This window comes from Meriones unguiculatus, chromosome 14, assembly GCF_030254825.1.
Source record: "Meriones unguiculatus strain TT.TT164.6M chromosome 14, Bangor_MerUng_6.1, whole genome shotgun sequence".
Taxonomy (NCBI): domain Eukaryota; kingdom Metazoa; phylum Chordata; class Mammalia; order Rodentia; family Muridae; genus Meriones; species Meriones unguiculatus.
In genome coordinates this window covers 48,411,279-48,533,174 of record NC_083361.1, presented here as the reverse complement: position 1 = coordinate 48,533,174, position 121,896 = coordinate 48,411,279, and the positions used below count along the sequence as shown (strand labels likewise).

Sequence of the window (121,896 nt, the reverse complement as noted above, 5' to 3'; positions counted from 1 at the left end):
GGCACCTGTTGGAGACATTCCCTAGTTTTATTGGTGTTCATCATTTATGTCTTAGCTGCCAAAATCTTCCAGAGCATGTTGTGTTTACCTATCTCTCTCTCGCATGGAAACCATCTCAGTTGATCCATCATGAGAAATGACAATTGGGCTTTGCTTTCTGTTATTTGTTGTTGTTATTTCTGTTTTCCTCCTGCGTACATTCATCCTCTGATTGCCGCTCTCACACAGATGCAAATCATCTATTCTAACAAAATTTGCGTGTTACCCAAGATCTATGAAAACAACTATTCCTTTATGAAACAAGGAAAGATATTTCTAAAGAACATGTTGCTAGCTGGTAGACCCACAATCCTGATAATGGATCAGACGTGCTAACTCTCCAATGAAACAAGAAAGTACCACACACTGAATCTTCTTAACATCCTCATGTTGAACACAATTAATTCAGAATTGACACACACATATATGTATATATATATATATATATATATATATATATATATATATATATATATATATATCTTGGTACTAACAGACTTTTACGAAGCTGGAGCATAGGACTCTTGGTAACACTTGCTGGATACACAATTTCTAAAGCCATGGTTGAAGCTTGAATATCCAATCAAGGACATCATGTAAATTCAGATGTGTAGTACAACATACTCGATAAAAAGCAACCCATGTGTATTTGACCACGGGCTAGTCAGTTAGTGCGTAGAAAACGTCTTCTTTTCATCAGATTTAACCTGAAGCATGGTAGATGATTCCAACGCTCTTCCAAGTGGAAGACTTGAGTTCCATGAATCGAGACATGGTAACATACATGTAGACGAAAAGGTACCTTTGGATTCCCCTGTCTTCCAAGATGAGGTTGCATGGCAGGGAAGAAATCTAAAGTCAATTATGGAACACTCTGTTGGATAAACAAGGAGAGAATTCCATGCACAAAGGACAAATTTCAATGACACCCTGAAATCTCAAATATACCATTGGGCTTACTGACTTTCACCTCTGTGCAACTTGGTCGTTTTGACTTTGAGAAAGGAGGAGTTAAGAATGACCATACTGCAATGCTATACGCACTGATTCTACTTTGTTTTGTCCAACTTGCTCGCTGCCCACTGAGAGGCGTCCACACTGTGCCTGCTGGCACTGGCAAAGATGCTCTCACAGACAGCTTCTGAGGAAGTCATCAGAAGAAGAGAAATCCTTGCCACAGTGGCTAAAATCTGAGGGGATTGGAAGGGAGGAAATGACTTCAATATTTGGTTCTGGGAAAGACTGAACTGCTGGCAGACTTGAAGGTCGGGACACTTTAGAAAGTCAAGGTTGCCTAGATGCATTTCCTTTTCTGATAACCTTCATACTTATTATGTTGCAGGCTAAAACTTGGAGAGGTGCTTCCCTTCTGTCAGGACAGGTAATTGACGCTGCTTCCCATTGTGTCTTTTGTTTGTAGGCAGGCTGCATTCTCGCCTGACTAAATATTTACCTACTGTGTACCACTAGAGAAGAGATTTATTTAACGTCCCTCTCATGAATAAACAACCTAGGCTTAGTCTTGCCACTTCATGGTGGAACACTTGCTATGGCCCTGGCATTTTAGGGGACTTAGCTAGGTAGTCCCAACCCAAGCAAGTGACAAGGATACTACCTAATACCATTAGTATTTTGAGGTGCATTTGGAAAACCAACAGTTGGGTGAAGTTATTGGCATATTTGACTTTCTTTTGAAGCTACCATTGAAGCTTCCAATTCTAAATAATATATCCAGAAGTACTAAGAAAAGCCTTCTCCCAGCTCCTTCCCTTATCGACATTCAAGCTCAAAGAATTAAACTGTTATTTCTGCCCTGACAGGTGTGGAACCCAAAGGAAGATGATAGGGTGTTAGGAGTCTAGACCCCTAGAGCACAGAACAATAACCCTCACAAATTACATCTGTCCTTGATCCTCTGGCGTGGATACTAAGAGAGCAACCCATGCGTTTTCACTTCCTTGTCAGTAGCATGGAAACATGCAATCTTGCCCTCTAAAATTCAAGTTAATTGCCATAAAGTTTTCGAAAACACAAACAGAGCTGACAATGAACCATATTTATTCTTTTTATAAATGATTATGGATTATGTTGAAACAGAAATCTAGTTGTGCATTGTCAGAACAAAACAAAACAAAACTAAGAATATTTTTGGTATTAAATGCAATGCCTTCCTTCATCTTGGAAACTGGGTGGTGTTGAGTTCATTTGAAGAAACATGATATGAGAGGTGATAAGAAGAGAAGGTTCAGGAATCAGGCACACAGAACCCAACTCCTGTCCCTGTCAATGTCCTGTGGGATACCTGGTGATGTATATGGACCAAAATGTAGCTTGGCCTGTGTGTTGCTTTTTGTTGTCCAAGGAAATATGGAAGGAGCTGGTGGTCATGCGACATACATCACAAAATCCTCCAGAGCATTGACAATTGCAGGACAACTGGAAGGCTCAATACTTTGCACTGTAAGATGGAGAGGAACATACATGGAAGACAGGGAACAGGAGGAGGAAGTGTAAAAGTGGGTTAACATGAAGAGCATAGAATCAAAACCACAAATTAGGATGTTGAAAAAATCTTATCTAGATAGGAAAAAAAGTCAATTAGCTTTCTTGAATGTTTTCTCTCTTCTTACCAAATCTTTGTTGTAAAGATTAAATACATAAGTTCAGGGAACATTCACAGGTACCCGATTTGGGGCCAGTGACACCCACCAAAGGCAATGTGTTGACCTCTATTTTTCTCATATGGTGTCAAAGAGGAAAGGCTCTTTAATCCTGTCCTCTGTGTTTCCCCAGAACCTTTGACAGAATGAGCTACATGCCTCCTGCACAGTTTTGAACTTCCTTGTCAAGGCCCAGGAGTCTATCTCTCTGGGGTTTCACTTGGTAGGTCAAAACTCATGTGTTGAGCGAAGGCCTTTCTGGATCTATGATGACAACAGGTATCTGAGGACGTTGACTGACTTGAACAGATGCGATCTGAGGTCCAGATATGAGGTCCTCGTGAGACCCATGAGGAGTTCAGAGCCTGCCTTGCACTCTTCCCTCTTCAGAGAGGATGAGAACTGTGCAGTATGGCATCAGATTCTGAGATTTTTCGAAAAAGGCCTCATAACAGTACCATACTTGGTTTGATACAATCTTCATTGCTTTCTATTTTCAAAGAGATAGAAATGATTCCAAGTGATAGGGAGACAACCTTTACTATGGGAGTAGGCACACATATCAGGTAGAGGTGACTGTAGGTGCAAATGACGTACTCAAAAAATATGTAAGAACTGATGAATTATATGTAAGAACGTGCTGCTCATTCCTAGTCTCCGGCGATGTACCCTTGCACATATGTGGTAAAGTGTCAGGAGGGGAGGTTAGGGCTCATGCCAGTAGTCCCAAGAATATTGGAGGACAATGACTGCCCTCGCACTTTACCCAAAGTTGTGTAAAGGCTGACGTATAACTAATAATTAAAGGATCATTCAATTTATAAAGAGGGAAAATTGAAATGGTCTTTCCTGTTGGAGGCTGGGTAAATTCTAGATAATAATGGCTAGGTGAGAAGCCAGCGCACCTGTTGGAGACATTCCCTAGTTTTATTGGTGTTCATCATTTATGTCTTAGCTGCCAAAATCTTCCAGAGCAGGTTGTGTTTACCTATCTCTCTCTCGCATGGAAACCATCTCAGTTGATCCATCATGAGAAATGACAATTGGGCTTTGCTTTCTGTTATTTGTTGTTGTTGTTTCTGTTTTCCTCCTGGGTACATTCATCCTCTTATTGACGCTCTCACACAGATGCAAATCATCTATTCTAGTAAAATTTGCGTGTTACCCAAGATCTATGAAAACAACTATTCCTTTATGAAACAAGGAAAGATATTTCTAAAGAACATGTTGCTAGCTGGTAGACCTACAATCCTGATAATGGATCAGACGCACTAACTCTCCAAAGAAACAAGAAAGAACCACACTCTGAATCTTCTTATCATCCTCATGATGAACACAATTAATTCAGAACTGACACACACATATATGTATATATATATATATATATATATATATATATATATATATATATATCGTACTACTAACAGACTTTTACGAAGCTGTAGCATAGGACTCTTGGTAACACTTGCTGGATACACAATTTCTAAAGCCATGGTTGAAGCTTGAATATCCAATCAAGGACATCATGTAATCTCAGATGTGTAGTACAACATACTCGATAAAAAGCAACCCAGTGTATTTGACCACGGGCTAGTCAGTTAGTGCGTAGAAAACATCTTCTTTTCATCAGATTTAACCTGAAGCAGGGTAGATGATTCCAACGCTATTCCAAGTGGAAGAGTTGCTTCTATTTTCCACCTGCGTACATTTTTCCTCTTATTGCAGCTCTCACACAGATGCACATCATCTCTTCTAACAAAATTTGCGTGTTACCCAAGATCTATGAAAACAACTATTCCTTTAAAAAACAAGGAAAGATATTTCTAAAGAACATGTTGCTAGCTGGTAGACCCACAGTCCTGATAATGGAGCAGACACGCTAACTCTCCAATGAAACAAGAACGAACCACACACTGAATCTTCTTAATATCCTCATGATGAACATAATTAATTCAGAACTGACACACACACACACACAGATATATATATATATATATATATATATATATATATATCTTACTACTAACAGACTTTTAGGAAGCAGGAGGATAGGACTCTTGGTAACTCTTGCTGGATACACAATTTCTACAACCATGGTTGAAACTTGAATATCCAATCAAGGCCATCATGTAATCTCAGATTTGTAGTACAACATATTCTATTAAAAAGCAACCCATGAGTATTTGACCACAGGCTAGTCAGTTAGTGCATACAAAACATCTTCTTTTCATCAGATTTAACCTGAAGCATGGTAGATGATTCCAACGCTCTTCGAAGTGGAAGACTTGAGTTCCGTGAATCGAGACATGGTAACATACATGTAGACAAAAAGGTACTTTTGGATTCCCCTCTCTTCCAAGATGAGGTTGCATGGCATGGAAGAAATCTATAGTAAATTATGGAATACTCTGTTGGATAAACAATGAAAAATTCCATGCACAGAGGACAAATTTCAATGACACCCTGAAATCTCAAAGATACCATAGGGCTTACTGACTTTCACCTCTGTGCTACTTGTTCGTTTTGACTTTGAGAAACGAGGAGGAGTTAAGAATAACCATACTGCAATGCTATAGGCAGTGCCTCTTCTTTGCTTTGTTGAACTTCCTTGCTGCTCACTGAGAGGCGTCCATACTGTGTCTGCTGGCACTGGCAAAGATGCTCTCACAGACAGCTTTTGAGGAAGCCATCAGAAGAAGAGAAATTTTTGCCACAGTGGCCAAAATCTGAGGGTATTAGAAGGGAGGAAATGAATTCAATAGTTGGTTCTGGGAAATACTGAACGGCTGGCAGACTTGAAGGTCGGGACACTTTAGAAAGTCAAGGTTGCCTAGACGCATTTCCTTTTCTGATAACCTTCATACTTATTATGTTGCAGGTTAAAACTTGGAGAGGTGCTTCCCTTCTGGCAGGACAGGTAAGCAGTGACGCTGCTTCCCATGGTGTCTTTTGTTTGTAGGCAGGCTGCAGTCTCGGCTGACTAAATATTTACCTACTGTGTACCTCTAGAGATGAGAATCATTTGACTTCCCTCTTATGGCTAAACAACCTAGTCTTCATCTTGCCTCTTGCTGGTGGAACACTTATTATGGCCTTTGCATTGTAGGGGACTTAGCTAGGTAGTCCCAACCCAAGCAAGGTTACTACCTATTACCATTAGCATGTTGAGGTGCATTTGGAAAACCAACAGTTGGGTGAAGTTATTGGCATATTTGACTTTCTTTTGAAGCTACCATTGAAGCTTCCAATTCTAAATAATATATCCAGAAATACTAAGAAAAGTCTTTTCCCAGCTCCTTCCGTTATCGACATTCAAGCTCAAAGAATTAAACTCTTATTTCTGCCCTGGCAGGTTGGAACCCAAAGGAAGATGATAGGGTGTTAGGAGTCTAGACCCCTAGAGCACAGAACAATAACCCTCACAAATTTCATCTATCCTTGTTCCTCTGGCGTGGATACAAAGAGAGGGACCAATGTATTTTCAAGTCCTTGTAAGTAGCATGGAAACTTGCAATCTGCCCTCAAAAATTCAGGTGAATTGCCGTAAAGTTTTCGTAGCCCCAAACAGAGCTGATAATGAACCATAATTATTCTTTTTATAAATGATTATGGATTATGTTGAGCCAGAAATCTAGTTTTCCATTGTCAGAAAAAACAAAACAAAACAAAACTAAGAATATTTTTGGTATTAAATGCAATGCCTTCCTTCATCTTGGAAACTGGGTGGTTTTGAGTTCATTTGAAGAAACATGACATGAGAGGTGATAAGAAGAGCAGGTTCAAAAATCAGGCACACAGAATCCAACTCCTGTCCCTGTCAATGTCCTTTGGGATACCTGGTGATATATATGGATCAAAATGTAGCTTGGTTTCTCTGTTCCAATTTGTGTCCAAGGAAATATGGAACGAGCTGGTGGTCATGTGACATACATCACAAAATCCTCCAGAGCATTGACAATTGCAGGACAACTGGAAGGCTCAATACTGGGCACTGAAAGATGGAGAGGAACATACATGGAAGACAGGGAACAGGAGGAAGAATCCTAAAGGAGGGTAAAGAGGAAGAGCATAGAATCAAAACCGCAAATTAGGATGTTGAAAAAATCTTATCTAGATAGGAACAAAGTCATTTGGCTTACTTGAATGTTTTCTCTATTCTTGCCAAAATCTCTGTTGTAAAGATTAAATACATAAGTTCAGGGAACATTGAGAGGCACCCGATATGGGGGCAGTGATACCCACCGAATGCAATGTTTTGACCTCTATTTTTCTCATATGGGATCAAAGGGGAAAGGCTCTTTAATCCTGTCCTCTGTGTTTCCCCACCACCTTTGACAGAATGAGCTACATGCCTCCTGCTCAGTTTTGAACTTCCTTGTCAAGGCCCAGGAGTCTAGTTCTCTGGGGTTTCATTTGGTAGGTGAAAACTCATGTGTTGATCAAAGGCCTTTCTGGATCTATGATGACAACCGGTATCTGAGGACGTTGACTGACTTGAACAGATGTGATATGAGGTCCAGATATGAGGTCCGTGTGAGAACCATGAGGATTTCAGAGTTTGCCTGGCACTCTTCCCTCTTCAGAGAGGATGAGAACTGTGCAGTTTGGCATCAGATTCTGAGATTTTTCGAAAAAGGCCTCATAACAGTACCCATACATGGTTTGATATATTCTTCATTGCGTTCTATTTTCCAAGAGATTGAAATGATTTCAAGTGATAGGGAGAGAGCCTTTACTATAGGAGTAGGCACATATATCAGGTAGAGATGACTATAGGTGCAAATGACGTACTCAAAAACTATCTAGGAACTGATGAATTCGAACGTGCTGCTCATTCCTAGTCTCCGGCGATGTACCCTTGCACATATGTGGTAAAGTTTCAGGAAGGGATGTTATGGATCATGCCAGTAGTCCCAAGAATATTGGAGGACAATAACTACCCTCGCCATTTACCCAAAGTTGTGTAAAGGCTGACGTATAACAAATAATTCCAGGACCATTCAATTTATATAGAGGGAAATTTGAAATGATCTTTCCTGTTGGAGGCTGGGTAAATTCTAGATAATAATGGCTAGGTGATAAGCCAGGGCACCTGTTTGAGACATTCCCTAGTTTTATTGGTGTTCATCAAGTATGTCTTAGCTGCCAAAATATTCCAGAGCATGTTGTGTTTACCTATCTCTCTCTCGCATTTAAACCCTCTCAGTTGATCCATCATGAGAAATGACAATTGGGCTTTGCTTTCTGTTATTCGTTGTTTTTGTTTCTATTTTCCTCCTTGGTACATTCATCCTCTTATTGCTGCACTCACACAGAAGCAAATCATCACTTTTAACAAAATTTGCGTGTTACCCAATATCTATGAAAACAACTATTCCTTTAAAAAACAAGGAAAGATATTTCTAAAGAACATGTTGCTAGCTGGTAGACCCACAGTCCTGATAATGGAGCAGACACGCTAACTCTCCAATGAAACAAGAACGAACCACACACTGAATCTTCTTAATATCCTCATGATGAACATAATTAATTCAGAACTGACACACACACACACACACAGATATATATATATATATATATATATATATATATATATATATATATATATATTACTACTAACAGACTTTTAGGAAGCAGGAGGATAGGACTCTTGGTAACTCTTGCTGGATACACAATTTCTACAACCATGGTTGAAACTTGAATATCCAATCAAGGACATCATGTAATCTCAGATGTGTAGTACAACATACTCTATTAAAAAGCAACCCATGAGTATTTGACCACAGGCTAGTCAGTTAGTGCGTACAAAACATCTTCTTTTCATCAGATTTAACCTGAAGCATGGTAGATGATTCCAACGCTCTTCCAAGTGGAAGACTTCAGTTCCATGAATCGAGACATGGTAACATACATGTAGACAAAAAGGCAACTTTGGATTCCCCTCTCTTCCAAGATGAGGTTGCATGGCATGGAAGAAATCTAAAGTCAATTATGGAATACTCTGTTGGATAAACAAGGAAAGAATTCCATGCACAGAGCATAAATTTCAATGACACCCTGAAATCTCAAAGATACCATAGGGCTTACTGACTTTCACCTCTGTGCAACTTGTTCGTTTTGACTTTGAGAAACGAGGAGGAGTTAAGAATGACCATACTGCAATGCTATAGGCAGTGTATCTTCTTTGCTTTGTTGAACTTCCTTGCTGCCCACTGAGAGGCGTCCACACTGTGACTGCTGGCACTGGCAAAGATGCTCTCACAGACAGCTTTTGAGGAAGCCATCAGAAGAAGAGAAATTTTTGCCACAGTGGCTAAAATCTGAGGGGATTGGAAGGGAGGAAATGAATTCAATAGTTGGTTCTGGGAAATACTGAACGGCTGGCAGACTTGATGGTCGGGACACTTTAGAAAGTCAAGGTTGCCTAGACGCATTTACTTTTCTGATAACCTTCATACTTATTATGTTGCAGGCTAAAACTTGGAGAGGTGCTTCCCTTCTGGCAGGACAGGTAAGCAGTGACGCTGCTTCCCATGGTGTCTTTTGTTTGTAGGCAGGCTGCAGTCTCGGCTGACTAAATATTTACCTACTGTGTACCTCTAGAGATGAGAATCATTTGACGTCCCTCTTATGGCTAAACAACCTAGGCTTCATCTTGCCTCTTGCTGGTGGAACACTTGTTATGGCCCTGGCATTGTAGGGGACTTAGCTAGGTAGTCCCAACCCAAGCAAGTGACAAGGATACTACCTAATACCATTAGTATGTTGATGTGCATTTGGAAAACCATTAGTTGGGTGAAGTTATTGGACTATGTGACTTTCTTTTGTAGCTACCCTTGAAGCTTCCATTTCTAAATAATATATCCAGAAGTACTAAGAAAAGCCTTCTCCCAGCTCCTTCCCTTATCGACATTCAAGCTCAAAGAATTAAACTCTTCTTTCTGCCCTGACAGGTGTGGAACCCAAAGGAAGATGATAGGGTGTTAGGAGTCTAGACCCCTAGAGCACAGAACAATAACCCTCACAAATTTCATCTATCCTTGATCCTCTGGCGTGGATACTAAGAGAGCAACCCATGTGTATTCACGTCCTTGTAAGTAGCATGGAAACTTGCAATCTTGCCCTCTAAAATTCAGGTGAATTGCCATAAAGTTTTCGCAGCCCCAAACAGAGCTGACAATGAACCATAATTATTCTTTTTATAAATGATTATGGATTATGTTGAGCCAGAATTCTAGTTGTCCATTGTCGGGAAAATCAAAACAAAACAAAACAAAACGAAGAATATTTTTGGTATTAAATGCAATGCCTTCCTTCATCTTGGAAACTGGGTGGATTTGAGTTCATTTGAAGAAACATGACATGAGAGGTGATAAGAAGAGAAGGTTCAGGAATCAGGAACACAGAACCCAACTCCTGTCTCTGTCAATGTCCTGTGGAATACCTGGAAATGTATATGGACCAAAATGTAGCTTGGCTTGTGTGTTCCAATTTGTTGTCCAAGGAAATATGGAACGAGCTGGTGGTCATGTGACATACATCACAAAATCCTCCAGAGCATTGACAATTGCGGGACAACTGGAAGGCTCAATACTGGGCACTGTAAGATGGAGAGGAACATACATGGAAGAAAGGAACAGGAGGAGGAATCCTAAAGTAGGGTTAAGAGGAAGAGCATAGAATCAAAACCGCAAATTAGGATGTTGACAAAATCTTATCTAGATAGGAACAAAGTCATTTTGCTTACTTGAATGTTTTCTCTATTCTTACCAAAATCTCTGTTGTAAAGATTAAGTACATAATTTCAGGGAACATTCACAGCTACCCGACTTGGGGCCAGTGACACCGACCAAATGCAATGTTTTGACCTCTATTTTTCTCATATGGTGTCAGAGGGGAAAGGCTCTTCAATCCTGTCACTGTGTTTCCCCACCACCTTTGACAGAATGAGCTACATGCCTCCTGCACAGTTTTGAACTTCCTTGTCAAGGCCCAGGAGTCTAGCTCTCTGGGGTTTCACTTGGTAGGTGAAAACTCATGTGTTGAGCGAAGGCCTTTCTGGATCTATGATGACAACAGGTATGTGAGGACGTTGACTGACTTGAGCAGATGTAATCTGAGGTCCAGATATGAGGACCTCGTGAGACCCATGAGGATTTCAGAGCCTGCCTGGCACTCTTCCCTCTTCAGAGAGGATGAGAACTGTGCAGTTTGGCATCAGATTCTGAGATTTTTCGAAAAAGGCCTCATAACAGTACCCATACTTGGTTTGATACATTCTTCATTGCTTTCTATTTTCAAAGAGATAGAAATGATTCCAATTGATAGGGAGACAGCCTTTACTATAGGAGTAGGCACATATATCAGGTAGAGATGACTGTAGGTGCAAATGATATACTCAAAAAATATCTAAGAATTGATGAATTCGAACGTGGTGCTCATTCCTAGTCTCGGTCGATGTACCCTTGCACATATGTGGTAAAGTGTCAGGAGCGGCTTTTATGGCTCATGCCAGTAGTCCCAAGAATATTGGAGGACAATGACTGCCCTCGCCCTTTACCCAAAGTTGTGTAAAGGCTGACGTATAACAAATAATTCCAGGTTCATTCAATTTATATAGAGGGAAAATTGAATAGGTCTTTCCTGTTGGAGGCTGGGTAAATTCTAGATAATAATGGCTAGGTGATAAGCCAGGGCACCTGTTTGAGACATTCCCTACTTTTATTGGTGTTCTTCAATTATGTCTTAGCTGCCAAAATCTTCCAGAGCATGTTGTGTTTACCTATCTCTCTCTCTCGCATGGAAACCATCTCAGTTGATCCATCATGGAAATGACAATTGGGCTTTGCTTTCTGTTATTTCTTGTTGTTGTTTCTGTTTTCCACCTGCGTACATTCTTCCTCTTATTGCAGCTCTCACACAGATGCACATCATCTCTTCTAACAAAATTTGCGTGTTACCCAAGATCTATGAAAACAACTATTCCTTTAAAAAACAGGGAAAGATATTTCTAAAGAACATGTTGCTAGCTGGTAGACCCACAGTCCTGATAATGGAGCAGACACGCTAACTCTCCAATGAAACAAGAACGAACTACACACTGAATCTTCTTAATATCCTCATGATGAACATAATTAATTCAGAACTGACACACACACACACACCCAGATATATCTATCTATCTATCTATATATATATATATATATATATATATATATATATATATATATCTTACTACTAACAGACTTTTAGGAAGCAGGAGGATAGGACTCTTGGTAACTCTTGCTGGATACACAATTTCTACAACCATGGTTGAAACTTGAATATCCAATCAAGGCCATCATGTAATCTCAGATTTGTAGTACAACATATTCTATTAAAAAGCAACCCATGAGTATTTGTCCACAGGCTAGTCAGTTAGTGCATACAAAACATCTTCTTTTCATCAGATTTAACCTGAAGCATGGTAGATGATTCCAACGCTCTTCGAAGTGGAAGACTTGAGTTCCGTGAATCGAGACATGGTAACATACATGTAGACAAAAAGGTACTTTTGGATTCCCCTCTCTTCCAAGATGAGGTTGCATGGCATGGAAGAAATCTATAGTAAATTATGGAATACTCTGTTGGATAAACAATGAAAAATTCCATGCACAGAGGATAAATTTCAATGACACCCTGAAATCTCAAAGATACCATAGGGCTTACTGACTTTCACCTCTGTGCTACTTGTTCGTTTTGACTTTGAGAAACGAGGAGGAGTTAAGAATAACCATACTGCAATGCTATAGGCAGTGCCTCTTCTTTGCTTTGTTGAACTTCCTTGCTGCTCACTGAGAGGCGTCCATACTGTGTCTGCTGGCACTGGCAAAGATGCTCTCACAGACAGCTTTTGAGGAAGCCATCAGAAGAAGAGAAATTTTTGCCACAGTGGCCAAAATCTGAGGGTATTAGAAGGGAGGAAATGAATTCAATAGTTGGTTCTGGGAAATACTGAACGGCTGGCAGACTTGAAGGTCGGGACACTTTAGAAAGTCAAGGTTGCCTAGACGCATTTCCTTTTCTGATAACCTTCATACTTATTATGTTGCAGGTTAAAACTTGGAGAGGTGCTTCCCTTCTGGCAGGACAGGTAAGCAGTGACGCTGCTTCCCATGGTGTCTTTTGTTTGTAGGCAGGCTGCAGTCTCGGCTGACTAAATATTTACCTACTGTGTACCTCTAGAGATGAGAATCATTTGACTTCCCTCTTATGGCTAAACAACCTAGTCTTCATCTTGCCTCTTGCTGGTGGAACACTTATTATGGCCTTGCATTGTAGGGGACTTAGCTAGGTAGTCCCAACCCAAGCAAGGTTACTACCTATTACCATTAGCATGTTGAGGTGCATTTGGAAAACCAACAGTTGGGTGAAGTTATTGGCATATTTGACTTTCTTTTGAAGCTACCATTGAAGCTTCCAATTCTAAATAATATATCCAGAAATACTAAGAAAAGTCTTTTCCCAGCTCCTTCCGTTATCGACATTCAAGCTCAAAGAATTAAACTCTTATTTCTGCCCTGGCAGGTTGGAACCCAAAGGAAGATGATAGGGTGTTAGGAGTCTAGACCCCTAGAGCACAGAACAATAACCCTCACAAATTTCATCTATCCTTGTTCCTCTGGCGTGGATACAAAGAGAGGGACCAATGTATTTTCAAGTCCTTGTAAGTAGCATGGAAACTTGCAATCTGCCCTCAAAAATTCAGGTGAATTGCCGTAAAGTTTTCGTAGCCCCAAACAGAGCTGATAATGAACCATAATTATTCTTTTTATAAATGATTATGGATTATGTTGAGCCAGAAATCTAGTTTTCCATTGTCAGAAAAAACAAAACAAAACAAAACTAAGAATATTTTTGGTATTAAATGCAATGCCTTCCTTCATCTTGGAAACTGGGTGGTTTTGAGTTCATTTGAAGAAACATGACATGAGAGGTGATAAGAAGAGCAGGTTCAGGAATCAGGCACACAGAATCCAACTCCTGTCCCTGTCAATGTCCTTTGGGATACCTGGTGATATATATGGATCAAAATGTAGCTTGGTTTCTCTGTTCCAATTTGTGTCCAAGGAAATATGGAACGAGCTGGTGGTCATGTGACATACATCACAAAATCCTCCAGAGCATTGACAATTGCAGGACAACTGGAAGGCTCAATACTGGGCACTGAAAGATGGAGAGGAACATACATGGAAGACAGGGAACAGGAGGAAGAATCCTAAAGGAGGGTAAAGAGGAAGAGCATAGAATCAAAACCGCAAATTAGGATGTTGAAAAAATCTTATCTAGATAGGAACAAAGTCATTTGGCTTACTTGAATGTTTTCTCTATTCTTGCCAAAATCTCTGTTGTAAAGATTAAATACATAAGTTCAGGGAACATTGAGAGGCACCCGATATGGGGGCAGTGATACCCACCGAATGCAATGTTTTGACCTCTATTTTTCTCATATGGGATCAAAGGGGAAAGGCTCTTTAATCCTGTCCTCTGTGTATCCCCACCACCTTTGACAGAATGAGCTACATGCCTCCTGCTCAGTTTTGAACTTCCTTGTCAAGGCCCAGGAGTCTAGTTCTCTGGGGTTTCATTTGGTAGGTGAAAACTCATGTGTTGATCAAAGGCCTTTCTGGATCTATGATGACAACCGGTATCTGAGGACGTTGACTGACTTGAACAGATGTGATATGAGGTCCAGATATGAGGTCCGTGTGAGAACCATGAGGATTTCAGAGTCTGCCTGGCACTCTTCCCTCTTCAGAGAGGATGAGAACTGTGCAGTTTGGCATCAGATTCTGAGATTTTTCGAAAAAGGCCTCATAACAGTACCCATACATGGTTTGATATATTCTTCATTGCGTTCTATTTTCCAAGAGATTGAAATGATTTCAAGTGATAGGGAGAGAGCCTTTACTATAGGAGTAGGCACATATATCAGGTAGAGATGACTGTAGGTGCAAATGACGTACTCAAAAACTATCTAGGAACTGATGAATTCGAACGTGCTGCTCATTCCTAGTCTCCGGCGATGTACCCTTGCACATATGTGGTAAAGTTTCAGGAAGGGATGTTATGGATCATGCCAGTAGTCCCAAGAATATTGGAGGACAATAACTACCCTCGCCATTTACCCAAAGTTGTGTAAAGGCTGACGTATAACAAATAATTCCAGGACCATTCAATTTATATAGAGGGAAATTTGAAATGATCTTTCCTGTTGGAGGCTGGGTAAATTCTAGATAATAATGGCTAGGTGATAAGCCAGAGCACCTGTTTGAGACATTCCCTAGTTTTATTGGTGTTCATCAAGTATGTCTTAGCTGCCAAAATATTCCAGAGCATGTTGTGTTTACCTATCTCTCTCTCGCATTTAAACCCTCTCAGTTGATCCATCATGAGAAATGACAATTGGGCTTTGCTTTCTGTTATTCGTTGTTTTTGTTTCTATTTTCCTCCTTGGTACATTCATCCTCTTATTGCTGCACTCACACAGAAGCAAATCATCTCTTTTAACAAAATTTGCGTGTTACCCAATATCTATGAAAACAACTATTCCTTTAAAAAACAAAGGAAAGATATGTCTATAGAACATGTTGCTAGCTGGTAGACCCACAGTCCTGATAATGGAGCAGAAACGCTAACTCTCCAATGAAACAAGAAAGAACCACACACTGAATCTTCTTAATATCCTCATGATGAACACAATTAATTCAGGACTGACACACACACACACACACACACACACATATATATATATAAGATATACATATATATATATATATATATATATATATATATATATATATGTATATCTTACTACTAACAGACTTTTAGGAAGCAGGAGCATAGGACTTTTGGTAACACTTGCTGGATACACAATTTCTAAAGCCATGGTTGAAGCTTGAATATCCAATCAAGGACATCATGTAATCTCAGATTTGTAGTACAACATACTCGATAAAATCAACCCATGAGTATTTGACCACGGGCTAGTCAGTTAGTGAGTAGAAAACATCTTCTTTTCATCAGATTTAACCTGAAGCATGGCAGATGATTCCAACGCTCTTCCAAGTGGAATACTTGAGTTCCATGAATCGATACATGGTAACATACATATAGACAAAAAGGCACCTTTGGATTCCCCTCTCTTCCAAGATGAGGTTGCATGGCAGGGAAGAAATCTAAAGTCAATTATGGAACACTCTGCTGGATAAACATGAGAGAATTCCATGCACAGAGGAGAAATTTCAATGACACCCTGAAATCTCAAAGATACCATAGGGCTTACTGACTTTCACCTCTGTGCAACTTGTTCATTTTGACTTTGAGAAACCAGGAGTTAAGAATGACCATACTGTACAGTATGACTCATGGCTAATGCCCTGGTGGTAGCTCCAACAGCTGTCAATGAGATGGTAGTAACAATGGTGGCTGTAGTTCCAAGATCTCTTTTCTGTCTGAAGAGAGTCATAGCGTGAGGGGCATCAATGGGCACAGGCACCCAGCGAGGCATGCGAGTAACCAGGGCATACCTAAATTTACTAGCATTCCAGCATTGGGCAAAAAAGCAAGTATCATTACCACAATTACTTGACTCTATCTGGCTAATAATGAATAAAAATGGGGGATATAGACAAACAGGTGTGGGCTTATAGGAAATATTATGAGAAGCCTTAACCCCTCGTTGGAACATCCTGCGTCAGTTCTAGAACTAGCAGTGGTGGTGTCCGAGGTCTGAGTAAGTTCAGGAGACCATTGCCCCTAGGGGCGAGACGTGCTCCATGCCAATTGACTAACTCCATGTTTTCCTCCAATTTTGAAATTCATTTAAGGATATTAAATTATTTTTTTCCTTTTTTCTTAAATTTTTCATCAATTACACTTTATTCATTCTGCATCCCCCCATTAGCCCCTCCCTCCTCTCCTCCCAATCCCACCCTCCCTCCTCCCTCTGCTTGCATGCCACTCCCCAAGTCCACTAATAGGGGAGGATCTCCTCTCCTTTCTTATTGTAGTCTGTCAGTTCAGACCCTGAATAATCATTAAGCCAATGTAGCTGATGCCTTTGTTGTACATAAAGGAATTAATGCTCAACTAAAAGGAAGCTTGATGGTGTTCAATCAGAGGATTGACCTCTTGTAGGAGCAAATAGATACCCTATGGCAAATCACTCAACCTGGCTGTCAATGAAAGTATGCTGGACTTTGTGTCACTAGCATACAACATGAGAATTTTTCCTGTGCTGCAAATCTGTCTAAACAATTGTCGAGCTATATTTTAGATAATTGGACTGGAGAATTCGATACTACGATGGAGCAGCTGAGAGTGGCCATTGTCACAGTAAATTCTACCAGAGTGGACGCAGGACTAGCCACAGGATTATCAACATGGATTGCTGCAGCAATGAACCATCTGAAGGAATGGGCGGGCATGGGAGTGTTAGCAGGCCTTCTGGTGTTGGTCTCCTTGGTTTGCCTGTGGTATATATGCAAGATTAGAGTCTCACAACAGTGTGATGCAGCCATGATCATTCAGGCCTTTACAGCCATGAAGCAGGACATTCCCCCAAGCATGGTTGGATACCAGAAAAAGCTAAAATGATAAGCTCAGGATGCGAGGCTAAGCACTGCACTCAGGGTCAGCCGCTTTGGACCCAGAGAAGAGCATGTCTGATTGGATGCAGGTTGATGACCAGGTCCCGCCTCTGAGAAAAAGGTATCGGAAGGGTCTGATGCTCTTTGGGTGGATGACACCTAAATGAACATCTGTACAAAGTCCCAATTTATTTCTAATATCAGAGATCAGACCTCTACTCTTGCCTGATGCGTCTAAAACAAAAAGGGGGAACTGTAGAGAGCTGCGGAATGCTATGCCTTAAGGATGGAGCTGGTTTCCGCCTTCCACCTTCCTGATGGTGAGTGCTCTCTGTCACGAACAACTCCACATTTGGCTAAGGCCTAGGATCTGGCTTGCTTCCATGTATGTGGACCTATCTGCATTGCCCCCGTGGCACGCCTGGGTTGGCTACCCAGAGGCTATTTAAGCTGTGGGCTGACTTTCCCCGGGGTCCGAGGATTCTTCAATGTTCCTGAATAAACAGCATTGAAAAAAAAAAAAAAAAAAGAATGACCATACTGCAATGCTATAGGCAGTGCCTCTTCTTTGCTTTGTCCAACTTCCCTTCTGCCCACTGAGAAGCATCCACACTGTGTCTGCTGGCACTGGCAAAGATGCTCTCACAGACAGCTTTTGAGGAAGCCATCAGAAGAAGTGAAATTCTTGCCACAGTGGCTAAAATCTGAGGGGATTGGAAGGGAGGAAATGAATTCAATAGTTGGTTCTGGGAAAGACTGAACGGCTGGAAGACTTGAAGGTCGGGACACTTTAGAAAGTCAAGGTTGCCTAGACGCATTTCCTTTTCTGATAACCTTCATACTTATTATGTTGCAGGCTAAAACTTGGAGAGGTGCTTCGCTTCTGGCAGGACAGGTAAGCAGTGACGCTGCTTCCCATGGTGTCTTTTGTTTGTAGGCAGGCTGAAATCTCGGCTGATTAAATATTTACCTACTGTGTACTTTTAGAGATGAGATTTATTTGACGTCCCTCTCATGGCTAAACAACCTAGGCTTCATCTTGCCTCTTGCTGGAGGAACTCTTGCTATGGCCCTGGCTTTGTAGGGGGCTTAGCTAGGTAGTCCCAACCCAAGCAAGTGACAAGGATACTACCTAATAACATTAGTATGTTGAGGTGCATTTGGAAAACGAACAGTTGGGTGAAGTTATTGGCATATTTGACTTTCTTTTGAAGCTACCATTGAAGCTTCCAATTCTAAATAATATATCCAGAAGTACTAAGAAAAGCCTTCTCCCAGCTCCTTCACTTATCGACAATCAATCTCAATGAATTAAACTCTTCTTTCTGCCCTGACAGGTGTGGAACCCAAAGGAAGATGATACGGTGTTAGGAGTCTCGACCCCTAGAGCACAGAACAATAACCCTCACAAATTTCATCTATCCTTGATTCTCTTGAGTGGATACTAAGAAAGCAACCCATGCATTTTCACGTCCTTGTAAGTAGCATGGAAACTTGCAATCTTGCCCTCTAAAATTCAGGTGAATTGCCATAAAGTTTTCAAAAACCCAAACAGAGCTGACAATGAACCATAATTTTTCGTTTTATAAATGATTATGGATTATCTTGAGCCAGAAATCTAGTTATCCATTGTCAAAAAAAAAAAAAAAAAACAAAACAAAGAATATTTTTGGTATTAAATGCAATGCCTTCCTTCATCTTGGAAACTGGGTGGTTTTGAGTTCATTTGAAGAAACATGACATGAGAGGTGATAAGAAGAGCAGGTTCAGGAATCAGGCACGCAGAATCCAACTCCTGCCCCTGTCAATGTCCTGTGGGATACCTGGTGATGTATATGGACCAAAATGTAGGTTGGTTTGTGTGTTCCAATTTGTTGTCCAAGGAAATATGGAACGAGCTGGTGGTCATGTGACATACATCACAAAATCCTCCAGAGCATTGACAATTGCAGGAAAACTGGAAGGCTCAATACTGGGCACTGTAAGATGGAGAGGAACATACATGGAAGACAGGGAACAGGAGGAGGAATCCTAAAGGAGGGTAAAGAGGAAGAGATTAGAATCAAAACCGCAAATTAGGATGTTGAAAAAATCTTATCTAGATAGGAACAAAGTCATTTTGCTTACTTGAATGTTTTCTCTATTCTTACCAAAATCTCTGTTGTAAAGATTAAGTACATAAGTTCAGGGAATATTCACAGGTACCTGATTTGTGGCCAGTGACACCCAAAAAATGCAATGTTTTGACCTCTATTTTTCTCATATGGTGTCAAAGGGGAAAGGCTCTTTAATCCTGTCCTCTGTGTTTCCCCACCACCTTTGACAGAATGAGCTACATGCCTCCTGCACAGTTTTGAACTTCCTTGTCAAGGCCCAGGAGTCTAGCTCTCTGGGTTTCACTTGGTAGGTGAAAACTCATGTGTTGAGCGAAGGCCTTTCTGGATCTATGATGACAACAGGTCTCTGAGGACGTTGACTGACTTGAACAGATGCGATCTGAGGTCCAGATATGAGGTCCTCGTGAGACCCATGAGGATTTCAGAGCCTGCCTTGCACTCTTCCCTCTTCAGAGAGGATGAGAACTGTGCAGTATGGCATCAGATTCTGAGATTTTTCGAAAAAGGCCTCATAACAGTACCCATACTTGGTTTGATACAATCTTCACTGCTTACTATTTTCAAAGAGATAGAAATGATTCCAAGTGATAGGGAGACAACCTTTACTATAGGAGTAGGCACATATATCAGGTAGAGATGACTGTAGGTGCAAATGACGTACTCAAAAAATATGTAAGACCTGATGAAATTGAACGTGCTGCTCATTCCTAGTCTCCAGCAATGTACCCTTGCACATATGTGGTAAAGTGTCAGGAAGGGAGGTTAGGGCTCATGCCAGTAGTCCCAAGCATATTGGAGGACAATGACTGCCCTCGCCCTTTACCCAAAGTTGTGTAAAGGCTGACGTATAACAAATAATTCCAGGATCATTCAATTTAGATAGAGGGAAAATTGAAATGGTCTTTCCTGTTGGAGGCTGGGTAAATTCTAGATAATAATGGCTAGGTGAGAAGCCAGGGCACCTGTTTGAGACATTCCCTAGTTTTATTGGTGTTCATCATTTATGTCTTAGCTGCCAAAATCTTCCAGAGCATGTTGTGTTTACCTATCTCTCTCTCGCATGGAAACCATCTCAGTTGATCCATCATGAGAAATGACAATTGGGCTTTGCTTTCTGTTATTTGTTGTTGTTGTTTCTGTTTTCCTCCTGGGTACATTCATCCTCTTATTGCCGCTCTCACACAGATGCAAATCATCTATTCTAACAAAATTTGCGTGTTACCCAAGATCTATGAAAACAACTATTCCTTTAAAAAACAAAGGAAAGATATTTCTAAAGAACATGTTGCTAGCTGGTAGACCCACAATCCTGATAATGGATCAGACGCGCTAACTCTCCAATGAAACAAGAAAGAACCGCACACTGAATCTTCTTAACATCCTCATGATGAACACAATTAATTCAGAACTGACACACACATATATGTATATATATATATATATATATATATATATATATATATATATATATCTTACTACTAACAGACTTTTACGAAACTGTAGCATAGGACTCTTGGTAACACTTGCTGGATACACAATTTCTAAAGCCATGGTTGAAGCTTGAATATCCAATCAAGGACATCATGTAATCTCAGATGTGTAGTACAACATACTCGATAAAAAGCAACCCAGTGTATTTGACCACGGGCTAGTCAGTTAGTGCGTAGAAAACATCTTCTTTTCATCAGATTTAACCTGAAGCATGGTAGATGATTCCAACGCTCTTCCAAGTGGAAGACTTGAGTTCCATGAATCGAGACATATTAACATACATGTAGACAAAAAGGTACCTTTGGATTCCTCTCTCTTCCAAGATGAGGTAGCATGGCAGGGAAGAAATCTAAAGTCAATTATGGAACACTCTGTTGGATAAACAAGGAGAGAATTCCATGCACAGAGGACAAATTTCAATGACACCCTGAAATCTCAAAGATACCATTGGGCTTACTGACTTTCACCTCTGTGCAACTTGGTCGTTTTGACTTTGAGAAAGGAGGACTTAAGAATGACCATACTGCAATGCTATACTCACTGCTTCTTCTTTGCTTTGTCCAACTTCCTCTCTGCCCACTGAGAGGTGTACACAATGTGCCTGTTGGCACTGTCAAAGATGCTCTCACAGACAGCTTCTGAGGAAGTCATCAGAAGAAGAGAAATCCTTGCCACAGTGGCTAACATCTGAGGGGATTGGAAGGGAGGAAATGAATTCAATAGTTGGTTCTGGGAAAGACTGAACTGCTGGCAGACTTGAAGGTCGGGACACTTTAGAAAGTCAAGGTTGCCTAGACGCATTTCCATTTCTGATAAACTTCATAATTATTATGTTGCAGGCTAAAACTTGGAGAGGTGCTTCCCTTCTGGCAGGACAGGTAAGTGACGCTGCTTCCCATTGTGTCTTTTGTTTGTAGGCAGGCTGCATTCTCGCCTGTCTAAATATTTACCTATTGTGTACCGCAAGAGATGAGAATTATTTAACGTCCCTCTCATGGCTAAACAACCTAGGCTTCGTCTTGCCTCTTGATGGTGGAACACTTGCTATGGCCCTGGCATTGTAGGGGACTTAGCTAGGTAGTCCCAACCCAAGCAAGTGACAAGGATACTACCTAATACCATTAGTATTTTGAGGTGCATTTGGAAAACCAACAGTTGGGTGAAGTTACTGGCATATTTGACTTTCTTTTGAAGCTACCATTGAAGCTTCCAATTCTAAATAATATATCCAGAAGTACTAAGAAAAGCCTTCTCCCAGCTCCTTCCCTTATCAACATTCAAGCTCAAAGAATTAAACTCTTATTTCTGCCCTGACAGGTGTGGAACCCAAAGGAAGATGATAAGGTGTTAGGAGTCTAGACCCCTAGAGCACAGAACAATAACCCTCACAAATTTCATCTATCCTTGATCCTCTGGCGTGGATACTAAGAGAGCCACCCATGCGTTTTCACTTCCTTGTAAGTAGCATGGAAACATGCAATCTTGCCCTCTAAAATTCAGGTGAATTGCCATAAAGTTTTCGAAAACTCAAACAGAGCTGACAGTGAACCATATTTATTCTTTTTATAAATGATTATGGATTATGTTGAAACAGAAATCTTGTTGTCCATTGTCAGAACAAAACAAAACAAAACTAAGAATATTTTTGGTATTAAATGCAATGCCTTCCTTCATCTTGGAAACTGGGTGGTGTTGAGTTCATTTGAAGAAACATGACATGAGAGGTGATACGAAGAGAAGGTTCAGGAATCAGGCACACAGAACCCAACTCCTGTCCCTATCAATGTCCTGTGGGATACCTGGTGATGTTTATGGACCAAAATGTAGCTTGGCCTGTGTGTTGCTTTTTGTTGTCCAAGGAAATATGGAAGGAGCTGGTGGTCATGCGACATACATCACAAAATCCTCCAGAGCATTGACAATTGCAGGACAACTGGAAGGCTCAATACAGGGCACTGAAAGATGGAGAGGAACATACATGGAAGACAGGGAACAGGAGGAGGAAGTGTAAAGGCGGGTTAACATGAGGAGCATAGAATCGAAACCGCAAATTAGGATGTTGAAAAAATCTTATCTAGATAGGAAAAAAAGTCATTTTGCTTTCTTGAATGTTTTCTCTATTCTTACCAAATCTTTGTTGTAAAGATTAAATACATAAGTTCAGGGAACATTCACAGGTACCCGATTTGGGGCCAGTGACACCCACCAAAGGCAATGTGTTGACCTCTATTTTTCTCCTATGGTGTCAAAGGGGAAAGGCTCTTTAATCCTGTCCTCTGTGTTTCCCCAGAACCTTTGACAGAATGAGCTACATGCCTCCTGCACAGTTTTGAACTTCCTTGTCAAGGCCCAGGAGTCTAGCTCTCTGGGTTTCACTTGGTAGGTGAAAACTCATGTGTTGAGCGAAGGCCTTTCTGGATCTATGATGACAACAGGTCTCTGAGGACGTTGACTGACTTGAACAGATGCGATCTGAGGTCCAGATATGAGGTCCTCGTGAGAACCATGAGGATTTCAGAGCCTGCCTTGCACTCTTCCCTCTTCAGAGAGGATGAGAACTGTGCAGTATGGCATCAGATTCTGAGATTTTTCGAAAAAGGCCTCATAACAGTACCCATACTTGGTTTGATACAATCTTCATTGCTTTCTATTTTCAAAGAGATAGAAATGATTCCAAGTGATAGGGAGACAACCTTTACTATAGGAGTAGGCACATATATCAGGTAGAGATGACTGTAGGTGCAAATGACGTACTCAAAAAATATGTAAGAACTGATGAATTCGAACGTGCTGCTCATTCCTAGTCTCCGGCGATGTACCCTTGCACATATGTGGTAAAGTGTCAGGAGGGGAGGTTAGGGCTCATGCCAGTAGTCCCAAGAATATTGGAGGACAAGGACTGCCCTCGCACTTTACCCAAAGTTGTGTAAAGGCTGACGTATAACTAATAATTAAAGGATCATTCAATTTATATAGAGGGAAAATTGAAATGGTCTTTCCTGCTGGAGGCTGGGTAAATTCTAGATAATAATGGCTAGGTGAGAAGCCAGGGCACCTGTTGGAGACATTCCCTAGTTTTATTGTTCATCATTTATGTCTTAGCTGCCAAAATCTTCCAGAGCATGTTGTGTTTACCTATCTCTCTCTCGCATGGAAACCATCTCAGTTGATCCATCATGAGAAATGACAATTGGGCTTTGCTTTCTGTTATTTGTTGTTGTTGTTTCTGTTTTCCTCCTGGGTACATTCATCCTCTGATTGCCGCTCTCACACAGATGCAAATCATCTATTCTAACAAAATTTGCGTGTTACCCAAGATCTATGAAAACAACCATTCCTTTATGAAACAAGGAAAGATATTTCTAAAGAACATGTTGCTAGCTGGTAGACCCACAGTCCTGATAATGGATCAGATGCGCTAACTCTTCAAAGAAACAAGAAAGAACCACACACTGAATCTTCTTAACATCCTCATGATGAACACAAATAATTCAGAAATGACACACACATATATGTATATATATATATCTTACTACTAACAGACTTTTACGAAGCTGTAGCATAGGACTCTTGGTAACACTTGCTGGATACACAATTTCTAAAGCCATGGTTGAAGCTTGAATATCCAATCAAGGACATCATGTAATCTCAGATGTGTAGTACAACATACTCGATAAAAAGCAACCCAGTGTATTTGACCACGGGCTAGTCAGTTAGTGCGTAGAAAACATCTTCTTTTCATCAGATTTAACCTGAAGCATGGTAGATGATTCCAACGCTCTTCCAAGTGGAAGACTTGAGTTCCATGAATCGAGACATAGTAACATACATGTAGACAAAAAGGTACCTTTGGATTCCTCTCTCTTCCAAGATGAGGTAGCATGGCAGGGAAGAAATCTAAAGTCAATTATGGAACACTCTGTTGGATAAACAAGGAGAGAATTCCATGCACAGAGGACAAATTTCAATGACACCCTGAAATCTCAAAGATACCATTGGGCTTACTGACTTTCACCTCTGTGCTACTTGGTCGTTTTGACTTTGAGAAAGGAGGACTTAAGAATGACCATACTGCAATGCTATACTCACTGCTTCTTCTTTGCTTTGTCCAACTTCCTCTCTGCCCACTGAGAAGTGTACACAATGTGCCTGTTGGCACTGTCAAAGATGCTCTCACAGACAGCTTCTGAGGAAGTCATCAGAAGAAGAGAAATCCTTGCCACAGTGGCTAACATCTGAGGGGATTGGAAGGGAGGAAATGAATTCAATAGTTGGTTCTGGGAAAGACTGAACTGCTGGCAGACTTGAAGGTCGGGACACTTTAGAAAGTCAAGGTTGCCTAGACGCATTTCCATTTCTGATAACCTTCATACTTATTATGTTGCAGGCTAAAACTTGGAGAGGTGCTTCCCTTCTGGCAGGACAGGTAAGTGACGCTGCTTCCCATTGTGTCTTTTGTTTGTAGGCAGGCTGCATTCTCGCCTGTCTAAATATTTACCTATTGTGTACCGCAAGAGATGAGAATTATTTAACGTCCCTCTCATGGCTAAACAACCTAGGCTTCGTCTTGCCTCTTGATGGTGGAACACTTGCTATGGCCCTGGCATTGTAGGGGACTTAGCTAGGTAGTCCCAACCCAAGCAAGTGACAAGGATACTACCTAATACCATTAGTATTTTGAGGTGCATTTGGAAAACCAACAGTTGGGTGAAGTTATTGGCATATTTGACTTTCTTTTGAAGCTACCATTGAAGCTTCCAATTCTAAATAATATATCCAGAAGTACTAAGAAAAGCCTTCTCCCAGCTCCTTCCCTTATCAACATTCAAGCTCAAAGAATTAAACTCTTATTTCTGCCCTGACAGGTGTGGAACCCAAAGGAAGATGATAAGGTGTTAGGAGTCTAGACCCCTAGAGCACAGAACAATAACCCTCACAAATTTCATCTATCCTTGATCCTCTGGCGTGGATACTAAGAGAGCCACCCATGCGTTTTCACTTCCTTGTAAGTAGCATGGAAACATGCAATCTTGCCCTCTAAAATTCAGGTGAATTGCCATAAAGTTTTCGAAAACTCAAACAGAGCTGACAGTGAACCATATTTATTCTTTTTATAAATGATTATGGATTATGTTGAGCCAGAAATCTTGTTGTCCATTGTCAGAACAAAACAAAACAAAACTAAGAATATTTTTGGTATTAAATGCAATGCCTTCCTTCATCTTGGAAACTGGGTGGTGTTGCGTTCATTTGAAGAAACATGACATGAGAGGTGATACGAAGAGAAGGTTCAGGAATCAGGCACACAGAACCCAACTCCTGTCCCTATCAATGTCCTGTGGGATACCTGGTGATGTTTATGGACCAAAATGTAGCTTGGCCTGTGTGTTGCTTTTTGTTGTCCAAGGAAATATGGAAGGAGCTGGTGGTCATGCGACATACATCACAAAATCCTCCAGAGCATTGACAATTGCAGGACAACTGGAAGGCTCAATACAGGGCACTGAAAGATGGAGAGGAACATACATGGAAGACAGGGAACAGGAGGAGGAAGTGTAAAGGCGGGTTAACATGAGGAGCATAGAATCGAAACCGCAAATTAGGATGTTGAAAAAATCTTATCTAGATAGGAAAAAAAGTCATTTTGCTTTCTTGAATGTTTTCTCTATTCTTACCAAATCTTTGTTGTAAAGATTAAATACATAAGTTCAGGGAACATTCACAGGTACCCGATTTGGGGCCAGTGACACCCACCAAAGGCAATGTGTTGACCTCTATTTTTCTCCTATGGTGTCAAAGGGGAAAGGCTCTTTAATCCTGTCCTCTGTGTTTCCCCAGAACCTTTGACAGAATGAGCTACATGCCTCCTGCACAGTTTTGAACTTCCTTGTCAAGGCCCAGGAGTCTAGCTCTCTGGGTTTCACTTGGTAGGTGAAAACTCATGTGTTGAGCGAAGGCCTTTCTGGATCTATGATGACAACAGGTCTCTGAGGACGTTGACTGACTTGAACAGATGCGATCTGAGGTCCAGATATGAGGTCCTCGTGAGAACCATGAGGATTTCAGAGCCTGCCTTGCACTCTTCCCTCTTCAGAGAGGATGAGAACTGTGCAGTATGGCATCAGATTCTGAGATTTTTCGAAAAAGGCCTCATAACAGTACCCATACTTGGTTTGATACAATCTTCATTGCTTTCTATTTTCAAAGAGATAGAAATGATTCCAAGTGATAGGGAGACAACCTTTACTATAGGAGTAGGCACATATATCATGTAGAGATGACTGTAGGTGCAAATGACGTACTCAAAAAATATGTAAGAACTGATGAATTCGAACGTGCTGCTCATTCCTAGTCTCCGGCGATGTACCCTTGCACATATGTGGTAAAGTGTCAGGAGGGGAGGTTAGGGCTCATGCCAGTAGTCCCAAGAATATTGGAGGACAATGACTGCCCTCGCACTTTACCCAAAGTTGTGTAAAGGCTGACGTATAACTAATAATTAAAGGATCATTAAATTTATATAGAGGGAAAATTGAAATGGTCTTTCCTGCTGGAGGCTGGGTAAATTCTAGATAATAATGGCTAGGTGAGAAGCCAGGGCACCTGTTGGAGACATTCCCTAGTTTTATTGGTGTTCATCATTTATGTCTTAGCTGCCAAAATCTTCCAGAGCATGTTGTGTTTACCTATCTCTCTCTCGCATGGAAACCATCTCAGTTGATCCATCATGAGAAATGACAATTGGGCTTTGCTTTCTGTTATTTGTTGTTGTTGTTTCTGTTTTCCTCCTGGGTACATTCATCCTCTGATTGCCGCTCTCACACAGATGCAAATCATCTATTCTAACAAAATTTGCGTGTTACCCAAGATCTATGAAAACAACCATTCCTTTATGAAACAAGGAAAGATATTTCTAAAGAACATGTTGCTAGCTGGTAGACCCACAGTCCTGATAATGGATCAGATGCGCTAACTCTTCAAAGAAACAAGAAAGAACCACACACTGAATCTTCTTAACATCCTCATGATGAACACAAATAATTCAGAAATGACACACACATATATGTATATATATATATCTTACTACTAACAGACTTTTACGAAGCTGTAGCATAGGACTCTTGGTAACACTTGCTGGATACACAATTTCTAAAGCCATGGTTGAAGCTTGAATATCCAATCAAGGACATCATGTAATCTCAGATGTGTAGTACAACATACTCGATAAAAAGCAACCCAGTGTATTTGACCACGGGCTAGTCAGTTAGTGCGTAGAAAACATCTTCTTTTCATCAGATTTAACCTGAAGCATGGTAGATGATTCCAACGCTCTTCCAAGTGGAAGACTTGAGTTCCATGAATCGAGACATAGTAACATACATGTAGACAAAAAGGTACCTTTGGATTCCTCTCTCTTCCAAGATGAGGTAGCATGGCAGGGAAGAAATCTAAAGTCAATTATGGAACACTCTGTTGGATAAACAACGAGAGAATTCCATGCACAGAGGACAAATTTCAATGACACCCTGAAATCTCAAAGATACCATTGGGCTTACTGACTTTCACCTCTGTGCAACTTGGTCGTTTTGACTTTGAGAAAGGAGGACTTAAGAATGACCATACTGCAATGCTATACTCACTGCTTCTTCTTTGCTTTGTCCAACTTCCTCTCTGCCCACTGAGAAGTGTACACAATGTGCCTGTTGGCACTGTCAAAGATGCTCTCACAGACAGCTTCTGAGGAAGTCATCAGAAGAAGAGAAATCCTTGCCACAGTGGCTAACATCTGAGGGGATTGGAAGGGAGGAAATGAATTCAATAGTTGGTTCTGGGAAAGACTGAACTGCTGGCAGACTTGAAGGTCGGGACACTTTAGAAAGTCAAGGTTGCCTAGACGCATTTCCATTTCTGATAACCTTCATACTTATTATGTTGCAGGCTAAAACTTGGAGAGGTGCTTCCCTTCTGGCAGGACAGGTAAGTGACGCTGCTTCCCATTGTGTCTTTTGTTTGTAGGCAGGCTGCATTCTCGCCTGTCTAAATATTTACCTATTGTGTACCGCAAGAGATGAGAATTATTTAACGTCCCTCTCATGGCTAAACAACCTAGGCTTCGTCTTGCCTCTTGATGGTGGAACACTTGCTATGGCCCTGGCATTGTAGGGGACTTAGCTAGGTAGTCCCAACCCAAGCAAGTGACAAGGATACTACCTAATACCATTAGTATTTTGAGGTGCATTTGGAAAACCAACAGTTGGGTGAAGTTATTGGCATATTTGACTTTCTTTTGAAGCTACCATTGAAGCTTCCAATTCTAAATAATATATCCAGAAGTACTAAGAAAAGCCTTCTCCCAGCTCCTTCCCTTATCAACATTCAAGCTCAAAGAATTAAACTCTTATTTCTGCCCTGACAGGTGTGGAACCCAAAGGAAGATGATAAGGTGTTAGGAGTCTAGACCCCTAGAGCACAGAACAATAACCCTCACAAATTTCATCTATCCTTGATCCTCTGGCGTGGATACTAAGAGAGCCACCCATGCGTTTTCACTTCCTTGTAAGTAGCATGGAAACATGCAATCTTGCCCTCTAAAATTCAGGTGAATTGCCATAAAGTTTTCGAAAACTCAAACAGAGCTGACAGTGAACCATATTTATTCTTTTTATAAATGATTATGGATTATGTTGAGCCAGAAATCTTGTTGTCCATTGTCAGAACAAAACAAAACAAAACTAAGAATATTTTTGGTATTAAATGCAATGCCTTCCTTCATCTTGGAAACTGGGTGGTGTTGCGTTCATTTGAAGAAACATGACATGAGAGGTGATACGAAGAGAAGGTTCAGGAATCAGGCACACAGAACCCAACTCCTGTCCCTATCAATGTCCTGTGGGATACCTGGTGATGTTTATGGACCAAAATGTAGCTTGGCCTGTGTGTTGCTTTTTGTTGTCCAAGGAAATATGGAAGGAGCTGGTGGTCATGCGACATACATCACAAAATCCTCCAGAGCATTGACAATTGCAGGACAACTGGAAGGCTCAATACTGGGCACTGAAAGATGGAGAGGAACATACATGGAAGACAGGGAACAGGAGGAGGAAGTGTAAAGGCGGGTTAACATGAGGAGCATAGAATCGAAACCGCAAATTAGGATGTTGAAAAAATCTTATCTAGATAGGAAAAAAAGTCATTTTGCTTTCTTGAATGTTTTCTCTATTCTTACCAAATCTTTGTTGTAAAGATTAAATACATAAGTTCAGGGAACATTCACAGGTACCCGATTTGGGGCCAGTGACACCCACCAAAGGCAATGTGTTGACCTCTATTTTTCTCCTATGGTGTCAAAGGGGAAAGGCTCTTTAATCCTGTCCTCTGTGTTTCCCCAGAACCTTTGACAGAATGAGCTACATGCCTCCTGCACAGTTTTGAACTTCCTTGTCAAGGCCCAGGAGTCTAGCTCTCTGGGTTTCACTTGGTAGGTGAAAACTCATGTGTTGAGCGAAGGCCTTTCTGGATCTATGATGACAACAGGTCTCTGAGGACGTTGACTGACTTGAACAGATGCGATCTGAGGTCCAGATATGAGGTCCTCGTGAGAACCATGAGGATTTCAGAGCCTGCCTTGCACTCTTCCCTCTTCAGAGAGGATGAGAACTGTGCAGTATGGCATCAGATTCTGAGATTTTTCGAAAAAGGCCTCATAACAGTACCCATACTTGGTTTGATACAATCTTCATTGCTTTCTATTTTCAAAGAGATAGAAATGATTCCAAGTGATAGGGAGACAACCTTTACTATAGGAGTAGGCACATATATCAGGTAGAGATGACTGTAGGTGCAAATGACGTACTCAAAAAATATGTAAGAACTGATGAATTCGAACGTGCTGCTCATTCCTAGTCTCCGGCGATGTACCCTTGCACATATGTGGTAAAGTGTCAGGAGGGGAGGTTAGGGCTCATGCCAGTAGTCCCAAGAATATTGGAGGACAAGGACTGCCCTCGCACTTTACCCAAAGTTGTGTAAAGGCTGACGTATAACTAATAATTAAAGGATCATTCAATTTATATAGAGGGAAAATTGAAATGGTCTTTCCTGCTGTAGGCTGGGTAAATTCTAGATAATAATGGCTAGGTGAGAAGCCAGGGCACCTGTTGGAGACATTCCCTAGTTTTATTGGTGTTCATCATTTATGTCTTAGCTGCCAAAATCTTCCAGAGCATGTTGTGTTTACCTATCTCTCTCTCGCATGGAAACCATCTCAGTTGATTCATCATGAGAAATGACAATTGGGCTTTGCTTTCTGTTATTTGTTGTTGTTGTTTCTGTTTTCCTCCTGGGTACATTCATCCTCTGATTGCCGCTCTCACACAGATGCAAATCATCTATTCTAACAAAATTTGCGTGTTACCCAAGATCTATGAAAACAACCATTCCTTTATGAAACAAGGAAAGATATTTCTAAAGAACATGTTGCTAGCTGGTAGACCCACAGTCCTGATAATGGATCAGATGCGCTAACTCTTCAAAGAAACAAGAAAGAACCACACACTGAATCTTCTTAACATCCTCATGATGAACACAAATAATTCAGAAATGACACACACATATATGTATATATATATATCTTACTACTAACAGACTTTTACGAAGCTGTAGCATAGGACTCTTGGTAACACTTGCTGGATACACAATTTCTAAAGCCATGGTTGAAGCTTGAATATCCAATCAAGGACATCATGTAATCTCAGATGTGTAGTACAACATACTCGATAAAAAGCAACCCAGTGTATTTGACCACGGGCTAGTCAGTTAGTGCGTAGAAAACATCTTCTTTTCATCAGATTTAACCTGAAGCATGGTAGATGATTCCAACGCTCTTCCAAGTGGAAGACTTGAGTTCCATGAATCGAGACATAGTAACATACATGTAGACAAAAAGGTACCTTTGGATTCCTCTCTCTTCCAAGATGAGGTAGCATGGCAGGGAAGAAATCTAAAGTCAATTATGGAACACTCTGTTGGATAAACAAGGAGAGAATTCCATGCACAGAGGACAAATTTCAATGACACCCTGAAATCTCAAAGATACCATTGGGCTTACTGACTTTCACCTCTGTGCAACTTGGTCGTTTTGACTTTGAGAAAGGAGGAGTTAAGAATGACCATACTGCAATGCTATACTCACTGCTTCTTCTTTGCTTTGTCCAACATCCTCTCTGCCCACTGAGAAGTGTACACAATGTGCCTGTTGGCACTGGCAAAGATGCTCTCACAGACAGCTTCTGAGGAAGTCATCAGAAGAAGAGAAATCCTTGCCACAGTGGCTAACATCTGAGGGGATTGGAAGGGAGGAAATGAATTCAATAGTTGGTTCTGGGAAAGACTGAACTGCTGGCAGACTTGAAGGTCGGGACACTTTAGAAAGTCAAGGTTGCCTAGACGCATTTCCTTTTCTGATAACCTTCATACTTATTATGTTGCAGGCTAAATCTTGGAGAGGTGCTTCCCTTCTGGCAGGACAGGTAAGTGACGCTGCTTCCCATTGTGTCTTTTGTTTGTAGGCAGGCTGCATTCTCGCCTGTCTAAATATTTACCTATTGTGTACCGCAAGAGATGAGAATTATTTAACGTACCTCTCATGGCTAAACAACCTAGGCTTCGTCTTGCCTCTTGATGGTGGAACACTTGCTATGGCCCTGGCATTGTAGGGGACTTAGCTAGGTAGTCCCAACCCAAGCAAGTGACAAGGATACTACCTAATACCATTAGTATTTTGAGGTGCATTTGGAAAACCAACAGTTGGGTGAAGTTATTGGCATATTTGACTTTCTTTTGAAGCTACCATTGAAGCTTCCAATTCTAAATAATATATCCAGAAGTACTAAGAAAAGCCTTCTCCCAGCTCCTTCCCTTATCGACATTCAAGCTCAAAGAATTAAACTCTTATTTCTGCCCTGACAGGTGTGGAACCCAAAGGAAGATAATAAGGTGTTAGGAGTCTAGACCCCTAGAGCACAGAACAATAACCCTCAGAAATTTCATCTATCCTTGATCCTCTGGCGTGGATACTAAGAGAGCCACCCATGCGTTTTCACTTCCTTGTAAGTAGCATGGAAACATGCAATCTTGCCCTCTAAAATTCAGGTGAATTGCCATAAAGTTTTCAAAAACTCAAACAGAGCTGACAATGAACCATATTTATTCTTTTTATAAATGATTATGGATTATGTTGAGCCAGAAATCTAGTTGTCCATTGTCAGAACAAAACAAAACAAAACTAAGAATATTTTTGGTATTAAATGCAATGCCTTCCTTCATCTTGGAAACTGGGTGGTGTTGAGTTCATTTGAAGAAACATGACATGAGAGGTGATACGAAGAGAAGGTTCAGGAATCAGGCACACAGAACCCAACTCCTGTCCCTATCAATGTCCTGTGGAATACCTGGTGATGTTTATGGACCAAAATGTAGCTTGGCCTGTGTGTTGCTTTTTGTTGTCCAAGGAAATATGGAAGGAGCTGGTGGTCATGCGACATACATCACAAAATCCTCCAGAGCATTGACAATTGCAGGGCAACTGGAAGGCTCAATACTGGGCACTGAAAGATGGAGAGGAACATACATGGAAGACAGGGAACAGGAGGAGGAAGTGTAAAGGCGGGTTAACATGAGGAGCATAGAATCGAAACCGCAAATTAGGATGTTGAAAAAATCTTATCTAGATAGGAAAAAAAGTCATTTTGCTTTCTTGAATGTTTTCTCTATTCTTACCAAATCTTTGTTGTAAAGATTAAATACATAAGTTCAGGGAACATTCACAGGTACCCGATTTGGGGCCAGTGACACCCACCAAAGGCAATGTGTTGACCTCTATTTTTCTCCTATGGTGTCAAAGGGGAAAGGCTCTTTAATCCTGTCCTCTGTGTTTCCCCAGAACCTTTGACAGAATGAGCTACATGCCTCCTGCACAGTTTTGAACTTCCTTGTCAAGGCCCAGGAGTCTAGCTCTCTGGGTTTCACTTGGTAGGTGAAAACTCATGTGTTGAGCGAAGGCCTTTCTGGATCTATGATGACAACAGGTCTCTGAGGACGTTGACTGACTTGAACAGATGCGATCTGAGGTCCAGATATGAGGTCCTCGTGAGAACCATGAGGATTTCAGAGCCTGCCTTGCACTCTTCCCTCTTCAGAGAGGATGAGAACTGTGCAGTATGGCATCAGATTCTGAGATTTTTCGAAAAAGGCCTCATAACAGTACCCATACTTGGTTTGATACAACCTTCATTGCTTTCTATTTTCAAAGAGATAGAAATGATTCCAAGTGATAGGGAGACAACCTTTACTATAGGAGTAGGCACATATATCATGTAGAGATGACTGTAGGTGCAAATGACGTACTCAAAAAATATGTAAGAACTGATGAATTCGAACGTGCTGCTCATTCCTAGTCTCCGGCGATGTACCCTTGCACATATGTGGTAAAGTGTCAGGAGGGGAGGTTAGGGCTCATGCCAGTAGTCCCAAGAATATTGGAGGACAATGACTGCCCTCGCACTTTACCCAAAGTTGTGTAAAGGCTGACGTATAACTAATAATTAAAGGATCATTAAATTTATATAGAGGGAAAATTGAAATGGTCTTTCCTGCTGGAGGCTGGGTAAATTCTAGATAATAATGGCTAGGTGAGAAGCCAGGGCACCTGTTGGAGACATTCCCTAGTTTTATTGGTGTTCATCATTTATGTCTTAGCTGCCAAAATCTTCCAGAGCATGTTGTGTTTACCTATCTCTCTCTCGCATGGAAACCATCTCAGTTGATCCATCATGAGAAATGACAATTGGGCTTTGCTTTCTGTTATTTGTTGTTGTTGTTTCTGTTTTCCTCCTGGGTACATTCATCCTCTGATTGCCGCTCTCACACAGATGCAAATCATCTATTCTAACAAAATTTGCGTGTTACCCAAGATCTATGAAAACAACCATTCCTTTATGAAACAAGGAAAGATATTTCTAAAGAACATGTTGCTAGCTGGTAGACCCACAGTCCTGATAATGGATCAGATGCGCTAACTCTTCAAAGAAACAAGAAAGAACCACACACTGAATCTTCTTAACATCCTCATGATGAACACAATTAATTCAGAAATGACACACACATATATGTATATATATATATCTTACTACTAACAGACTTTTACGAAGCTGTAGCATAGGACTCTTGGTAACACTTGCTGGATACACAATTTCTAAAGCCATGGTTGAAGCTTGAATATCCAATCAAGGACATCATGTAATCTCAGATGTGTAGTACAACATACTCGATAAAAAGCAACCCAGTGTATTTGACCACGGGCTAGTCAGTTAGTGCGTAGAAAACATCTTCTTTTCATCAGATTTAACCTGAAGCATGGTAGATGATTCCAACGCTCTTCCAAGTGGAAGACTTGAGTTCCATGAATCGAGACATAGTAACATACATGTAGACAAAAAGGTACCTTTGGATTCCTCTCTCTTCCAAGATGAGGTAGCATGGCAGGGAAGAAATCTAAAGTCAATTATGGAACACTCTGTTGGATAAACAAGGAGAGAATTCCATGCACAGAGGACAAATTTCAATGACACCCTGAAATCTCAAAGATACCATTGGGCTTACTGACTTTCACCTCTGTGCAACTTGGTCGTTTTGACTTTGAGAAAGGAGGAGTTAAGAATTACCATACTGCAATGCTATACTCACTGCTTCTTCTTTGCTTTGTCCAACATCCTCTCTGCCCACTGAGAAGTGTACACAATGTGCCTGTTGGCACTGGCAAAGATGCTCTCACAGACAGCTTCTGAGGAAGTCATCAGAAGAAGAGAAATCCTTGCCACAGTGGCTAACATCTGAGGGGATTGGAAGGGAGGAAATGAATTCAATAGTTGGTTCTGGGAAAGACTGAACTGCTGGCAGACTTGAAGGTCGGGACACTTTAGAAAGTCAAGGTTGCCTAGACGCATTTCCTTTTCTGATAACCTTCATACTTATTATGTTGCAGGCTAAATCTTGGAGAGGTGCTTCCCTTCTGGCAGGACAGGTAAGTGACGCTGCTTCCCATTGTGTCTTTTGTTTGTAGGCAGGCTGCATTCTCGCCTGTCTAAATATTTACCTATTGTGTACCGCAAGAGATGAGAATTATTTAACGTACCTCTCATGGCTAAACAACCTAGGCTTCGTCTTGCCTCTTGATGGTGGAACACTTGCTATGGCCCTGGCATTGTAGGGGACTTAGCTAGGTAGTCCCAACCCAAGCAAGTGACAAGGATACTACCTAATACCATTAGTATTTTGAGGTGCATTTGGAAAACCAACAGTTGGGTGAAGTTATTGGCATATTTGACTTTCTTTTGAAGCTACCATTGAAGCTTCCAATTCTAAATAATATATCCAGAAGTACTAAGAAAAGCCTTCTCCCAGCTCCTTCCCTTATCGACATTCAAGCTCAAAGAATTAAACTCTTATTTCTGCCCTGACAGGTGTGGAACCCAAAGGAAGATGATAAGGTGTTAGGAGTCTAGACCCCTAGAGCACAGAACAATAACCCTCACAAATTTCATCTATCCTTGATCCTCTGGCGTGGATACTAAGAGAGCCACCCATGCATTTTCACTTCCTTGTAAGTAGCATGGAAACATGCAATCTTGCCCTCTAAAATTCAGGTGAATTGCCATAAAGTTTTCAAAAACTCAAACAGAGCTGACAATGAACCATATTTATTCTTTTTATAAATGATTATGGATTATGTTGAGCCAGAAATCTTGTTGTCCATTGTCAGAACAAAACAAAACAAAACTAAGAATATTTTTGGTATTAAATGCAATGCCTTCCTTCATCTTGGAAACTGGGTGGTGTTGAGTTCATTTGAAGAAACATGACATGAGAGGTGATACGAAGAGAAGGTTCAGGAATCAGGCACACAGAACCCAACTCCTGTCCCTATCAATGTCCTGTGGGATACCTGGTGATGTTTATGGACCAAAATGTAGCTTGGCCTGTGTGTTGCTTTTTGTTGTCCAAGGAAATATGGAAGGAGCTGGTGGTCATGCGACATACATCACAAAATCCTCCAGAGCATTGACAATTGCAGGGCAACTGGAAGGCTCAATACTGGGCACTGAAAGATGGAGAGGAACATACATGGAAGACAGGGAACAGGAGGAGGAAGTGTAAAGGCGGGTTAACATGAGGAGCATAGAATCGAAACCGCAAATTAGGATGTTGAAAAAATCTTATCTAGATAGGAAAAAAAGTCATTTTGCTTTCTTGAATGTTTTCTCTATTCTTACCAAATCTTTGTTGTAAAGATTAAATACATAAGTTCAGGGAACATTCACAGGTACCCAATTTGGGGCCAGTGACACCCACCAAAGGCAATGTGTTGACCTCTATTTTTCTCCTATGGTGTCAAAGGGGAAAGGCTCTTTAATCCTGTCCTCTGTGTTTCCCCAGAACCTTTGACAGAATGAGCTACATGCCTCCTGCACAGTTTTGAACTTCCTTGTCAAGGCCCAGGAGTCTAGCTCTCTGGGTTTCACTTGGTAGGTGAAAACTCATGTGTTGAGCGAAGGCCTTTCTGGATCTATGATGACAACAGGTCTCTGAGGACGTTGACTGACTTGAACAGATGCGATCTGAGGTCCAGATATGAGGTCCTCGTGAGAACCATGAGGATTTCAGAGCCTGCCTTGCACTCTTCCCTCTTCAGAGAGGATGAGAACTGTGCAGTATGGCATCAGATTCTGAGATTTTTCGAAAAAGGCCTCATAACAGTACCCATACTTGGTTTGATACAACCTTCATTGCTTTCTATTTTCAAAGAGATAGAAATGATTCCAAGTGATAGGGAGACAACCTTTACTATAGGAGTAGGCACATATATCATGTAGAGATGACTGTAGGTGCAAATGACGTACTCAAAAAATATGTAAGAACTGATGAATTCGAACGTGCTGCTCATTCCTAGTCTCCGGCGATGTACCCTTGCACATATGTGGTAAAGTGTCAGGAGGGGAGGTTAGGGCTCATGCCAGTAGTCCCAAGAATATTGGAGGACAATGACTGCCCTCGCACTTTACCCAAAGTTGTGTAAAGGCTGACGTATAACTAATAATTAAAGGATCATTAAATTTATATAGAGGGAAAATTGAAATGGTCTTTCCTGCTGGAGGCTGGGTAAATTCTAGATAATAATGGCTAGGTGAGAAGCCAGGGCACCTGTTGGAGACATTCCCTAGTTTTATTGGTGTTCATCATTTATGTCTTAGCTGCCAAAATCTTCCAGAGCATGTTGTGTTTACCTATCTCTCTCTCGCATGGAAACCATCTCAGTTGATCCATCATGAGAAATGACAATTGGGCTTTGCTTTCTGTTATTTGTTGTTGTTGTTTCTGTTTTCCTCCTGGGTACATTCATCCTCTGATTGCCGCTCTCACACAGATGCAAATCATCTATTCTAACAAAATTTGCGTGTTACCCAAGATCTATGAAAACAACCATTCCTTTATGAAACAAGGAAAGATATTTCTAAAGAACATGTTGCTAGCTGGTAGACCCACAGTCCTGATAATGGATCAGATGCGCTAACTCTTCAAAGAAACAAGAAAGAACCACACACTGAATCTTCTTAACATCCTCATGATGAACACAATTAATTCAGAAATGACACACACATATATGTATATATATATATCTTACTACTAACAGACTTTTACGAAGCTGTAGCATAGGACTCTTGGTAACACTTGCTGGATACACAATTTCTAAAGCCATGGTTGAAGCTTGAATATCCAATCAAGGACATCATGTAATCTCAGATGTGTAGTACAACATACTCGATAAAAAGCAACCCAGTGTATTTGACCACGGGCTAGTCAGTTAGTGCGTAGAAAACATCTTCTTTTCATCAGATTTAACCTGAAGCATGGTAGATGATTCCAACGCTCTTCCAAGTGGAAGACTTGAGTTCCATGAATCGAGACATAGTAACATACATGTAGACAAAAAGGTACCTTTGGATTCCTCTCTCTTCCAAGATGAGGTAGCATGGCAGGGAAGAAATCTAAAGTCAATTATGGAACACTCTGTTGGATAAACAAGGAGAGAATTCCATGCACAGAGGACAAATTTCAATGACACCCTGAAATCTCAAAGATACCATTGGGCTTACTGACTTTCACCTCTGTGCAACTTGGTCGTTTTGACTTTGAGAAAGGAGGAGTTAAGAATTACCATACTGCAATGCTATACTCACTGCTTCTTCTTTGCTTTGTCCAACATCCTCTCTGCCCACTGAGAAGTGTACACAATGTGCCTGTTGGCACTGGCAAAGATGCTCTCACAGACAGCTTCTGAGGAAGTCATCAGAAGAAGAGAAATCCTTGCCACAGTGGCTAACATCTGAGGGGATTGGAAGGGAGGAAATGAATTCAATAGTTGGTTCTGGGAAAGACTGAACTGCTGGCAGACTTGAAGGTCGGGACACTTTAGAAAGTCAAGGTTGCCTAGACGCATTTCCTTTTCTGATAACCTTCATACTTATTATGTTGCAGGCTAAATCTTGGAGAGGTGCTTCCCTTCTGGCAGGACAGGTAAGTGACGCTGCTTCCCATTGTGTCTTTTGTTTGTAGGCAGGCTGCATTCTCGCCTGTCTAAATATTTACCTATTGTGTACCGCAAGAGATGAGAATTATTTAACGTACCTCTCATGGCTAAACAACCTAGGCTTCGTCTTGCCTCTTGATGGTGGAACACTTGCTATGGCCCTGGCATTGTAGGGGACTTAGCTAGGTAGTCCCAACCCAAGCAAGTGACAAGGATACTACCTAATACCATTAGTATTTTGAGGTGCATTTGGAAAACCAACAGTTGGGTGAAGTTATTGGCATATTTGACTTTCTTTTGAAGCTACCATTGAAGCTTCCAATTCTAAATAATATATCCAGAAGTACTAAGAAAAGCCTTCTCCCAGCTCCTTCCCTTATCGACATTCAAGCTCAAAGAATTAAACTCTTATTTCTGCCCTGACAGGTGTGGAACCCAAAGGAAGATGATAAGGTGTTAGGAGTCTAGACCCCTAGAGCACAGAACAATAACCCTCACAAATTTCATCTATCCTTGATCCTCTGGCGTGGATACTAAGAGAGCCACCCATGCATTTTCACTTCCTTGTAAGTAGCATGGAAACATGCAATCTTGCCCTCTAAAATTCAGGTGAATTGCCATAAAGTTTTCAAAAACTCAAACAGAGCTGACAATGAACCATATTTATTCTTTTTATAAATGATTATGGATTATGTTGAGCCAGAAATCTTGTTGTCCATTGTCAGAACAAAACAAAACAAAACTAAGAATATTTTTGGTATTAAATGCAATGCCTTCCTTCATCTTGGAAACTGGGTGGTGTTGAGTTCATTTGAAGAAACATGACATGAGAGGTGATACGAAGAGAAGGTTCAGGAATCAGGCACACAGAACCCAACTCCTGTCCCTATCAATGTCCTGTGGGATACCTGGTGATGTTTATGGACCAAAATGTAGCTTGGCCTGTGTGTTGCTTTTTGTTGTCCAAGGAAATATGGAAGGAGCTGGTGGTCATGCGACATACATCACAAAATCCTCCAGAGCATTGACAATTGCAGGGCAACTGGAAGGCTCAATACTGGGCACTGAAAGATGGAGAGGAACATACATGGAAGACAGGGAACAGGAGGAGGAAGTGTAAAGGCGGGTTAACATGAGGAGCATAGAATCGAAACCGCAAATTAGGATGTTGAAAAAATCTTATCTAGATAGGAAAAAAAGTCATTTTGCTTTCTTGAATGTTTTCTCTATTCTTACCAAATCTTTGTTGTAAAGATTAAATACATAAGTTCAGGGAACATTCACAGGTACCCAATTTGGGGCCAGTGACACCCACCAAAGGCAATGTGTTGACCTCTATTTTTCTCCTATGGTGTCAAAGGGGAAAGGCTCTTTAATCCTGTCCTCTGTGTTTCCCCAGAACCTTTGACAGAATGAGCTACATGCCTCCTGCACAGTTTTGAACTTCCTTGTCAAGGCCCAGGAGTCTAGCTCTCTGGGTTTCACTTGGTAGGTGAAAACTCATGTGTTGAGCGAAGGCCTTTCTGGATCTATGATGACAACAGGTCTCTGAGGACGTTGACTGACTTGAACAGATGCGATCTGAGGTCCAGATATGAGGTCCTCGTGAGAACCATGAGGATTTCAGAGCCTGCCTTGCACTCTTCCCTCTTCAGAGAGGATGAGAACTGTGCAGTATGGCATCAGATTCTGAGATTTTTCGAAAAAGGCCTCATAACAGTACCCATACTTGGTTTGATACAACCTTCATTGCTTTCTATTTTCAAAGAGATAGAAATGATTCCAAGTGATAGGGAGACAACCTTTACTATAGGAGTAGGCACATATATCAGGTAGAGATGACTGTAGGTGCAAATGACGTACTCAAAAAATATGTAAGAACTGATGAATTCGAACGTGCTGCTCATTCCTAGTCTCTGGCGAGGTACCCTTGCACATATGTGGTAAAGTGTCAGGAGGGGAGGTTAGGGCTCATGCCAGTAGTCCCAAGAATATTGGAGGACAAGGACTGCCCTCGCACTTTACCCAAAGTTGTGTAAAGGCTGACGTATAACTAATAATTAAAGGATCATTCAATTTATATAGAGGGAAAATTGAAATGGTCTTTCCTGCTGGAGGCTGGGTAAATTCTAGATAATAATGGCTAGGTGAGAAGCCAGGGCACCTGTTGGAGACATTCCCTAGTTTTATTGGTGTTCATCATTTATGTCTTAGCTGCCAAAATCTTCCAGAGCATGTTGTGTTTACCTATCTCTCTCTCGCATGGAAACCATCTCAGTTGATCCATCATGAGAAATGACAATTGGGCTTTGCTTTCTGTTATTTGTTGTTGTTGTTTCTGTTTTCCTCCTGGGTACATTCATCCTCTGATTGCCGCTCTCACACAGAGGCAAATCATCTATTCTAACAAAATTTGCGTGTTACCCAAGATCTATGAAAACAACCATTCCTTTATGAAACAAGGAAAGATATTTCTAAAGAACATGTTGCTAGCTGGTAGACCCACAGTCCTGATAATGGATCAGATGCGCTAACTCTTCAAAGAAACAAGAAAGAACCACACACTGAATCTTCTTAACATCCTCATGATGAACACAATTAATTCAGAAATGACACACACATATATGTATATATATATATCTTACTACTAACAGACTTTTACGAAGCTGTAGCATAGGACTCTTGGTAACACTTGCTGGATACACAATTTCTAAAGCCATGGTTGAAGCTTGAATATCCAATCAAGGACATCATGTAATCTCAGATGTGTAGTACAACATACTCGATAAAATCAACCCAGTGTATTTGACCACGGGCTAGTCAGTTAGTGCGTAGAAAACATCTTCTTTTCATCAGATTTAACCTGAAGCATGGTAGATGATTCCAACGCTCTTCCAAGTGGAAGACTTGAGTTCCATGAATCGAGACATAGTAACATACATGTAGACAAAAAGGTACCTTTGGATTCCTCTCTCTTCCAAGATGAGGTAGCATGGCAGGGAAGAAATCTAAAGTCAATTATGGAACACTCTGTTGGATAAACAACGAGAGAATTCCATGCACAGAGGACAAATTTCAATGACACCCTGAAATCTCAAAGATACCATTGGGCTTACTGACTTTCACCTCTGTGCAACTTGGTCGTTTTGACTTTGAGAAAGGAGGAGTTAAGAATGACCATACTGCAATGCTATACTCACTGCTTCTTCTTTGCTTTGTCCAACTTCCTCTCTGCCCACTGAGAAGTGTACACAATGTGCCTGTTGGCACTGGCAAAGATGCTCTCACAGACAACTTCTGAGGAAGTCATCAGAAGAAGAGAAATCCTTGCCACAGTGGCTAACATCTGAGGGGATTGGAAGGGAGGAAATGAATTCAATAGTTGGTTCTGGGAAAGACTGAACTGCTGGCAGACTTGAAGGTCGGGACACTTTAGAAAGTCAAGGTTGCCTAGACGCATTTCCTTTTCTGATAACCTTCATACTTATTATGTTGCAGGCTAAAACTTGGAGAGGTGCTTCCCTTCTGGCAGGACAGGTAAGTGACGCTGCTTCCCATTGTTTCTTTTGTTTGTAGGCAGGCTGCATTCTCGCCTGTCTAAATATTTACCTATTGTGTACCGGTGTACCGCAAGAGATGAGAATTATTTAACGTCCCTCTCATGGCTAAACAACCTAGGCTTCGTCTTGCCTCTTGATGGTGGAACACTTGCTATGGCCCTGGCATTGTAGGGGACTTAGCTAGGTAGTCCCAACCCAAGCAAGTGACAAGGATACTACCTAATACCATTAGTATTTTGAGGTGCATTTGGAAAACCAACAGTTGGGTGAAGTTATTGGCATATTTGACTTTCTTTTGAAGCTACCATTGAAGCTTCCAATTCTAAATAATATATCCAGAAGTACTAAGAAAAGCCTTCTCCCAGCTCCTTCCCTTATCGACATTCAAGCTCAAAGAATTAAACTCTTATTTCTACCTTGACAGGTGTGGAACCCAAAGGAAGATGATAAGGTGTTAGGAGTCTAGACCCCTAGAGCACAGAACAATAACCCTCACAAATTTCATCTATCCTTGATCCTCTGGCGTGGATACTAAGAGAGCCACCCATGCGTTTTCACTTCCTTGTAAGTAGCATGGAAACATGCAATCTTGCCCTCTAAAATTCAGGTGAATTGCCATAAAGTTTTCGAAAACTCAAACAGAGCTGACAATGAACCATATTTATTCTTTTTATAAATGATTATGGATTATGTTGAGCCAGAAATCTTGTTGTCCATTGTCAGAACAAAACAAAACAAAACTAAGAATATTTTTGGTATTAAATGCAATGCCTTCCTTCATCTTGGAAACTGGGTGGTGTTGAGTTCATTTGAAGAAACATGACATGAGAGGTGATACGAAGAGAAGGTTCAGGAATCAGGAACACAGAACCCGACTCCTGTCCCTGTCAATGTCCTGTGGGATACCTGGAAATGTATATGGACCAAAATGTAGCTTGGCTTGTGTGTTCCAATTTGTTGTCCAAGGAAATATGGAACGAGCTGGTGGTCATGTGACATACATCACAAAATCCTCCAGAGCATTGACAATTGCAGGACAACTGGAAGGCTCAATACTGGCCACTGTAAGATGGAGAGGAACATACATGGAAGAAAGGAACAGGAGGAGGAATCCTAAAGTAGGGTTAAGAGGAAGAGCATAGAATCAAAACCGCAAATTAGGATGTTGAAAAAATATTATCTAGATAGGAACAAAGTCATTTTGCTTACTTGAATGTTTTCTCTATTCTTACCAAAATCTCTGTTGTAAAGATTAAGTACATAAGTTCAGGGAACATTCACAGCTACCCGATTTGGGGCCAGTGACACCGACCAAATGCAATGTTTTGACCTCTATTTTTCTCATATGGTGTCAGAGGGGAAAGGCTCTTCAATCCTGTCACTGTGTTTCCCCACCACCTTTGACAGAATGAGCTACATGCCTCCTGCACAGTTTTGAACTTTCTTGTCAAGGCCCAGGAGTCTAGCTCTCTGGGGTTTCACTTGGTAGGTGAAAACTCATGTGTTGAGCGAAGGCCTTTCTGGATCTATGATGACAACAGGTATCTGAGGACGTTGACTGACTTGAGCAGATGTAATCTGAGGTCCAGATATGAGGTCCTTGTGAGACCCATGAGGATTTCAGAGCCTGCCTGGCACTCTTCCCTCTTCAGAGAGGATGAGAACTGTGCAGTTTGGCATCAGATTCTGAGATTTTTCGAAAAAGGCCTCATAGCAGTACCCATACTTGGTTTGATATATTCTTCATTGCTTTCTATTTTCAAAGAGATTGAAATGATTCCAAGTGATAGGGAGACAGCCTTTACTATAGGAGTAGGCACATATATCAGGTAGAGATGACTGAAGGTGCAAATGATATACTCAAAAAATATCTAAGAACTGATGAATTCGAACGTGGTGCTCATTCCTAGTCTCGGTCGATGTACCCTTGCACATATGTAGTAAAGTGTCAGGAGCGGATTTTATGGCTCATGCCAGGAGAACCAAGAATATTGGAGGACAATGACTGCCCTCGCCCTTTACCCAATGTTGTGTAAAGGCTGACGTAAAACAAATAATTCCAGGATCATTCAATTTATATAGAGGGAAAATTGAAATGGTCTTTCCTGTTGGAGGCTGGGTAAATTCTAGATAATAATGGCTAGGTGATAAGCCAGGGCACCTGTTTGAGACATTCCCTAGTTTTATTGGTGTTCTTCAATTATGCCATAGCTGCCAAAATCTTCCAGAGCATGTTGTGTTTACCTATCTCTCTCTCTCGCATGGAAACCATCTCAGTTGATCCATCATGGAAATGACAATTGGGCTTTGCTTTCTGTTATTTCTTGCTGTTGTTTCTGTTTTCCACCTGCGTACATTCTTCCTCTTATTGCAGCTCTCACACAGATGCACATCATCTCTTCTAACAAAATTTGCGTGTTACCCAAGATCTATGAAAACAACTATTCCTTTAATAAACAAGGAAAGATATTTCTAAAGAACATGTTGCTAGCTGGTAGACCCACAGTCCTGATAATGGAGCAGACACGCTAACTCTCCAATGAAACAAGAACGAACCACACACTGAATCTTCTTAATATCCTCATGATGAACATAACTAATTCAGAACTGACACACACACACACACACACACACACACACACACACACACACACACATATATATATATATATATATATATATATATATATATCTTACTACTAACAGACATTTAGGAAGCAGGAGGATAGGACTCTTGGTAACTCTTGCTGGATACACAATTTCTACAACCATGGTTGAAACTTGAATATACAATCAAGGACATCATGTAATCTAAGATGTGTAGTACAACATACTCTATTAAAAAGCAACCCATGAGTATTTGACAACAGGCTAGTCAGTTAGTGCGTACAAAACATCTTCTTTTCATGAGATTTAACCTGAAGCATGGTAGATGATTCCAACGCTCTTCCAAGTGGAAGACTTGAGTTCCATGAATCGAGACATGGTAACATACATGTAGACAAAAAGGCACCTTTGGATTCCCCTCTCTTCCAAGATGAGGTTGCATGGCATGGAAGAAATCTAAAGTCAATTATGGAATACTCTGTTGGATAAACAAGGAAAGAATTCCATGCACAGAGCATAAATTTCAATGACACCCTGAAATCTCAAAGATACCATAGGGCTTACTGACTTTCACCTCTTTGCTACTTGTTCGTTTTTACTTTGAGAAACGAGGAGGAGTTAAGAATGACCATACTGCAATGCTATAGGCAGTGCCTCTTCTTTGCTTTGTTGAACTTCCTTGCTGCCCACTGAGAGGCGTCCACACTGTGTCTGCTGGCACTGGCAAAGATGCTCTCACAGACAGCTTTTGAGGAAGCCATCAGAAGAAGAAAATTTTTGCCACAGTGGCTAAAATCTGAGGGGATTGGAAGGGAGGAAATGAATTCAATAGTTCTTTCTGGGAAATACTGAACAGCTGGCAGACTTGAAGGTCGGGACACTTTAGAAAGTCAAGGTTGCCTAGACGCATTTCCTTTTCTGATAACCTTCATACTTATTATGTTGCAGGCTAAAACTTGGAGAGGTGCTTCCCTTCTGGCAGGACAGGTAAGCAGTGACGCTGCTTCCCATGGTGTCTTTTGTTTGTAGGCAGGCTGCAGTCTCGGCTGACTAAATATTTACCTACTGTGTACCTCTAGAGATGAGAATCATTTGACGTCCCTCTGATGGCTAAACAACCTAGGCTTCATCTTGCCTCTTGCTGGTGGAACACTTGTTATGGCCCTGGCATTGTAGGGGACTTAGCTAGGTAGTCCCAACCCAAGCAAGTGACAAGGATACTACCTAATACCATTAGTATGTTGATGTGCGTTTGGAAAACCATTAGTTGGGTGAAGTTATTGGACTATGTGACTTTCTTTTGTAGCTGCCCTTGAAGCTTCCAATTCTAAATAATATATCCAGAAGTACTAAGAAAAGCCTTCTCCCAGCTCCTTCCCTTATGGACATTCAAGCTCAAAGAATTAAACTCTTCTTTCTGCCCTGACAGGTGTGGAACCCAAAGGAAGATGATAGGGTGTTAGGAGTCTAGACCCCTAGAGCACAGAACAATAACCCTCACAAATTTCATCTATCCTTGATCCTCTGGCGTGGATACTAAGAGAGCAACCCATGCGTTTTCACGTCCTTGTAAGTAGCATGGAAACTTGCAATCTTGCCCTCTAAAATTCAGGTGAATTGCCATAAATTTTTCGCAGCCCCAAACAGAGCTGACAATGAACCATAATTATTCTTTTTATAAATGATTATGGATTATGTTGAGCCAGAAATCTAGTTGTCCATTGTCGGAAAAATCAAAACAAAACAAAACAAAACGAAGAATATTTTTGGTATTAAATGCAATGCCTTCCTTCATCTTGGAAACTGGGTGGATTTGAGTTCATTTGAAGAAACATGACATGAGAGGTGATAAGAAGAGAAGGTTCAGGAATCAGGAACACAGAACCCAACTCCTGTCCCTGTCAATGTCCTGTGGGATACCTGGAAATGTATATGGACCAAAATGTAGCTTGGCTTGTGTGTTCCAATTTGTTGTCCAAGGAAATATGGAACGAGCTGGTGGTCATGTGACATACATCACAAAATCCTCCAGAGCATTGACAATTGCAGGACAACTGGAAGGCTCAATACTGGCCACTGTAAGATGGAGAGGAACATACATGGAAGAAAGGAACAGGAGGAGGAATCCTAAAGTAGGGTTAAGAGGAAGAGCATAGAATCAAAACCGCAAATTAGGATGTTGACAAAATCTTATCTAGATAGGAACAAAGTCATTTTGCTTACTTGAATGTTTTCTCTATTCTTACCAAAATCTCTGTTGTAAAGATTAAGTACATAATTTCAGGGAACATTCACAGCTACCCGACTTGGGGCCAGTGACACCGACCAAATGCAATGTTTTGACCTCTATTTTTCTCATATGGTGTCAGAGGGGAAAGGCTCTTCAATCCTGTCACTGTGTTTCCCCACCACCTTTGACAGAATGAGCTACATGCCTCCTGCACAGTTTTGAACTTCCTTGTCAAGGCCCAGGAGTCTAGCTCTCTGGGGTTTTACTTGGTAGGTGAAAACTCATGTGTTGAGCGAAGGCCTTTCTGGATCTATGATGACAACAGGTATCTGAGGACGTTGACTGACTTGAGCAGATGTGATCTGAGGTCCAGATATGAGGACCTCGTGAGACCCATGAGGATTTCAGAGCCTGCCTAGCACTCTTCCCTCTTCAGAGAGGATGAGAACTGTGCAGTTTGGCATCAGATTCTGAGATTTTTCGAAAAAGGCCTCATAATAGTACCCATACTTGGTTTGATACTTTCTTCATTGCTTTCTATTTTCAAAGAGATAGAAATGATTCCAATTGATAGGGAGACAGCCTTTACTATAGGAGTATGCACATATATCAGGTAGAGATGACTGTAGGTGCAAATGATATACTCAAAAAATATCTAAGAATTGATGAATTCGAACGTGGTGCTCATTCCTAGTCTCGGTCGATGTACCCTTGCACATATGTGGTAAAGTGTCAGGAGCGGCTTTTATGGCTCATGCCAGTAGTCCCAAGAATATTGGAGGACAATGATAGCCCTCGCCCTTTACCCAAAGTTGTGTAAAGGCTGACGTATAACAAATAATTCCAGGATCATTCAATTTAGATAGAGGGAAAATTGAAATGGTCTTTCCTGTTGGAGGCTGGGTAAATTCTAGATAATAATGGCTAGGTGATAAGCCAGGGCACCTGTTTGAGACATTCCCTAGTTTTATTGGTGTTCTTCAATTATGTCTTAGCTGCCAAAATCTTCCAGAGCATGTTGTGTTTACCTATCTCTCTCTCTCGCATGGAAACCATCTCAGTTGATCCATCATGGAAATGACAATTGGGCTTTGCTTTCTGTTATTTCTTGTTGTTGTTTCTGTTTTCCACCTGCGTACATTATTCCTCTTATTGCAGCTCTCACACAGATGCACATCATCTCTTCTAACAAAATTTGCGTGTTACCCAAGATCTATGAAAACAACTATTCCTTTAAAAAACAAGGAAAGATATTTCTAAAGAACATGTTGCTAGCTGGTAGACCCACAGTCCTGAAAATGGAGCAGACACGCTAACTCTCCAATGAAACAAGAACGAACCACACACTGAATCTTCTTAATATCCTCATGATGAACATAATTAATTCAGAACTGACACACACACACACACCCAGATATATCTATATATATATATATATATATATATATATATATATATATATATATCTTACTACTAACAGACTTTTAGGAAGCAGGAGGATAGGACTCTTGGTAACTCTTGCTGGATACACAATTTCTACAACCATGGTTGAAACTTGAATATCCAATCAAGGACATCTTGTAATCTCAGATATGTAGTACAACATACTCTATTAAAAAGCAACCCATGAGTATTTGCCCACAGGCTAGTCAGTTAGTGCGTATAAAACATCTTCTTTTCATCAGATTTAACCTAAAGCATGGTAGATGATTCCAACGCTCTTCCAAGTGGAAGACTTGAGTTCCATGTATCGAGACATGGTAACATACATGTAGACAAAAAGGCACCTTTGGATTCCCCTTTCTTCCAAGATCAGGTTGCATGGCATGGAAGAAATCTAAAGTCAATTATGGAATACTCTGTTGGATAAACAAGGAAAGAATTCCATGCACAGAAGATAAATTTCAATGACACCCTGAAATCTCAAAGATACCATAGGGCTTACTGACTTTCACCTCTGTGCAACTTGTTCGTTTTGACTTTGAGAAACGAGGAGGAGTTAAGAATGACCATACTGCAATGCTATAGGCATTGCCTCTTCTTTGCTTTGTTGAACTTCCTTGCTGCCCACTGAGAGGCGTCCACACTGTGTCTGCTGGCACTGGCAAAGATGCTCTCACAGACAGCTTTTGAGGAAGCCATCAGAAGAAGAGAAATTTTTGCCACAGTGGCTAAATTCTGAGGGGATTGGAAGGGAGGAAATGAATTCAATAGTTGGTTCTGGGAAATATTGAACGGCTGGCAGACTTGAAGGTCGGGACACTTTAGAAAGTCAAGGTTGCCTAGACGCATTTCCTTTTCTGATAACCTTCATACTTATTATGTTGCAGGCTAAAACTTGGAGAGGTGCTTCCCTTCTGGCAGGACAGGTAAGCAGTGACGCTGCTTCCCATGGTGTCTTTTGTTTGTAGGCAGGCTGCAGTCTCGGCTGACTAAATATTTACCTACTGTGTACCTCTACAGATGAGAATCATTTGACGTCCCTCTGATGGCTAAACAACCTAGGCTTCATCTTGCCTCTTGCTTTTGGAACACTTGTTATGGCCCTGGCATTGTAGGGGACTTAGCTAGGTAGTCCCAACCCAAGCAAGTGACAAGGATACTACCTAATACCATTAGTATGTTGATGTGCATTTGGAAAACCAACAGTTGGGTGAAGTTATTGGACTATGTGACTTTCTTTTGTAGCTACCCTTGAAGCTTCCAATTCTAAATAATATATCCAGAAGTACTAAGAAAAGCCTTCTCCCAGCTCCTTCCCTTATGGACATTCAAGCTCAAAGAATTAAACTCTTCTTTCTGCCCTGACAGGTGTGGAACCCAAAGGAAGATGATAGGGTGTTAGGAGTCTAGACCCCTAGAGCACAGAACAATAACCCTCACAAATTTCATCTATCCTTGATCCTCTGGCGTGGATACTAAGAGAGCAACCCATGCGTTTTCACGTCCTTGTAAGTAGCATGGAAACTTGCAATCTTGCCCTCTAAAATTCAGGTGAATTGCCATAAAGTTTTCGCAGCCCCAAACAGAGCTGACAATGAACCATAATTATTCTTTTTATAAATGATTATGGATTATGTTGAGCCAGAAATCTAGTTGTCCATTGTCGGAAAAATCAAAACAAAACGAAGAATATTTTTGGTATTAAATGCAATGCCTTCCTTCATCTTGGAAACTGGGTGGATTTGAGTTCATTTGAAGAAACATGACATGAGAGGTGATAAGAAGAGAAGGTTCAGGAATCAGGAACACAGAACCCGACTCCTGTCCCTGTCAATGTCCTGTGGGATACCTGGAAATGTATATGGACCAAAATGTAGCTTGGCTTGTGTGTTCCAATTTGTTGTCCAAGGAAATATGGAACGAGCTGGTGGTCATGTGACATACATCACAAAATCCTCCAGAGCATTGACAATTGCAGGACAACTGGAAGGCTCAATACTGGCCACTGTAAGATGGAGAGGAACATACATGGAAGAAAGGAACAGGAGGAGGAATCCTAAAGTAGGGTTAAGAGGAAGAGCATAGAATCAAAACCGCAAATTAGGATGTTGAAAAAATCTTATCTAGATAGGAACAAAGTCATTTTGCTTACTTGAATGTTTTCTCTATTCTTACCAAAATCTCTGTTGTAAAGATTAAGTACATAAGTTCAGGGAACATTCACAGCTACCCGATTTGGGGCCAGTGACACCGACCAAATGCAATGTTTTGACCTCTATTTTTCTCATATGGTGTCAGAGGGGAAAGGCTCTTCAATCCTGTCACTGTGTTTCCCCACCACCTTTGACAGAATGAGCTACATGCCTCCTGCACAGTTTTGAACTTTCTTGTCAAGGCCCAGGTGTCTAGCTCTCTGGGGTTTCACTTGGTAGGTGAAAACTCATGTGTTGAGCGAAGGCCTTTCTGGATCTATGATGACAACAGGTATCTGAGGACGTTGACTGACTTGAGCAGATGTAATCTGAGGTCCAGATATGAGGTCCTTGTGAGACCCATGAGGATTTCAGAGCCTGCCTGGCACTCTTCCCTCTTCAGAGAGGATGAGAACTGTGCAGTTTGGCATCAGATTCTGAGATTTTTCGAAAAAGGCCTCATAGCAGTACCCATACTTGGTTTGATACATTCTTCATTGCTTTCTATTTTCAAAGAGATTGAAATGATTCCAAGTGATAGGGAGACAGCCTTTACTATAGGAGTAGGCACATATATCAGGTAGAGATGACTGAAGGTGCAAATGATATACTCAAAAAATATCTAAGAACTGATGAATTCGAACGTGGTGCTCATTCCTAGTCTCGGTCGATGTACCCTTGCACATATGTGGTAAAGTGTCAGGAGCGGATTTTATGGCTCATGCCAGGAGAACCAAGAATATTGGAGGACAATGACTGCCCTCGCCCTTTACCCAATGTTGTGTAAAGGCTGACGTAAAACAAATAATTCCAGGATCATTCAATTTATATAGAGGGAAAATTGAAATGGTCTTTCCTGTTGGAGGCTGGGTAAATTCTAGATAATAATGGCTAGGTGATAAGCCAGGGCACCTGTTTGAGACATTCCCTAGTTTTATTGGTGTTCTTCAATTATGCCATAGCTGCCAAAATCTTCCAGAGCATGTTGTGTTTACCTATCTCTCTCTCTCGCATGGAAACCATCTCAGTTGATCCATCATGGAAATGACAATTGGGCTTTGCTTTCTGTTATTTCTTGCTGTTGTTTCTGTTTTCCACCTGCGTACATTCTTCCTCTTATTGCAGCTCTCACACAGATGCACATCATCTCTTCTAACAAAATTTGCGTGTTACCCAAGATCTATGAAAACAACTATTCCTTTAATAAACAAGGAAAGATATTTCTAAAGAACATGTTGCTAGCTGGTAGACCCACAGTCCTGATAATGGAGCAGACACGCTAACTCTCCAATGAAACAAGAACGAACCACACACTGAATCTTCTTAATATCCTCATGATGAACATAACTAATTCAGAACTGACACACACACACACACACACACACACACACACACACACACACACATATATATATATCTATATCTTACTACTAACAGACATTTAGGAAGCAGGAGGATAGGACTCTTGGTAACTCTTGCTGGATACACAATTTCTACAACCATGGTTGAAACTTGAATATCCAATCAAGGACATCATGTAATCTAAGATGTGTAGTACAACATACTCTATTAAAAAGCAACCCATGAGTATTTGACAACAGGCTAGTCAGTTAGTGCGTACAAAACATCTTCTTTTCATGAGATTTAACCTGAAGCATGGTAGATGATTCCAACGCTCTTCCAAGTGGAAGACTTGAGTTCCATGAATCGAGACATGGTAACATACATGTAGACAAAAAGGCACCTTTGGATTCCCCTCTCTTCCAAGATGAGGTTGCATGGCATGGAAGAAATCTAAAGTCAATTATGGAATACTCTGTTGGATAAACAAGGAAAGAATTCCATGCACAGAGCATAAATTTCAATGACACCCTGAAATCTCAAAGATACCATAGGGCTTACTGACTTTCACCTCTTTGCTACTTGTTCGTTTTTACTTTGAGAAACGAGGAGGAGTTAAGAATGACCATACTGCAATGCTATAGGCAGTGCCTCTTCTTTGCTTTGTTGAACTTCCTTGCTGCCCACTGAGAGGCGTCCACACTGTGTCTGCTGGCACTGGCAAAGATGCTCTCACAGACAGCTTTTGAGGAAGCCATCAGAAGAAGAAAATTTTTGCCACAGTGGCTAAAATCTGAGGGGATTGGAAGGGAGGAAATGAATTCAATAGTTCTTTCTGGGAAATACTGAACAGCTGGCAGACTTGAAGGTCGGGACACTTTAGAAAGTCAAGGTTGCCTAGACGCATTTCCTTTTCTGATAACCTTCATACTTATTATGTTGCAGGCTAAAACTTGGAGAGGTGCTTCCCTTCTGGCAGGACAGGTAAGCAGTGACGCTGCTTCCCATGGTGTCTTTTGTTTGTAGGCAGGCTGCAGTCTCGGCTGACTAAATATTTACCTACTGTGTACCTCTAGAGATGAGAATCATTTGACGTCCCTCTGATGGCTAAACAACCTAGGCTTCATCTTGCCTCTTGCTGGTGGAACACTTGTTATGGCCCTGGCATTGTAGGGGACTTAGCTAGGTAGTCCCAACCCAAGCAAGTGACAAGGATACTACCTAATACCATTAGTATGTTGATGTGCGTTTGGAAAACCATTAGTTGGGTGAAGTTATTGGACTATGTGACTTTCTTTTGTAGCTACCCTTGAAGCTTCCAATTCTAAATAATATATCCAGAAGTACTAAGAAAAGCCTTCTCCCAGCTCCTTCCCTTATGGACATTCAAGCTCAAAGAATTAAACTCTTCTTTCTGCCCTGACAGGTGTGGAACCCAAAGGAAGATGATAGGGTGTTAGGAGTCTAGACCCCTAGAGCACAGAACAATAACCCTCACAAATTTCATCTATCCTTGATCCTCTGGCGTGGATACTAAGAGAGCAACCCATGCGTTTTCACGTCCTTGTAAGTAGCATGGAAACTTGCAATCTTGCCCTCTAAAATTCAGGTGAATTGCCATAAATTTTTCGCAGCCCCAAACAGAGCTGACAATGAACCATAATTATTCTTTTTATAAATGATTATGGATTATGTTGAGCCAGAAATCTAGTTGTCCATTGTCGGAAAAATCAAAACAAAACAAAACAAAACGAAGAATATTTTTGGTATTAAATGCAATGCCTTCCTTCATCTTGGAAACTGGGTGGATTTGAGTTCATTTGAAGAAACATGACATGAGAGGTGATAAGAAGAGAAGGTTCAGGAATCAGGAACACAGAACCCGACTCCTGTCCCTGTCAATGTCCTGTGGGATACCTGGAAATGTATATGGACCAAAATGTAGCTTGGCTTGTGTGTTCCAATTTGTTGTCCAAGGAAATATGGAACGAGCTGGTGGTCATGTGACATACATCACAAAATCCTCCAGAGCATTGACAATTGCAGGACAACTGGAAGGCTCAATACTGGCCACTGTAAGATGGAGAGGAACATACATGGAAGAAAGGAACAGGAGGAGGAATCCTAAAGTAGGGTTAAGAGGAAGAGCATAGAATCAAAACCGCAAATTAGGATGTTGAAAAAATCTTATCTAGATAGGAACAAAGTCATTTTGCTTACTTGAATGTTTTCTCTATTCTTACCAAAATCTCTGTTGTAAAGATTAAGTACATAAGTTCAGGGAACATTCACAGCTACCCGATTTGGGGCCAGTGACACCGACCAAATGCAATGTTTTGACCTCTATTTTTCTCATATGGTGTCAGAGGGGAAAGGCTCTTCAATCCTGTCACTGTGTTTCCCCACCACCTTTGACAGAATGAGCTACATGCCTCCTGCACAGTTTTGAACTTTCTTGTCAAGGCCCAGGAGTCTAGCTCTCTGGGGTTTCACTTGGTAGGTGAAAACTCATGTGTTGAGCGAAGGCCTTTCTGGATCTATGATGACAACAGGTATCTGAGGACGTTGACTGACTTGAGCAGATGTAATCTGAGGTCCAGATATGAGGTCCTTGTGAGACCCATGAGGATTTCAGAGCCTGCCTGGCACTCTTCCCTCTTCAGAGAGGATGAGAACTGTGCAGTTTGGCATCAGATTCTGAGATTTTTCGAAAAAGGCCTCATAGCAGTACCCATACTTGGTTTGATACATTCTTCATTGCTTTCTATTTTCAAAGAGATTGAAATGATTCCAAGTGATAGGTAGACAGCCTTTACTATAGGAGTAGGCACATATATCAGGTAGAGATGACTGAAGGTGCAAATGATATACTCAAAAAATATCTAAGAACTGATGAATTCGAACGTGGTGCTCATTCCTAGTCTCGGTCGATGTACCCTTGCACATATGTGGTAAAGTGTCAGGAGCGGATTTTATGGCTCATGCCAGGAGAACCAAGAATATTGGAGGACAATGACTGCCCTCGCCCTTTACCCAATGTTGTGTAAAGGCTGACGTAAAACAAATAATTCCAGGATCATTCAATTTATATAGAGGGAAAATTGAAATGGTCTTTCCTGTTGGAGGCTGGGTAAATTCTAGATAATAATGGCTAGGTGATAAGCCAGGGCACCTGTTTGAGACATTCCCTAGTTTTATTGGTGTTCTTCAATTATGCCATAGCTGCCAAAATCTTCCAGAGCATGTTGTGTTTACCTATCTCTCTCTCTCGCATGGAAACCATCTCAGTTGATCCATCATGGAAATGACAATTGGGCTTTGCTTTCTGTTATTTCTTGCTGTTGTTTCTGTTTTCCACCTGCGTACATTCTTCCTCTTATTGCAGCTCTCACAGAGATGCACATCATCTCTTCTAAAAAAATTTGCGTGTTACCCAAGATCTATGAAAACAACTATTCCTTTAATAAACAAGGAAAGATATTTCTAAAGAACATGTTGCTAGCTGGTAGACCCACAGTCCTGATAATGGAGCAGACACGCTAACTCTCCAATGAAACAAGAACGAACCACACACTGAATCTTCTTAATATCCTCATGATGAACATAACTAATTCAGAACTGACACACACACACACACACACACACACACACACACACACATATATATATATATATATATATATATATATCTATATCTTACTACTAACAGACATTTAGGAAGCAGGAGGATAGGACTCTTGGTAACTCTTGCTGGATACACAATTTCTACAACCATGGTTGAAACTTGAATATCCAATCAAGGACATCATGTAATCTAAGATGTGTAGTACAACATACTCTATTAAAAAGCAACCCATGAGTATTTGACAACAGGCTAGTCAGTTAGTGCGTACAAAACATCTTCTTTTCATGAGATTTAACCTGAAGCATGGTAGATGATTCCAACGCTCTTCCAAGTGGAAGACTTGAGTTCCATGAATCGAGACATGGTAACATACATGTAGACAAAAAGGCACCTTTGGATTCCCCTCTCTTCCAAGATGAGGTTGCATGGCATGGAAGAAATCTAAAGTCAATTATGGAATACTCTGTTGGATAAACAAGGAAAGAATTCCATGCACAGAGCATAAATTTCAATGACACCCTGAAATCTCAAAGATACCATAGGGCTTACTGACTTTCACCTCTTTGCTACTTGTTCGTTTTTACTTTGAGAAACGAGGAGGAGTTAAGAATGACCATACTGCAATGCTATAGGCAGTGCCTCCTCTTTGCTTTGTTGAACTTCCTTGCTGCCCACTGAGAGGCGTCCACACTGTGTCTGCTGGCACTGGCAAAGATGCTCTCACAGACAGCTTTTGAGGAAGCCATCAGAAGAAGAAAATTTTTGCCACAGTGGCTAAAATCTGAGGGGATTGGAAGGGAGGAAATGAATTCAATAGTTCTTTCTGGGAAATACTGAACAGCTGGCAGACTTGAAGGTCGGGACACTTTAGAAAGTCAAGGTTGCCTAGACGCATTTCCTTTTCTGATAACCTTCATACTTATTATGTTGCAGGCTAAAACTTGGAGAGGTGCTTCCCTTCTGGCAGGACAGGTAAGCAGTGACGCTGCTTCCCATGGTGTCTTTTGTTTGTAGGCAGGCTGCAGTCTCGGCTGACTAAATATTTACCTACTGTGTACCTCTAGAGATGAGAATCATTTGACGTCCCTCTGATGGCTAAACAACCTAGGCTTCATCTTGCCTCTTGCTGGTGGAACACTTGTTATGGCCCTGGCATTGTAGGGGACTTAGCTAGGTAGTCCCAACCCAAGCAAGTGACAAGGATACTACCTAATACCATTAGTATGTTGATGTGCGTTTGGAAAACCATTAGTTGGGTGAAGTTATTGGACTATGTGACTTTCTTTTGTAGCTACCCTTGAAGCTTCCAATTCTAAATAATATATCCAGAAGTACTAAGAAAAGCCTTCTCCCAGCTCCTTCCCTTATGGACATTCAAGCTCAAAGAATTAAACTCTTCTTTCTGCCCTGACAGGTGTGGAACCCAAAGGAAGATGATAGGGTGTTAGGAGTCTAGACCCCTAGAGCACAGAACAATAACCCTCACAAATTTCATCTATCCTTGATCCTCTGGCGTGGATACTAAGAGAGCAACCCATGCGTTTTCACGTCCTTGTAAGTAGCATGGAAACTTGCAATCTTGCCCTCTAAAATTCAGGTGAATTGCCATAAATTTTTCGCAGCCCCAAACAGAGCTGACAATGAACCATAATTATTCTTTTTATAAATGATTATGGATTATGTTGAGCCAGAAATCTAGTTGTCCATTGTCGGAAAAATCAAAACAAAACAAAACAAAACGAAGAATATTTTTGGTATTAAATGCAATGCCTTCCTTCATCTTGGAAACTGGGTGGATTTGAGTTCATTTGAAGAAACATGACATGAGAGGTGATAAGAAGAGAAGGTTCAGGAATCAGGAACACAGAACCCAACTCCTGTCCCTGTCAATGTCCTGTGGGATACCTGGAAATGTATATGGACCAAAATGTAGCTTGGCTTGTGTGTTCCAATTTGTTGTCCAAGGAAATATGGAACGAGCTGGTGGTCATGTGACATACATCACAAAATCCTCCAGAGCATTGACAATTGCAGGACAACTGGAAGGCTCAATACTGGGCACTGTAAGATGGAGAGGAACATACATGGAAGAAAGGAACAGGAGGAGGAATCCTAAAGTAGGGTTAAGAGGAAGAGCATAGAATCAAAACCGCAAATTAGGATGTTGACAAAATCTTATCTAGATAGGAACAAAGTCATTTTGCTTACTTGAATGTTTTCTCTATTCTTACCAAAATCTCTGTTGTAAAGATTAAGTACATAATTTCAGGGAACATTCACAGCTACCCGACTTGGGGCCAGTGACACCGACCAAATGCAATGTTTTGACCTCTATTTTTCTCATATGGTGTCAGAGGGGAAAGGCTCTTCAATCCTGTCACTGTGTTTCCCCACCACCTTTGACAGAATGAGCTACATGCCTCCTGCACAGTTTTGAACTTCCTTGTCAAGGCCCAGGAGTCTAGCTCTCTGGGGTTTTACTTGGTAGGTGAAAACTCATGTGTTGAGCGAAGGCCTTTCTGGATCTATGATGACAACAGGTATCTGAGGACGTTGACTGACTTGAGCAGATGTGATCTGAGGTCCAGATATGAGGACCTCGTGAGACCCATGAGGATTTCAGAGCCTGCCTGGCACTCTTCCCTCTTCAGAGAGGATGAGAACTGTGCAGTTTGGCATCAGATTCTGAGATTTTTCGAAAAAGGCCTCATAACAGTACCCATACTTGGTTTGATACTTTCTTCATTGCTTTCTATTTTCAAAGAGATAGAAATGATTCCAATTGATAGGGAGACAGCCTTTACTATAGGAGTATGCACATATATCAGGTAGAGATGACTGTAGGTGCAAATGATATACTCAAAAAATATCTAAGAACTGATGAATTCGAACGTGGTGCTCATTCCTAGTCTCGGTCGATGTACCCTTGCACATATGTGGTAAAGTGTCAGGAGCGGCTTTTATGGCTCATGCCAGTAGTCCCAAGAATATTGGAGGACAATGACTGCCCTCGCCCTTTACCCAAAGTTGTGTAAAGGCTGACGTATAACAAATAATTCCAGGATCATTCAATTTAGATAGAGGGAAAATTGAAATGGTCTTTCCTGTTGGAGGCTGGGTAAATTCTAGATAATAATGGCTAGGTGATAAGCCAGGGCACCTGTTTGAGACATTCCCTAGTTTTATTGGTGTTCTTCAATTATGTCTTAGCTGCCAAAATCTTCCAGAGCATGTTGTGTTTACCTATCTCTCTCTCTCTCGCATGGAAACCATCTCAGTTGATCCATCATGGAAATGACAATTGGGCTTTGCTTTCTGTTATTTCTTGTTGTTGTTTCTGTTTTCCACCTGCGTACATTCTTCCTCTTATTGCAGCTCTCACACAGATGCACATCATCTCTTCTAACAAAATTTGCGTGTTACCCAAGATCTATGAAAACAACTATTCCTTTAAAAAACAAGGAAAGATATTTCTAAAGAACATGTTGCTAGCTGGTAGACCCACAGTCCTGAAAATGGAGCAGACACGCTAACTCTCCAATGAAACAAGAACGAACCACACACTGAATCTTCTTAATATCCTCATGATGAACATAATTAATTCAGAACTGACACACACACACACAGATATATATATATATATATATATATATATATATATATATATATATATCTTACTACTAACAGACTTTTAGGAAGCAGGAGGATAGGACTCTTGGTAACTCTTGCTGGATACACAATTTCTACAACCATGGTTGAAACTTGAATATCCAATCAAGGACATCTTGTAATCTCAGATATGTAGTACAACATACTCTATTAAAAAGCAACCCATGAGTATTTGCCCACAGGCTAGTCAGTTAGTGCGTATAAAACATCTTGTTTTCATCAGATTTAACCTGAAGCATGGTAGATGATTCCAACGCTTTTCCAAGTGGAAGACTTGAGTTCCAAGAATCGAGACATGGTAACATACATGTAGACAAAAAGGCACCTTTGGATTCCCCTCTCTTCCAAGATGAGGTTGCATGGCATGGAAGAAATCTAAAGTCAATTATGGAATACTCTGTTGGATAAACAAGGAAAGAATTCCATGCACAGAGCATAAATTTCAATGACACCCTGAAATCTCAAAGATACCATAGGACTTACTGACTTTCACCTCTTTGCTACTTGTTCGTTTTTACTTTGAGAAACGAGGAGGAGTTAAGAATGACCATACTGCAATGCTATAGGCAGTGCCTCTTCTTTGCTTTGTTGAACTTCCTTGCTGCCCACTGAGAGGCGTCCACACTGTGTCTGCTGGCACTGGCAAAGATGCTCTCACAGACAGCTTTTGAGGAAGCCATCAGAAGAAGAAAATTTTTGCCACAGTGGCTAAAATCTGAGGGGATTGGAAGGGAGGAAATGAATTCAATAGTTCTTTCTGGGAAATACTGAACAGCTGGCAGACTTGAAGGTCGGGACACTTTAGAAAGTCAAGGTTGCCTAGACGCATTTCCTTTTCTGATAACCTTCATACTTATTATGTTGCAGGCTAAAACTTGGAGAGGTGCTTCCCTTCTGGCAGGACAGGTAAGCAGTGACGCTGCTTCCCATGGTGTCTTTTGTTTGTAGGCAGGCTGCAGTCTCGGCTGACTAAATATTTACCTACTGTGTACCTCTAGAGATGAGAATCATTTGACGTCCCTCTGATGGCTAAACAACCTAGGCTTCATCTTGCCTCTTGCTGGTGGAACACTTGTTATGGCCCTGGCATTGTAGGGGACTTAGCTAGGTAGTCCCAACCCAAGCAAGTGACAAGGATACTACCTAATACCATTAGTATGTTGATGTGCGTTTGGAAAACCATTAGTTGGGTGAAGTTATTGGACTATGTGACTTTCTTTTGTAGCTACCCTTGAAGCTTCCAATTCTAAATAATATATCCAGAAGTACTAAGAAAAGCCTTCTCCCAGCTCCTTCCCTTATGGACATTCAAGCTCAAAGAATTAAACTCTTCTTTCTGCCCTGACAGGTGTGGAACCCCAAGGAAGATGATAGGGTGTTAGGAGTCTAGACCCCTAGAGCACAGAACAATAACCCTCACAAATTTCATCTATCCTTGATCCTCTGGCGTGGATACTAAGAGAGCAACCCATGCGTTTTCACGTCCTTGTAAGTAGCATGGAAACTTGCAATCTTGCCCTCTAAAATTCAGGTGAATTGCCATAAATTTTTCGCAGCCCCAAACAGAGCTGACAATGAACCATAATTATTCTTTTTATAAATGATTATGGATTATGTTGAGCCAGAAATCTAGTTGTCCATTGTCGGAAAAATCAAAACAAAACAAAACAAAACGAAGAATATTTTTGGTATTAAATGCAATGCCTTCCTTCATCTTGGAAACTGGGTGGATTTGAGTTCATTTGAAGAAACATGACATGAGAGGTGATAAGAAGAGAAGGTTCAGGAATCAGGAACACAGAACCCAACTCCTGTCCCTGTCAATGTCCTGTGGGATACCTGGAAATGTATATGGACCAAAATGTAGCTTGGCTTGTGTGTTCCAATTTGTTGTCCAAGGAAATATGGAACGAGCTGGTGGTCATGTGACATACATCACAAAATCCTCCAGAGCATTGACAATTGCAGGACAACTGGAAGGCTCAATACTGGGCACTGTAAGATGGAGAGGAACATACATGGAAGAAAGGAACAGGAGGAGGTATCCTAAAGTAGGGTTAAGAGGAAGAGCATAGAATCAAAACCGCAAATTAGGATGTTGACAAAATCTTATCTAGATAGGAACAAAGTCATTTTGCTTACTTGAATGTTTTCTCTATTCTTACCAAAATCTCTGTTGTAAAGATTAAGTACATAATTTCAGGGAACATTCACAGCTACCCGACTTGGGGCCAGTGACACCGACCAAATGCAATGTTTTGACCTCTATTTTTCTCATATGGTGTCAGAGGGGAAAGGCTCTTCAATCCTGTCACTGTGTTTCCCCACCACCTTTGACAGAATGAGCTACATGCCTCCTGCACAGTTTTGAACTTCCTTGTCAAGGCCCAGGAGTCTAGCTCTCTGGGGTTTTACTTGGTAGGTGAAAACTCATGTGTTGAGCGAAGGCCTTTCTGGATCTATGATGACAACAGGTATCTGAGGACGTTGACTGACTTGAGCAGATGTGATCTGAGGTCCAGATATGAGGACCTCGTGAGACCCATGAGGATTTCAGAGCCTGCCTGGCACTCTTCCCTCTTCAGAGAGGATGAGAACTGTGCAGTTTGGCATCAGATTCTGAGATTTTTCGAAAAAGGCCTCATAACAGTACCCATACTTGGTTTGATACTTTCTTCATTGCTTTCTATTTTCAAAGAGATAGAAATGATTCCAATTGATAGGGAGACAGCCTTTACTATAGGAGTATGCACATATATCAGGTAGAGATGACTGTAGGTGCAAATGATATACTCAAAAAATATCTAAGAACTGATGAATTCGAACGTGGTGCTCATTCCTAGTCTCGGTCGATGTACCCTTGCACATATGTGGTAAAGTGTCAGGAGCGGCTTTTATGGCTCATGCCAGTAGTCCCAAGAATATTGGAGGACAATGACTGCCCTCGCCCTTTACCCAAAGTTGTGTAAAGGCTGACGTATAACAAATAATTCCAGGATCATTCAATTTAGATAGAGGGAAAATTGAAATGGTCTTTCCTGTTGGAGGCTGGGTAAATTCTAGATAATAATGGCTAGGTGATAAGCCAGGGCACCTGTTTGAGACATTCCCTAGTTTTATTGGTGTTCTTCAATTATGTCTTAGCTGCCAAAATCTTCCAGAGCATGTTGTGTTTACCTATCTCTCTCTCTCTCGCATGGAAACCATCTCAGTTGATCCATCATGGAAATGACAATTGGGCTTTGCTTTCTGTTATTTCTTGTTGTTGTTTCTGTTTTCCACCTGCGTACATTCTTCCTCTTATTGCAGCTCTCACACAGATGCACATCATCTCTTCTAACAAAATTTGCGTGTTACCCAAGATCTATGAAAACAACTATTCCTTTAAAAAAAGAGGAAAGATATTTCTAAAGAACATGTTGCTAGCTGGTAGACCCACAGTCCTGATAATGGAGCAGACACGCTAACTCTCCAATGAAACAAGAACGAACCACACACTGAATCTTCTTAATATCCTCATGATGAACATAATTAATTCAGAACTGACACACACACATACACACACACACACACACACACACACAAATATATATATATATATATATATATATATATATATATATATATATATATCTTACTACTAACAGACATTTAGGAAGCAGGAGGATAGGACACTTGGTAACTCTTGCTGGATACACAATTTCTACAACCATGGTTGAAACTTGAATATCCAATCAAGGACATCATGTAATCTCAGATGTGTAGTACAACATACTCTATTAAAAAGCAACCCATGAGTATTTGACAACAGGCTAGTCAGTTAGTGCGTACAAAACATCTTCTTTTCATGAGATTTAACCTGAAGCATGGTAGATGATTCCAACGCTCTTCCAAGTGGAAGACTTGAGTTCCATGAATCGAGACATGGTAACATACATGTAGACAAAAAGGCACCTTTGGATTCCCCTCTCTTCCAAGATGAGGTTGCATGGCATGGAAGAAATCTATAGTCAATTATGGAATACTCTGTTGGATAAACAAGGAAAGAATTCCATGCACAGAGCATAAATTTCAATGACACCCTGAAATCTCAAAGATACCATAGGGCTTGCTGACTTTCACCTCTTTGCTACTTGTTCGTTTTTACTTTGAGAAACGAGGAGGAGTTAAGAATGACCATACTGCAATGCTATAGGCAGTGCCTCTTGTTTGCTTTGTTGAACTTCCTTGCTGCCCACTGAGAGGCGTCCACACTGTGTCTGCTGGCACTGGCAAAGATGCTCTCACAGACAGCTTTTGAGGAAGCCATCAGAAGAAGAAAATTTTTGCCACAGTGGCTAAAATCTGAGGGGATTGGAAGGGAGGAAATGAATTCAATAGTTGGTTCTGGGAAATACTGAACGGCTGGTAGACTTGAAGGGCGGGACACTTTAGAAAGTCAAGGTTGCCTAGACGCATTTCCTTTTCTGATAACCTTCATACTTATTATGTTGCAGGCTAAAACTTGGAGATGTGCTTCCCTTCTGGCAGGACAGGTAAGCAGTGACGCTGCTTCCCATGGTGTCTTTTGTTTGTAGGCAGGCTGCAGTCTCGGCTGACTAAATATTTACCTACTGTGTACCTCTAGAGATGAGAATCATTTGACGTCCCTCTTATGGCTAAACAACCTAGGCTTCATCTTGCCTCTTGCTGGTGGAACACTTGTTATGGCCCTGGCATTGTAGGGGACTTAGCTAGGTAGTCCCAACCCAAGCAAGTGACAAGGATACTACCTAATACCATTAGTATGTTGATGTGCATTTGGAAAACCATTAGTTGGGTGAAGTTATTGGACTATGTGACTTTCTTTTGTAGCTACCCTTGAAGCTTCCAATTCTAAATAATATATCCAGAAGTACTAAGAAAAGCCTTCTCCCAGCTCCTTCCCTTATGGACATTCAAGCTCAAAGAATTAAACTCTTCTTTCTGCCCTGACAGGTGTGGAACCCAAAGGAAGATGATAGGGTGTTAGGAGTCTAGACCCCTAGAGCACAGAACAATAACCCTCACAAATTTCATCTATCCTTGATCCTCTGGCGTGGATACTAAGAGAGCAACCCATGCGTTTTCACGTCCTTGTAAGTAGCATGGAAACTTGCAATCTTGCCCTCTAAAATTCAGGTGAATTGCCATAAAGTTTTCGCAGCCCCAAACAGAGCTGACAATGAACCATAATTATTCTTTTTATAAATGATTATGGATTATGTTGAGCCAGAAATCTAGTTGTCCATTGTCGGAAAAATCAAAACAAAACAAAACAAAACGAAGAATATTTTTGGTATTAAATGCAATGCCTTCCTTCATCTTGGAAACTGGGTGGATTTGAGTTCATTTGAAGAAACATGACATGAGAGGTGATAAGAAGAGAAGGTTCAGGAACCAGGAACACAGAACCCAACTCCTGTCCCTGTCAATGTCCTGTGGGATACCTGGAAATGTATATGGACCAAAATGTAGCTTGGCTTGTGTGTTCCAATTTGTTGTCCAAGGAAATATGGAACGAGCTGGTGGTCATGTGACATACATCACAAAATCCTCCAGAGCATTGACAATTGCAGGACAACTGGAAGGCTCAATACTGGCCACTGTAAGATGGAGAGGAACATACATGGAAGAAAGGAACAGGAGGAGGAATCCTAAAGTAGGGTTAAGAGGAAGAGCATAGAATCAAAACCGCAAATTAGGATGTTTACAAAATATTATGTAGATAGGAACAAAGTCATTTTGCTTACTTGAATGTTTTCTCTATTCTTACCAAAATCTCTGTTGTAAAGATTAAGTACATAATTTCAGGGAACATTCACAGCTACCCGACTTGGGGCCAGTGACACCGACCAAATGCAATGTTTTGACCTCTATTTTTCTCATATGGTGTCAGAGGGGAAAGGCTCTTCATTCCTGTCACTGTGTTTCCCCACCACCTTTGACAGAATGAGCTACATGCCTCCTGCACAGTTTTGAACTTCCTTGTCAAGGCCCAGGAGTCTAGCTCTCTGGGGTTTCACTTGGTAGGTGAAAACTCATGTGTTGAGCGAAGGCCTTTCTGGATCTATGATGACAACAGGTATCTGAGGACGTTGACTGACTTGAGCAGATGTAATCTGAGGTCCAGATATGAGGACCTCGTGAGACCCATGAGGATTTCAGAGCCTGCCTGGCACTCTTCCTCTTCAAAGAGGATGAGAACTGTGCAGTTTGGCATCAGATTCTGAGATTTTTCGAAAAAGGCCTCATAACAGTACCCATACTTGGTTTGATACTTTCTTCATTGCTTTCTATTTTCAAAGAGATTGAAATGATTCCAAGTGATAGGGAGACAGCCTTTACTATAGGAGTAGGCACATATATCAGGTAGAGATGACTGTAGGTGCAAATGATATACTCAAAAAATATCTAAGAACTGATGAATTCGAACGTGGTGCTCATTCCTAGTCTCGGTCGATGTACCCTTGCACATATGTGGTAAAGTGTCAGGAGCGGATTTTATGGCTCATGCCAGTAGTCCCAAGAATATTGGAGGACAATGACTGCCCTCGCCCTTTACCCAAAGTTGTGTAAAGGCTGACGTATAACAAATAATTCCAGGATCATTCAATTTAGATAGAGGGAAAATTGAAATGGTCTTTCCTGTTGGAGGCTGGGTAAATTCTAGATAATAATGGCTAGGTGATAAGCCAGGGCACCTGTTTGAGACATTCCCTAGTTTTATTGGTGTTCTTCAATTATGTCTTAGCTGCCAAAATCTTCCAGAGCATGTTGTGTTTACCTATCTCTCTCTCTCGCATGGAAACCATCTCAGTTGATCCATCATGGAAATGACAATTGGGCTTTGCTTTCTGTTATTTCTTGTTGTTGTTTCTGTTTTCCACCTGCGTACATTCTTCCTCTTAGTGCAGTTCTCACACAGATGCACATCATCTCTTCTAACAAAATTTGCGTGTTACCCAAGATCTATGAAAACAACTATTCCTTTAAAAAACAAGGAAAGATATTTCTAAAGAACATGTTGCTAGCTGGTAGACCCACAGTCCTGATAATGGAGCAGACACGCTAACTCTCCAATGAAACAAGAACGAACCACACACTGAATCTTCTTAATATCCTCATGATGAACATAATTAATTCAGAACTTACACACACATACACACACAGATATATATATATATATATATATATATATATATATATATATATATATCTTACTACTAACAGACATTTAGGAAGCAGGAGGATAGGACTCTTGGTAACTCTTGCTGGATACACAATTTCTACAACCATGGTTGAAACTTGAATATCCAATCAAGGACATCATGTAATCTCAGATGTGTAGTACAACATACTCTATTAAAAAGCAACCCATGAGTATTTGACAACAGGCTAGTCAGTTAGTGCGTACAAAACATCTTCTTTTCATCAGATTTAACCTGAAGCATGGTAGATGATTCCAACGCTTTTCCAAGTGGAAGACTTGAGTTCCAAGAATCGAGACATGGTAACATACATGTAGACAAAAAGGCACCTTTGGATTCCCCTCTCTTCCAAGATGAGGTTGCATGGCATGGAAGAAATCTAAAGTTAATTATGGAATACTCTGTTGGATAAACAAGGAAAGAATTCCATGCACAGAGTATAAATTTCAATGACACCCTGAAATCTCAAAGATACCATAGGGCTTATTGACTTTCACCTCTGTGCTACTTGTTCGTTTTTACTTTGAGAAACGAGGAGGAGTTAAGAATGACCATACTGCAATGCTATAGGCAGTGCCTCTTCTTTGCTTTGTTGAACTTCCTTGCTGCCCACTGAGAGGCGTCCACACTGTGTCTGCTGGCACTGGCAAAGATGCTCTCACAGACAGCTTTTGAGGAAGCCATCAGAAGAAGAAAATTTTTGCCACAGTGGCTAAAATCTGAGGGGATTGGAAGGGAGGAAATGAATTCAATAGTTGGTTCTGGGAAATACTGAACGGCTGGCAGACTTGAAGGTCGGGACACTTTAGAAAGTCAAGGTTGCCTAGACGCATTTCCTTTTCTGATAACCTTCATACTTATTATGTTGCAGGCTAAAACTTGGATTGGTGCTTCCGTTCTGGCAGGACAGGTAAGCAGTGACGCTGATTCCCATGGTGTCTTTTGTTTGTAGGCAGGCTGCAGTCTCGGCTGACTAAATATTTACCTACTGTGTACCTCTAGAAATGAGAATCATTTGACGTCCCTCTTATGGCTAAACAACCTAGGCTTCATCTTGCCTCTTGCTGGTGGAACACTTGTTATGGCCCTGGCATTGTAGGGGACTTAGCTAGGTAGTCCCAACCCAAGCATGTGACAAGGATACTACCTAATACCATTAGTATGTTGATGTGCATTTGGAAAACCATTAGTTGGGTGAAGTTATTGGACTATGTGACTTTCTTTTGTAGCTACCCTTGAAGCTTCCAATTCTAAATAATATATCCAGAAGTACTAAGAAAAGCCTTCTCCCAGCTCCTTCCCTTATGGACATTCAAGCTCAAAGAATTAAACTCTTCTTTCTGCCCTGACAGGTGTGGAACCCAAAGGAAGTTGATAGGGTGTTAGGAGTCTAGACCCCTAGAGCACAGAACAATAATCCTCACAAATTTCATCTATCCTTGATCCTCTGGCGTGGATACTAAGAGAGCAACCCATGCGTTTTCACGTCCTTGTAAGTAGCATGGAAACTTGCAATCTTGCCTTCTAAAATTCAAGTGAATTGCCATAAAGTTTTCGCAGCCCCAAACAGAGTTGACAATGAACCATAATTATTCTTTTTATAAATGATTATGGATTATGTTGAGCCAGAAATCTAGTTTTCCATTGTCGGAAAAATCAAAACAAAACAAAACAAAACGAAGAATATTTTTGGTATTAAATGCAATGCCTTCCTTCATCTTGGAAACTGGGTGGATTTGAGTTCATTTGAAGAAACATGACATGAGAGGTGATAAGAAGAGAAGGTTCAGGAATCAGGAACACAGAACCCAACTCCTGTCCCTGTCAATGTCCTGTGGGATACCTGGAAATGTATATGGACCAAAATGTAGCTTGGCTTGTGTGTTCCAATTTGTTGTCCAAGGAAATATGGAACGAGCTGGTGGTCATGTGACATACATCACAAAATCCTCCAGAGCATTGACAATTGCAGGACAACTGGAAGGCTCAATACTGGGCACTGTAAGATGGAGAGGAACATACATGGAAGAAAGGAACAGGAGGAGGAATCCTAAAGTAGGGTTAAGAGGAAGAGCATAGAATCAAAACCGCAAATTAGGATGTTGACAAAATCTTATCTAGATAGGAACAAAGCCATTTTGCTTACTTGAATGTTTTCTCTATTCTTACCAAAATCTCTGTTGTAAAGATTAAGTACATAATTTCAGGGAACATTCACAGCTACCCGACTTGGGGCCAGTGACACCGACCAAATGCAATGTTTTGACCTCTATTTTTCTCATAAGGTGTCAGAGGGGAAAGGCTCTTCAATCCTGTCACTGTGTTTCCCCACCACCTTTGACAGAATGAGCTACATGCCTCCTGCACAGTTTTGAACTTTCTTGTCAAGGCCCAGGAGTCTAGCTCTCTGGGGTTTCACTTGGTAGGTGAAAACTCATGTGTTGAGCGAAGGCCTTTCTGGATCTATGATGACAACAGGTATCTGAGGACGTTGACTGACTTGAGCAGATGTAATCTGAGGTCCAGATATGAGGACCTCGTGAGACCCATGAGGATTTCAGAGCCTGCCTGGCACTCTTCCCTCTTCAGAGAGGATGAGAACTGTGCAGTTTGGCATCAGATTCTGAGATTTTTCGAAAAAGGCCTCATAACAGTACCCATACTTGGTTTGATACTTTCTTCATTGCTTTCTATTTTCAAAGAGATTGAAATGATTCCAAGTGATAGGGAGACAGCCTTTACTATAGGAGTAGGCACATATATCAGGTAGAGATGACTGTAGGTGCAAATGATATACTCAAAAAATATCTAAGAACTGATGAATTCGAACGTGGTGCTCATTCCTAGTCTCGGTCGATGTACCCTTGCACATATGTGGTAAAGTGTCAGGAGCGGATTTTATGGCTCATGCCAGTAGTCCCAAGAATATTGGAGGACAATGACTGCCCTCGCCCTTTACCCAAAGTTGTGTAAAGGCTGACGTATAACAAATAATTCCAGGATCATTCAATTTAGATAGAGGGAAAATTGAAATGGTTTTTCCTGTTGGAGGCTGGGTAAATTCTAGATAATAATGGCTAGGTGATAAGCCAGGGCACCTGTTTGAGACATTCAATAGTTTTATTGTTGTTCTTCAATTCTGTCTTAGCTGCCAAAATCTTCCAGAGCATGTTGTGTTTACCTATCTCTCTCTCTCGCATGGAAACCATCTCAGTTGATCCATCATGGAAATGACAATTGGGCTTTGCTTTCTGTTATTTCTTGTTGTTGTTTCTGTTTTCCACCTGTGTACATTCTTCCTCTTATTGCAGCTCTCACACAGATGCACATCATCTCTTCTAACAAAATTTGCATGTTACCCAAGATCTATGAAAACAACTATTCCTTTAAAAAACAAGGAAAGATATTTCTAAAGAACATGTTGCTAGCTGGTAGACCCACAGTCCTGATAATGGAGCAGACACGCTAACTCTCCAATGAAACAAGAACAAACTACACACTGAATCTTCTTAATATCCTCATGATGAACATAATTAATTCAGAACTGACACACACACACACACAGATATATATATATATATATATATATATATATATATATATATATATATATATATCTTACTACTAACAGACTTTTAGGAAGCAGGAGGATAGGACTCTTGGTAACTCTTGCTGGATACACAATTTCTACAACCATGGTTGAAACTTGAATATCCAATCAAAGAAATCATGTAATCTCAGATGTGTAGTACAACATATTCTATTAAAAAGCAACCCATGAGTATTTGACCACAGGCTAGTCAGTTAGTGCATACAAAACATCTTCTTTTCATCAGATTTAACCTGAAGCATGGTAGATGATTCCAACGCTCTTCCAAGTGGAAGACTTGAGTTCCGTGAATCGAGACATGGTAACATACATGTAGACAAAAAGGCACCTTTGGATTCCCCTCTCATCCAAGATGAGGTTGCATGGCATGGAAGAAATCTATAGTAAATTATGGAATACTCTGTTGGATAAACAATGAAAGAATTCCATGCACAGAGGATAAATTTCAATGACACCCTGAAATCTCAAAGATACCATAGAGCTTAATGACTTTCACCTCTGTGCAACTTGTTCGTTTTGACTTTGAGAAACGAGGAGGAGTTAAGAATGACCATACTGCAATGCTATAGGCAGTGCCTCTTCTTTGCTTTGTTGAACTTCCTTGCTGCCCACTGAGAGGCATCCATACTGTGTCTGCTGGCACTCGCAAAGATGCTCTCACAGACAGCTTTTGAGGAAGCCATCAGAAGAAGAGAAATTTTTGCCACAGTGGCTAAAATCTGAGGGGATTGGAAGGGAGGAAATGAATTCAATAGTTGGTTCTGGGAAATACTGAACGGCTGGCAGACTTGAAGGTCGGGAAACTTTAGAAAGTCAAGGTTGCCTAGACGCATTTCCTTTTCTGATAACCTTCATACTTATTATGTTGCAGGTTAAAACTTGGAGAGGTGCTTCCCTTCTGGCAGGACAGGTAAGCAGTGACGCTGCTTCCCATGGTGTCTTTTGTTTGTAGGCAGGCTGCAGTCTCGGCTGACTAAATATTTACCTACTGTGTACCTCTAGAGATGAGAATCATTTGACGTCCCTTTTATGGCTAAACAACCTAGGCTTCATCTTGCCTCTTGCTGGTGGAACACTTGTTATGGCCTTTGCATTGTAGGGGACTTAGCTAGGTAGTCCCAACCCAAGCAAGGATACTACCTATTACCATTAGCATGTTGAGGTGCATTTGGAAAACCAACAGTTGGGTGAAGTTATTGGCATATTTGACTTTCTTTTGAAGCTACCATTGAAGCTTCCAATTCTAAATAATATATCCAGAAATACTAAGAAAAGTCTTTTCCCATCTCCTTCCCTTATCGACATTCAAGCTCAAAGAATTAAACTCTTATTTCTGCCCTGGCAGGTTGGAACTCAAAGGAAGATGATAGGGTGTTAGGAGTCTAGACCCCTAGAGCACAGAACAATAACCCTCACAAATTTCATCTATCCTTGTTCCTCTGGCGTGGATACTAAGAGAGCGACCAATGTATTTTCAAGTCCTTGTAAGTAGCATGGAAACTTGCAATCTGCCCTCCAAAATTCAGGTGAATTGCCGTAAAGTTTTCGTAGCCCCAAACAGAGCTGATAATGAACCATAATTATTCTTTTTATAAATGATTATGGATTATGTTGAGCCAGAAATCTAGTTTTCCATTGTCAGAAAAAACAAAACAAAACAAAACTAAGAATATTTTTGGTATTAAATGCAATGCCTTCCTTCATCTTGGAAACTGGGTGGTTTTGAGTTCATTTGAAGAAACATGACATGAGAGATGATAAGAAGAGCAGGTTCAGGAATCAGGCACACAGAATCCAACTCCTGTCCCTGTCAATGTCCTTTGGGATACCTGGTGATATATATGGATCAAAATGTAGCTTGGTTTCTCTGTTCCAGTTTGTGTCCAAGGAAATATGGAACGAGCTGGTGGTCATGTGACATACATCACAAAATCCTCCAGAGCATTGACAATTGCAGGACAACTGGAAGGCTCAATACTGGGCACTGAAAGATAGAGAGGAACATACATGGAAGACAGGGAACAGGAGGAAGAATCCTAAAGGAGGGTAAAGAGGAAGAGCATAGAATCAAAACCGCAAATTAGGATGTTGAAAAAATCTTATCTAGATAGGAACAAAGTCATTTTGCTTACTTGAATGTTTTCTCTATTCTTGCCAAAATCTCTGTTGTAAAGGTTAAGTACAGAAGTTCAGGGAACATTGAGAGGCACCCGATTTGGGGGCAGTGACACCCACCGAATGCAATGTTTTGACCTCTATTTTTCTCATATGGGGTCAAAGGGGAAAGGCTCTTTAATCCTGTCCTCTGTGTTTCCCCACCACCTTTGATAGAATGAGCTACATGCCTCCTGCTCAGTTTTGAACTTCCTTGTCAAGGCCCAGGAGTCTAGCTCTCTGGGGTTTCATTTGGTAGGTGAAAACTCATGTGTTTATCAAAGGCCTTTCTGGATCTATGATGACAACAGGTATCTGAGGACGTTGACTGACTAGAACAGATGCGATATGAGGTCCAGATATGAGGTCCGTGTGAGACCCATGAGGATTTCAGAGCCTGCCTGGCACTCTTCCCTCTTCAGAGAGGATGAGAACTGTGCAGTTTGGCATCAGATTCTGAGATTTTTCGAAAAAGGCCTCATAACAGTACCCATACATGGTTTGATACATTCTTCATTGCGTTCTATTTTCCAAGAGATTGAAATGATTTCAAGTGATAGGGAGAGAGCCTTTACTATAGGAGTAGGCACATATATCAGGTAGAGATGACTGTAGGTGCAAATGACGTACTCAAAAACTATCTAGGAACTGATGAATTCGAACGTGCTGCTCATTCCTAGTCTCGGTCGATGTACCCTTGCACATATGTAGTAAAGTGTCAGGAGGGGATGTTATGGATCATGCCAGTAGTCCCAAGAATATTGGAGGACAATAACTGCCCTCGCCATTTACCCAAAGTTGTGTAAAGGCTGACGTATAACAAATAATTCCAGGACCATTCAATTTATATAGAGGGAAATTTGAAATGATCTTTCCTGTTGGAGCCTGGGTAAATTCTAGATAATAATGGCTAGGTGATAAGCCAGGGCACCTGTTTGAGACATTCCCTAGTTTTATTGGTGTTCATCAAGTATGTCTTAGCTGCCAAAATATTCCAGAGCATGTTGTGTTTACCTATCTCTCTCTCGCATGGAAACCCTCTCAGTTGATCCATCATGAGAAATGACAATTGGGCTTTGCTTTCTGTTATTCGTTGTTTTTGTTTCTATTTTCCTCCTTGGTACATTCATCCTCTTATTGCTGCACTCACACAGATGCAAATCATCTCTTTTAACAAAATTTGCGTGTTACCCAATATCTATGAAAACAACTATTCCTTTAAAAAACAAAGGAAAGATACGTCTATAGAACATGTTGCTAGCTGGTAGACCCACAGTCCTGATAATGGAGCAGACACACTAACTCTCCAATGAAACAAGAAAGAACCACACACTGAATCTTCTTAATATCCTCATGATGAACACAATTAATTCAGAACTGACACACACACACACACACATATATATAAATATATATATATCTTACTACTAACAGACTTTTAGGAAGCAGGAGCATAGGACTTTTGGTAACACTTGCTGGATACACAATTTCTAAAGCCATGGTTGACGCTTGAATATCCAATCAAGGACATCATGTAATCTCAGATTTGTAGTACAACATACTCGATAAAAAGCAACCCATGAGTATTTGACCACGGGCTAGTCAGTTAGTGAGTAGAAAACATCTTCTTTTCATCAGATTTAACCTGAAGCATGGTAGATGATTCCAACTCTCTTCCAAGTGGAATACTTGAGTTCCATGAATCGATACATGGTAACATACATATAGACAAAAAGGCACCTTTGGAATCCCCTCTCTTCCAAGATGAGGTTGCATGGCAGGGAAGAAATCTAAAGTCAATTATGGAACACTCTGTTGGATAAACATGAGAGAATTCCATGCACAGAGGACAAATTTCAATGACACCCTGAAATCTCAAAGATACCATAGGGCTTACTGACTTTCACCTCTGTGCAACTTGTTCATTTTGACTTTGAGAAACCAGGAGTTAAGAATGACCATACTGTACAGTATGACTCATGGCTAATGCCCTGGTGGTAGCTCCAACAGCTGTCAATGAGATGGTAGTAACAATGGTGGCTGTAGTTCCAAGATCCCTTTTCTGTCTGAAGAGAGTCATAGCGTGAGGGGCATCAATGGGCACAGGCACCCAGCGAGGCATGCGAGTAACCAGGGCATACCTAAATTTACTAGCATTCCAGCATTGGGCAAAAAAGCAAGTATCATTACCACAATTACTTGACTCTATCTGGCTAATAATGAATAAAAATGGGGGATATAGACAAACAGGTGTGGGCTTATAGGAAATATTATGAGAAGCCTTAACCCCTCGTTGGAACATCCTGCGTCAGTTCTAGAACTAGCAGTGGTGGTGTCCGAGGTCTGAGTAAGTTCAGGAGACCATTGCCCCCAGGGGCGAGATGTGCTCCATGCCAATTGACTAACTCCATGTTTTCCTCCAATTTTGAAATTCATTTAAGGTTATTAAATTATTTTTTTCCTTTTTTCTTAAATTTTTCATCAATTACACTTTATTCATTCTGCATCCCCCCATTAGCCCCTCCCTCCTCTCCTCCCAATCCCACCCTCCCTCCTCCCTCTGCTTGCATGCCACTCCCCAAGTCCACTAATAGGGGAGGATCTCCTCTCCTTTCTTATTGTAGTCTGTCAGTTCAGACCCTGAATAATCATTAAGCCAATGTAGCTCATGCCTTTGTTGTACATAAAGGAATTAATGCTCAACTAAAAGGAAGCTTGATGGTGTTCAATCAGAGGATTGACCTCTTGTAGGAGCAAATAGATACCCTATGGCAAATCGCTCAACCTGGCTGTCAATGAAAGTATGCTGGACTTTGTGTCACTAGCATACAACATGAGAATTTTTCCTGTGCTGCAAATCTGTCTAAACAATTGTCGAGCTATATTTTAGATAATTGGACTGGAGAATTCGATACTACGATGGAGCAGCTGAGAGTGGCCATTGTCACAGTAAATTCTACCAGAGTGGACGCAGGACTAGCCACAGGATTATCAACATGGATTGCTGCAGCAATGAACCATCTGAAGGAATGGGCGGGCATGGGAGTGTTAGCAGGCCTTCTGGTGTTGGTCTCCTTGGTTTGCCTGTGGTATATATGCAAGATTAGAGTCTCACAACAGTGTGATGCAGCCATGATCATTCAGGCCTTTACAGCCATGAAGCAGGACATTCCCCCAAGCATGGTTGGATACCAGAAAAAGCTAAAATGATAAGCTCAGGATGCGAGGCTAAGCACTGCACTCAGGGTCAGCCGCTTTGGACCCAGAGAAGACCATGTCTGATTGGATGCAGGTTGATGCCCCAGGTCCCGCCTCTGAGAAAAAGGTATCGGACGGGTCTGATGCTCTTTGGGTGGATGACACCTAAATGAACATCTGTACAAAGTCCCAATTTATTTCTAATATCAGAGATCAGACCTCTACTCTTGCCTGATGCGTCTAAAACAAAAAGGGGGAACTGTAGAGAGCTGCGGAATGCTATGCCTTAAAGATGGAGCTGGATTCCGCCTTTCACCTTCCTGATGGTGAGTGCTCTCTGTCACGAACAACTCCACATTTGGCTAAGGCCGAGGATCTGGCTTGCTTCCATGTATGTGGACCTATCTGCATTGCCCCCGTGGCACGCCTGGGTTGGCTACCCAGAGGCTATTTAAGCTGTGGGCTGACTTTCCCCAGGGCCCGAGGATTCTTCAATGTTCCTGAATAAACAGCATTGAAAAAAAAAAAAAAAAAAAAAAAGAATGACCATACTGCAATGCTATAGGCAGTGCCTCTTCTTTGCTTTGTCCAACTTCCCTGCTGCCCACTGAGAGGAGTCCACACTGTGTCTGCTGGCACTGGCAAAGATGCTCTCACAGACAGCTTCTGAGGAAGTCATCAGAAGAAGAGAAATCCTTGCCACAGTGGCTAAAATCTGAGGGGATTGGAAGGGAGGAAATGAATTCAATAGTTGGTTCTGGGAAAGACTGAAGTGCTGGCAGACTTGAAGGTCGGGACACTTTAGAAAGTCAAGGTTGCCTAGACGCATTTCCTTTTCTGATAACCTTCATACTTATTATGTTGCAGGCTAAAACTTGGAGAGGTGCTTCCCTTCTGGCAGGACAGGTAAGTGACGCTGCTTCCCATTGTGTCTTTTGTTTGTAGGCAGGCTGCATTCTCGCCTGACGAAATATTTACCTACTGTGTACCACAAGAGATGAGAATTATTTAACGTCCCTCTCATGGCTAAACAACCTAGGCTTCGTCTTGCCTCTTGATGGTGGAACACTTGCTATGGCCCTGGCATTGTAGGGGACTTAGATAGGTAGTCCCACCCCAAGCAAGTGACAAGGATATTACCTAATACCATTAGTATTTTGAGGTGCATTTGGAAAAGCAACAGTTGGGTAAAGTTATTGGCATATTTGACTTTCTTTTGAAGCTACCATTGAAGCTTCCAATTCTAAAAAATATATCCAGAAGGACTAAGAAAAGCTTTCTCCCAGCTCCTTCCCTTATCGACATTCAAGCTCAAAGAATTAAACTCTTATTTCTGCCCTGACAGGTGTGGAACCCAAAGGAAGATGATAGGGTGTTAGGAGTCTAGACCCCTAGAGCACAGAACAATAACCCTCACAAATTTCATCTATCCTTGATCCTCTGGCGTGGATACTAAGAGAGCCACCCATGCGTTTTCACTTCCTTTTAAGTAGCATGGAAACATGCAATCTTGCCCTCTAAAATTCAGGTGAATTGCCATAAAGTTTTCGAAAACCCAAACAGAGCTGACAATGAACCATATTTATTCTTTTTATAAATGATTATGGATTATGTTGAGCCAGAAATCTAGTTCTGTCCATTGTCAGAACAAAACAAAACAAAACTAAGAATATTTTTGGTATTAAATGCAATGCCTTCCTTCATCTTGGAAACTGGGTGAGGTTGAGTTCATTTGAAGAAACATGACATGAGAGGTGATAAGAAGAGAAGGTTCGGGAATCAGGCACACAGAACCCAACTCCTGTCCTTGTCAATGTCTGTGGGATAACTGGTGATGTATATGGACCAAAATGTAGCTTGGCCTGTGTGTTGCTTTTTGTTGTCCAAGGAAATATGGAAGGAGCTGGTGGTCATGCGACATACATCACAAAATCCTCCAGAGCATTGACAATTGCAGGACAACTGGAAGGCTCAATACTGGGCACTGTAAGATGGAGAGGAACATACATGGAAGACAGGGAACAGGAGTAGGAAGTGTAAAGGCGGGTTAACATGAAGAGCATAGAATCAAAACCGCAAATAAGGATGTTGAAAAAATCTTATCTAGATAGGAAAAAAAGTCATTTTGCTTTCTTGAATGTTTTCTCTATTCTTACCAAATCTTTGTTGTAAAGATTAAATACATAAGTTCAGGGAACATTCACAGGTACCCGATTTGGGGCCAGTGACACCCACCAAAGGCAATGTGTTGACCTCTATTTTTCTCATATGGTGTCAAAGGGGAAAGGCTCTTTAATCCTGTCCTCTGTGTTTCCCCAGAACCTTTGACAGAATGAGCTACATGCCTCCTGTACAGTTTTGAACTTCCTTGTCAAGGCCCGGGAGTCTAGCTCTCTGGGGTTTCACTTGGTAGGTGAAAACTCATGTGTTGAGCGAAGGCCTTTCTGGATCTATGATGACAACAGGTCTCTGAGGACGTTGACTGACTTGAACAGATGCGATCTGAGGTCCAGATATGAGGTCCTCGTGATACCCATGAGGATTTCAGAGCCTGCCTTGCACTCTTCCCTCTTCAGAGAGGATGAGAACTGTGCAGTATGGCATCAGATTCTGAGATTTTTCGAAAAAGGCCTCATAACAGTACCCATACTTGGTTTGATACAATCTTCATTGCTTTCTATTTTCAAAGAGATAGCAATGATTCCAAGTGATAGGGAGACAACCTTTACTATAGGAGTAGGCACATATATCAGGTAGAGATGACTGTAGGTGCAAATGACGTACTCAAAAAATATGTAAGAACTGATGAATTATATGTAAGAATGTGCTGCTCATTCCTAGTCTCCGGCGATGTACCCTTGCACATATGTGGTAAAGTGTCAAGAGGGGAGGTTAGGGCTCATGCCAGTAGTCCCAAGAATATTGGAGGACAATGACTGCCCTCGAACTTTACCCAAAGTTGTGTAAAGGCTGACGTATAACTAATAATTAAAGGATCATTCAATTTATATAGAGGGAAAATTGAAATGGTCTTTCCTGTTGGAGGCTGGGTAAATTCTAGATAATAATGGCTAGGTGAGAAGCCAGGGCACCTGTTGGAGACATTCCCTAGTTTTATTGGTGTTCATCATTTATGTCTTAGCTGCCAAAATCTTCCAGAGCATGTTGTGTTTACCTATCTCTCTCTCACATGGAAACCATCTCAGTTGATCCATCCTGAGAAATGACAATTGGGCTTTGCTTTCTGTTATTTGTTGTTGTTGTTTCTGTTTTCCTCCTGGGTACATTCATCCTCTTATTGCCACTCTCACACAGATGCAAATCATCTATTCTAACAAAATTTGCGTGTTACCCAAGATCTATGAAAACAACTAATCCTTTATGAAATAAGGAAAGATATTTCTAAAGAACATGTTGCTAGCTGGTAGACCCACAATACTGATAATGGATCAGACGCGCTAACTCTCCAATGAAACAAGAAAGAACCACACCCTGAATATTCTTAACATCCTCATGATGAACACAATTAATTCAGAACTGACACACACATATATGTATATATATATATATATATATATATATATATATATATATATATCTTGCTACTAAGAGACTTTTACGAAGCTGGAGTATAGGACTCTTGGTAACACTTGTTGGATACACAATTTCTAAAGCCATGGTTGAAGCTTGAATATCCAATGAAGGACATCATGTAATCTCAGATGTGTAGTACAACATACTCTATTAAAAAGCAACCCATTGTATTTGACCACGGGCTAGTCAGTTAGTGCGTAGAAAACATCTTCTTTTCATAAGATTTAACCTGAAGCATGGTAGATGATTCCAACGCTCTTCCAAGTGGAAGACTTGAGTTCCATGAATCGAGACATGGTAACATACATGTAGACAAAAAGGTACCTTTGGATTCCCCTCTCTTCCAAGATGAGGTTGCATGGCAGGGAAGAAATCTAAAGTCAATTATGGAACACTCTGTTGAATAAACAAGGAGAGAATTCCATGAACAGAGGACAAATTTCAATGACACCCTGAAATCTCAAAGATACCATTGGGCTTACTGACTTTCACCTCTGTGCAACTTGGTCGTTTTGACTTTGAGAAAGGAGGAGTTAAGAATGACCATACTGCAATGCTATACTCACTGCTTCTTCTTTGCTTTGTCCAACTTCCTCGCTGCCCACTGAGAGGCGTCCACACTGTGCCTGCTGGCACTGGCAAAGATGCTCTCACAGACAGCTTCTGAGGAAGTCATCAGAAGAAGAGAAATCCTTGCCACAGTGGCTAAAATCTGAGGGGATTGGAAGGGAGGAAATGAATTCAATAGTGGGTTCTGGGAAAGACTCAACTGCTGGCAGACTTGAAGGTCGGGACACTTTAGAAAGTCAAGGTTGCCTAGACGCATTTCCTTTTCTGATAACCTTCATACTTATTATGTTGCAGGCTAAAACTTGGAGAGGTGCTTCCCTTCTGGCAGGACAGGTAAGTGACGCTGCTTCCCATTGTGTCTTTTGTTTGTAGACAGGCTGCATTCTCGCCTGACTAAATATTTACCTACTGTGTACCACAAGAGATGAGATTTATTTAACGTCCCTCTCATGGCTAAACGACCTAGGCTTCGTCTTGCCTCTTGATGGTGGAACACTTGCTATGGCCCTGGCATTGTAGGGGACTTAGCTAGGTAGTCCCAACCCAAGCAAGTGACAAGGATACTACCTAATACCATTAGTATTTTGAGGTGCATTTGGAAAACCAACAGTTGGGTGAAGTTATTGGCATATTTGACTATCATTTGAAGCTACCATTGAAGCTTCCAATTCTAAATAATATATCCAGAAGTACTAAGAAAAGCCTTCTCCCAGGTCCTTCCCTTATCGACGTTCAAGCTCAAAGAATTAAACTTTTATTTCTGCCCTGACAGGTGTGGAACCCAAAGGAAGATGATAGGGTGTTAGGAGTCTAGACCCCTAGAGCACAGAACAATAACCCTCACAAATTTCATCTATCATTGATCCTCTGGCGTGGATACTAAGAGAGCAACCCATGCGTTTTCACTTCCTTGTAAGTAGCATGGAAACATGCAATCTTGCCCTCTAAAATTCAGGTGAATTGCCATAAAGTTTTCAAAAACCCAAACAGAGCTGACAATGAACCATATTTATTCTTTTTATAAATGATTATGGATTATGTTGAGCCAGAAATCTAGTTGTCCATTGTCAGAACAAAACAAAACAAAACTAAGAATATTTTTGGTATTAAATGCAATGCCTTCCTTCATCTTGGAACCTGGGTGGTGTTGAGTTCATTTGAAGAAACATGACATGAGAGGTGATAAGAAGAGAAGGTTCAGGAATCAGGCACACAGAACCCAACTCCTGTCCCTGTCAATGTCCTGTGGGATACCTGGTGATGTATATGGACCAAAATATAGCTTGGCCTGTGTGTTGCTTTTTGTTGTCCAAGGAAATATGGAAGGAGCTGGTGGTCATGGGACATACATCACAAAATCCTCCAGAGCATTGACAATTGCAGGACAACTGGAAGGCTCAATACTGTGCACTGTAAGATGGAGAGGAACATACATGGAAGACAGGGAACCTGAGGAGGAAGTGTAAAGGCGGGTTAACATGACGAGCATAGAATCAAAACCGCAAATTAGGATGTTGAAAAATCTTATCTAGATAGGAAAAAAAGTCATTTTGCTTTCTTGAATGTTTTCTCTCTTCTTACCAAATCTTTGTTGTAAAGATTAAATACATAAGTTCAGGGAACATTCACAGGTACCCGATTTGGGGCCAGTGACACCCACCAAAGGCAATGTGTTGACCTCTATTTTTCTCATATGGTGTCAAAGGGGAAAGGCTCTTTAATCCTGTCCTCTGTGTTTCCCCAGAACCTTTGACAGAATGAGCTACATGCCTCCTGCACAGTTTTGAACTTCCTTGTCAAGGCCCAGGAGTCTAGCTCTCTGGGGTTTCACTTGGTAGGTGAAAACTCATGTGTTTTGCGAAGGCCTTTCTGGATCTATGATGACAAAAGGTCTCTGAGGACGTTGACTGACTTGAACAGATGCGATCTGAGGTCCAGATATGAGGTCCTCGTGAGACCCATGAGGAGTTCAGAGCCTGCCTTGCACTCTTCCCTCTTCAGAGAGGATGAGAACTGTGCAGTATGGCATCAGATTCTGAGATTTTTCGAAAAAGGCCTCATAACAATACCCATACTTGGTTTGATACAATCTTCATTGCTTTCTATTTTCAAAGAGATAGAAATGATTCCAAGTGATAGGGAGACAACCTTTACTATAGGAGTAGGCACATATATCAGGTAGAGATGACCTTAGGTGCAAATGACGTACTCAAAAAATATGTAAGAACTGATGAATTCGAACGTGCTGCTCATTCCTAGTCTCCGGCGATGTACCCTTGCACATATTTGGTAAAGTGTCAGGAGGGGAGGTTAGGGCTCATGCCAGTAGTCCCAAGAATATTGGAGGACAAGGACTGCCATCGCACTTTACCCAAAGTTGTGTAAAGGCTGACGAATAACTAATAATTAAAGGATCATTCAATTTATATAGAGTGAAAATTGAAATGGTCTTTCCTGTTGGAGGCTGGGTAAATTCTAGATAACAATGGCTAGGTGAGAAGCCAGGGCACCTGTTGGAGACATTCCCTAGTTTTATTGGTGTTCATCATTTATGTCTTAGCTGCCAAAATCTTCCAGAGCATGTTGTGTTTACCTTTCTCTCTCTCGCATGGAAACCATCTCAGTTGATCCATCATGAGAAATGACAATTGGGCTTTGCTTTCTGTTATTTGTTGTTGTTGTTTCTGTTTTCCTCCTGGGTACATTCATCCTCTTATTGCCGTTCTCACACAGATGCAAATCATCTATTCTAACAAAATTTGCGTGTTACCCAAGATCTATGAAAACAACTATTCATTTATGAAACAAGGAAAGATATTTCTAAAGAACATGTTGCTAGCTGGTAGACCTACAATCCTGATAATGGATCAGATGCGCTAACTCTTCAATGAAACAAGAAAGAACCACACACTGAATCTCTTAACATCCTCATGATGAAAACAATTAATTCAGAACTGACACACACATATATGTATATATATATATATATATATATATATATATATATATATATATATATATATATCTTACTACTAACAGACTTTTAGGAAGCAGGAGGATAGGACTCTTGGTAACACTTGCTGGATACACAATTTCTAAAGCCATGGTTGAAGCTTGAATATCCAATCAAGGACATCATGTAATCTCAGATGTGTAATACAACATACTCGATAAAAAGCAACCCAGTGTATTTAACCACGGGCGAGTCAGTTAGTGCGTAGAAAACATCTTCTTTTCATCAGATTTAACCTGAAGCATGGTAGATGATTCCAACGATCTTCCAAGTGGAAGACTTGAGTTCTATGAATAGAGACATGGTAACATACATGTAGACAAAAAGGTACCTTTGGATTCCCCTCTCTTCCAAGATGAGGTTGCATGGCAGGGAAGAAATCTAAAGTCAATTATGGAACACTCTGTTGAATAAACAAGGAGAGAATTCCATGCACAGAGGACAAATTTCAATGACACCCTGAAATCTCGAAGATACCATTGGGCTTACTGACTTTCACCTCTGTGCAACTTGGTCGTTTTGACTTTGAGAAAGGAGGAGTTAAGAATGACCATACTGCAATGCTATACTCACTGCTTCTTCTTTGCTTTGTCCAACTTCCTCGCTGCCCACTGAGAGGCGTCCACACTGTGCCTGCTGGCACTGGCAAAGATGCTCTCACAGACAGCTTCTGAGGAAGTCATCAGAAGAAGAGAAATCCTAGCCACAGTGTCTAAAATCTGAGGGGATTGGAAGGGAGGAAATGAATTCAATAGTTGGTTCTGGGAAAGACTGAAGTGCTGGCAGACTTGAAGGTCGGGTCACTTTATCAAGTCAAGGTTGCCTAGACGCATTTCATTTTCTGATAACCTTCATACTTATTATGTTGCAGGCTAAAACTTGGAGAGGTGCTTCCCTTCTGGCAGGACAGGTAAGTGACGCTGCTTCCCATTGTGTCTTCTGTTTGTAGACAGGCTGCATTCTCGCCTGACTAAATATTTACCTACTGTGTACCACAAGAGATGAGATTTATTTAACATCCCTCTCATGGCTAAACAACCTAGGCTTCATCTTGCCTATTGATGGTGGAACACTTGCTATGGCCCTGGCATTGTAGGGGACTTAGCTAGGTAGACCAAACCCAAGCAAGTGACAAGGATACTAACTAATACCATTAGTATTTTGAGGTGCATTTGGAAAACCAACAGTTGGGTGAAGTTATTGGAATATTTGACTTTCTTTTGAAGCTACCATTGAAGCTTCCAATTCTAAATAATATATCCAGAAGTACTAAGAAAAGCCTTCTCCCAGGTCCTTCCCTTATCGACGTTCAAGCTCAAAGAATTAAACTTTTATTTCTGCCCTGACAGGTGTGGAACCCAAAGGAAGATGATAGGGTGTTAGGAGTCTAGACCCCTAGAGCACAGAACAATAACCCTCACAAATTTCATCTATCATTGATCCTCTGGCGTGGATACTAAGAGAGCAACCCATGCGTTTTCACTTCCTTGTAAGTAGCATGGAAACATGCAATCTTGCCCTCTAAAATTCAGGTGAATTGCCATAAAGTTTTCAAAAACCCAAACAGAGCTGACAATGAACCATATTTATTCTTTTTATAAATGATTATGGATTATGTTGAGCCAGAAATCTAGTTGTCCATTGTCAGAACAAAACAAAACAAAACTAAGAATATTTTTGGTATTAAATGCAATGCCTTCCTTCATCTTGGAACCTGGGTGGTGTTGAGTTCATTTGAAGAAACATGACATGAGAGGTGATAAGAAGAGAAGGTTCAGGAATCAGGCACACAGAACCCAACTCCTGTCCCTGTCAATGTCCTGTGGGATACCTGGTGATGTATATGGACCAAAATATAGCTTGGCCTGTGTGTTGCTTTTTGTTGTCCAAGGAAATATGGAAGGAGCTGGTGGTCATGGGACATACATCACAAAATCCTCCAGAGCATTGACAATTGCAGGACAACTGGAAGGCTCAATACTGTGCACTGTAAGATGGAGAGGAACATACATGGAAGACAGGGAACCTGAGGAGGAAGTGTAAAGGCGGGTTAACATGACGAGCATAGAATCAAAACCGCAAATTAGGATGTTGAAAAATCTTATCTAGATAGGAAAAAAAGTCATTTTGCTTTCTTGAATGTTTTCTCTCTTCTTACCAAATCTTTGTTGTAAAGATTAAATACATAAGTTCAGGGAACATTCACAGGTACCCGATTTGGGGCCAGTGACACCCACCAAAGGCAATGTGTTGACCTCTATTTTTCTCATATGGTGTCAAAGGGGAAAGGCTCTTTAATCCTGTCCTCTGTGTTTCCCCAGAACCTTTGACAGAATGAGCTACATGCCTCCTGCACAGTTTTGAACTTCCTTGTCAAGGCCCAGGAGTCTAGCTCTCTGGGGTTTCACTTGCTAGGTGAAAACTCATGTGTTGAGCGAAGGCCTTTCTGGATCTATGATGACAACAGGTCTCTGAGGACGTTGACTGACTTGAACAGATGCGATCTGAGGTCCAGATATGAGGTCCTCGTGAGACCCATGAGGAGTTCAGAGCCTGCCTTGCACTCTTCCCTCTTCAGAGAGGATGAGAACTGTGCAGTATGGCATCAGATTCTGAGATTTTTCGAAAAAGGCCTCATAACAATACCCATACTTGGTTTGATACAATCTTCATTGCTTTCTATTTTCAAAGAGATAGAAATGATTCCAAGTGATAGGGAGACAACCTTTACTATAGGAGTAGGCACATATATCAGGTAGAGATGACCTTAGGTGCAAATGACGTACTCAAAAAATATGTAAGAACTGATGAATTAGAACGTGCTGCTCATTCCTAGTCTCCGGCGATGTACCCTTGCACATATGTGGTAAAGTGTCAGGCTGGGAGGTTAGAGCTCATGCCAGTAGTCCCAAGAATATTGGAGGACAATGACTGCCCTCGCACTTTTCCCAAAGTTGTGTAAAGGCTGACGTATAACTAATAATTAAAGGATCATTCAATTTATATAGAGGGAAAATTGAAATGGTCTTTCCTGTTGGAGGCTGGGTAAATTCTAGATAATAATGGCTAGGTGAGAAACCAGGGCACCTGTTTAAGACATTCCCTAGTTTTATTGGTGTTCATCATTTATGTCTTAGCTGCCAAAATCTTCCAGAGCATGTTGTGTTTACCTATCTCTTTCTTGCATGGAAACCATCTCAGTTGATCCATCATGAGAAATGACAATTGGGCTTTGCTTTCTGTTACTTGTTGTTGTTGTTTTTCTTTTCCTCCTGGGTACATTCATCCTCTTATTGCCGCTCTCACACAGATGCAAATCATCTATTCTAACAAAATTTGCGTGTTACCCAAGATCTATGAAAACAACTATTCCTTTATGAAACAAGGAAAGATATTTCTAAAGAACATGTTGCTAGCTGGTAGACCCACAATCCTGATAATGGATCAGATGCGCTAACTCTTCAATGAAACAAGAAAGAACCACACACTGAATCTTCTTAACATCCTCATGATGAACACAATTAATTCAGAACTGACACACACATATATGTATATATATATATATATATATATATATATATATATATATATATATATCTTATTACTAACAGACTTTTAGGAAGCTGTAGCATAGGACTCTTGGTAACACTTGCTGGATACACAATATCTAAAGCCATGTTTGAAGCTTGAATATCCAATCAAGGACATCATGTAATCTCAGATGTGTAGTACAACATACTCAATAAAAAGCAACCCATGTGTATTTGACCACGGGCTAGTCAGTTAGTGCGTAGAAAACATCTTCTTTTCATCAGATTTAACCTGAAGCATGGTAGATGATTCCAACGCTCTTCCAAGTGGAAGACTTGAGTTTTTATGAATCGAGACATGGTAACATACATGTAGACCAAAAGGTACCTTTGGATTCCCCTCTCTTCCAAGATGAGGTTGCATGGCAGGGAAGAAATCTAAAGTCAATTATGGAACACTCTGTTGGATAAACAAGGAGAGAATTCCATGCACAGAGGACAAATTTCAATGACACCCTGAAATCTCAAAGATACCATTGGGCTTACTGACTTTCACCTCTGTGCAACTTGGTCGTTTTGACTTTGAGAAAGGAGGAGTTAAGAATGACCATACTGCAATGCTATACTCACTGCTTCTTCTTTGCTTTGTCCAACTTCCTCGCTGCCCACTGAGAGGCGTCCATACTGTGCCTGCTGGCACTGGCAAAGATGCTCTCACAGACAGCTTCTGAGGAAGTCATCAGAAGAAGAGAAATCCTTGCCACAGTGGCTAAAATCTGAGGGGATTTGAAGGGAGGAAATTAATTCAATAGTTGGTTCTGGGAAAGACTGAACTGCTGGCAGACTTGAGGGTCGGGACACTTTAGAAAGTCAAGGTTGCCTAGACGCATTTCATTTTCTGATAACCTTCATACTTATTATGTTGCAGGCTAAAACTTAGAGAGGTGCTTCCCTTCTGGCAGGACAGGTAAGTGACACTGCTTCCCATTGTGTCTTTTGTTTGTAGACAGGCTGCATTCTCGCCTGACGAAATATTTACCTACTGTGTACCACAAGAGATGAGATTTATTTAACGTCCCTCTCATGGCTAAACAACCTAGGCTTCATCTTGCCTATTGATGGTGGAACACTTGCTATGGCCCTGGCATTGTAGGGGACTTAGCTAGGTAGACCAAACCCAAGCAAGTGACAAGGATACTAACTAATACCATTAGTATTTTGAGGTGCATTTGGAAAACCAACAGTTGGGTGAAGTTATTGGCATATTTGACTTTCTTTTGAAGCTACCATTGAAGCTTCCAATTCTAAATAATATATCCAGAAGTACTAAGAAAAGCCTTCTCCCAGCTCCTTCCCTTATCGACATTCAAGCTCAAAGAATTAAACTTTTATTTCTGCCCTGACAGGTGTGGAACCCAAAGGAAGATGATAGGGTGTTAGGAGTCTAGACCCCTAGAGCACAGAACAATAACCCTCACAAATTTCATCTATCATTGATCCTCTGGCGTGGATACTAAGAGAGCAACCCATGCGTTTTCACTTCCTTGTAAGTAGCATGGAAACATGCAATCTTGCCCTCTAAAATTCAGGTGAATTGCCATAAAGTTTTCAAAAACCCAAACAGAGCTGACAATGAACCATATTTATTCTTTTTATAAATGATTATGGATTATGTTGAGCCAGAAATCTAGTTGTCCATTGTCAGAACAAAACAAAACAAAACTAAGAATATTTTTGGTATTAAATGCAATGCCTTCCTTCATCTTGGAACCTGGGTGGTGTTGAGTTCATTTGAAGAAACATGACATGAGAGGTGATAAGAAGAGAAGGTTCAGGAATCAGGCACACAGAACCCAACTCCTGTCCCTGTCAATGTCCTGTGGGATACCTGGTGATATATATGGACCAAAATATAGCTTGGTCTGTGTGTTGCTTTTTGTTGTCCAAGGAAATATGGAAGGAGCTGGTGGTCATGGGACATACATCACAAAATCCTCCAGAGCATTGACAATTGCAGGACAACTGGAAGGCTCAATACTGTGCACTGTAAGATGGAGAGGAACATACATGGAAGACAGGGAACCTGAGGAGGAAGTGTAAAGGCAACTAACATGACGAGCATTGAATCAAAACCGCAAATTAGGATGTTGAAAAATCTTATCTAGATAGGAAAAAAGTCATTTTGCTTTCTTGAATGTTTTCTCTATTCTTACCAAATCTTTGTTGTAAAGATTAAATACATAAATTCAAGGAACATTCACAGGTACCCGATTTGGGGCCAGTGACACCCACCAAAGGCAATGTGTTGACCTCTATTTTTCTCATATGGTGTCAAAGGGGAAAGGCTCTTTAATCCTGTCCTCTGTTTTTCCCCAAAACCTTTGACAGAATGAGCTACATGCCTCCTGCACAGTTTTGAACTTCCTTGTCAAGGCCCAGGAGTCTAACTCTCTGGGATTTCACTTGGTAGGTGAAAACTCATGTGTTGAGCGAAGGCCTTTCTGGATCTATGATGACAACAGGTCTCTGAGGACGTTGACTGACTTGAACAGATGCGATCTGAGGTCCAGATATGAGGTCCTCGTGAGACCCATGAGGAGTTCAGAGCCTGCCTTGCACTCTTCCCTCTTCAGAGAGGATGAGAACTGTGCAGTATGGCATCAGATTCTGAGATTTTTCGAAAAAAGCCTCATAACAATACCCATACTTGGTTTGATACAATCTTCATTGCTTTCTATTTTCAAAGAGATAGAAATGATTCCAAGTGATAGGGAGACAACCTTTACTATAGGAGTAGGCACATATATCAGGTAGAGATGACTGTAGGTGCAAATGACGTACTCAAAAAATATGTAAGAACTGATGAATTAGAACGTGCTGCTCATTCCTAGTCTCCGGCAATGTACCCTTGCACATATGTGGTAAAGTGTCAGGCTGGGAGGTTAGGGCTCATGCCAGTAGTCCCAAAAATATTGGAGGACAATGACTGCCCTCGCACTTTTCCCAAAGTTGTGTAAAGGCTGACGTATAACTAATAATTAAAGGATCATTCAATTTATATAGAGGGAAAATTGAAATGGTCTTTCCTGTTGGAGGCTGGGTAAATTCTAGATAATAATGGCTAGGTGAGAAGCCAGGGCATCTGTTTGAGACATTCCCTAGTTTTATTGGTGTTCATCATTTATGTCTTAGCTGCCAAAATCTTCCAGAGCATGTTGTGTTTACCTATCTCTCTCTCGCATTGAAACCATCTCAGTTGATCCATCATGAGAAATGACAATTGGGCTTTGCTTTCTGTTACTTGTTGTTGTTGTTTTTCTTTTCCTCCTGGGTACATTCATCCTCTTATTGCCGCTCTCACACAGATGCAAATCATCTATTCTAACAAAATTTGGGTGTTACCCAAGATCTATGAAAACAACTATTCTTTTATGAAACAAGGAAAGATATTTCTAAAGAACATGTTGCTAGCTGGAAGACCCACAATCCTGATAATGGATCAGATGCGCTAACTCTTCAATGAAACAAGAAAGAACCACACACTGAATCTTCTTAACTTCCTCATGATGAACACAATTAATTCAGAACTGACACACACATATATGTATATATATATATATATATATATATATATATATATATCTTACTACTAACAGACTTTTACGAAGCTGTAGCATAGGACTCTTGGTAACACTTGCTGGATACACAATTTCTAAAGCCATGTTTGAAGCTTGAATATCCAATCAAGGACATCATGTAATCTCAGATGTGTAGTACAACATACTCGATAAAAAGCAACCCATGTGTATTTGACCACGGGCTAGTCAGTTAGTGCGTAGAAAACATCTTCTTTTCATCAGATTTAACCTGAAGCATGGTAGATGATTCCAACGCTCTTCCAAGTGGAAGACTTGAGTTTTTATGAATCGAGACATGGTAACATACATGTAGACAAAAAGGTACCTTTGGATTCCCCTCTCTTCCAAGATGAGGTTGCATGGCAGGGAAGAAATCTAAAGTCAATTATGGAACGCTCTGTTGGATAAACAAGGAGAGAATTCCATGCACAGAGGACAAATTTCTATGACACCCTGAAATCTCAAAGATACCATTGGGCTTACTGACTTTCACCTCTGTGCAACTTGGTCGTTTTGACTTTGAGAAAGGAGGAGTTAAGAATGACCATACTGCAATGCTATACTCACTGCTTCTTCTTTGCTTTGTCCAACTTCCTCGCTGCCCACTGAGAGGCGTCCACACTGTGCCTGCTGGCACTGGCAAAGATGCTCTCACAGACAGCTTCTGAGGAAGTGATCAGAAGAAGAGAAATCCTTGCCACAGTGGCTAAAATCTGAGGGGATTGGAAGGGAGGAAATGAATTCAATAGTTGGTTCTGGGAAAGACTGAAGTGCTGGCAGACTTGAAGGTCGGGACACTTTAGAATGTCAAGGTTGCCTAGACGCATTTCCTTTTCTGATAACCTTCATACTTATTATGTTGCAGGCTAAAACTTGGAGAGGTGCTTCCCTTCTGGCAGGACAGGTAAGTGACGCTGCTTCCCATTGTGTCTTTTGTTTGTAGACAGGCTGCATTCTCGCCTGAGGAAATATTTACCTACTGTGTACCACAAGAGATGAGATTTATTTAACATCCCTCTCATGGCTAAACAACCTAGGCTTCATCTTGCCTATTGATGGTGGAACACTTGCTATGGCCCTGGCATTGTAGGGGACTTAGCTAGGTAGACCAAACCCAAGCAAGTGACAAGGATACTAACTAATACCATTAGTATTTTGAGGTGCATTTGGAAAACCAACAGTTGGGTGAAGTTATTGGAATATTTGACTTTCTTTTGAAGCTACCATTGAAGCTTCCAATTCTAAATAATATATCCAGAAGTACTAAGAAAAGCCTTCTCCCAGGTCCTTCCCTTATCGACGTTCAAGCTCAAAGAATTAAACTTTTATTTCTGCCCTGACAGGTGTGGAACCCAAAGGAAGATGATAGGGTGTTAGGAGTCTAGACCCCTAGAGCACAGAACAATAACCCTCACAAATTTCATCTATCATTGATCCTCTGGCGTGGATACTAAGAGAGCAACCCATGCGTTTTCACTTCCTTGTAAGTAGCATGGAAACATGCAATCTTGCCCTCTAAAATTCAGGTGAAATGCCATAAAGTTTTCAAAAACCCAAACAGAGCTGACAATGAACCATATTTATTCTTTTTATAAATGATTATGGATTATGTTGAGCCAGAAATCTAGTTGTCCATTGTCAGAACAAAACAAAACAAAACTAAGAATATTTTTGGTATTAAATGCAATGCCTTCCTTCATCTTGGAACCTGGGTGGTGTTGAGTTCATTTGAAGAAACATGACATGAGAGGTGATAAGAAGAGAAGGTTCAGGAATCAGGCACACAGAACCCAACTCCTGTCCCTGTCAATGTCCTGTGGGATACCTGGTGATGTATATGGACCAAAATATAGCTTGGCCTGTGTGTTGCTTTTTGTTGTCCAAGGAAATATGGAAGGAGCTGGTGGTCATGGGACATACATCACAAAATCCTCCAGAGCATTGACAATTGCAGGACAACTGGAAGGCTCAATACTGTGCACTGTAAGATGGAGAGGAACATACATGGAAGACAGGGAACCTGAGGAGGAAGTGTAAAGGCGGGTTAACATGACGAGCATAGAATCAAAACCGCAAATTAGGATGTTGAAAAATCTTATCTAGATAGGAAAAAAGTCATTTTGCTTTCTTGAATGTTTTCTCTATTCTTACCAAATCTTTGTTGTAAAGATTAAATACATAAATTCAAGGAACATTCACAGGTACCTGATTTGGGGCCAGTGACACCCACCAAAGGCAATGTGTTGACCTCTATTTTTCTCATATGGTGTCAAAGGGGAAAGGCTCTTTAATCCTGTCCTCTGTGTTTCCCCAGAACCTTTGACAGAATGAGCTACATGCCTCCTGCACAGTTTTGAACTTCCTTGTCAAGGCCCAGGAGTCTAACTCTCTGGGATTTCACTTGGTAGGTGAAAACTCATGTGTTGAGCGAAGTCCTTTCTGGATCTATGATGACAACAGGTCTCTGAGGACGTTGACTGACTTGAACAGATGCGATCTGAGGTCCAGATATGAGGTCCTCGTGAGACCCATGAGGAGTTCAGAGCCTGCCTTGCACTCTTCCCTCTTCAGAGAGGATGAGACTGTGCAGTATGGCATCAGATTCTGAGATTTTTCGAAAAAGGCCTCATAACAATACCCATACTTGGTTTGATACAATCTTCATTGCTTTCTATTTTCAAAGAGATAGAAATGATTCCAAGTGATAGGGAGACAACCTTTACTATAGGAGTAGGCACATATATCAGGTAGAGATGACTGTAGGTGCAAATGACGTACTCAAAAAATATGTAAGAATTGATGAATTCGAACGTGCTGCTCATTCCTAGTCTCCGGCGATGTACCCTTGCACATATGTGGTAAAGTGTCAGGCTGGGAGGTTAGGGCTCATGCCAGTAGTCCCAAGAATATTGGAGGACAATGACTGCCCTCGCACTTTTCCCAAAGTTGTGTAAAGGCTGACGTATAACTAATAATTAAAGGATCATTCAATTTATATAGAGGGAAAATTGAAATGGTCTTTCCTGCTGGAGGCTGGGTAAATTCTAGATAATAATGGCTAGGTGAGAAACCAGGGCACCTGTTTGAGACATTCCCTAGTTTTATTGGTGTTCATCATTTATGTCTTAGCTGCCAAAATCTTCCAGAGCATGTTGTGTTTACCTATCTCTTTCTCGCATGGAAACCATCTCAGTTGATCCATCATGAGAAATGACAATTGGGCTTTGCTTTCTGTTACTTGTTGTTGTTGTTTTTCTTTTCCTCCTGGGTACATTCATCCTCTTATTGCCGCTCTCACACAGATGCAAATCATCTATTCTAACAAAATTTGGGTGTTACCCAAGATCTATGAAAACAACTATTCTTTTATGAAACAAGGAAAGATATTTCTAAAGAACATGTTGCTAGCTGGTAGACCCACAATCCTGATAATGGATCAGATGCGCTAACTCTTCAATGAAACAAGAAAGAACCACACACTGAATCTTCTTAACTTCCTCATGATGAACACAATTAATTCAGAACTGACACACACATATATGTATATATATATGTATATATATATATATATATATATATATATATATATATATATATCTTACTACTAACAGACTTTTACGAAGCTGTAGCATAGGACTCTTGGTAACACTTGCTGGATACACAATTTCTAAAGCCATGTTTGAAGCTTGAATATCCAATCAAGGACATCATGTAATCTCAGATGTGTAGTACAACATACTCGATAAAAAGCAACCCATGTGTATTTGACCACGGGCTAGTCAGTTAGTGCGTAGAAAACATCTTCTTTTCATCAGATTTAACCTGAAGCATGGTAGATGATTCCAACGCTCTTCCAAGTGGAAGACTTGAGTTTTTATGAATCGAGACATGGTAACATACATGTAGACAAAAAGATACCTTTGGATTCCCCTCTCTTCCAGGATGAGGTTGCATGACAGGGAAGAAATCTAAAGTCAATTATGGAACGCTCTGTTGGATAAACAAGGAGAGAATTCCATGCACAGAGGTTAAATTTCAATGACACCCTGAAATCTCAAAGATACCATTGGGCTTACTGACTTTCACCTCTGTGCAACTTGGTCGTTTTGACTTTGAGAAAGGAGGAGTTAAAAATGACCATACTGCAATGCTATACTCACTGCTTCTTCTTTGCTTTGTCCAACTTCCTCGCTGCCCACTGAGAGGCGTCCACACTGTGCCTGCTGGCACTGGCAAAGATGCTCTCACAGACAGCTTCTGAGGAAGTGATCAGAAGAAGAGAAATCCTTGCCACAGTGGCTAAAATCTGAGGGGATTGGAAGGGAGGAAATGAATTCAATAGTTGGTTCTGGGAAAGACTGAACTGCTGGCAGACTTGAAGGTCGGGACACTTTAGAAAGTCAAGGTTGCCTAGACGCATTTCATTTTCTGATAACCTTCATACTTATTATGTTGCAGGCTAAAACTTGGAGAGGTGCTTCCCTTCTGGCAGGACAGGTAAGTGACGCTGCTTCCCATTGTGTCTTTTGTTTGTAGACAGGCTGCATTCTCGCCTGACGAAATATTTACCTACTGTGTACCACAAGAGATGAGATTTATTTAACATCCCTCTCATGGCTAAACAACCTAGGCTTCATCTTGCCTATTGATGGTGGAACACTTGCTATGGCCCTGGCATTGTAGGGGACTTAGCTAGGTAGACCAAACCCAAGCAAGTGACAAGGATACTAACTAATACCATTAGTATTTTGAGGTGCATTTGGAAAACCAACAGTTGGGTGAAGTTATTCGCATATTTGACTTTCTTTTGAAGCTACCATTGAAGCTTCCAATTCTAAATAATATATCCAGAAGTACTAAGAAAAGCCTTCCCCAAGCTCCTTCCCTTATCGACATTCAAGCTCAAAGAATTAAACTTTTATTTCTGCCCTGACAGGTGTGGAACCCAAAGGAAGATGATAGGGTGTTAGGAGTCTAGACCCCTAGAGCACAGAACAATAACCCTCACAAATTTCATCTATCATTGATCCTCTGGCGTGGATACTAAGAGAGCAACCCATGCGTTTTCACTTCCTTGTAAGTAGCATGGAAACATGCAATCTTGCCCTCTAAAATTCAGGTGAATTGCCATAAAGTTTTCAAAAACCCAAACAGAGCTGACAATGAACCATATTTATTCTTTTTATAAATGATTATGGATTATGTTGAGCCAGAAATCTAGTTGTCCATTGTCAGAACAAAACAAAACAAAACTAAGAATATTTTTGGTATTAAATGCAATGCCTTCCTTCATCTTGGAACCTGGGTGGTGTTGAGTTCATTTGAAGAAACATGACATGAGAGGTGATAAGAAGAGAAGATTCAGGAATCAGGCACACAGAACCCAACTCCTGTCCCTGTCAATGTCCTGTGGGATACCTGGTGATGTATATGGACCAAAATATAGCTTGGCCTGTGTGTTGCTTTTTGTTGTCCAAGGAAATATGGAAGGAGCTGGTGGTCATGGGACATACATCACAAAATCCTCCAGAGCATTGACAATTGCAGGACAACTGGAAGGCTCAATACTGTGCACTGTAAGATGGAGAGGAACATACATGGAAGACAGGGAACCTGAGGAGGAAGTGTAAAGGCGGGTTAACATGACGAGCATAGGATCAAAACCGCAAATTAGGATGCTGAAAAATCTTATCTAGATAGGAAAAAAGTCATTTTGCTTTCTTGAATGTTTTCTCTATTCTTACCAAATCTTTGTTGTAAAGATTAAATACATAAATTCAAGGAACATTCACAGGTACCCGATATGGGGCCAGTGACACCCACCAAAGGCAATGTGTTGACCTCTATTTTTCTCATATGGAGTCAAAGGGGAAAGGCTCTTTAATCCTGTCCTCTGTGTTTCCCCAGAACCTTTGACAGAATGAGCTACATGCCTCCTGCACAGTTTTGAACTTCCTTGTCAAGGCCCAGGAGTCTAGCTCTCTGGGATTTCACTTGGTAGGTGAAAACTCATGTGTTGAGCGAAGTCCTTTCTGGATCTATGATGACAACAGGTCTCTGAGGACGTTGACTGACTTGAACAGATGCGATCTGAGGTCCAGATATGAGGTCCTCGTGAGACCCATGAGGAGTTCAGAGCCTGCCTTGCACTCTTCCCTCTTCAGAGAGGATGAGACTGTGCAGTATGGCATCAGATTCTGAGATTTTTCGAAAAAGGCCTCATAAAAATACCCATACTTGGTTTGATACAATCTTCATTGCTTTCTATTTTCAAAGAGATAGAAATGATTCCAAGTGATAGGGAGACAACCTTTACTATAGGAGTAGGCACATATATCAGGTAGAGATGACTGTAGGTGCAAATGACGTACTCAAAAAATATGTAAGAATTGATGAATTCGAACGTGCTGCTCATTCCTAGTCTCCGGCGATGTACCCTTGCACATATGTGGTAAAGTGTCAGGCTGGGAGGTTAGGGCTCATGCCAGTAGTCCCAAGAATATTGGAGGACAATGACTGCCCTCGCACTTTTCCCAAAGTTGTGTAAAGGCTGACGTATAACTAATAATTAAAGGATCATTCAATTTATATAGAGGGAAAATTGAAATGGTCTTTCCTGTTGGAGGCTGGGTAAATTCTAGATAATAATGGCTAGGTGAGAAACCAGGGCACCTGTTTGAGACATTCCCTAGTTTTATTGGTGTTCATCATTTATGTCTTAGCTGCCAAAATCTTCCAGAGCATGTTGTGTTTACCTATCTCTTTCTCGCATGGAAACCATCTCAGTTGATCCATCATGAGAAATGACAATTGGGCTTTGCTTTCTGTTACTTGTTGTTGTTGTTTTTCTTTTCCTCCTGGGTACATTCATCCTCTTATTGCCGCTAAAACACAGATGCAAATCATCTATTCTAACAAAATTTGCGTGTTACCCAAGATCTATGAAAACAACTATTCCTTTATGAAACAAGGAAAGATATTTCTAAAGAACATGTTGCTAGCTGGTAGACCCACAATCCTGATAATGGATCAGATGCGCTAAATCTTCAATGAAACAAGAAAGAACCACACACTGAATTTTCTTAACATCCTCATGATGAACACAATTAATTCAGAACTGACACACACATATATGTATATATATATATATATATATATATATATATATATATATATATATCTTACTACTAACAGACTTTTACGAAGCTGTAGCATAGGACTCTTGGTAACACTTGCTGGATACACAATTTCTAAAGCCATGTTTGAAGCTTGAATATCCAATCAAGGACATCATGTAATCTCAGATGTGTAGTACAACATACTCGATAAAAAGCAACCCATGTGTATTTGACCACGGGCTAGTCAGTTAGTGCGTAGAAAACATCTTCTTTTCATCAGATTTAACCTGAAGCATGGTAGATGATTCCAACGCTCTTCCAAGTGGAAGACTTGAGTTTTTATGAATCGAGACATGGTAACATACATGTAGACAAAAAGGTACCTTTGGATTCCCCTCTCTTCCAAGATGAGGTTGCATGGCAGGGAAGAAATCTAAAGTCAATTATGGAACACTCTGTTGGATAAACAAGGAGAGAATTCCATGCACAGAGGACAAATTTCAATCACACCCTGAAATCTCAAAGATACCATTGGGCTTACTGACTCTCACCTCTGTGCAACTTGGTCGTTTTGACTTTGAGAAAGGAGGAGTTAAGAATGACCATACTGCAATGCTATACTCACTGCTTCTTCTTTGCTTTGTCCAACTTCCTCGCTGCCCACTGAGAGGCGTCCACACTGTGCCTGCTGGCACTGGCAAAGATGCTCTCACAGACAGCTTCTGAGGAAGTCATCAGAAGAAGAGAAATCCTTGCCACAGTGGCTAAAATCTGAGGCGATTGGAAGGGAGGAAATGAATTCAATAGTTGGTTCTGGGAAAGACTGAAGTGCTGGCAGACTTGAAGGTCGGGACACTTTAGAACGTCAAGGTTGCCTAGACGCATTTCATTTTCTGATAACCTTCATACTTATTATGTTGCAGGCTAAAACTTGGAGAGGTGCTTCCCTTCTGGCAGGACAGGTAAGTGATGCTGCTTCCCATTGTGTCTTTTGTTTGTAGACAGGCTGCATTCTCGCCTGACTAAATATTTACCTACTGTGTACCACAAGAGATGAGATTTATTTAACATCCCTCTCATGGCTAAACAACCTAGGCTTCATCTTGCCTATTGATGGTGGAACACTTGCTATGGCCCTGGCATTGTAGGGGACTTAGCTAGTTAGACCAAACCCAAGCAAGTGACAAGGATACTAACTAATACCATTAGTATTTTGAGGTGCATTTGGAAAACCAACAGTTGGGTGAAGTTATTGGCATATTTGACTTTCTTTTGAAGCTACCATTGAAGCTTCCAATTCTAAATAATTGATAAGGAGCCTTCTCCCAGCTCCTTCACTTATCGACATTCATGCTCAAAGAATTAAACTTTTATTTCTGCCCTGACAGGTGTGGAACCCAAAGGAAGATGATAGGGTGTTAGGAGTCTAGACCCCTAGAGCACAGAACAATAACCCTCACAAATTTCATCTATCCTTGATCCTCTGGCGTGGATACTAAGAGAGCAACCCATGCGTTTTCACTTCCTTGTAAGTAGCATGGAAACATGCAATCTTGCCCTCTAAAATTCAGGTGAATTGCCATAAAGTTTTCAAAAACCCAAACAGAGCTGACAATGAACCATATTTATTCTTTTTATAAATGATTATGGATTATGTTGAGCCAGAAATCTAGTTGTCCATTGTCAGAACAAAACAAAACAAAACTAAGAATATTTTTGGTATTAAATGCAATGCCTTCCTTCATCTTGGAACCTGGGTGGTGTTGAGTTCATTTGAAGAAACATGACATGAGAGGTGATAAGAAGAGAAGGTTCAGGAATCAGGCACACAGAACCCAACTCCTGTCCCTGTCAATGTCCTGTGGGATACCTGGTGATGTATATGGACCAAAATATAGCTTGGCCTGTGTGTTGCTTTTTGTTGTCCAAGGAAATATGGAAGGAGCTGGTGGTCATGCGACATACATCACAAAATCCTCCAGAGCATTGACAATTGCAGGACAACTGGAAGGCTCAATACTGTGCACTGTAAGATGGAGAGGAACATACATGGAAGACAGGGAACCTGAGGAGGAAGTGTAAAGGCGGGTTAACATGATGAGCATAGAATCAAAACCGCAAATTAGGATGTTGAAAAAATCTTATCTAGATAGGAAAAAAGTCATTTTGCTTTCTTGAATGTTTTCTCTATTCTTACCAAATATTTGTTGTAAAGATTAAATACATAAATTCAAGGAACATTCACAGGTACCCGATTTGGGGCCAGTGACACCCACCAAAGGCAATGTGTTGACCTCTATTTTTCTCATATGGTGTCAAAGGGGAAAGGCTCTTTAATCCTGTCCTCTGTGTTTCCCCAGAACCTTTGACAGAATGAGCTACATGCCTCCTGCACAGTTTTGAACTTCCTTGTCAAGGCCCAGGAGTCTAGCTCTCTGGGATTTCACTTGGTAGGTGAAAACTCATGTGTTGAGCGAAGGCCTTTCTGGATCTATGATGACAACAGGTCTCTGAGGACGTTGACTGACTTGAACAGATGCGATCTGAGGTCCAGATATGAGGTCCTCGTGAGACCCATGAGGAGTTCAGAGCCTGCCTTGCACTCTTCCCTCTTCAGAGAGGATGAGGACTGTGCAGTATGGCATCAGATTCTGAGATTTTTCGAAAAAGGCCTCATAACAATACCCATACTTAGTTTGATACAATCTTCATTGCTTTCTATTTTCAAAGAGATAGAAATGATTCCATGTGATAGGGAGACAACCTTTACTATAGGAGTAGGCTCATATATCAGGTAGAGATGACTGTAGGTGCAAATGACGTACTCAAAAAATATGTAAGAACTGATGAATTCGAACGTGCTGCTCATTCCTAGTCTCCGGCGATGTACCCTTGCACATATGTGGTAAAGTGTCAGGCTGGGAGTTTAGGGCTCATGCCAGTAGTCCCAAGAATATTGGAGGACAATGACTGCCCTCGCACTTTTCCCAAAGTTGTGTAAAGGCTGACGTATAACTAATAATTAAAGGATCATTCAATTTATATAGAGGGAAAATTGAAATGGTCTTTCCTGTTGGAGGCTGGGTAAATTCTAGATAATAATGGCTAGGTGAGAAGCCAGGGCACCTGTTGGAGACATTCACTAGTTTTATTGGTGTTCATCATTTATGTCTTAGCTGCCAAAATCTTCCAGAGCATGTTGTGTTTACCTATCTCTTTCTCGCATGGAAACCATCTCAGTTGATCCATCATGAGAAATGACAATTGGGCTTTGCTTTCTGTTATTTGTTGTTGTTGTTTCTGTTTTCCTCCTGGGTACATTCATCCTCTGATTGCCGCTCTCACACAGATGCAAATCATCTATTCTAACAAAATTTGCATGTTACCCAAGATCTATGAAAACAACTATTCCTTTATGTAACAAGGAAGGATATTTCTAAAGAACATGTTGCTAGCTGGTAGACCCACAGTCCTGATAATGGATCAGATGCGCTAACTCTTCAATGAAACAAGAAAGAACCACACACTGAATCTTCTTAACATCCTCATGATGAACATAATTAATTCAGAACTGACACACACATATATGTATATATATATATCTTACTACTAACAGACTTTTACGAAGCTGGAGCATAGGACTCTTGGTAACACTTGCTGGATACACAATTTCTACAGCCATGGTTGAAGCTTGAATATCCAATCAAGGACATCATGTAATCTCAGATGTGTAGTACAACATACTCGATAAAAAGCAACCCAGTGTATTTGACCACGGGCTAGTCAGCTAGTGCGTAGAAAACATCTTCTTTTCATCAGATTTAACCGGAAGCAGGGTAGATGATTCCAACGCTCTTCCAAGTGGAAGACTTGAGTTGCATGAATCGAGACATGGTAACATACATGTAGACAAAAAGGTACCTTTGGATTCCCCTATCTTCCAAGATGAGGTTGCATGGCAGGGAAGAAATCTAAAGTCAATTATGGAACACTCTGTTGGATAAACAAGGAGAGAATTCCATGCACAGAGGACAAATTTCAATGACATCCTGAAATCTCAAAGATACCATTGGGCTTACTGACTTTCACCTCTGTGCAACTTGGTCGTTTTGACTTTGAGAAAGGAGGAGTTCAGAATGACCATACTGCAATGCTATACGCACTGCTTCTTCTTTGCTTTGTCCAACTTCCTCGCTGCCCACTGAGAGGCGTACACAATGTGCCTGTTGGCACTGGCAAAGATGCTCTCACAGATAGCTTCTGAGGAAGTCATCAGAAGAAGAGAAATCCTTGCCACAGTGGCTAAAATCTGAGGGGATTGGAAGGGAGGAAATGAATTCAATATTTGGTTCTGGGAAAGACTGAACTGCTGGCAGACTTGAAGGTCGGGACACTTTAGAAAGTCAAGGTTGCCTAGACGCATTTCCTTTTCTGATAACCTTCATACTTATTATGTTGCAGGCTAAAACTTGGAGAGGTGATTCCCTTCTGGCAGGACAGGTAAGTGACGCTGCTTCCCATTGTGTCTTTTGTTTGTAGGCAGGCTGCATTCTCGCCTGACTAAATATTTACCTACTGTGTACCACAAGAGATGAGAATTATTTAACGTCGCTCTCATGGCTAAACAACCTAGGCTTCGACTTGCCTCTTGATGTGGAACACTTGCTATGGCCCTGGCATTGTAGGGGACTTAGCTAGGTAGTCCCAACCCAAGCAAGTGACAAGGATACTACCTAATACCATTAGTATTTTGAGGTGCATTTGGAAAACCAACAGTTGGGTAAAGTTATTGGCATATTTGACTTTCTTTTGAAGCTACCATTGAAGCTTCCAATTCTAAATAATATATCCAGAAGTACTAAGAAAAGCCTTCTCAGCAGCTCCTTCCATTATCGACATTCAAGCTCAAAGAATTAAACTCTTATTTCTGCTCTGACAGGTGTGGAACCCAAAGGAAGATGATAAGGTGTTAGGAGTCTAGACCCCTAGAGCACAGAACAATAACCCTCACAAATTTCATCTATCCTTGATCCTCTGGCGTGGATACTAAGAGAGCCACCCATGCGTTTTCACTTCCTTGTAAGTAGCATGGAAACATGCAATCTTGCCCTTAAAATTCAGGTGAATTGCCATAAATTTTTCGAAAACTCAAACAGAGCTGACAATAAACCATATTTATTCTTTTTATAAATGATTATGGATTATGTTGAGCCAGAAATCTAGTTGTCCATTGTCGGAACAAAAAAAAACAAAACTAAGAATATTTTTGGTATTAAATGCAATGCCTTCCTTCATCTTGGAAACTGGGTGGTGTTGAGTTCATTTGAAGAAACATGACATGAGAGGTGATACGAAGAGAAGGTTCAGGAATCAGGCACACAGAACCCAACTCCTGTCCCTGTCAATGTCCTGTGGGATACCTGGTGATGTATATGGACCAAAATGTAGCTTGGCCTGTGTTTTGCTTTTTGTTGTCCAAGGAAATATGGAAGGAGCTGGTGGTCATGCGACATACATCACAAATCCTCCAGAGCATTGACAATTGCAGGACAACTGGAAGGCTCAATACTGGGCACTGTAAGATGGAGAGGAACATACATGGAAGACAGGGAACAGGAGGAGGAAGTGTAAAGGCGGGTTAACATGAGGAGCATAGGATCAAAACCGCAAATTAGGATGTTGAAAAAATCTTATCTAGATAGGAAAAAAAGTCATTTTGCTTTCTTGAATGTTTTCTCTATTCTTACCAAATCTTTGTTGTAAAGATTAAATACATAAGTTCAGGGAACATTCACAGGTACCCGATTTGGGGCCAGTGACACCCACCAAAGGCAATGTGTTGACCTCTATTTTTCTCATATGGTGTCAAAGGGGAAAGGCTCTTTAATCCTGTCCTCTGTGTTTCCCCAGAACCTTTGACAGAATGAGCTACATGCCTCCTGCACAGTTTTGAACTTCCTTGTCAAGGGCCAGGAGTCTAGCTCTCTGGGGTTTCACTTGGTAGGTGAAAACTCATGTGTTGAGCGAAGGCCTTTCTGGATCTATGATGACAACAGGTCTCTGAGGACGTTGACTGACTTGAACAGATGCGATCTGAGGTCCAGATATGAGGTCCTCGTGAGAACCATGAGGATTTCAGAGCTTGCCTTGCACTCTTCCCTCTTCAGAGAGGATGAGAACTGTGCAGTATGGCATCAGATTCTGAGATTTTTCGAAAAAGGCCTCATAACAGTACCCATACTTGGTTTGATACAATCTTCATTGCTTTCTATTTTCAAAGAGATAGAAATGATTCCAAGTGATAGGGAGACAACCTTTACTATAGGAATAGGCACATATATCAGATAGAGATGACTGTAGGTGCAAATGACGTACTCAAAAAATATGTAAGAACTGATGATTTATATGTAAGAACGTGCTGCTCATTCCTAGTCTCCGGCGATGTACCCTTGCACATATGTGGTAAAGTGTCAGGAGGGGAGGTTAGGGCTCATGCCAGTAGTCCCAAGAATATTGGAGGACAAGGACTGCCCTCCCACTTTACCCAAAGTTGTGTAAAGGCTGACGTATAACTAATAATTAAAGGATCATTCAATTTATATAGAGGGAAAATTGAAATGGTCTTTCCTGCTGGAGGCTGGGTAAATTCTAGATAATAATGGCTAGGTGAGAAGCCAGGGCACCTGTTGGAGACATTCCCTAGTTTTATTGGTGTTCATCATTTATGTCTTAGCTGCCAAAATCTTCCAGAGCAAAATGTGTTTGCCTATCTCTCTCTCGCATGGAAACCATCTCAGTTGATCCATCATGAGAAATGACAATTGGGCTTTGCTTTCTGTTATTTGTTGTTGTTGTTTCTGTTTTCCTCCTGGGTACATTCATCCTCTGATTGCCGCTCTCACACAGATGCAAATCATCTATTCTAACAAAATTTGCGTGTTACCCAAGATCTATGAAAACAACTATTCCTTTATGAAACAAGGAAAGATATTTCTAAAGAACATGTTGCTAGCTGATAGACCCACAATCCTGATAATGGATCAGACGCGCTAACTCTCCAATGAAACAAGAAAGAACCACACACTGAATCTTCTTAACATCCTCATGATGAACACAATTAATTCAGAACTGACACACACATATATGTATATATATATATATATATATATATATATATATATATATATCTTGATACTAACAGACTTTTACGAAGCAGGAGTATAGGACTCTTCCTAACACTTGCTGGATACACAATTTCTAAAGCCATGGTTGAAGCTTGAATATCCAATTAAGGACATCATGTAATCTCAGATGTGTAGTACAACATACTCGATAAAAAGCAACCCATGTGTATTTGACCACGGGCTAGTCAGTTAGTGCGTAGAAAACATCTTCTTTTCATCAGATTTAACCTGAATGATGGTAAATGATTGCAACGCTCTTCCAAGTGGAAGACTTGAGTTGCATGAATCGAGACATGGTAACATACATGTAGACAAAAAGGTACCTTTGGATTCCCCTCTCTTCCAAGATGAGGTTGCATGGCAGGGAAGAAATCTAAAGTCAATTATGGAACACTCTGTTGAATAAACAAGGAGAGAATTCCATGCACAGAGGACAAATTTCAATGACACTCTGAAATCTCAAAGATACCATTGGGCTTACTGACTTTCACCTCTGTGCAAGTTGGTCGTTTTGACTTTGAGAAAGGAGGAGTTAAGAATGACGATACTGCAATGCTATACGCACTGCTTCTACTTTGCTTTGTCCAACTTCCACGCTGCCCACTGAGAAGCGTCCAAACTGTGCCTGCTGGCACTGGCAAAGATGCTCTCACAGACAGCTTCTGAGGAAGTCATCAGAAGAAGAGAAATCCTTGCCACAGTGGCTAAAATCTGAGGGGATTGGAAGGGAGGAAATGAATTCAATAGTTGGTTCTGGGAAAGACTGAACTGCTGGCAGACTTGAAGGTCGGGACACTTTAGAAAGTCAAGGTTGCCTAGACGCATTTTCTTTTCTGATAACCTTCATACTTACTATGTTGCAGGCTAAAACTTGGAGTGGTGCTTCCCTTCTGGCAGGACAGGTAAGTGACGCTGCTTCCCATTGTGTCTTTTGTTTGTAGGCAGGCTGCATTCTCGCCTGACTAAATATTTACCTACTGTGTACCACTAGAGATGAGATTTATTTAACGTCCCTCTCATGACTAAACAACCTAGGCTTCGTCTTGCCTCTTGATGGTGGAACACTTGCTATGGCCCTGGCATTGTAGGGGACTTAGCTAGGTAGTCCCAACCCAAGCAAGTGACAAGGATACTACCTAATACCATTAGTATTTTGAGGTGCATTTGGAAAACCAACAGTTGGGTGAAGTTATTGGCATATTTGACTTTCTTTTGAAGCTACCATTGAAGCTTCCAATTCTAAATAATATATCCAGAAGTACTAAGAAAAGCCTTCTCCCAGCTCCTTCCCTTATGGACATTCAAGCTCAAAGAATTAAACTCTTCTTTCTGCCCTGACAGGTGTGGAACCCAAAGGAAGATGATAGGGTGTTAGGAGTCTAGAAACCTAGAGCACAGAACAATAACCCTGACAAATTTCATCTATCCTTGATCCTCTGGCGTGGATACTAAGAGAGCAACCCATGCATTTTCACTTCCTTGTAAGTAGCATGGAAACATGCAATCTTGCCCTCTAAAATTCAGGTGAATTGCCATAAAGTTTTCGAAAACCCAAACAGAGCTGACAATGAACCATATTTATTCTTTTTATAAATGATTATGCATTATGTTGAGCCAGAAATCTAGTTGTCCATTGTCAGAACAAAACAAAACAACACTAAGAATATTTTTGGTATTAAATGCAATGCCTTCCTTCATCTTGGAACCTGGGTGGTGTTGAGTTCATTTGAAGAAACATGACATGAGAGCTGATACGAAGAGAAGGTTTAGGAATCAGGCACACAGAACCCAACTCCTGTCGTTGTCAATGTCCTGTGGGATAACTGGTGATGTATATGGACCAAAATGTAGCTTGGCCTGTGTGTTGCTTTTTGTTGTCCAAGGAAATATGGAAGGAGCTGGTGGTCATGCGACATACATCACAAAATCCTCCAGAGCATTGACAATTGCAGGACAACTGGAAGGCTCAATACTGTGCACTGTAAGATGGAGAAGAACATACATGGAAGACAGGGAACAGGAGGAGGAAGTGTAAAAGCGGGTTAACATGAAGAGCATAGAATCGAAACCGCAAATTAGGATGTTGAAAAAATCTTATCTAGATAGGAAAAAAACTCATTTTGCTTTCTTGAATGTTTTCTCTATTCTTACCAAATCTTGTTGTAAAGATTAAATACATAAGTTCAGGGAACATTCACAGGTACCCGATTTGGGGCCAGTGACACCCACCAAAAGCAATGTGTTGACCTCTATTTTTCTCATATGGTGTCAAAGGGGAAAGGCTCTTTAATCCTGTCCTCTGTGTTTCCCCAGAACCTTTGACAGAATGAGCTACATGCCTCCTGCACAGTTTTGAACTTCCTTGTCAAGGCCCAGGAGTCTATCTCTCTGGGGTTTCACTTGGTAGGTGAAAACTCATGTGTTGAGCGAAGGCCTTTCTGGATATATGATGACAACAGGTATCTGAGGACGTTGACTGACTTGAACAGATGCGATCTGAGGTCCAGATATGAGGTCCTCGTGAGACCCATGAGGAGTTCAGAGCCTGCCTTGCACTCTTCCCTCTTCAGAGAGGATGAGAACTGTGCAGTATGGCATCAGATTCTGAGATTTTTCGAAAAAGGCCTCATAAGAGTACCATACTTGGTTTGATACAATCTTCATTGCTTTCTATTTTCAAAGAGATAGAAATGATTCAAAGTGATAGGGAGACAACCTTTACTATAGGTTTAGGCACATATATCAGGTAGAGATGACTGTAGGTGCAAATGACGTACTCAAAAAATATGTAAGAACTGATGAATTATATGTAAGAACGTGCTGCTCATTCCTAGTCTCCGGCGATGTACCCTTGCACATATGTGATAAAGTGTCAGGAGGGGAGGTTAGGGCTCATGCCAGTAGTCCCAAGAATATTGGAGGACAAGGACTGCCCTCGCACTTTACCCAAAGTTGTGTAAAGGCTGACGTATAACTAATAATTAAAGGATCATTCAATTTATATAGAGGGAAAATTGAAATGGTCTTTCCTGCTGGAGGCTGGGTAAATTCTAGATAATAATGGCTAGGTGAGAAGCCAGGGCACCTGTTGGATACATTCCCTAGTTTTATTGGTGTTCATCATTTATGTCTTAGCTGCCAAAATCTTCCAGAGCATGTTGTGTTTACCTATCTCTCTCTCGCATGGAAACCATCTCAGTTGATCCATCATGAGAAATGACAATTGGGCTTTGCATTCTGTTATTTGTTGTTGTTGTTTCTGTTTTCCTCCTGGGTACATTCATCCTCTGATATCCGCTCTCACACAGATGCAAATCATCTATTCTAACAAAATTTGCGTGTTAACCAAGATCTATGGAAACAACTATTCCTTTATGAAACAAGGAAAGATATTTCTAAAGAACATGTTGCTAGCTGGTAGACCCACAGTCCTGATAATGGATCAGATGCGCTAACTCTTCAATGAAACAAGAAAGAACCACACACTGAATCTTCTAAACATCCTCATGATGAACACAATTAATTCATAACTGACACACACATATATGTATATATATATATATATCTTACTACTAAGAGACTTTGACAAAGCTGTAGCATAGGACTCTTGGTAACACTTGCTGGATACACAATTTCTAAAGCCATGGTTGAAGCTTGAATATCCAATCAAGGACATCATGTAATCTCAGATGTGTAGTACAACATACTCTATTAAAAAGCAACCCATGAGTATTTGACCACAGGCTAGTCAGTTAGTGCGTACAAAACATCTTCTTTTCATCAGATTTAACCTGAAGCATGGTAGATGATTCCAACGCACTTCCAAGTGGAAGACTTGAGTTCCATGAATCGAGACATGGTAACATACATGTAGACAAAAAGGTACCTTTGGATTCCCCTCTCTTCCAAGATGAGGTAGCATGGCAGGGAAGAAATCTAAAGTCAATTATGGTACACTCTGTTGGATAAACAAGGAGAGAATTCCATGCACAGAGGACAAATTTCAATGACACCCTGAAATCTCAAAGATACCATTGGGCTTCTGACTTTCACCTCTGTGCAACTTGGTCGTTTTGACTTTGAGAAAGGAGGAGTTAAAAATGACCATACTGCAATGCTATACTCACTGCTTCTTCTTTGCTTTGTCCAACTTCCTCGCTGCCCACTGAGATGCGTCCACACTGTGCCTGCTGGCACTGGCAAAGATGCTCTCACAGACAGCTTCTGAGGAAGTCATCAGAAGAAGAGAAATCCTTGCCACAGTGGCTAAAATCTGAGGGGATTGGAAGGGAGGAAATTAATTCAATAGTTGGTTCTGGGAAAGACTGAACTGCTGGCAGACTTGAAGGTCGGGACACTTTAGAAAGTCAAGGTTGCCTAGACGCATTTCCTTTTCTGATAACCTTCATACTTATTATGTTACAGGCTAAAACTTGGAGAGGTGCTTCCCTTCTGGCAGGACAGGTAAGTGACGCTGCTTCCCATTTTGTCTTTTGTTTGTAGGCAGGCTGCATTCTCGCCTGACGAAATATTTACCTACTGTGTACCACAATGGATGAGAATTATTTATCGTCCCTCTCATGGCTAAACAACCTAGGTTTCGTCTTGCCTCTTGATGGTGGAACACTTGTTATGGCCCTGGCATTGTAGGGGACTTAGCTAGGTAGTCCCAACCCAAGCAAGTGACAAGGATACTACCTAATACCATTAGTATAGTTGGGTGAAGTTATTGGCATATTTGACTTTCTTTTCTAGCTACCCTTGAAGCTTCCAATTCTAAATAATATATCCAGAAGTACTAAGAAAAGCCTTCTCCCAGCTCCTTCCCTTATCGACATTCAAGCTCAAAGAATTAAACTCTTATTTCTGCCCTGACAGGTGTGGAACCCAAAGGAAGATGATAGGGTGTTAGGAGTCTAGACCCCTAGAGCACAGAACAATAACCCTCACAAATTTCATCTATCCTTGATCCTCTGGCATAGATACTAAGAGAGCCACCCATGCGTTTTCACTTCCTTGTAAGTAGCATGGAAACATGCATTCTTGCCTTCTAAAATTCAGGTGAATTGCCATAAAGTTTTCGAAAACCCAAACAGAGCTGACAATGAACCATATTTATTCTTTTTATAAATGATTATGCATTATGTTGAGCCAGAAAACTTGTTGTCCATTGTCAGAACAAAACAAAACAAAACTAAGAATATTTTTGGTATTAAATGCAATGCCTTCCTTCATCTTGGAAACTGGGTGGTGTTGAGTTCATTTGAAGAAACATGACATGAGAGGTGATACGAAGAGAAGGTTCAGGAATCAGGCACACAGAAACCAACTCCTGTCCCTATCAATGTCCTGTGGGATACCTGGTGATGTATATGGACCAAAATGTAGCTTGGCCTGTGTGTTGCTTTTTGTTGTCCAAGGAAATATGGAAGGAGTTAGTGGTCATGCGACATACATCACAAAATCCTCCAGAACATTGACAATTGCAGGACAACTGGAAGGCTCAATACTGGGCACTGAAAGATGGAGAGGAACATACATGGAAGACAGGGAACAGGAGGAGGAAGTGTAAAGGCGGGTTAACATGAGGAGCATAGAATCGAAACCGCAAATTAGGATGTTGAAAAAATCTTATCTAGATAGGAAAAAAACTCATTTTGCTTTCTTGAATGTTTTCTCTATTCTTACCAAATCTTTGTTGTAAAGATTAAATACATAAGTTCAGGGAACATTCACAGGTACCCGATTTGGGGCCAGTGACACCCACCAAAGGCAATGTGTTGACCTCTATTTTTCTCATATGGTGTCAAAGGGGAAAGGCTCTTTAATCCTGTCCTCTGTGTTTCCCCAGAACCTTTGACAGAATGAGCTACATGCCTCCTGCACAGTTTTGAACTTCCTTGTCAAGGCCCAGGAGTCTAGCTCTCTGGGTTTCACTTGGTAGGTGAAAACTCATGTGTTGAGCGAAGGCCTTTCAAGATCTATGATGACAACAGGTATCTGAGGACGTTGACTGACTTGAACAGATGCGATCTGAGGTCCAGATATGAGGTCCTCGTGAGACCCATGAGGAGTTCAGAGCCTGCCTTGCACACTTCCCTCTTCAGAGAGGATGAGAACTGTGCTGTATGGCATCAGATTCTGAGATTTTTCGAAAAAGGCCTCATAACAGTACCATACTTTTTTGATACAATCTGCATTACTTTCTATTTTCAAAGAGATAGAAATGATTCCAAGTGATAGGGAGACAACCTTTACTATAGGAGTAGGCACATATATCAGGTAAAGATGACTGTAGGTGCAAATGACGTACTCCAAAAATATGTAAGAACTGATGAATTCGAACGTGCTGCTCATTCCTAGTCTACGGCGATGTACCCTTGCACATATGTGGTAAAGTGTAAGGAGGGGAGGTTAGGGCTCATGCCAGTAGTCCCAAGAATATTGGAGGACAATGACTGCCCTCGCACTTTACCAAAAGTTGTGTAAATGCTGACGTATAACAAATAATTAAAGGATCATTCAATTTATATAGAGGGAAAATTGAAATGGTCTTTCCTGTTGGAGGCTGGGTAAATTCTAGAAAATAATGGCTAGGTGAGAAGCCAGGGCATCTGTTTGAGACATTCCCTAGTTTTATTGGTGTTCATCATTTATGTCTTAGCTGCCAAAATCTTCCAGAGCATGTTGTGTTTACCTATCTCTCTCTCGCATGGAAACCATCTCAGTTGATCCATCATGAGAAATGACAATTGGGCTTTGCTTTCTGTTATTTGTTGTTGTTGTTTCTCTTTTCCTCCTGGGTACATTCATCCTCTTATTGTCGCTCTCACACAGATGCAAATCATCTATTCTAACAAAATTTGCGTGTTACCCAAGATCTATGAAAACAACTATTCCTTCATGAAACAAGGAAAGATATTTCTAAAGAACATGTTGCTAGCTGGTAGATCTACAATCCTGATAATGGATCAGAGGCGCTAACTCTCCAATGAAACAAGAAAGAACCACACACTGAATCTTCTTAACATCCTCATGATGAACACAATTAATTCAGAACTGACACACACATACATGTATATATATATATATATATATATATATATCTTACTACTAACAGACTTTTACGAAGTTGGAGCATAGGACTCTTGGTAACACTTGCTGGATACACAATTTCTAAAGCCATGGTTGAAGTTTGAATATCCAAACAAGGACATCATGTAATCTCAGATGTGTAGTACAAAATACTCGATAAAAAGCAACCCATGTGTATTTGACCACGGGCTAGTCAGTTAGTGCGTAGAAAACATCTTCTTTTCATCAGATTTAACCTGAAGCATGGTAGATGATTCCAATGCTCTTCCAAGTGGAAGACTTGAGTTCCATGAATCGAGACATGGTAACATACATGTAGACAAATAAGTACCTTTGGATTCCCCTCTCTTCCAAGATGAGGTTGCATGGCAGGGAAGAAATCTAAAGTCAATTATGGAACACTCTGTTGGATAAACAAGGAGAGAATTCCATGCACAGAGGACAAATTTCAATGACACCCTGAAATCTCAAAGATACCATTGGGCTTACTGACTTTCACCTCTGTGCAACTTGGTCGTTTTGACTTTTTGAAAGGAGGAGTTAAAAATGACCATACTGCAATGCTATACTCACTGCTTCTTCTTTGCTTTGTCCAACTTCCTCGTTGCCCACTGAGAGGAGTCCACACTGTGCCTGCTGGCACTGGCAAAGATGCTCTCACAGACAGCTTCTGAGGAAGTCATCAGAAGAAGAGAAATCCTTGCCACAGTGGCTAAAATCTGAGGGGATTGGAAGGGAGGAAATGAATTCAATAGTTGGTTCTGGGAAAGACTGAACTGCTGGCAGACTTGAAGGTCGGGACACTTTAGAAAGTCAAGGTTGCCTAGACGCATTTCCTTTTCTGATAACCTTCATACTTATTATGTTGCAGGCTAAAACTTGGAGAGGTGCTTCCCTTCTGGCAGGACAGGTAAGTGACGCTGCTTCCCATTGTGTCTTTTGTTTGTAGGCAGGCTGCATTCTCGCCTGACGAAATATTTACCTACTGTGTACCACAAGAGATGAGAATTATTTAACGTCCCTCTCATGGCTAAACAACCTAGGCTTTGTCTTGCCTCTTGATGGTGGAACACTTGCTATGGCCCTGGCATTGTAGGGGACTTAGCTAGGTAGTCACATCCCAAGCAAGTGACAAGGATACTACCTAATACCATTAGTATTTTGAGGTGCATTTGGAAAACCAACAGTTGGGTGAAGTTATTGGCATATTTGACTTTCTTTTGAAGCTACCATTGAAGCTTCCAATTCTAAATAATATATCCAGAAGTACTAAGAAAAGCCTTCTCCCAGCTCCTTCCCTTATCGACACTCAAGCTCAAAGAATTAAACTCTTATTTCTGCCCTGACAGATGTGGAACCCTAAGGAAGGTGATGGGGTGTTAGGAGTCTTGACCCCTAGAGCACAGAAAAATAACCCTCACAAATTTCATCTATCCTTGATCCTCTGGCGTGGATACTAAGAGAGCAACCCATGCGTTTTCACTTCCTTGTTAGTAGCATGGAAACATGCAATCTTGCCCTCTAAAATTCAGGTGAATTGCCATAAAGTTTTCGAAAACCCAAACAGAGCTGACAATGAACCATATTTATTCTTTTTATAAATGATTATGGATTATGTTGAGCCAGAAATCTAGTTGTCCATTGTCAGAACAAAACAAAACAAAACTAAGAATATTTTTGGTATTAAATGCAATGTCTTCCTTCATCTTGGAAACTGGGTGGTGTTGAGTTCATTTGAAGAAACATGACATGAGAGGTGATAAGAAGAGAAGGTTCAGGAATCAGGCACACAGAACCCAACTCCTGTCCCTGTCAATGTCCTGTGGGATACCTGGTGATGTATATGGACCAAAATGTAGCTTGGCCTGTGTGTTGCTTTTTGTTGTCCAAGGAAATATGGATGGAGCTGGTGGTCATGCGACATACATCACAAAATCCTCCAGAGCATTGACAATTGCAGGACAACTGAAAGGCTCAATACTGTGCACTGTAAGATGGAGAGGAACATACATGGAAGACAGGGAACAGGAGGAGGAAGTGTAAAGGCGGGTTAACATGAAGAGCATAGAATCAAAACCGCAAATTAGGATGTTGAAAAAATCTTATCTAGATAGGAAAAAAAGTCATTTTGCTTTCTTGAATGTTTTCTCTCTTCTTACCAAATCTTTGTTGTAAAGATTAAATACATAAGTTCAAGGAACATTCACATGTACCCGATTTGGGGCCAGTGACACCCACCAAAGGCAATGTGTTGACCTCTATTTTTCTCATATGGTGTCAAAGGGGAAAGGCTCTTTAATCCTGTCCTCTGTGTTTCCCCAGAACCTTTGACAGAATGAGCTACATGCCTCCTGCACAGTTTTGAACTTCCTTGTCAAGGCCCAGGAGTCTAGCTCTCTGGGGTTTCACTTGGTAGGTGAAAACTCATGTGTTGAGCAAAGGCCTTTCTGGATCTATTATGACAACAGGTCTCTGAGGACGTTGACTGACTTGAACAGATGCGATCTGAGGTCCAGATATGAGGTCCTCGTGAGACCCATGAGGATTTCAGAGCCTGCCTTGCACTCTTCCCTCTTCAGAGAGGATGAGAACTGTGCAGTATGGCATCAGATTCTGAGATTTTTCGAAAAAGGCCTCATAACTGTACCCGTACTTGGTTTGATACAATCTTCATTGGTTTCTATTTTCAAAGAGATAGAAATGATTCCAAGTGATAGGGAGACAACCTTTACTATAGGAGTAGGCACATATATCAGGTAGAGATGACTGTAGGTGCAAATGACGTACTCAAAAAATATGTAAGAACTGATGAATTCGAACGTGCTGCTCATTCCTAGTCTCCGGCGATGAACCTTGCACATATGTGGTAAAGTGTCAGGAGGGGAGTTTAGGGCTCATGCCAGTAGTCCCAAGAATATTGGAGGACAATGACTGCTTTCGCACTTTACCCAAAGTTGTGTAAAGACTGACGTATAACTAATAATTAAAGGATCATTCAATTTAAATAGAGGGAAAATTGAAATGGTCTTTCCTGTTGGAGGCTGGGTAAATTCTAGATAATAATGGCTAGGTGAGAAGCCAGGGCACCTGTTTGAGACATTCCCTAGTTTTATTGGTGTTCATCATTTATGTCTTAGCTGCCAAAAACTTCCAGAGCATGTTGTGTTTACCTATCTCTCTCTCGCATGGAAACCATCTCAGTTGATCCATCATGAGAAATGACAATTGGGCTTTGCTTTCTGTTATTTGTTGTTGTTGTTTCTGTTTTCCTCCTGGGTACATTCATCCTCTGATTGCCGCTCTCACACAGATGCAAATCATCTATTCTAACAAAATTTGCGTGTTACCCAAGATCTATGAAAACAACTATTCCTTTATGAAACAAGGAAAGATATTTCTAAAGAACATGTTGCTATCTGGTAGACCCACAGTCCTGATAATGGATCAGATGCGCTAACTCTTCAAAGAAACAAGAAAGAACCACACACTGAATCTTCTTAACATCCTCATGATGAACACAATTAATTCAGAAATGACACACACATATATGTGTATATATATATATATATATATATATATATATATATATATATATATCTTATTACTAACAGACTTTTACGAAGCTGGAGAATAGGACTCTTGGTAACACTTGCTGGATACACAATTTCTAAAGCCATGGTTGAAGCTTGAATATCCAATCAAGGACATCATGTAATCTCAGATGTGTAGTACAACATACTCGATAAAAAGCAACCCATGTGTATTTGACCACGGGCTAGTCAGGTAGTGCGTAGAAAACATCTTCTTTTCATCATATTTAACCTGAAGCATTGTAGATGATTCCAACGCTCTTCCAAGTGGAAGACTTGAGTTCCATGAATCGAGACATGGTAACATACATGTAGACAAAAAGGTACCTTTGGATTCCCCTCTCTTCCAAGATGAGTTTGCATGGCAGGGAAGAAATCTAAAGTCAATTATGGAACACTCTGTTGAATAAACAAGGAGAGAATTCCATGCACAGAGGACAAATTTCAATGACACCCTGAAATCTCAAAGATACCATTGGGCTTACTGACTTTCACCTCTGTGCAACTTGGTCGTTTTGACTTTGAGAAAGGAGGAGTTAAGAATGACCATACTGCAATGCTATACGCACTGCTTCTACTTTGCTTTGTCCAACTTCCTCGCTGCCCACTGAGAGGTGTCCACACTGTGCCTGCTGGCACTGGCAAAGATGCTCTCACAGACAGCTTCTGAGGAAGTCATCAGAAGAAGAGAAATCCTTGCCACAGTGGCTAAAATCTGAGGGGATTCGAAGGGAGGAAATGAATTCAATAGTTGTTTCTGGGAAAGACTGAAGTGCTGGCAGACTTGAAGGTCGGGACACTTTAGAAAGTCAAGGTTGCCTAGACGCATTTCCTTTTCTGATAACCTTCATACTTATTATGTTGCAGGCTAAAACTTGGAGAGGAGCTTCCCTTCTGGCAGGACAGGTAAGTGACGCTGCTTCCCATTATGTCTTTTGTTTGTAGGCAGGCTGCATTCTCGCCTGACTAAATATTTACCTACTGTGTACCATTAGAGATGAGATTTATTTAACGTCCCTCTCATGGCTAAACAACCTAGGCTTCATCTTGCCTCTTGAGGGTTGAACAATTGCTAATGCCCTGGCATTGTAGGGGACTTAGCTAGGTAGTCCCAACCCAAGCAAGTGACAAGGATACTACCTAATACCATTAGTATTTTGAGGTGCATTTGGAAAACCAACAGTTGGGTGAAGTTATTGGCATATTTGACTTTCTTTTGAAGCTACCATTGAAGCTTCCAATTCTAAATAATATATCCAGAAGTACTAAGAAAAGCCTTCGCCCAGCTCCTTCCCTTATCGACACTCAAGCTCAAAGAATTAAACTCTTATTTCTGCCCTGACAGATGTGGAACCCAAAGGAAGATGATAGGGTGTTAGGAGTCTAGACCCCTAGAGCACAGAACAATAACCCTCAAAAATTTCATCTATCCTTGATCCTCTGGCGTGGATACTAAGACAGCAACCCATGCGTTTTCACTTCCTTGTTAGTAGCATGGAAACATGCAATCTTGCCCTCTAAAATTCAGGTGAATTGCCATAAAGTTTTCGAAAACCCAAACAGAGCTGACAATGAACCATATTTATTCTTTTTATAAATGATTATGGATTATGTTGAGCCAGAAATCTAGTTGTCCATTGTCAGAACAAAACAAAACAAAACTAAGAATATTTTTGGTATTAAATGCAATGCCTTCCTTCATCTTGGAAACTGGGTGGTGTTGAGTTCATTTGAAGAAACATGACATGAGAGGTGATAAGAAGAGAAGGTTCAGGAATCAGGAACACAGAACCCGACTCCTGTCCCTGTCAATGTCCTGTGGGATACCTGGAAATATATATGGACCTAAATGTAGCTTGGCTTGTGTGTTCCAATTTGTTGTCCAAGGAAATATGGAACGAGCTGGTGGTCATGTGACATACATCACAAAATCCTCCAGAGCATTGACAATTGCAGGACAACTGGAAGGCTCAATACTGGGCACTGTAAGATGGAGAGGAACATACATGGAAGAAAGGAACAGGAGGAGGAATCCTAAAGTAGGGTTAAGAGGAAGAGCATAGAATCAAAACCGCAAATTAGGATGTTGAAAAAATCTTATCTAGATAGGAACAAAGTCATTTTGCTTACTTGAATGTTTTCTCTATTCTTACCAAAATCTCTGTTGTAAAGATTAAGTACATAATTTCAGGGAACATTCACAGCTACCCGATTTGGGGCCAGTGACACCCACCAAATGCAATGTTTTGACCTCTATTTTTCTCATATGGTGTCAGAGGGGAAAGGCTCTTCAATCCTGTCAATGTGTTTCCCCACCACCTTTGACAGAATGAGCTACATACCTCCTGCACAGTTGTGAACTTCCTTGTCAAGGCCCAGGAGTCTAGCTCTCTGGGGTTTCACTTGGTAGGTGAAAACTCATGTGTTGAGCGAAGGTCTTTCTGGATCTATGATGACAACAGGTATCTGAGGACGTTGACTGACTTGAGCAGATGTAATCTGAGGTCCAGATATGAGGACCTTGTGAGACCCATGAGGATTTCAGAGCCTGCCTGGCACTCTTCCCTCTTCAGAGAGGATGAGAACTGTGCAGTTTGGCATCAGATTCTGAGATTTTTCGAAAAAGGCCTCATAAAAGTACCCATACTTGGTTTGATGCATTCTTCATTGCTTTCTATTTTCAAAGAGATTGAAATGATTCCAAGTGATAGGGAGACAGTCTTTACTATAGGAGTAGGCACATATATCAGGTAGAGATGACTGAAGTGCAAATGATATACTCAAAAAATATCTAAGAACTGATGAATTCGAACGTGGTGCTCATTCCTAGTCTCGGTCGATGTACCCTTGCACATATGTGGTAAAGTGTCAGGAGCGGATTTTATGGCTCATACCAGTAGTCCCAAGAATATTGGAGGACAATGACTGCCCTCGCCCTTTACCCAAAGTTGTGTAAAGGCTGACGTATAACAAATAATTCCAGGATCATTCAATTTAGATAGAGGGAAAATTGAAATGGTCTTTCCTGTTGGAGGCTGTGTAAATTCTAGATAATAATGGCTAGGTGATAAGCCAGGGCACCTGTTTGAGACATTCCCTAGTTTTATTGGTGTTCTTCAATTATGTCTTAGCTGCCAAAATCTTCCAGAGCATGTTGTGTTTACCTATCTCTCTCTCTCGCATGGAAACCATCTCAGTTGATCCATCATGGAAATGACAATTGGGCTTTGCTTTCTGTTATTTCTTGTTGTTGTTTCTGTTTTCCACTTGCATACATTCTTCCTCTTATTGCAGCTCTCACACAGATGCACATCATCTCTTCTAACAAAATTTGCGTGTTACCCAAGATCTATGAAAACAACTATTCCTTTAAAAAACAAGGAAAGATATTTCTAAAGAACATGTTGCTAGCTGGTAGACCCACAGTCCTGATAATGGAGCAGACACGCTAACTCTCCAATGAAACAAGTACGAACCACACACAGAATCTTCTTAATATCCTCATGATGAACATAATTAATTCAGAACTGACACACACACACACAGAGATATATATATATATCTTACTACTAACAGACTTTTAGGAAGCAGGAGGATAGGACTCTTGGTAACTCTTGCTGGATACACAATTTCTACAACCATGGTTGAAACTTGAATATCCAATCAAGGACATCATGTAATCTCAGATATGTAGTACAACATACTCTATTAAAAAGCAACCCATGAGTATTTGCCCACAGGCTAGTCAGTTAGTGCGTATAAAACATCTTCTTTTCATCAGTTTTAACCTGAAGCATAGTAGATGATTCCAACGCTCTTCCAAGTGGAAGACTTGAGTTCCATGAATCGAGACATGGTAACATACATGTAGACAAAAAGGCACCTTTGGATTCCCCTTTCTTCCAAGATGAGGTTGCATGGCATGGAAGAAATCTAAAGTCAATTATGGAATACTCTGTTGGATAAACAAGGAAAGAATTCCATGCACAGAGGATAAATTTCAATGACACCCTGAAATCTCAAAGATACCATAGGGCTTACTGACTTTCACCTCTGTGCAACTTGTTCGTTTTGACTTTGAGAAACGAGGAGGAGTTAAGAATGACCATACTGCAATGCTATAGGCAGTGCCTCTTCTTTGCTTTGTTGAACTTCCTTGCTGCCCACTGAGAGGCGTCCACACTGTGTCTGCTGGCACTGGCAAAGATGCTCTCACAGACAGCTTTTGAGGAAGCCATCAGAAGAAGAGAAATTTTTGCCACAGTGGCTAAAATCTGAGGGGATTGGAAGGGAGGAAATGAATTCAATTGTTGGTTCTGGGAAATACTGAACGGCTGGCAGACTTGAAGGTCGGGACACTTTAGAAAGTCAAGGTTGCCTAGACGCATTTCCTTTTCTCTAAACCTTCATACTTATTATGTTGCAGGCTAAAACTTGGAGAGGTGCTTCCCTTCTGGCAGGACAGGTAAGCAGTGACGCTGCTTCCCATGGTGTCTTTTGATTGTAGGCAGGCTGCAGTCTGAGCTGACTAAATATTTACCTACTGTGTACCTCTAGAGATGAGAATCATTTGACGTCCCTCTTATTGCTAAACAACCTAGGCTTCATCTTGCCTCTTGCTGGTGGAACACTTGTTATGGCCCTGGCATTGTAGGGGACTTAGCTAGGTAGTCCCAACCCAAGCAAGTGACAAGGATACTACCTAATACCATTAGTATGTTGATGTGCATTTGGAAAACCATTAGTTGGGTGAAGTTATTGGACTATGTGACTTCTTTTGTAGCTACCCTTGAAGCTTCCAATTCTAAATAATATATCCAGAAGTACTAAGAAAAGCCTTCTCCCAGCTCCTTCCCTTATGGACATTCAAGCTCAAAGAATTAAACTCTTCTTTCTGCCCTGACAGGTGTGGAACCCAAAGGAAGATGATAGGGTGTTAGGAGTCTAGACCCCTAGAGCACAGAACAATAACCCTCAGAAATTTCATCTATCCTTGATCCTCTGGCGTGGATACTAAGAGAGCAACCCATGCGTTTTCACGTCCTTGTAAGTAGCATGGAAACTTGCAATCTTGCCCTCTAAAATTCAGGTGAATTGCCATAAAGTTTTCGCAGCCCCAAACAGAGCTGACAATGAACCATAATTATTCTTTTTATAAATGATTATGGATTATGTTGAGCCAGAAATCTAGTTGTCCATTGTCGGAAAAATCAAAACAAAACAAAACAAAACGAAGAATATTTTTGGTATTAAATGCATTGCCTTCCTTCATCTTGGAAACTGGGTGGATTTGAGTTCATTTGAAGAAACATGACATGAGAGGTGATAAGAAGAGAAGGTTCAGGAATCAGGAACACAGAACCCAACTCCTGTCCCTGTCAATGTCCTGTGGGATACCTGGAAATATATATGGACCTAAATGTAGCTTGGATTGTGTGTTCCAATTTGTTGTCCAAGGAAATATGGAACGAGCTGGTGGTCATGTGACATACATCACAAAATCCTCCAGAGCATTGACAATTGCAGGACAACTTGAAGGCTCAATACTGGGCACTGTAAGATGGAGAGGAACATACATGGAAGAAAGGAACAGGATGAGGAATCCTAAAGTAGGGTTAGGAGGAAGAGCATAGAATCAAAACCGCAAATTAGGATGTTGACAAAATCTTATCTAGATAGGAACAAAGTCATTTTGCTTACTTGAATGTTTTCTCTATTCTTACCAAAATCTCTGTTGTAAAGATTAAGTACATAAGTTCAGGGAACATTCACAGCTACCCGATTTGGGGCCAGTGACACCCACCAAATGCAATGTTTTGACGTCTATTTTTCTCATATTGTGTCAGAGGGGAAAGGCTCTTCAATCCTGTCACTGTGTTTCCCCACCACCTTTGACAGAATGAGCTACATGCCTCCTGCACAGTTGTGAAAATCCTTGTCAAGGCCCAGGAGTCTAGCTCTCTGGGGTTTCACTTGGTAGGTGAAAACTCATGTGTTGAGCGAAGGTCTTTCTGGATCTATGATGACAACAGGTATCTGAGGACGTTGACTGACTTGAGCAGATGTAATCTGAGGTCCAGATATGAGGACCTTGTGAAACCCATGAGGATTTCAGAGCCTGCCTTG

General features: G+C 41.0%; 33 non-coding genes across 33 annotated transcripts; all 33 read left to right on the top strand.

Moving 5' to 3' along the window:
* Nucleotides 1–2,959: 2,959 nt before the first annotated feature.
* LOC132647746 (small nucleolar RNA SNORD109A) lies at nt 2,960–3,024 on the top strand. Its single transcript, XR_009586089.1, has one exon. It is a non-coding gene; the product is annotated as a small nucleolar RNA SNORD109A (small nucleolar RNA).
* Nucleotides 3,025–7,152: 4,128 nt separating this feature from the next.
* LOC132647419 (small nucleolar RNA SNORD109A) lies at nt 7,153–7,217 on the top strand. The gene has a single exon (XR_009585787.1). It is a non-coding gene; the product is annotated as a small nucleolar RNA SNORD109A (small nucleolar RNA).
* A 3,542-nt stretch (nt 7,218–10,759) lies between these two features.
* Nucleotides 10,760–10,824, top strand: LOC132647784 (small nucleolar RNA SNORD109A). The gene has a single exon (XR_009586127.1). It is a non-coding gene; the product is annotated as a small nucleolar RNA SNORD109A (small nucleolar RNA).
* A 3,542-nt stretch (nt 10,825–14,366) lies between these two features.
* On the top strand, nt 14,367–14,431 carry LOC132647418 (small nucleolar RNA SNORD109A). The gene has a single exon (XR_009585786.1). It is a non-coding gene; the product is annotated as a small nucleolar RNA SNORD109A (small nucleolar RNA).
* Nucleotides 14,432–19,769: 5,338 nt separating this feature from the next.
* On the top strand, nt 19,770–19,834 carry LOC132647839 (small nucleolar RNA SNORD109A). The gene has a single exon (XR_009586179.1). It is a non-coding gene; the product is annotated as a small nucleolar RNA SNORD109A (small nucleolar RNA).
* Nucleotides 19,835–23,353: 3,519 nt separating this feature from the next.
* On the top strand, nt 23,354–23,418 carry LOC132647838 (small nucleolar RNA SNORD109A). Its single transcript, XR_009586178.1, has one exon. It is a non-coding gene; the product is annotated as a small nucleolar RNA SNORD109A (small nucleolar RNA).
* A 3,483-nt stretch (nt 23,419–26,901) lies between these two features.
* LOC132647837 (small nucleolar RNA SNORD109A) lies at nt 26,902–26,966 on the top strand. Its single transcript, XR_009586177.1, has one exon. It is a non-coding gene; the product is annotated as a small nucleolar RNA SNORD109A (small nucleolar RNA).
* A 3,486-nt stretch (nt 26,967–30,452) lies between these two features.
* LOC132647836 (small nucleolar RNA SNORD109A) lies at nt 30,453–30,517 on the top strand. Its single transcript, XR_009586176.1, has one exon. It is a non-coding gene; the product is annotated as a small nucleolar RNA SNORD109A (small nucleolar RNA).
* Nucleotides 30,518–34,003: 3,486 nt separating this feature from the next.
* LOC132647835 (small nucleolar RNA SNORD109A) lies at nt 34,004–34,068 on the top strand. Its single transcript, XR_009586175.1, has one exon. It is a non-coding gene; the product is annotated as a small nucleolar RNA SNORD109A (small nucleolar RNA).
* Nucleotides 34,069–37,554: 3,486 nt separating this feature from the next.
* Nucleotides 37,555–37,619, top strand: LOC132647833 (small nucleolar RNA SNORD109A). The gene has a single exon (XR_009586173.1). It is a non-coding gene; the product is annotated as a small nucleolar RNA SNORD109A (small nucleolar RNA).
* Nucleotides 37,620–41,105: 3,486 nt separating this feature from the next.
* Nucleotides 41,106–41,170, top strand: LOC132647832 (small nucleolar RNA SNORD109A). Its single transcript, XR_009586172.1, has one exon. It is a non-coding gene; the product is annotated as a small nucleolar RNA SNORD109A (small nucleolar RNA).
* Nucleotides 41,171–44,662: 3,492 nt separating this feature from the next.
* On the top strand, nt 44,663–44,727 carry LOC132647624 (small nucleolar RNA SNORD109A). Its single transcript, XR_009585971.1, has one exon. It is a non-coding gene; the product is annotated as a small nucleolar RNA SNORD109A (small nucleolar RNA).
* A 3,556-nt stretch (nt 44,728–48,283) lies between these two features.
* On the top strand, nt 48,284–48,348 carry LOC132647705 (small nucleolar RNA SNORD109A). Its single transcript, XR_009586050.1, has one exon. It is a non-coding gene; the product is annotated as a small nucleolar RNA SNORD109A (small nucleolar RNA).
* Nucleotides 48,349–51,885: 3,537 nt separating this feature from the next.
* LOC132647623 (small nucleolar RNA SNORD109A) lies at nt 51,886–51,950 on the top strand. Its single transcript, XR_009585970.1, has one exon. It is a non-coding gene; the product is annotated as a small nucleolar RNA SNORD109A (small nucleolar RNA).
* A 3,536-nt stretch (nt 51,951–55,486) lies between these two features.
* Nucleotides 55,487–55,551, top strand: LOC132647622 (small nucleolar RNA SNORD109A). The gene has a single exon (XR_009585969.1). It is a non-coding gene; the product is annotated as a small nucleolar RNA SNORD109A (small nucleolar RNA).
* A 3,548-nt stretch (nt 55,552–59,099) lies between these two features.
* Nucleotides 59,100–59,164, top strand: LOC132647704 (small nucleolar RNA SNORD109A). The gene has a single exon (XR_009586049.1). It is a non-coding gene; the product is annotated as a small nucleolar RNA SNORD109A (small nucleolar RNA).
* A 3,538-nt stretch (nt 59,165–62,702) lies between these two features.
* LOC132647703 (small nucleolar RNA SNORD109A) lies at nt 62,703–62,767 on the top strand. Its single transcript, XR_009586048.1, has one exon. It is a non-coding gene; the product is annotated as a small nucleolar RNA SNORD109A (small nucleolar RNA).
* A 3,564-nt stretch (nt 62,768–66,331) lies between these two features.
* On the top strand, nt 66,332–66,396 carry LOC132647621 (small nucleolar RNA SNORD109A). Its single transcript, XR_009585968.1, has one exon. It is a non-coding gene; the product is annotated as a small nucleolar RNA SNORD109A (small nucleolar RNA).
* Nucleotides 66,397–69,935: 3,539 nt separating this feature from the next.
* Nucleotides 69,936–70,000, top strand: LOC132647619 (small nucleolar RNA SNORD109A). Its single transcript, XR_009585966.1, has one exon. It is a non-coding gene; the product is annotated as a small nucleolar RNA SNORD109A (small nucleolar RNA).
* Nucleotides 70,001–73,532: 3,532 nt separating this feature from the next.
* LOC132647326 (small nucleolar RNA SNORD109A) lies at nt 73,533–73,597 on the top strand. Its single transcript, XR_009585694.1, has one exon. It is a non-coding gene; the product is annotated as a small nucleolar RNA SNORD109A (small nucleolar RNA).
* Nucleotides 73,598–78,884: 5,287 nt separating this feature from the next.
* On the top strand, nt 78,885–78,949 carry LOC132647831 (small nucleolar RNA SNORD109A). The gene has a single exon (XR_009586171.1). It is a non-coding gene; the product is annotated as a small nucleolar RNA SNORD109A (small nucleolar RNA).
* Nucleotides 78,950–82,473: 3,524 nt separating this feature from the next.
* LOC132647779 (small nucleolar RNA SNORD109A) lies at nt 82,474–82,538 on the top strand. The gene has a single exon (XR_009586123.1). It is a non-coding gene; the product is annotated as a small nucleolar RNA SNORD109A (small nucleolar RNA).
* A 3,525-nt stretch (nt 82,539–86,063) lies between these two features.
* LOC132647830 (small nucleolar RNA SNORD109A) lies at nt 86,064–86,128 on the top strand. The gene has a single exon (XR_009586170.1). It is a non-coding gene; the product is annotated as a small nucleolar RNA SNORD109A (small nucleolar RNA).
* Nucleotides 86,129–89,648: 3,520 nt separating this feature from the next.
* LOC132647829 (small nucleolar RNA SNORD109A) lies at nt 89,649–89,713 on the top strand. The gene has a single exon (XR_009586169.1). It is a non-coding gene; the product is annotated as a small nucleolar RNA SNORD109A (small nucleolar RNA).
* Nucleotides 89,714–93,224: 3,511 nt separating this feature from the next.
* On the top strand, nt 93,225–93,289 carry LOC132647828 (small nucleolar RNA SNORD109A). The gene has a single exon (XR_009586168.1). It is a non-coding gene; the product is annotated as a small nucleolar RNA SNORD109A (small nucleolar RNA).
* Nucleotides 93,290–96,817: 3,528 nt separating this feature from the next.
* Nucleotides 96,818–96,882, top strand: LOC132647826 (small nucleolar RNA SNORD109A). The gene has a single exon (XR_009586167.1). It is a non-coding gene; the product is annotated as a small nucleolar RNA SNORD109A (small nucleolar RNA).
* Nucleotides 96,883–100,388: 3,506 nt separating this feature from the next.
* On the top strand, nt 100,389–100,453 carry LOC132647825 (small nucleolar RNA SNORD109A). Its single transcript, XR_009586166.1, has one exon. It is a non-coding gene; the product is annotated as a small nucleolar RNA SNORD109A (small nucleolar RNA).
* Nucleotides 100,454–103,938: 3,485 nt separating this feature from the next.
* On the top strand, nt 103,939–104,003 carry LOC132647824 (small nucleolar RNA SNORD109A). The gene has a single exon (XR_009586165.1). It is a non-coding gene; the product is annotated as a small nucleolar RNA SNORD109A (small nucleolar RNA).
* Nucleotides 104,004–107,525: 3,522 nt separating this feature from the next.
* Nucleotides 107,526–107,590, top strand: LOC132647426 (small nucleolar RNA SNORD109A). Its single transcript, XR_009585794.1, has one exon. It is a non-coding gene; the product is annotated as a small nucleolar RNA SNORD109A (small nucleolar RNA).
* A 3,472-nt stretch (nt 107,591–111,062) lies between these two features.
* On the top strand, nt 111,063–111,127 carry LOC132647407 (small nucleolar RNA SNORD109A). Its single transcript, XR_009585775.1, has one exon. It is a non-coding gene; the product is annotated as a small nucleolar RNA SNORD109A (small nucleolar RNA).
* A 3,502-nt stretch (nt 111,128–114,629) lies between these two features.
* On the top strand, nt 114,630–114,694 carry LOC132647402 (small nucleolar RNA SNORD109A). The gene has a single exon (XR_009585770.1). It is a non-coding gene; the product is annotated as a small nucleolar RNA SNORD109A (small nucleolar RNA).
* A 3,519-nt stretch (nt 114,695–118,213) lies between these two features.
* LOC132647618 (small nucleolar RNA SNORD109A) lies at nt 118,214–118,278 on the top strand. The gene has a single exon (XR_009585965.1). It is a non-coding gene; the product is annotated as a small nucleolar RNA SNORD109A (small nucleolar RNA).
* A 3,505-nt stretch (nt 118,279–121,783) lies between these two features.
* LOC132647617 (small nucleolar RNA SNORD109A) lies at nt 121,784–121,848 on the top strand. Its single transcript, XR_009585964.1, has one exon. It is a non-coding gene; the product is annotated as a small nucleolar RNA SNORD109A (small nucleolar RNA).
* Nucleotides 121,849–121,896: the final 48 nt, after the last annotated feature.